This window comes from Anomaloglossus baeobatrachus, chromosome 5 (assembly GCF_048569485.1).
Source record: "Anomaloglossus baeobatrachus isolate aAnoBae1 chromosome 5, aAnoBae1.hap1, whole genome shotgun sequence".
Taxonomy (NCBI): domain Eukaryota; kingdom Metazoa; phylum Chordata; class Amphibia; order Anura; family Aromobatidae; genus Anomaloglossus; species Anomaloglossus baeobatrachus.
Window position 1 is genome coordinate 328691657 of NC_134357.1, and position 144179 is coordinate 328835835.

The following is a 144179-nucleotide window of genomic DNA, read 5'->3' on the forward strand; positions in this document are numbered from 1 at the left end:
CAGGTCACCGGGAGGATTCAGCGATCATCGGATGGAATAGCGGCAGGAGACAGAGTGCAGAAGGGATCGCGAGGACCGGTAAGTGTTATGGCAATGTTTATTAACTGTTTGTGTACATTTATAATGCATTTTTATGTGTTTGTGATTGCCTTCCATTATAGCCTATACGTTCGAGTTCGGTTCGTCGAACGTTCGACGAACCGAACTCGAACGGGACCCCCGTTCGGCGAACCGGCCTCGAGCCGAACCGGGACCAGTTCGCTCATCTCTAGTTACCAGGTAATTGAGAAGGTACACCAACCGAGAAGAGACGGAAACCATATTGAACTACTTAAAAAAAGAGAGAGCTTTTGGATCCATACCCTTCAAACCCTGACACCAAAAGGGTTAAATCGAGAAATAGATTGGTTAATGTAATATGATGATCATATTTTAACTTTCTTATTCTATCCTTTCCAGAAGCCTTGATGAACTTCACCTCTCCTTCTCCTTTCCTCCACCCTTGCATATATGGTAACGGATACCCTCCGTCCCTTGAACACCCCCCAAACCATTCCTCCCCCCCCCCCTTTTGTTCTCTCCCTTTTTCCTCAATTACTTATCTGTAACTATATCCCATACCAATGTTTTAACTACTCTGTATACTATGACCTCCTTTTGTTCCTATGATTATCCATCTTGTATGGTAAACTTTGGTAGTACGGGACCCTTACTTAGAGCAATGTACAATTTATATGTCTATCCTTAACACATTCCATTTCAGACTAAAAAAATCCTCATCCAACGTGGGACTCAAGAATTTATCATATATATGTATATATAATGTGTGCCTATATGCCTTATAAATTATGCTCTATGTAATCTATAACTCTTTTTTCATATATCCCTAATACATATAATGGACCTTTTGAGACTCTTTTCTCCTTTCCTCTAGCTATTCTGCCAAACAGCAGCATTTTCCTATATAACACATTGCAATACCCATCACTTTCAATGATTACGGTAATGTACCTCATACTCAGTGGATTACAGCTGTCTCCACTGCACGTGCGTTTAGTCTGTGGCCACTTCCTGCTTTACGTGTTAAAAGCCATCCCAGCACTGAATAGTGCTACTGACGGCCATATCTTGGGAAGGTGGCGTGCAGGTAAGACACAACTACACCAGTGCTGCTGACGGCCATATCCTGGGAAGGTGGCGTGCAGGTAAGACACAACTACACCAGTGCTGCTGACGGCCATATCCTGGGAAGGTGGCGTGCAGGTAAGACACAACTACACCAGCGCTGCTGACGGCCATATCCTGGGAAGGTGGCGTGCAGGTAAGACACAGCTACACCAGCGCTGCTGACGGCCATATCCTGGGAAGGTGGCGTGCAGGTAAGACACAACTACACCAGCGCTGCTGACGGCCATATCCTGGGAAGGTGGCGTGCAGGTAAGACACAACTACACCAGCGCTGCTGACGGCCATATCCTGGGAAGGTGGCGTGCAGGTAAGACACAACTACACCAGCGCTGCTGACGGCCATATCCTGGGAAGGTGGCGTGCAGGTAAGACACAACTACACCAGCGCTGCTGACGGCCATATCCTGGGAAGGTGGCGTGCAGGTAAGACACAGCTACACCAGCGCTGCTGAACTCACCCCTCCTCCACTAAATAGCAAAGTCCTTTATTGCTTATGTAACGTTCTACCTACAGAAGGAAAATATCCACCCCACCAATGTCTAAAACCTCCTCCTCCACATGAGAGAAGTCTGCAGGAGCCTTTATCAGGTATATGACCCTAAGCCTGCAGCTAATCGAGTAGATGCCTGTAACATGTCTCTGCATTTAACCCCTTTATCACTATATGCAACCTAATTACAGATGGTGTTCATCTACATGTTCTCTTAAAACCACCCAAACGTCTATGTGATTCACATGAATATATAAAGATAAAAGGTACTTTTAAAAGTCTCTTTCAACACTATATAAACCTGCCAAATATTACTCTATAACTGCCCAGCACTATATAAGCCTATGAATTAATAGTACTAAAAAATGCATGATCTATTCTAATTTTAGCTGGAAATCTCTTCCATTGGAATACATGTAGACAAATTCCTTCCAGCCAAAGGAAATCTAACCTGCTTCTAGGTATGTGCATAGAGGCTGGAATATAGTAAACATTGATGTCTTTTTATATATATATTTTTAAAAAAATCCATTCAAGGTGAATGTAAAGAAGATCTATTCAATCACTGCTCCCTATTGTTTGCGATATTCACCCCTTGAAATCGCCGGTGCTCCAACAATCCCATATAACACTGATTGAAATATTATTCCTAAAACCAATGATAAAGGTTCCTTATCTGTATACACAATAAACTTGTCATTTATAATCAATTAACACATATCCTTCCTCTGCAGACTTCATCCTCTGGAAAATCTTGTATCTTAAACTATTCTTGGTGGTACTCCTTCCATCCTGCTCCATTATCTTCTTCTCTTCTGAAACAGCCCTCTTGTGGAGGTATGCGAGAATGTATTACCCCTATATTCTGACTGTAACCGTGATATACTGTGAGCTATTCATACTTTATAATACGCTGAGACATGGTATCTATTGTATATAGTTGTATATTATGTAATATATGTAAATATTGATTTCTTTATTTCTCACTTCACAGCGACTATACATGATAAAGGCCGTTGGGCCGAAACGTCCACCATCTTTTGTCGCCATCAAATAAATAATCACTTTTTTGCAAAGAAAAAAACTTTTTGTCTTCATTTTATCAACAAGAGAGTGCAGTGTCTATTACATAATATGACATCTCTAAAAGGTAGCATTTATTTTTATTTTTCCTTCCTTTTATCCTGATTATGCATTTATCAAGTTTTTTTTTAAGCTTCCTTTTGTGTTTGCCTTTAGGCAGCTCCTTCTATGCATCCCTCCTTTAAGTGAGGACCGACGGACACTTACCTCCTCACCCCAGGTCTTACACATTTTTTCAATTTCATTTCATTTCCTGATTTTATTTAATCTTTTTTATGTCATTTTCTTCTTTGTTCTTGTCCTTGTTTGCATATTCAGATCTATTCTATTTTCTTTCCCCTTGTTTTCCATACAGTTTCACAGTATTCTCATATTTGAGTCTTTTCTTGCCTTATAATCTACCACTTCTATGCAACTTCGGTAAGAATAGCATATTCTTTTTTTCCCCCTTGTTTCTTTTCACATTACATTATATTTCTTGGGTTTCTTATTTCTTTACTATTGTGTGTTTGCACCAGAATTTCTTCTTTTTGATTTTCCGGTTTCTGCACATATAGCCAGGTAAGAAGTCAACTTTATTCTCATCTATATCACGTACTCAGTCTTTTTCCATCCCGTTATTCCTACCCCTTTTCCCTCCTCCTCTTCCCTTCCATTTTTTCTTGTTCTTTTGATTGTGATATTTTGTGTGATATCTCACACATTACACTTTGATTCTCTTATACAAGCATTTCAAATGATATACTGTTATTTCCTTTTCTTGGTAGGCTAGATATTTGTATATTTGTACATAATCACTGTTAGGTCGGACAGCTTTGTTGGTTTCTTTTTTGTTTGTATATGCTTACATATTTCACAGTTCCACTGATGAAGGTCACTGTATCGACCAAGACGTCTGCCGCATTTGAACTGTCTTACCACTTTGAATAAAAATTGTTCTTCCTTTCATCCACTTTGGAGTGCCTGGTTCTTCTCATTCTGGATATATGGATTTGGTCCCTACCAGAGCACAAAGTCTCTAAATATTAGAAGTGTCATGTTATTTCATATATTGTTGGGCTGGAAGACCCAGCCATGAACCATTATTAATGTCCTGGCAGAGGGAAGGAGGTTGTCACTCAGTATTTTACGGTACATGGCTCCATACATTATCCCATTGATGCAGTGTAGTAGTCTGGGGCCCTTAGCAGAGAAACAAAACATAATGTTTCCACCTCCATGCTTGACAGTGGGGACGGTGTTCTTTGGGTCATAGGCAGCATTTCTATTCCTCCAAACACGGTGAGTTGAGTTAAGACCAAAGAACTCAATTTTTCTCTCATCTGACTATAGCACCTTCTCCCAATCACTCTCAGAATCATCCAGGTGTTCATTGGCCAGCTTCAGATGGGCCTGTGTCGCGGGCGGGGAGGATGCCGCCGGCGCGCTCGCTAACGCTCGGGTCCGGCGCTGCTGCTCGGTGGCTCGAGCGGTGGGCTGGATCCGGGGACTCGAGCGGCTCTCCTCGCTCGTGAGTGAAAAGGGTGGTTGGTTTTGGGGGGATTTAGTCCTTGATGCCACCCACGGTTTGTGGTGAAGATGGGCACCACCGCTGCTGGTGACGGGGATCCCGGGAGCGATGGTAGGGAGCAGCTGGGATGTTGTTTTTCCCCTCCGTGGGTAGGGGTTGGTGGTCCCGGGGCCCGGTGGTGTGACGGGGAGGCAGGGTTGGTGAGGTGCAGGGACAGCGCGGCGCGGTGCTGGATGGCACGGGTGTACTCACTCAGTAAGAGAGGCACAAAGTCCTGGGTAAACCAAACGGCTGGATGGATGGGTCCCGCAGCCGGCTGCTGTGTCTTTCACCGGACAGGTGATGGCGGCTGTCTTTCCCTGCACCTTTGTGTACTGTTTGACTACGATGGGTCCCCAACGGTAGTCCACTCCCCGGTGTATGGATGCCAGAGGAGCCCGTTTGCCCGCAGGCGCTGGCCCTTGGGTCTCTAGCCTTAGGCTGTAGCTGTTTACCCTCATGGTGCGGACGGTTGCCTTCTAACGGGTCTTTGGCTGTTAGGAAACCCCTGGGGTTCCTGTCACACTAGGATCTGACTGTTGACGGCGACTCCAAGCCTAGTTGGGGTCCGATGGCCCTGCCTGTGTGTGCTGGTTTCACTTTGCTCACTGGTCGGTACCGGCGGGCCACCGCCCGACCCCGGTCCTACGGTTCCGCATTGATTCACCACTCCTGCAGACGGCCACCACCATCTGCCAACCTTGTTGTCAGTGCCTGGGCCACAAACCCAGACACTCTCCTCTCACTTCAACCTCCTCCACTCAACTCCAACTTCTAACTGCCACTTTTCCCGCCTCCAGGCGTGTGAACTCCTCGGTGGGTGGGGCCAACCGCTTGGCTCCTCCCCACCTGGTGTGGACATCAGACCCTGGAGGGAGGCAACAAGGGTTTTGTGTTTGGCTAATGTTACTGTCTAGTGGGGGTGGGGGTGTACGTGTGTTACCTGTGACGACCTGGCTAGTCCAGGGCGCCACACCTGCACATATGCCTTCTTAAGCAGTGGGACTTTGCGGGCAATGCAGTATTTTATGCCATTACGGTGTAGTGTGTTACCAATGGTTTTCTTAGTGACAGTGGTCCCAGCTACCTTGAGATCATTAACAAGTTCTCCTGTGTAGTTTTAGGCTGATCTCTCACCTTCCTCATGATCCTGGATACCCCATGAGGTGAGATTTTGCATGGTGCCCCTGATTGATGTCGATTGACACTCATTTTGTATTTCTTCCTTTTTTTTTTTTTACTATTGCACAAACAGTTGTCTCCTCCTCACCCAGCATCTTACCTATGGTTGTGTAGCCCATTCCAGTCTGTGCTGGTCCATGATGTTGTCCCTGACATCCTTAAGGCCATATCTCACTAAGTGACATCGCTGCTGAGTCATGGTTTCTTTGATGCTACAGCGATCTTGCTAGCGATGTCGCTGTGTGTGACATCCAGCAACGACCAGGCCCCTGCTGTGAGGTCGCCGGTCATTGCTGAATGTCCTGGACCAGTTTTTTTGTCGTTGCTCTCCCGCTGTGAAACACACATCGCTGTGTTTGACAGCGAGAGAGCAACAATCTGAATGTGCAGGGAGCAGGGAGCTGGCTTCTGCGGACGCTGGTAACCAAGGTACACATCGGGTAACCAAGCAAAGGTTTTGCTTGGTTACCCGATATTTACCTTGGTTACCAGCGTCCGTAGCTTCTAGAAGCCGGCTCCCTGCTCCCTGCACATGTAGCCAAGGTACACATTGGGTAACTATAAGCAAAGGGCTTTGCTTTGTAACCCGATGTGTACCATAGTTACGAAGCACAGTGTCATTACACGGGTCATTGGTGGCCGGTGGCTGATCACTGATCGCTATGGAGATCTGCCTGATTGACAGCTCACCAGCGACAATGTAGCAACTCTCCAGCGATCTCTGCCAGGTCAGATCGCTGGTGGGATCGCTGGAGCGTCGCTAAGTGTGACGGTATCTTTAGAAGGATCTTTGGTCTTCTCATGTTGTAGAGGTTAGTCTGACTGATTAATTGAGTCTGTGGACAGGAGTCTTTTATACAGGTAACAATTTTTAATGCATGTAACGAGTTGATTAGGAGCGTCTAAGTGGTCTGTAGGAGCCAGAACTCTTAATGGTTGGTAGGGGATCATATACTTATTTCTCTCTGCAAAATGCAAATACAGTTATATAATTTATACAATGCGATTTTCTGGATTTTATTTTTGATATTCTATCTATCTCTGTTAAAATTAACCTACCCTTAAAATTATAGACTGTTCATGTCTTTGTCAGTGGGCAAACTTACAAGATCAGCAAGGGATCAAATAATTATTTCCTTCACTGTATATGAGGGACAGTACAAAGATCTTTTTAGTGATCATTTTACACCTAGACCTGCAACAGGGACAAAGAAGCATCCTCTGTGTCTAGAGGAAAGACGGTTTAGTCATATTCACAGACGCAGGTTCTTTACTGTAAGAGCAGTGAGACTATGGAACACATTGTCACTTGTTATAATGGTTGATTCACCACTAGAAGTCAAGAAAGGCCTGGATGCCTTTCTTGAAATATACAATATTATGGGTTCTGGGATGAGGCGATGATCAAGGGAGCAAGTCTGCTTGCTATATGTGAAGATTTTTTCCCTGTTATGGTACTATTAATGTCTGCCCCGTGGAGTTTTTGCCTTTCTCTGGATCAACCTTTCAGGCTATAAGTTAAACTTCATGGACATAAGTCTACCTTCAACCTTGAAAGTATGAAGCATACTGGGCTGCATGCTGCAGTTTTGATAAAATCACTGTTTTCTCTGTGACAACTCTACCAGTTCTCTGAATTCGGATCTCTGTATACACCGTAAATAACTGCTGAACCATCATGTGGCCAACAGTTATCTCCCCAACTCCTCCATACACAGGAATGCTCATTCTGCTGCTTATCTCACGGAGCTCAAAAAACATCAGACATGCCAAATCCTTATCTCTCCCTACATCATGTGTCGGGGAGAGTGGAGAGGCTCCCGTATACATTTGACTGTTGACCAAGCTCGCTAATATCGGTGAACATCAGTGTACTTTATATGGAGGATTTAAGTCCTGTTCTTGTGCCTGGATTTTTATGGAATTATGGGGAGGTCTGATACCAGGGAATGTCATTCCCTTCTTCATATGGTTTTCCCTATATCTTTCTGTCAGTCCAGGTGTCGACAGAGCCCCAACCAGGCTTAGACTGGGTTCACAAGTTCTGTAATGATCTGTTTGTAACAAATATGACGGATGTCTAACAACGGACCTTTAACAAACTGATCACTTTTTAAACCGCTCCATTCATTGATCCATTATCATTATAATCAATTGATCTATCATTTTATAGACATAGCTAGATAGAGATATAGAATAGAAAGAAAGAAATGATAGAACAGGTAGAATACATAAATAGAATACATAGATAGATGGAGATATAGCTAGATATCTTGCACAGCTGTTTAGCAGAATTTAAAATTAATTTTAGATTAAAAAATGATGTGAGACCCCTCCCAGTTTTCATTGGGGGACCTCACGTCATTTATATATCTTAAATATTTTTTAAATTATTCTAAATAGCTGTACAAGCTATATATCTCTATATATCTATCTATTAATTTATTTATCTATTCTTTCTGTCTATTCCTAGCCTATCCTAATCTATCTAGCATTTATTGACAATGGATCCATTCAAGCAGAATTGGAGTCTATGAGCAATGGATCCATTCAAGCAAAATGGTAGTCTATGGGAAACGAGTTTGTTAACTGCTAGGTGAATAGATGCTTTACTAATGGATCCTTTGCCTGTAGACTCCCATTATGAATTAGTTTAATAAATTTTAAAAATCCGCATGTGGTCCCTCTTATTTTGATATGCAACCAAGATAAGCACATGGCTGGGGACTGCAGCCTGTATCCATATGCTTTATCTTTGCTGGGTATCATAATACGGGGGGATGCTATGCCAATTTTTTATTTATTTTTGCAGCAATAGAGATGTGCCCTTCTTTGATTGAAAGCAATGAGACAGGCTGTCACACAGGTTGTGCAAGCAATCAGACATGGGGACTGCTGGTGAGCGGAGGAAGCAGTGCATATGTATGAAGTTAATGATTGGTGCCCGGTGGTAGTGTTAGAGCTGTGCATGAGTCTCGGTAAGTATAACGTACCTGTTCCAATCCCCTGATCCCTACTAACACCATTTTTAAGCTCCTGATTTGAGTCCCCATAGATTTGTATGGGTACTGCATCTGATAAAATATCTGGGATCAATTCCAGGTCCGAACCGAGTTTTTATTTTTTAAACCTACTTGGACCCGCCAATCCCAGGTATCTGGGAGTTCGCCCATCAGTAGAACCAACTCATCCACACTACAGTCCCTTCCTCTGGGTTGATATTATTTTGCCTTCTGCTGTGAAGCTAATAATTGAAGTGGTTGTCCACTGAGCCAGTTACTGGTTTTGCTATAAATGTTTAAGAATCATTTTCTTGGAAGTTTTATGTTGTTTTTATACCTTTCTGCATTTCTGCTTCACTTCCTGTGTCCTGGCAGTACCTCTTGTCCATCCGGTGGGCGTCACAGGCTCCTCCTGCCATCAGGTATCTCTCGGCATATTACCATTCCTATCTGCTTGCACTGTCACTTTATTATCCACTGCCTACTCCTTGTACCTATCTTGATCAGTGTTGTACTTCCTACTGTAAATTTCTCCACCTTATTACTCATTGAACACTGATCTTTATGTTCTACTATTATTATAATACATTCATTACAGCGGTGACTGCTTCACAACGTGCAGCATTTTACACTATTACTAATCCACTAGCATATTCCATTAAACTAATACCTCTTTGCTGAGCATGTATTGTATTTACACTGTTGTATACCATCTTAATGTCATAACATGTTTTGTGAGCCCCTCACAACCCATTAGTGTAATATGCCCCCTTTCTCTGCTGTAAGTTCACCATGTACTCTCCTTTTATCTACTTTTTCTAATAACATAATTTTTTATCTAGATTTATACATGACTTCATGTCATTTTTTCAGTGGCTCGCCCCCTCATAAGAAAGTGGGTAGCAAACTTTGGGGTTTACTTTTTGTTTCTGCCTCTTGCAAATGTGAGAAATTTAGGGCTGAAGCAACATTTTTGTGAAAAAATTAATATTTTCAATATGGCGACCTAATGTTATAATTATAAAATTCCGTGAAGTACCCTTGAGTTCAAAACGCTCACTATACCCCTGGATAAAGTCTTGAGGGGTGTAGATTCCAAAATGGGGTCACTTGTGGGGGTTTTCTGCTGTTTAATCACATCAGGGGCTCTACAAATATGACATGGTTCACCCAATCTATTTCAGCCAAATTTGTCTCCAAAAATCCAAACATTGCTCTTTCTCTTCCGAGCCTGGCCATGTAAACAAATAACACCTTCTGACCATGTGAGGGGTGTTACCACGCTCAGAAGAAAGTGGGTGACAAATTCTGGTGACCATTTTCTCATGCTATCCTATGTAAAAGTGAATACATTGGGGCTAATGTAACATTTTAGAGTAAAAATTATTATTTTTTAATTTTTCATTGTACTTTACATTAATTCCTGTGTAGTACCTGAAGGGTTAATAAATTTCCTGACATCAGTTATGAAGTATTTGAGGGGTGCGGTTCTTAAATGGTATCACTTTTTGGGAGTTTCCATTCTTTAGGCCCTTTAAATAAATTCCATTTAAATCTGAATAGGTCCCTAAAGAAACAAATTCTGTAAATTTTTTGAAAAAAATGAGAAATTGCTGCTAAAATGTTAACCCTTCTAACATCCTAACAAAATAAAATGACGTTTAAAAAATGATGCAGATGTAAAGTAGACATATGGGAAATATAATGTATTAGTTTGTATGGCATGACAAACTGATTTAAGAATATGCAAATTTAAAGTTTGTAAATTGCAAAATTGTCTAAATTGTAACCAATTCTATTATTTTCACAAAAACACAAAAATATTGACCTAATTTTTCCACTAATATAAAGTACAATGTATCATGGAAAAAACAATCTCAGAATCACTGAGATCGATTGAAGCGTTCCAGAGTTATAACCTCATAAAGGGTCAGATATCTAAAATATGGCCTGGTCATTAAGGGGTTAGGGATCGATCATTATTGATGTGTAGGATGGCTACTTCCAATAGGTGGCACTAGAGTTCCCGTCCTCTTCACCTCTGAAGAGGCCATTTGCGTAGTAAAGATTGAGACTCTTATGAATGATGGCTGCTAATATAGTGCGTTACTGGGTACTGAAGACGACTTGTCTGCAGCAAACGCTATAAACGAGGACTTAAGTGTTCATCAGCTGCTATGTGTATGAACAAGTAAAGCGGAACTGCTCTACAATTTGCTGCTCTTGTTTTATAATTATTATTATATTGAACAACTACTTGAGCACTTAATATACATGATTTACTAAAAAATTAGAAAATCTCCTTTGCTGTATGTTTGTTGTATTAACTTACTTCCTCAGTAATGCATAAATATGTTTCTTTTGGAAGCAGTTGAATGTTCTTTATCTATATTTTTAATTGTTATTTACTGTTAAAGGGAATTCAGGTTTTTGGTCCCCCATCTGAGAGCAGCATAATTTAGAGTCAGAGACCTTTATTTAACCCCTTACCAACATCCGGCTTGCATCTATGGCACAAGTCGTTGCGGTTGTATGGAGTTTGCTCACAGGGACCATAACAGGCAAGTAATGAATGGCTCTAACAACTGTGGAGTGTCACAAAGCAGCATTTACTAATGTCAATTTATTAAATACCGCTGTTAAACTCTGACAGCGGCATTAACATTGCGCCAATGGGACATGATTGTGGGTTGCTATGATAGCCGAGAGTTTGTTGAAGACATTTGTGCCTGTCATTAGGGAGCTCTTTGATACCCTGCCTGTGGCCAGGCTTCAAAGGAGAAAATGATTTTTATTCTACGCAGAAATGATGTTGTACTTGTGTATATAGCACAAGCGATCTAACGATCAAAGGTTCAATTTCAGTGTACTTGGAATACATTAGAATCAGAGGCTTTATCTCTACATTATGCTGCTCTCAGATTAGGTAAAAAAAAATGGTGACAGATTCCCTTTAGCTCTTTTGAATAAACCTGCATAGAATTTTGTCACATGTATTTGTTTTTTTTTTCTTGGAAGAGAAAAAACATTGGACACGGTTATATGCTTTGCAGTGGTTTATTAAAGATTTGTAGAATAGATTGATAAGCAGCGTGTACAAGCCTTATGATTAGTTACTTAGTAATGTCATATGCAAGCATGAAAGAAGGACAGTTTGGAAAGTGATTGAAATGACATTTGGAATCTATTGAGCTGGGTTATCCTTTTATGTTGGTCTTGACAGATTAGTCCTAACATGCATATCTGTAGTAACCCTGTAAAAAGAAAAAGCAGAAAATAAGATTACAAAATGTGTGTGGTTATTGTCAAACCAGCAGATTTTACGCATTAAGCAAGTATGTCGTGATCTGCCATCACCCATCTTTTCTGTTTTAAAAGTGGAGCTGAAGCTCATGTTGATCCCTGCAGGTTTATGGTGGAGTTGTTGGAAATAGCTGGCAGACTGCAGTTTTGTATATGGCCAGCTTTAGCTGTTTTTCCTTCTTGTTGGGGTGAGGAGTGCTATTGCCTACTGGGAAGTGTGCATGATCAACCGGCAGTCGTGCACCTGTGAACAGTACATCATGTCTGATATCTACTGGGAAGTGTGCATGATCAACCGGCAGTCATGCACCTGTGAACAGTACATCATGTCTGATACCTACTGGGAAGTGTGCATGATCAACTGGCAGTCATGCACCTGTGAACAGTACATCATGTCTGATATCTACTGGGAAGTGTGCATGATCAACCAGCAGGCAATCGTGCACATGTGAACAGTACATCACATCTGATACCTACTGGGAAGTGTGCATGATCAACCGGCAGTCGTGCACCTGTGAACAGTACATCATGTCTGATACCTACTGGGAAGTGTGCATGATCAACCGGCAGTCGTGCACCTGTGAACAGTACATCATGTCTGATACCTACTGGGAAGTGTGCATGATCAACTGGCAGTCGTGCACCTGTGAACAGTACATCATGTCTGATATCTACTGGGAAGTGTGCATGATCAACCGGCAGGCAATCGTGCACATGTGAACAGTACATCACATCTGATACCTACTGGGAAGTGTGCATGATCAACCGGCAGTCGTGCACCTGTGAACAGGACATCATGTCTGATACCTACTGGGAAGTGTGCATGATCAACCGGCAGTCATGCACCTGTGAACAGGACATCATGTCTGATACCTACTGGGAAGTGTGCGTGATCAGACGGAAATCGTGCACCTGTGAACAGGACATCATGTCTGATACCTACTGGGAAGTGTGTATGATCAGCCGGCAGTCGTGCACCTGTGAACAGGACATCATGTCTGATACCTACTGGGAAGTGTGTGTGATCAGCAGTCAATCATCCACCTGTGAACAGTACATCATGTTTGATATCTACAGAGAACTGTGCGTAATCAGCCGGTAATTGTGCACCTGTGAACAGGACATCACGTCTGATACCTACTGGGAAGTGTGTAGGATCAGCCGGAAATTGTCCACACGTCCAGACACAGCTATTACACAGGACATAGCAGGGGAACATTTATAAGATTATCTCAGCACAGGGACATTGTTTAACACATCCAATTGTGGAACTTATTTTTCTTACAAGATCTATTAATTAGACTGGACTTTGTTTGCAGGAAACCCCTGCAAATTAATTTCCACTTTATAACATTTAGATGAGTTTCCTAAAGTTGAAATATGTACAGTATTACTAAAAGTGATCTAATTTCTGCTACTGCTCATTCTGATGTCTCTCAACAGTTCTATAATACATTTGCCGGATCTTCTAGTGTAGGTTCACAATATCTTTAGGTTATTCTGTTTATTAGCATGTGTTTTTACGAAACATATAGTTGAAATGATAGCTTTGAACTTGAATTATAGGTATAGAGAATTTAGAACTTACAGAGTAAGGTGTACAGGATGGTGTATTTCCTGATGGTCCAACAATGAATGGCAATGGTACAACTGCTACTTGAAGATGAACTGCAATAAATAACATGTTAATGAATTAGCCACAGTAAGGTTTATTATATCAAATATAGAGGTATTATTATTAGGATCATAAGGTTTTTTATTACATGAACCCTGCAAAACTGCTGTCAGTACATGAATCCTGCAAAATAAGTGACCTGGAGACCTATCTAGTATTGTCAGCAGTTATCATGGTCCATGCAAGACTAAGTAAGAGAACATGAGTAAATCACATGACCACTATCATCTTGGGAGTTGTTTCTAGTCTTTACACATGATAGCTATGGGCAGCTAAAGAGTGTCAATGTGCATTTTACACTAAGAAGGATGTTTCATATGACATTACTAGTGATGAGTGCACATGCTCACCACTGCTTATAATCGATCAATCATCGGGGTGCTTGGGAATGCTCTTTACTCTGCTGAGTATTGCAGGTGCTAGAGAACCGTTCTTGAGTCCCCGCCCCTCATGCTTCATGGCTCTGAGGCTAATTCTGGGGAGGCTACAGGCTGATATTTTTAAGCTGGGAAAGGTCCAATAACCATGGACCTTCCCATCCTGATAATACCAGCCTAGAGCTGTCTGCCTTACATTGACTAATTATTAAAAATAGGGTGGACCCCACATCGTTTTTTTAATTTAGTAGGTTAAAGAGGCTAAAAATACCATTTAGGCACTAATTCTGCAACACTTGCAGGCTGGCATTTTTAGGCTGGAAAAGGCCAAATAACCATGCACCTTCCCAGCTTAATAATACCAGCGCCCAACTGTCTGCTTTACCTTGGGAGGTTAGCATAAATGGGGAGGACCCCACATAATTTTTTTTTTTATTATTTTTTAGTTAGTTCCCAACGGCGACCTGGGACTCAGAGATGCATCCAGGTGTCTTCCACATGCTTTTCCCGTTGCAATTCAGTGATTTGCTCCCCGGCCCTCTTGGGGGTCCTCTGAAAAAATACTCAAGCTCCCCATTGACTTCTGTTATACTTATTACTCGAATTACGCCCATCCGAGCATCTGACCTGCTCGATTCAAGTAATAAGCACCTTTTAGTGCACATTTAAGCACATTTTAAGCACATTTTAGTACTAATTCATCACTACTTGTTGCACTATATATATTTGACTAGTCACAAACAGTTCAAAAATTCCTTATTCTATACTCTCATTGGCAAAGTCTATCATACTCACTGTTTAGCTCAGCTTGTATGGTCCCAGCATTATTGGTAAGAACAGAAGCCAAGTTTTGCAATACCTGGAAATTAAAAGAAAAAGAACTAGAAAATTGTTGAGCAAGACACCATTCATTTTTTTCAACTATATTTTTGATGCTTAATAATATTATGTTTAAACCTCCTCTTTCTAATATTAAGCAAAAAAATAAAAAGAAGGTTTGTTACAACAGTATACTGTAAAGGGCCAATTCATTAACACTGGCGTTGCACATGCCAGCCTTAATGAATGGGGCAGCTGGGGTATGATGTGCCTAATTATTTAGGAGGTGCAGACCACTTAATGAATTAGAAGCTTCTCTCAGCTAGCATTGCACCTCCGCCACAAATGTACTCTAGGCACTAAAGTGGTATCACTTTTCATGAATTTGATGGGCAAGGGCAGCAATGCCCAGTTCCAACCATGCTGTGCCCAATATTGCTGTAGACTGGCATGTAAATGCCAAAAGTGAAACATTTTTGCACAGTTAGGAAGTTGTGCGACTTTATCGTGCATTATTAAGAGGCTTTTACACCAGAATTCTGCCGTAAACACTTTAATGAATGGGGCCTAAATATGTGATCAGAGCCTGACGTTACTCATTGCATAACTCAAGGGCTGAATATTGGGCATGACAAGGATCCCTAAAAATTCTGTCTACCTACAATGATATTACTGTGTACAGGGTCTCAATAGATGTGCAGGTAGAGTAAAATGCTTCCATTCAGATCAGCTTTTACATGAGACAACTTGTCAATCACGAATGATCAGGCTACTCATGGCCAGCAGGGAAGGTAAAGAGGCAAAGGGATTTTCAGGGCTTTTTAATATTAGGCCAAGAATGCAGAATTTTTGTAAATGAATGAAATAAGCATTGCTTGCCTATCACACCCATTATCTTTCCACCAGGCATGTGAGCCCTGAGGCCACGGTTTTTCTGTAGCAATCCAGTGACTACTGGGCATGACATGAGGAGGGGAATTCAAGGAATAAGAGTTTTTCATTTTTTTCAGAACGTTCCCGACTTTTTGCTTATTTTTAAAGAGTAACTAAACATAGACAAATAAATATATTTTTGTCCATGAAACTTTTGCATATCACTTTATTTCTGTAAACAAAATTGCAAGAAAGTGTTTTTCAAACCTTTTTTTTCTCCAAACTTATTTAGAGTACAGATGATGGCAGTGAAAGGGTCACCACTAGGGAGGTGCAAACATGCTCGGCACTGCTAAGTAATTAATCGAGCATTGCTCAGATGTGTCGTCCGTGAAATAATGGATACAAAGCGCCGACTCCCCCAACTGCTTAATGTGTGCAGACACCTCAGGGAGAGCCATTTGCAGTCTCTGAATGGCTTTCACTGGGGGTTAGAACATTTTTGGATATAGTGTGACCTCCCAAAAACAACACCCTGCCCTCCCTTCCCCCGGAAATGCTCTGTATATGGCTGGCTTTATGGAGGTGGAGAGCTGAACTGCCCAATCATTGACTTTCCATAATGCTCGTTACTCAAGTTGAGCCCGTGAGAGCGTGTGACTTGCTCGACTCCAATAATGAGTGCTCGAGGATGTTACTGCTCGCCCTTCACTAGTCACCTCTTGTGTCCTCCTCACAAGAGCAATCTGCTGCCCCAGATCACTCTCATGCCATCATGTATACTCCACATGTGTATGTTCAGCAAATAGACTGTTTCCCCAATGGCTTTGAAAGCCGCTTTCATGCAATATTTACTGGAATGAAGACAAATTACCTAATAAAGGGATTTGCAAAGTTTCATATTTTTTTACATTGAAACAAATTACGGTATATTAAAAAGGACTTTTAGCTTCTAAAAAAAATGAAAAAAAAAAATGAAATAGTCATTACTACTAGAAATGATGCTGTCATGCCCAGCAGTCACCTGATCAGGACCCGCATAGGGGATGTAATAGGAGGGCTTATGTCGTTATTTTAGAACATAATTGATTAGTATGAACATTCCCTAGGTAGCCATCTCTGGCTGGAAATTAGCACCTAAGGGAACAAAGGTCCTCTCACAATGCCAGACTCTTCTCTTACTTCTGCCATTAGTTTACTGTCAGGTGACCCACCCCAGTGTCTGCTGATGGGCTGCAGCACTATTTCACTTCTCTGGCTTCTGTAAAGCTAGAACTATAAATCAAGGAAGGTAGTGGAGATACAAATAAAGCTTAGTCAGGTGGCTTTGCTTGGTTTGAACAGTCATTCTGTGCTGACAGTCTTCAGGCCTGTTCCCACTGTCTGGCGATACTGTCCTAGACGCCGTGTCAGCCCTCCTACGGAGATGTGAGTGTTCTCCATGGGAGAAGGCAGCGGCCCATGCACACAATCAGGGTTTGGGGCGTTGCTGACAACACTCGCATCTCCTCAAGCATAAATTGACATGCTGCGGCTCGGGAAGCTGCACCGGATGTCAGTTTACTCTGCGAAGAAAAGACCACTTTGCGGAAATATGTTGCATTCACAACGCTGCTAATCATGATCATGTAAACCAGGCCTTAAATGGAATCTATCAGCACAGAAGGACTGTTCAAGCCAAACAGGCGCTTGGTGCATCATGGTGTGACCAAGCATTTAAATTCACCTACCCACCTGCTTGTTTTCCATGTATCCCCGCCCTTTTCTGGTTCTGTGAAACTGGAGATGTCAATCACAGAAGAGGGTGGAGATAGAGGGAACACAAGCAGGTGGGAAGGTGTAGTTAAATGTTTGGCCCCGCCATGATAGAACAGTCATCCTGTGCTGACAGAATCCCTTCTGATTTTCCCATTCATCAGCTGTAGAGACTTGCAAGCAAAAATAAAATCTCCACATAAACAATCACCCATGGGATGGGAAGAAGCTTGTATACTTACTGCAGTAAAGCAGCCACATCCTGGAATCACAGTAGTCACTTGTACATTACTAGCAGCAATGCTGGAAAGAGAGAAATGTATACATTCTAGTATAGTCACATATATATTGTGCACATATCATAAGACATTCAGTGCCTGTTTATCACCTTAACCCCTTAAGAACCGAGTCATGTTTTGTTTTTGTGCTTTTGTTTTTTCTCCTCCTTATTCTAAGAGCCATAACTTTTTTCTGTTTACATTGATATAGCCATTTGAGGGCTCGTTTTTTGCGTTTGACTGACCCCATCCATTTTATCATATGGTGTAATGGGTAAGCGGCAAAAAAATTCCCAGTGTAGTGAAATGGCAAAAAAAGTGAAATTTTGCAATAGATTTTTTTTTTTTATTTTTTTTATTTACAGCGTTCATTTTAGCATCAATCTGACCTGGCAGTGTGATTCTCCAGGCCAGTACAATAACGTAGATATAGAACATGTATAGTTCTTGTTTTATTGAAGTGGTGAGAAAAGTTCAGAAATTTATGAAAAAAAAAATCTTTTGTGACTTTCCGAGAGTCGTCACATTTACAGGTTTTGGGATATGGAGCTCTATGGGGGTTTGCAGTTGATGTTTTCATTGATATTATTATGGGGTATGTACAATGTTTTGAGCGACTGTTATTATATTAATTTCTGCCGAAAAACTGCAATTTTGGGGTTTTGATTTTTTTTCTCATTACACTGTTTACCGATCGGACTAATCTATTTTATATTTTAATATATTGGACTTTTATGAGCACATTGATACCAAATGTGTATTTTTTAATTTCTTAGTTTTTAATGTGGTAAAAGGGGGGTGATTTAAACTTTGATATATTTTAAAACTTTTTTTTCTACTTTTTACTGTATATAATAGTCCCCTTATAGACTATTGAATAGTCTGATCACTTGCACTTGTTGATCACTTGTATATATATATAGGAAATCACACTCTCCTATGAACAATGGCCACAAACTAGTGTTCATAGGAGAACCGTGATGACAGACACAGGGGTTATCAGCAGCGACGCTCCACCAAGGCTATTAGAGACAGATGTCGGCTAATTAAATCAGCCAACATGTGTAGGAAAAGATGCGTGCTTGGCCTGCGAGCCCACATGACAAGCAGGGAGATGACGGACATAGTACATTAGGGAATCTGAGAGCCGCATGATGTATGGGCAGAGATCACGATTCCAGCTATGTGTCATCTTGTGTTCTCTGTTTTTAGCATAACTCCACCCACACCACTGACTGGCTTCTCCCTGTATACACTGGAAAGGGGATCTGTCTTTGAATTAAGATTAGCTGTCAAAAACCTAGTGACAAATACCTTTTAAGTGAATGGAAGTTGAGACACAGTAACTGAGAATAACCACTACACAGTGTACGGAGCTCTGGTTTCAAGCTCAATACCCTGTGTGCCTCTGGCGGCTTTGGGACCTGAATATAATTAATCAGTATGGGCCTCATGATCTCACCAATTGAATATTGATTGCAGTGTAGCAGTAGTGGCTGAACATGCGCCGTTCTTATAAGCTCTTTTCTATTTAGTTTGTAAGCTTTGCACTGAAGCTGATAGGTCTCACTGGAGTCGAGTGTTGATATCCGGCCATCTTAAGTGCTACTACACTCCTCCAGTTCTGCAGAGAAAAAACTTCGTGCCCCACAATCAGTGAACACACCACTCGTCAGCCTTTTGGGTTCCCACTTGATGAAAGGTGCATCTGCTTGATTGACAGCTCAAACCAATGACATTGTCATGCTGCAGGCTTGAACTGTTAGCAGGAGTGCCTGCGCCAGGAAGCTGGAGGGAGACTGAGGAGTGATGCGTGCCTGACACGCAATATCAGACCAACCCATTAAAGATAGGCCATCAATATCTTGGTCATGATAAACTCTACTAAGGGAAAAAAGAAGTTCCAGGAGGTGATAGGGGTCTTGTAGTGCTAAAATATTGGCCATGTATTTTTTTGTGTTGCTTTTTTTACATGACATACTGTATTTAGTTTTGCTTTACTGCTAAAAATCACATGATCTTACTATGCATTGACGGCAAAACTGATTGATCCAGCATTAACATTCACCTGTGCACGTACAGTTAAACTCTGTGTGGAAACAAAAAGATTGGAGTGTTATTTTCACGTCATATTACTATTAAGTGCTTCTTTTTCTATAATTGTTGATTTTTTTCTTGCAAACTTCAGAGGGATCAAGAGAAGAAACTTGATCTTGTCTTTTGTTTGATGTAATCTGATCTGCCTTAGAGACTTATTCTCATGTGTGAATTACATTATTTTTTGGACTATATGACGTACCTAGGTTTTAGAGGGAGGGAAATAGGAAGAAAAAAATTGGCCTTGGCGCACTGTTATTGGGTTGGATCTGCTGCTGACCCTGTTATGACCTAAAATTCTGTACTAATGTCCCCCATCCTTGGCCCCTTCCAGGTATGTATGTCTTCCTTCCTGGTATGTATGTTCCCCATCTTTGTCCCATCCTGGTGTATATGATGCCCATCCTGGGTCTATTTTGGTGTAAATGGCCTTATCCTGGTCCCATCCTGGTATATATGAACTCCATCCTGGTATATATGTTTCCCATTCTGGGCTCATTCTGGTATAAATATCCCTCAACTGGGTATACTGTGTATCTTCCCCATTCTGGTATATATGCTCCCTATCCTGGTATATATGTCCCCCATCATGGGCCCATCCTGGTGTATATACCTCCCATCATGCTGCACACATAAAAAAATATAAAATTCTTCTCACCTTCCATCCGCTTTCCCGTGCGCGGTTTCAAATTCTGTTGGTTGCAACTGACTTCAGAGTGAGAGCCGCACAGCGCATGACGTCAGTGCCATGCGCACCCAGATACATGCTGACGTCAGCTACCAGAATATTTACTGCTCCCCATGCCTGGAATTATGAGCACTGGGACAAGTGAATAGTCATTCTCATTAATAACGTACACATGTGATCGCCAAGCAGCTCCAGTAAACCGGCGGCTGGGTGATCATATGTGCCCGCTATTAGAGAGAATGAATATTCACTGTTCCTCACACCCATAATCTAGCCCATGTCTCATTGCATGTCTTCAGTGCAGAGATGAAGGCTATATTAAGGGAGTGAGGAGCAGTGAATGTTCATTTTTTTAATAGCAGCCACACTATTAGCCCCAGTGCCAGCTCCTGCCTCTTGTGAACCTGGTCCTGCCTCCTATGACCCGCTACACTGCATCACTCCCCTCTACATCCACAGCCAGATACATCTGGACTATAAGAGGCACCCCACACTTTCTTTCAAAATTTACAGGAAAGACGTGAGTCTTATAGTCTAAAAAATATGGTACATCTCCATGTCAATATAGTACACTTAGGACCAAAAATGTAATTGGACTCTTTCGCAAGGATAGAGAAATTGTGTCTCGATTTAATACATTTTGAAAACATTTTCCTGCATTTAAATAGCATAAAATTTGTGGTTTTTTTATTCCAATTGTAGTGTGTGCATTTCTGAACTCTAAATATGATGCTCTCCAGTATTCTCTGGGTAATGGGATGAGCGTTGTATGTGAAAAAAAGACACTCAGCGATATAGACTTAAGCTACTGACATTCCGACCACTCGTATAACGTATAGCCACAATGGATTCTGCACAGGTCCATCTGTTGACTCTTGGGTTTTTTTTTTACTTAACAGATAAAATAAACTGAACGTGAAAAATTAACACTTCGACAGCAATAATTCAAGTGTTGGCCATCAAAAAATTATTCATGTAGTTCATCCATATGCTGACAGAGGGGCTTCTACTTTGGCAATGTTTGTTGTAATATACAATAAGGGGACAACTTTGGGGGATAAAATATAGGAGATCTTTCTATTTGACACTACTAATGATGATCAACCTGGATGTTTAATCCTCGGGATGTCTGCCATTCAGAGGCCGGTGACAGCGTGTTGTAAAACTTGAATTGCTAGTTGTCGCCTTTCTTCCGATATATTTTTTTCATGGGGTCTGAGCATATCATGATACTCAAACTTATGTACAAATTTTAAAAACAAAAAATGGTTAAGCTTTTTTTTTCATTGCAAAGTTCTATTAGTTTGCTTTCATGTTTTGTACTTACAGCTGAACCTTGGGCATACACAGTGCCACTTGCTTGTGCTTGGATAGAAAAGGTTACTGCCACTGTTATAAGGACTCCACCACTTGAAATTTCACAGCTTATCAGTTCTCCAATGGTCACGTAAAGGGAAAGGCCAGTGGTCACACCTAACTGTAGAAAAGCAAATTAAAATATAGTTCACTATTCAATAATTAAAAAGCAAAACCATTGAAGTCGGGTTTAAATCCCACCAAGTAAAACGTCTGTAAGGAATCTGTATGTTCTCCCTGAGGTTCCATAGCTTCTACAGCAGCGCAGTGACCATGTTTTTCTTCCCTTTAACTTGTCGTTATTGAGTTTTCTACAGCAGTTGTCATATACAATACGTGTTCCGTGTTGTGACTACCATAATCAAAGAAGGTGAGCAAGATATCTCTGCATATCATCACAGTTATATGGAGAAGACCCTAGTGCCCTCTTTGTTTCCTATAACTCATTGTCTCATATCCAGAGTCCACTGCATACATAAGGATGCACTACAAGGGGTTGCAACTAGAGATGAGCGAACCGGTCCCGGTTCGGCTCGAGGCCGGTTCGCCGAACGGAGGTCCCGTTCGAGTTCGGCTCGTCGAACGTTCGACGAACCGAACTCGAACTGCATAGGAAACAATGGCAGGCAAACACAAACACAGAAAAACACCTAGAAAACACCCTCAAATGTGTCCAAAAGGTGACAAACAACTCAAACACATGGGAAAGTGACAAGGACGTATACTCATGCGAAAACAAAACAGCTGGACAAGGAAAAAGAGGAGGACACACAGATATATGAGTATATGCAAGGAAACATCGATTCCATTATTGTGCAACTTGAGCTCGCCACGTACGCCTTGGGGATCTTGTCGTGTCCTGCAGCCAGCGTTCTCTCGGAACCTGTCTTCAGTGCTGCTGGGGGTCTGCTGGCAGATAAGCACACGTGTCTGTCCACTGACAATGTGGACATGGGTCTCAGAGGACTTTTCTTCCCCTGGGTCAGCCAGGGGACGGGAAAGGCACGCGTATATTTGAGAGTGCTTCATGCCAAGCATCTTTTTCTTTTTCAAAAGGGGGGGTCAACCGATGCCAGTCAAGTGGGGTGTGTGTGGCCCAGTTAGTGGCAACGAGGGAGACTGTGGTTGGAGTCCCCTCGCTGTGTTTCTAAAAGAACCAAGATGAACAAGTCATGGCTCTCAGAGGACTTTTCTTCCCCTGGGTCAGCCATGGGATGGGAAAGGCACGCATATTTTTGAGAGTGCCTCATGCAAAGCATCTTTTTCATTTTGAAAAGGGGCATCAACCGATGTCAGTCAAGTGGGGTGTGTGTGGCCCAATTAGTGGCAACGAGGGAGACTGTGGTTGGAGTCCCCTCGCTGTGTTTCTAAAAGAACCAAGATGAACAAGTCATGGCTCTCAGAGGACTTTTCTTCCCCTGGGTCAGCCAGGGGACGGGAAAGGCACGCGTATTTTTGAGAGTGCTTCATGCAAAGCATCTTTTTCATTTTGAAAAGGGGCATCAACCGATGTCAGTCAAGTGGGGTGTGTGTGGCCCAATTAGTGGCAACGAGGGAGACTGTGGTTGGAGTCCCCTCGCTGTGTTTCTAAAAGAACCAAGATGAACAAGTCATGGCTCTCAGAGGACTTTTCTTCCCCTGGGTCAGCCAGGGGACGGGAAAGGCACGCATATTTTTGAGAGTGCTTCATGCAAAGCATCTTTTTCTTTTTCAAAAGGGGGGTCAACCGATGCCAGTCAAGTGGGGTGTGTGTGGCACAGTTAGTGGAAACGAGGGAGACTGTGGTTGGAGTCCCCTCGCTGTGTTTTACATGCTTTTAGAAGGGCATGACATGGCTTGGAGGTTGACTTTCAGCATCTGCAAACTGTTGGCTACCAAAATGCTGCCTTTCCAACACCTGTGGTTATAGACAATGAGGAACATACTGATGAAGATGAGACGCAGATACCCGATTGGGATGACAACTTAAATATTCGGTCAGGGCAAGAAGAGGCTCGTTCTGAGGGGGAGGGGAGTGCAAACACAACAATTGATGATGAAGTTCTAGATCCCACCTACTGTCAACCCACAGTCAGACACTCGAGGAGGTCAACAGAGGCGGTGGAGGAGGATGCAACCGACGACGAAGTTACCTTGCGCCTTCCTGGACAGAGTCGGAGCACTGGTAGCACGTCTACAACTGCATCCTCAGCCACCACTCTGCCTCTGAGCATTATTCGGGGTGGATCAACAGGTCGCATGGCCTCTAAGCCTTGCCTAGCCTGGTCCTTTTTTGACATAGAAAAAGATCGCCCAAATTATGTGATCTGTAAAATTTGTCATGGTTCTCTTAGTAGAGGTCAAAACCTCAGCAGTTTGACAACTTCTTCCATGAATCGTCACATGAATAAATATCATATGGCCCGGTGGGAAGCTCACCGTGCTGCAATGCGGCCTAGCGGAGCGAACCATCCACCGCCTGCCCCTTCCAGTGCATCCGCGCGCTCGTCATCTTCTAGGACTGTGGGGACAGCTGTTCACACCTGTTTTTCCACCCACAACTTCCACCACTGTAACCGCAACAGGCAGTTTACTTGGTAGGTCGTCAGTTGGTTTGGAAGGGGAAACAAGTGAGTGTGTACAGCTCTCTCAGACATCGATAGCACCAACGTTGGATGAAGGCAACATCATGTCTCCGCCTGCACTTTCCTCACAAACCTGCATTTTTCCAGGGACACCCTACTCAACACCGTCTACACACAGCAGCCAGATCTCTGTCCCTCAGATGTGGTCAAATAAAAGGCCACTTCCTGCGACCCATGACAAAGCGAAGAGGTTGACTCTATCCCTCTGTAAACTGTTGGCTACCGAAATGCTGCCTTTCCGCCTAGTGGACACACAGGATTTTAGAGACCTTATGTCTGTCGCTGTGATCCAGTACAAGATGACCAATCACCACTGCTTCTCCAAGAACAGCATGCCCGCGCTACACCAGCATGTCGCACACAACATCACCACTTCCTTGAGAAACTCTGTGTGCGACAGGGTGCATTTCAACACAGATACTTGGACCAGTAAGCATAGACAGGGTCATTACATGTCACTGACTGGGCACTGGCAAACTATGGTGAGAGATGGAGAAGGGTCTGCTGTCCAAGTCTTGCCGTCCCCACGAGTTGTTTCAATCCTTCTTCTGTATGTATAAGTTAATACACTGCTTCTGCCTCTTCAACCTCGTGTGGGTCCTCCACCTTGGCGCAAACCCTGTGTGGTCAGGCCACCCTTCCTTGTAACTGCGCACAAGGACTACCACACACCTCCTTACTATGCTGGCAGCAGAGCTCAATGCCATCAGGCGGTCAAAGTTTTACTTTGAAATGTATGGGAAATGTGAGTCACACCGCTGAGAAGTTGTGGACGGTTAGCTCTGGATACCGAGTTTCATCAATGGTTGTCTCCACTCAACCAGCAGCCAGGGAAGGCCGGGTGCGACAATGATGCAAACATGGGTGCGGCCCTTCGCTGTGACAATGTGACACACATGGCTTGTGTGGTTCACGTGTTGAACCTGGTTGTCCAGCAATTTTTAAAGCACTATCCTGGACCACATGGCCTTCTGCAGAGAGCACGGTGTAACGCCTTCCTTGATCCACACACTCAGATGGGCTGTTAATGATAGGCTAGAGGGAAGCCACTCACCAAGCAGGACCCCTAGAACCCTGAAACCCTTTAACCCCTATACAGGGATTAGGAATTGCACAGGGCCCAAGGTGATTAATACCTGTGGAAGGTTGCAGTTCCAGAGAATAGTAGTCAGGCAGGGTCAAAACATTAATTGAGGAACAGGAACAGAATGGGACGGCCAGGACTTAATCAGAAAACAAGCAGAGGTGAAATGCGGATCGGCCAACAAGGTACATAAACAGCAAGCAGGAAAAGTAGTCAGGTAACAAGCACACAAAATCATAAACCTGAACTGGGGGTAAAAGTAACCAGAGGTCATAGCTATGTCTGGCAGTGGTCTGCAGACAGGATGGGCATAAAAAAGGGTGTAGTGTCTTCCCATTGGTTGTAGCTGAATGATGGTATTTCATCTGTGAGATACCCACCAGCTACATTCAGCCAGAGATTCTGCATCTGTCAAGGTAATGCAGCCCAGTGGGTGAGCATAACCTGCGTCCACCTGCGCCGCTGGCATCGACTCCTCTCCCATCATCAGCACTATTCATGAAAGGAACACGTTGTCACCTGGCGACCGGAGTACAAATTGACGGAGCGGACTCCGTTGGTGACTTAACAGCCGTGTGCGGCAATGATGCAAACCTGGCTGCGGGCCATCGTCAGGGCAATGTGACACACGTGCCTTGTATGGCTCACGTGTTGAACCGAATTCTCCAGCAATTTTTAAAACACCATCCCGGCCTACATGGCCTTGTGCAGCGGGCACGCTCGCTATGTGCTCACTTCCATCGTGCGCACACAACAGCTCAACAACTTTCATCACTCCGGAAGTCTTAGGGTCTGACAGTTAAACGCCGGAAATGCGATGTTCCGACACGCAGGAATTGGAATCTGCACATGTTGCAGCGTGTGTGGCAGCACCGCAGAGCCCTGCTGAAATACGGTATGACATATAGCCTGGGATAACTTGATCAAGAGGTGGTGCAGATCACGCTGCTGGAGTGGTGTCAGATCAAGGACCTATGCACCCTGCTACACAGTTTACAAATGTCGACGAAGATGTTTAGCACTGGCAATGTCATTCTCAGCGTGACAATTCTGGTCATCTACATGATGGAGCACACTGTAATTATTATTCGGAGTTAGGTGTTGGGATAAGAGGAAGGGGAGGAAGTACAGGAGGAGTCATATGCGGAAGGGATAACAAGATCTACGAGGTCCAGATGGTCAGCGGCACCTATGCGGCATTCATGGTGAGGGAGAGGGATTAACAAGGGCGCATAGTATCAGCAAAAAGTGTTGATGAAAGTGCAGGAGCCCATGAAGAAATGGAGGACGAACTGGCGATGGGCATGGAAGACTCAGCAGATGAGTGAGAGCTTGCTCACATTTCGGTTGTGCGAGGTTGTGGGGAGAGGGCAGAGGAAGGAGGCACGATTCTCACCTCTCTGCCACCAACACACCAAGGACTTGGTCCTCCTGGATGCACAAGACACATGAGCGCCTTCTTGCTGCACTACCTACATGACCCTCGGATTGTACGAATTCGAAGTAATCCTGAATACTGGGTTGCCACACTGTTAGATCCCCGGTACAAGACAAAATTTGGCGAAATAATTCCTGCCATAGAAATGGACGCACGTATACAGGAGTATCTGCAGAATGTGATACGCAATCTTAGATCTACTTTTCCACTAAACACCAGTGCTGCACAGAGTGAACCTCAACGCTTTGTCATGGATAGGAGGAAATGGTCTTTTACTTGTCCACATCGGAGGGACCGAGGGATGGCTGCTGTGCTGAGATGGCGTTGAGTACGGTGTCCCTGCAGAGTTACACTTTTGGTCATATACCAAAATGAGTTGAAAAAGGACAGATGCTGGTGGAAAGGGGAACAGGTGTGTTGGAAAGGGGAAAAAAGTTTTGGTCCGTGGATTTGGTGGTTAAGCAACAGTAACATTTGCTGAAGAACCACCATCTGTTACAGTGGGACTGGCAGATTTGGATAAAGTGGTATATACTATGTTACCGCTATATAACGAAAATTAATAAGAAAAGAAAGCGAAAGGTATATATCCCCATCAGCAGTCAGTGTCCACTGTGCTCCCAGTTGGAAAAGGAGAGGTTGGCAACTGGAAGGTTTGGTGGAGGATACAGAGCTGTGTGGCTATGAAACTAATAGTAGCCTGAACCGAGTTAGACGCCATTCGGATCTGGAGACTGTGAGCCCTGTTAGCGTCACAGGGTCCACATGCCCACCCAGCCCAGGAACTCCCTGTTAACAACACAGGGGCCATTGAGTACGCTGACCGTGTGCGTAGGGGCACACCTGTGGACAGCAGGCGCATAAGCAGCAGCAGGCCTGTTAATGCCACTGGGCTGCACAAGCAGGACTGGTAGGACAGGAGCTGGTCTTAACCGTTCTGCGTTACCAACTGTGGTGGTGGCCTGCATCGACACCCTATCCCTGCCTACCTCTGGCCTAAAGCCGCAATGGGTTCAACACATGGAGGTGTGCTCTTTCGTAGCATAATAGAAGACTGCGCACCTCCTTGTTGGCTCCAGCCCCTTTTATAACCTGGGTCCGCCCCAAACCAGGGTGAACCACAATGCACCTCCTGGAGACAAAAGTAGAGTGACACGTCATGAGTGGCATAACTAGCGTCCTATTTGGAACCGCAACTTCAATGATGACCTCATGGCTGCCATGACCCAAACACCTCACCAGTCATCGTCTGACCATCAATAATGCGGTGACAAGTCATAGGGGTGGGCCTCTGCAAGCCATTTGGCAGGACACCTGATGCCCTGTGGTCTATATGGGACCCCCACATCAGGGGCAGGGCCAAAGAGTTCATTACCGGACCTAGTCTCTGATGCAGGAAGTGCCTGAGCATGCTCAGTAGCATGAAATACAGTCTCTGAAAAAAGACTATCAGCTTTAGCATGGTGTCTAGGCACAAAACAGGACTTAGACCCGGCACGGAATGCAAGCACCTGTGCAAAGAGGCTTTTCACACTTAGTGTGGGAGCATGCGCTGTATCCCGAAAAGAAGACTTAGCGTCAGGAATAACACAGTCAGGCTGAGCATACTCACTAGGCGAAACACTGTAATTAGGCTGCAGCTGGGGTAAATCGGCACACGCATGCGCACTAGCTGCCTCTCCACACTTAGACGTGGAGGGGAAATTGCTCTTGGAGATGCTGTCTATGAACAGAAGGAAAAGCTAAAGGAAGCCTGACTTTCTATCCCTCCGAATTATGAAATGCAGCAATGAATTCCATGAGTTTGCTATAACATTAGCGTAGCAAAATGTGCATGAGGGTGTCATGTAGAGGTGCTATAAATAGCTTGTCACCAGTGGGGCACTAATGGAATACAACAGCCAGTTCTATGATGCCACTAAATGGCAGTATTTTTTGCTATCATTATAGCTTATTAAAAACAGAGCAGGAGGGTGTCATGCAGAGGTGCTAGAAATAGCTTGTCACCAGTGGGGCACTAATGGAATACAACAGCCAGTTCTATGATGCCACTAAATGGCAGTATTTTTTGCTATCATTATAGCTTATTAAAAACAGAGCAGGAGGGTGTCATGCAGAGGTGCTAGAAATAGCTTGTCACCAGTGGGGCACTAATGGAATACAACAGCCAGTTCTATGATGCCACTAAATGGCAGTATTTTGTGCTATAATTATAGCTTATTAAAAACAGAGCAGGAGGGTGTCATGCAGAGGTGCTAGAAATAGCTTGTCACCAGTGGGGCACTAATGGAATACAACAGCCAGTTCTATGATGCCACTAAATGGCAGTATTTTTTGCTATCATTATAGCTTATTAAAAACAGAGCAGGAGGGTGTCATGTAGAGGTGCTATAAATAGCTTGTCACCAGTGGGGCACTAATGGAATACAACAGCCAGTTCTATGATGCCACTAAATGGCAGTATTTTTTGCTATCATTATAGCTTATTAAAAACAGAGCAGGAGGGTGTCATGCAGAGGTGCTGCACATAGATTTGCAGTCTCTGATGCAGGAAGTGCCTGAGCATGCTCAGTAGCATGAAATACAGTCTCTGAAAAAAGACTATCAGCTTTAGCATGGTGTCTAGGCACAAAACAGGACTTAGACCCGGCACGGAATGCAAGCACCTGTGCAAAGAGGCTTTTCACACTTAGTGTGGGAGCATGCGCTGTATCCCGAAAAGAAGACTTAGCGTCAGGAATAACACAGTCAGGCTGAGCATACTCACTAGGCGAAACACTGTAATTAGGCTGCAGCTGGGGTAAATCGGCACACGCATGCGCACTCGCTGCCTCTCCACACTTAGACGTGGAGGGGAAATTGCTCTTGGAGATGCTGTCTATGAACAGAAGGAAAAGCTAAAGGAAGCCTGACTTTCTATCCCTCCGAATTATGAAATGCAGCAATGAATTCCATGAGTTTGCTATAACATTAGCGTAGCAAAATGTGCATGAGGGTGTCATGTAGAGGTGCTATAAATAGCTTGTCACCAGTGGGGCACTAATGGAATACAACAGCCAGTTCTATGATGCCACTAAATGGCAGTATTTTTTGCTATCATTATAGCTTATTAAAAACAGAGCAGGAGGGTGTCATGCAGAGGTGCTAGAAATAGCTTGTCACCAGTGGGGCACTAATGGAATACAACAGCCAGTTCTATGATGCCACTAAATGGCTGTTTTTTTTTGCTATCATTATAGCTTATTAAAAACAGAGCAGGAGGGTGTCATGCAGAGGTGCTAGAAATAGCTTGTCACCAGTGGGGCACTAATGGAATACAACAGCCAGTTCTATGATGCCACTAAATGGCAGTATTTTGTGCTATAATTATAGCTTATTAAAAACAGAGCAGGAGGGTGTCATGCAGAGGTGCTAGAAATAGCTTGTCACCAGTGGGGCACTAATGGAATACAACAGCCAGTTCTATGATGCCACTAAATGGCAGTATTTTGTGCTATAATTATAGCTTATTAAAAACAGAGCAGGAGGGTGTCATGCAGAGGTGCTAGAAATAGCTTGGCACCAGTGGGGCACTAATGGAATACAACAGCCAGTTCTATGATGCCACTAAATGGCAGTATTTTTTGCTATCATTATAGCTTATTAAAAACAGAGCAGGAGGGTGTCATGTAGAGGTGCTATAAATAGCTTGTCACCAGTGGGGCACTAATGGAATACAACAGCCAGTTCTATGATGCCACTAAATGGCAGTATTTTTTGCTATCATTATAGCTTATTAAAAACAGAGCAGGAGGGTGTCATGCAGAGGTGCTGCACATAGATTTGCAGTAGTATGACTAGACAAAAGTCCAATAGCCACGTTTAGGATGCCACTAGGTACACTGACTGTTTGCTAGTATAATGGCTTAGTTAAAAAAAAGTTGGAGTGTGCAATGCAGGCAGACATGCTGCAAATATCTTTCCACTAGTGTGACTACACAAAAGTACAATAGCCACGTTTAGGATGCCACTAGGTACACTGACTGTTTGCTAGTATAATGGCTTAGTTAAAAAAAGTTGGAGTGTGCAATGCAGGCAGACGTGCTGCAAATATCTTTACAATAGTGTGAATAGACAAAAGTACAATAGCCACGTTTAGGATGCCACTAGGTACACTGACTGTTTGCTAGTATAATGGCTTAGTTAAAAAAAGTTGTAGTGTGCAATGCAGGCAGACGTGCTGCAAATATCTTTCCACTAGTGTGACTACACAAAAGTACAATAGCCACGTTTAGGATGCCACTAGGTACACTGACTGTTTGCTAGTATAATGGCTTAGTTTAAAAAAGTTGGAGTGTGCAATGCAGGCAGACGTGCTGCAAATATCTTTACAATAGTGTGAATAGACAAAAGTACAATAGCCACGTTTAGGATGCCACTAGGTACACTGACTGTTTGCTAGTATAATGGCTTAGTTAAAAAAAGTTGTAGTGTGCAATGCAGGCAGACGTGCTGCAAATATCTTTCCACTAGTGTGACTACACAAAAGTACAATAGCCACGTTTAGGATGCCACTAGGTACACTGACTGTTTGCTAGTATAATGGCTTAGTTTAAAAAAGTTGGAGTGTGCAATGCAGGCAGACGTGCTGCAAATATCTTTACAATAGTGTGAATAGACAAAAGTACAATAGCCACGTTTAGGATGCCACTAGGTACACTGACTGTTTGCTAGTATAATGGCTTAGTTATAATGAGTTGGAGTGTGCAATGCAGGCAGACGTGCTGCAAATATCTTTACAATAGTGTGAATAGACAAAAGTACAATAGCCACGTTTAGGATGCCACTAGGTACACTGACTGTTTGCTAGTATAATGGCTTAGTTAAAAAAAGTTGGAGTGTGCAATGCAGGCATAGGTGCTGCAAATATCTTTCCACTAGTGTGACTACACAAAAGTACAATAGCCACGTTTAGGATGCCACTAGGTACACTGACTGTTTGCTAGTATAATGGCTTAGTTTAAAAAAGTTGGAGTGTGCAATGCAGGCAGACATGCTGCAAATATCTTTACAATAGTGTGAATAGACAAAAGTACAATAGCCACGTTTAGGATGCCACTAGGTACACTGACTGTTTGCTAGTATAATGGCTTAGTTAAAAAAAGTTGGAGTGTGCAATGCAGGCAGACGTGCTGCAAATATCTTTACAATAGTGTGAATAGACAAAAGTACAATAGCCACGTTTAGGATGCCACTAGGTACACTGACTGTTTACTAGTATAATGGCTTAGTTAAAAAAAGTTGGAGTGTGCAATGCAGGCAGAGGTGCTGCAAATATCTTTCCACTAGTGTGACTACACAAAAGTACAATAGCCACGTTTAGGATGCCACTAGGTACACTGACTGTTTGCTAGTATAATGGCTTAGTTTAAAAAAGTTGGAGTGTGCAATGCAGGCAGACGTGCTCTGCAAATGTCTTTGCACTAGTGGGACTATAGCAAAGTCCAATAGCCACGTTTAGGATGCCACTAGGTACACTGAGTGTTTGCTAGTATAATGGCTTAGTTATAATGAGTTGGAGTGTGCAGAGGACAGGAGGGTACAGTGCCAGGATTGTGGGGCTCTGGGTAGAGGAATGGAAGCCTGCCTTTCTATTCCCTCCTAATGGTGAAATGCAGCGACGAAATCCCTGACCTTGGCTACACAGACGCTGTCGCTGTTTTCAGGACCTGTCACCTATGGCTCTCTGACCCTGCCGGTTTGAGCCCTTAAAAGGACTGATAGAAAGTGCTCTCCCTAAGCTGTCTAACGCTGTGTATGGAGCGCATACAGCTGTATCGGCGATAGGACTCAGGAGGACGGAGCTGCGACAGTGATGTCTGACACCAAAGACGCAGAAGAGATAATGGCGTCCTGGAGGAAAATGTCCGGTTTTATAATGCAGGGACATGTGACATGGACATCCTATCACACATGCCGTTGCTTCTCTGGCTAAAAGTCCACTTAGCTGTGTGTGTGTCTGGGATTGGCTGACATGCTGGCCTGCCCCACAAGACGCGCGCGCTTAGGGAAGGAAGACAAGGAAAAAAAAAATTATACAAACAGGAGTGATCTGAAGGCGCTGTTCACGCACACTATACACTGAAATGTCATAATAGTGTGATTCACAGAGTGACTTACACTATTACAGCAGAAACCAAGCTAGGATTTAGCTGTTTTTTTGCTGCTAGAACCGTTCTCGAACGTTTCTAGAACTATCGAGCTTTTGCAAAAAGCTCGAGTTCTAGTTCGATCTAGAACAGGGCCCAAAATCACTCGAGCCTCGAACTGGAGAACCTCGAACCACGAACCGCGCTCAACTCTAGTTGCAACCTTAAGAAATGCTGCTGGAGACATGTCGCTCAAACTTTCAGGCTGGAGAGTAGCATCATAAATAAGTATAACGTATCGGCTCAGTCAGCCTGATAGGTTTACAAACGGATATGGACCACGAAAGAAAAAAAATCAGCTCAGTTAGCCTCTCTACTCTGCTATATACAGATACAGCAGAGCAGGATCACTGCAGTGCAGGTTTTCTCCCTCCAACTGCTTATCTCATTGTGTAGCTTTCTCAGGCTTAAGCCCCATTCTATTGCGTGCCTAGATTGGGTTGCAGCCTGGAGTAGGTGACAGTGGCCAACTTGGAGTATTCCTCAGAGAGCCTCTTTAAATGTCTAGTAAGAGAAGAGCTGAATTTGTTATCTGTTCTTTTTGCACCACTTGTTATGTCCACTTTAGCCTAAAGAGTTATTCTCGTGCTAATAAACTGTAATAGTATAGATATAAGTAAGTTTGCAGCAGACTTGCTTTTTCTATCTGCAGTGATTTTCCTGATAAGAGAGCTCTTGTGTTAAACTGTTTACAGCTCATTGTCAAGGAGATAGACCACCAAAGCCTGGCCAGTATTCCTAGTGCTCTGATCTCTATACAGTAGTAAGGAGCTGCGTACCTGACCCTCCCTGACAGCTCCTGATCCACAGATGCTGGTGTCAGTCCTGCAAAATCACCAGTCCCCCATATTTTCCAGTGCCCACCCACCGACTGTTTTCAGAGCAGTTCTCCTAATCACTGTGTGATCAACCAATGCCTTTAAGTTGAATTAGGCTGTATTCATAGAATGTGCGTGTATTCTGCTTGTGTCCACACATGTAGCCACGGAGTATATATCATAAATGTGCATGGCTTCAAATGCTGTAATGCACATATGATAAAATACTCTCATAAAGTGCTATAGTATTTCTGTATATTCTTATTAGAAAAAAATGCCAAAGTGCAAATTCACCTCAATGAAACAGGCCATGTCAGGACAATCAAATAGCTAGGCTATAATAGTGCTCCTATTGTAAGAGGTAGATAGAGAATCTTGTAGGCTATTAGAAATGAGCCACCTCCCTAGAGTTCGAGTTAGGTTCGGTTCGTCGAACGGAGGCTCCATTCAACGATCGTTGAACAAACCGTTCGACGAACCACTTGAACCCCATTGAAAACAATGGCAGGCAAACACAAACACATAAAAACACATTATACATGTACACATACAGTTAATAAACATTGCCATTACACTTACAGGTCCCCGCGACGCGTCCTGCACTCGGTCTCCCGCCACTTTTCCTTCCAATAATCGCTGCGTCCTCCCGGTAACCAGCACTGATGATAGGACCTTCCGTGACGTCAAAAAGCATGTGACCAGTCACGTGTCTATTATCTCATTGGCTACAGACTGGTCACATGGCTAGACGTCATGCTAGGTCCTGTCAGTGTATCTCTCCGGTACGCGGTGGTGGTTCCAGCATCTCCGTGTACCAGTGAAATGCTCTGGCACATGGTCGGCTTCCCCGTTCCTGCACGTGGACGCTCTTTACAGAGTCAGCTCACATGCAGGGACTGGCTACCCCAGCCGGTAAATAGCGGCATCGGGAATCACGTGATCAGAGATTGCTGTGGCTATAGTCATCGTGGCAGCGGAACGTCACCGCTTACAGCCCGCAGCCTCTGCTCACTCACTGAGTGATTAGACTGCACAGGGACAAGCAGCATCTTCCTCCCATGCAGTGCAGCCTGATGTAGCAGAGCTGCATGGGTTGAAGGAGAAAGAAGACAGAAGACCAGGATCATGGAGGGCTGACAAGGAGTAATAAACATGGAGTCTCTAAGTGTGTCTGTGTATTTATTTCTATTAAAGTAGTTTTTCTCTGTGTGGTGTCTTTTTTTTTTTAACCCTTTATTGGAGATTCTTAATGGCCGGGTCAAACTTGCCTGACATTAAAAATCTCTGGCTTAATACTAGCTAGTAAAACAAAGCTAGTATTAACCCATTATTACCCAGCAAGCCTCCAGGGCTGCTGGAAGAGTTGGATACAGCGCCAGATGATGGCGCTTCTATGAAAGCGCCATTTTCTGGGGCAGCTGCGAACTGCAATTCGCAGCAGAGGGGACCAGAAAGCTCAAACTAACCTGTGCTGTGGATTCCAATCCCCAGATGCCTAGTTGTACCTGGCTGGATACAAAAATGGGGCGAAGCCCATGTCGTTTTTTTTTAATTATTTCATGAAATTCATGAAATAATTAAAAAAGGGCTTCCCTATATTTTTAGCTCCCAGCCAGGTACAAATAGGCAGCTGGGGGTTGGGAGCAGCCGTACCTACCTGCTGTACCTGGCTAGCATACAAAAATATGGCGAAGCTCACGTCATTTTTTTTTTTTTTTTTTGTTTTTTGGCCAAAAAAATAAAAAATGCTTCCCTGGATTTTCCATTGCCAGTGAAGGTAACACCAAGCAGTGGGGGTTGGCAGCCAGTAGCTGCTTGGATTACCCTTAGCTAGCAATAAAAAAATGCAGCGGGAGCCCACATATTTTTTTTTTAATTATTTTTTTAATAACTAAAAAAAAATGGGCTTCCCTGTATTTCGATTGCCTGACATCACAGTACTGTAAAAATAAATCATTAAAAAAATGACGTAGCGCTCCACGGTATTTTTCATTCTCAGCACAGATAAAGCAGACAGCTACGGGTTGCCACCCCCATCTGCCTGCCGTTATCTTGGCTGACAATCAAATTACAGGGAAGCCCATTCATTTTTTTTATTTAAAAAAATAGTTTAAAAAAAAATGACGTGGGATCCCCCCATTTTTGATAGCCAGCTAGGGTAAAGCAGACGGCTGTAGCCTGAAAACCACAGCTGGCAGCTTTACCGTGGTTGGGATCCAATATGGAGGTCACCCCAGTCTCTTTTTTTATAATTATTTTATAAATAATAATAATTAAAAAAAAAAAGTAGGGTCCCCCCCAAATTGGATCACTAGAGAAGGTAAAGTGGACAGCTGTGGTCTGGTATTCTCAGGGTGGGAAGGTCCATACTTATTGGCCCTTCATAGCCTAAAAATAGCAGGCCGCAGGTGCCCCAGAAGTGGCGCATCCACTAGATGCGCCAATCCTGGCGCTTCACCCCAGCTTATCCCGTGCCCTAGTGCGGTTGCAAACGGGGTAATAAATAGGGTTGATACTAGGTGTAAGGTCACCTGACATCAAGCCCAGCAGTTTGTGATGTCATGGCGTCTATCAGATACCCGACATCACAAACTGTCAGTACTAACAAAAAAAATAGACAATAAAAAAAAATTATTAGAAAAAACACTCCCCAAAACATTCCCTCTTTCACCAATTTATTGTAAGGAAAAAAAATAAGGGGGTCCCACGACGACTCGGGACCGTCTAGAATATGGGGGAACACACTCAGGGAAAGTATCCCCCATTTTCTAGGAGTGCAGACCCTCCATGTGAGGAGTGTGGGTGCAATGAATCTGCACCCACTCTCCCCGGGTCCACAGCAGCAGAGTCCATGTCGTAACTGTTGCTACCAAAGCTGCAATGCCCTGCTCATGAGATAAGGGCATGCCTAATCATTAGAACTATTCTACAATTCCAAATATTGGTATTTGCTAATATTTTTGCTATTCCACCTACTATATATTGGGGATAGGATCTTGGAGATGGAATACTCCTTTAAGTCCCGTTGTCCTGCTGAATGAATACTAAACAACAGAGCTCGCTATTTAGACATGTTATTTTGCGGCGTATGACGGACTCTCATGTTTGGTATTCGTTCCGCAGGGCAACAGAAATAGCAAATACCTCCATTTGGAAGTGTAGTGTAGCTCTCCTGATCAACTACAGTCAGGGCCAGAAATATTTGGACAGTGACACAAGTTTTTTTATTTTAGCTGTTTACAAAAACATGTTCAGAAATACAATTATATATATAATATGGGCTGAAAGTGCACACTCCCAGCTGCTATATGAGAGTTTTCACATCCAAATCGGAGAAAGGGTTTAGGAATCATAGCTCTGTAATGCATAGCCTCCTCTTTTCCAAGGGACCAAAAGTAATTGGACAAGGGACTCTAAGGGCTGCAATTAACTCTGAAGGCGTCTCCCTCGTTAACCTGTAATCAATGAAGTAGTTAAAAGGTCTGGGGTTGATTACAGGTGTGTGGTTTTGAATTTGGAAGCTGTTGCTGTGACCAGACAACATGCGGTCTAAGGAACTCTCAATTGAGGTGAAGCAGAACATCCTGAGGCTGAAAAAAAAGAAGAAATCCATCAGAGAGATAGAAGACATGCTTGGAGTAGCAAAATCAACAGTCAGGTACATTCTGAGAAAAAAGGAATTGACTGGTGAGCTTGGGAACTCAAAAAGGCCTGGGCGTCCACGGATGACAACAGTGGTGGATGATCGCCGCATACTTTCTTTGGTGAAGAAGAACCCGTTCACAACATCAACTGAAGTCCAGAACACTCTCAGTGAAGTAGGTGTATCTGTCTCTAAGTCAACAGTAAAGAGAAGACTCCATGAAAGTAAATACAAAGGGTTCACATCTAGATGCAAACCATTCATCAATTCCAAAAATAGACAGGCCAGAGTTAAATTTGCTGAAAAACACCTGATGAAGCCAGCTCAGTTCTGGAAAAGTATTCTATGGACAGATGAGACAAAGATCAACCTGTACCAGAATGATGGAAAGAAAAAAGTTTGGAGAAGAAAGGGAACGGCACATGATCCAAGGCACACCACATCCTCTGTAAAACATGGTGGAGGCAACGTGATGGCATGGGCATGCATGGCTTTCAATGGCACTGGGTCCCTTGTGTTTATTGATGACATAACAGCAGACAAGAGTAGCCAGATGAATTCTGAAGTGTACCGGGATATACTTTCAGCCCAGATTCAGCCAAATGCTGCAAAGTTGATCGGACGGCGCTTCATAGTACAGATGGACAATGACCCCAAGCATACAGCCAAAGCTACCCAGGAGTTCATGAGTGCAAAAAAGTGGAACATTCTGCAATGGCCAAGTCAATCACCAGATCTTAACCCAATTGAGCATGCATTTCACTTGCTCAAATCCAGACTTAAGACGGAAAGACCCACAAACAAGCAAGACCTGAAGGCTGCGGCTGTAAAGGCCTGGCAAAGCATTAAGAAGGAGGAAACCCAGCGTTTGGTGATGTCCATGGGTTCCAGACTTAAGGCAGTGATTGCCTCCAAAGGATTCGCAACAAAATATTGAAAATAAAAATATTTTGTTTGGGTTTGGTTTATTTGTCCAATTACTTTTGACCTCCTAAAATGTGGAGTGTTTGTAAAGAAATGTGTACAATTCCTACAATTTCTATCAGATATTTTTGTTCAAACCTTCAAATTAAACGTTACAATCTGCACTTGAATTCTGTTGTAGAGGTTTCATTTCAAATCCAATGTGGTGGCATGCAGAGCCCAACTCGCGAAAATTGTGTCACTGTCCAAATATTTCTGGACCTAACTGTATGTTCCTTACCTCATGAGAAGGGCAATACAGTTGCTTACAGATGCATGGTTACCACCATTCATAGAGACAGTGGGTTGTTCTTGGTCGTAACTGTTGCTACCAAAGCTGCAATGCCCTGCTCATGAGGTAAGGGCATGCCTAATCAGGAGAACTATACTAAATTTGCTAATAAAGGTATGTCCTAATATTATTACTATTCCACCTACTATATATTGGAAAAGAACAAACAAAAGGCGAACACAGTCCAAAGCTTAATGCTGAAAAATGTTTATTTCAATAAATAGATATATTCATTTGTTTATAGAGCAATTGATGGGGGCACACTATATACCGCCCCGTGACGAAGGTATTCGAAACGGCCGTCGGGCTGTCTCCTGCTGTGTCTTTGCTGCCTTTCTGCTCAGCTGTTCAGGTGAATACGCTATACTGATCTTGATTAACTATTCATGTTTTAGATTATCTTCATGTGCTATTTGCTGATACTTAGATAGTGGCTATTTTGCCGCTTTGCTTATTCAGGCATAGCCAATGTTACCGTTCAGCTGTTCAGGCATTCTGATGCAATTGTATACTGCTTTGGGTTTGATTATGCTTATAATTGTGACCTTGGACCGACTTTCCATGTGTTAGTGGTTAATTATACATCTTGTTATTACATTAACAATTACAGCATGCCTCTTATCGAGTGTGTGCGCTGCTAAAATCAGATATATACTCCTATTATTTATTTGACGATGCTCTAACACCAAATGGGGTTAATTATGAAATTTTCCCTTTTTGCCCTAATTGTAGGTATATATATTATATTAATAATTGTTAATTGCCCCATACTGATGGTCTTGAACTGGTCTCTTGAAGATATATATATATATTTTTTGACATCTTATATATGAAATGCTGATGTATGGATCTGTTACATTTCCATGGTATTAGTCAGGCCTTCTAAATTACCAATTGTAGTACACATCGGTTTTTAACCGATATAGTAATGGTCACCCTTTGTTGCGGATTTAACCCTTAACGAGATTTATGTGGCCTCTAGCAACTTTGTAGATCTAATCATTGGTGTGATACAGTGCAGGTTTTTTGTATTTATTAACCACTGATTTTTATAGTGTGCCCTCATCAATTGCTCTATAAACAACTGAATATATCTATTTATTGAAATAAACATTTTTCAGCATTAAGCTTTGGACTGTGTTCGCCTTTTGTTTGTTCTTTTTCTTTTTTGCTTGACTCCAGCGAATGTCCAAAAAAATTACTGATTATTAATCCATCGTCATTATAGTGAAATGTATAACATTATGAATTTTTCACAATATTTACTACTACTATATATTGGGGATAGGATCTTGGAGATGGAATACCCCTTTAAGTCCCGTTGTCCTGCTGAATGAATACTAAACAACAGAGCTCGCTATTTAGACATGTTTTCTTGTGGCGTATAACGGACTCTCATGTTTGGTAGTCGTTCAGCAGGGCAACTATAAAAGAAAATACCTACATTTGGAAATGTAGTATAGCTCTCCTGATCAACTATGTTCCTTACCTCATGAGCAGGGCATTGCAGTAGCTTATAGATGCATAGTTACCGCCACTCACTGTGTCTGAACACAGGAAGCTGAGCTAACAGTCGCTCTGTGCATGCGGCAGCATCTATTGTGAAGGAGGAGGCCGCGGGGGAACAACGCTGCACAGGTACCGTGGGACTCCTGGGAACACCGGTGGGGTTATAGGGGGTGACCTGGCAGGGCCTGGGGAGGAGTTTTCTGTCGCATGTGTCATGGCACATGCAACAGACATCAGAGGAGTAGGGTGAATGCGGCTGGCTCGTTGCTGTGCGTGTGGCCATCTTGGATTTCCGGGAGGGAGTCGGGGGGGGCACTTTGGCGACACCGGGGGACTGGAGGGGACGGGGAGGAGATTTATCTCCCATCTGACATGTTTGTTCATGCTAGATGGGAGATAAATAATTTTTTACCGGCGCTGTCATTTACTGTAACGTGATTATCGGTGTACGGTGTATACCGGTGATCACGTGAGCGGGGACCGGAAAAACCGTCCTGAATCATGATCTCCAGGGTCTCAGCTACCCCCTGAAGCCTCAGAGGTTTTCTGACGCTGGGGGGGCGCTATTCACTTATTTCTGCCTGCTGTTTATAAACACAAAAAGAAACGTGTTCCAGCTCACCGCTCTGGTGTGTAAGTCTGAGGAGTAGACCAGCTGATCCTGCACAGAAATCCCAGGCACAAGGGGATAATAGCAGATACAAAGTAATGAAATTCCAGCGGATCACAGGCAGATGAATTAAAAATTTCCTTTATTTTCACCGCTTTAAAAATGGATAGACAGCATCCACAAGGCACAGTTCATCCAACGCGTTTCGACATAACGCAGTGTCGTAAGTTCTTATTCATGGAAAGTTTATAATTCATCTGCCTGTGATCCGCTGGAATTTCGTTACTTTGTATCTGCTGTTTATAAACGGCAGATCAGAATAAGGCTGCATTCACAAGACCAATCCATTTTTGCGGTCCGCAAAAAATGGTCCGTTCTTTTCACGGATGCATCTGTGTGGCATCCGTTTCCGTTTCGTTCCGTATACGGTCCGTGAGTCATCCGTTTGTCATCCGTGTGCCTTCTGGTTTTTTTGCGCACCGCAAAAAAACTGAAGGAGGGAAAATACATAAATTTACCCAGGATCCATAGCTTCAACCTACATGAGGCGGTCACATGTTCACTCCAGTGCCATTTTCTCCTGCTTTTCACAGCGTAGAGCACTCTGGTGATTTTCTTGTGCTTGTACACTTCATATCAGTCTTTTCTGTCATTATAATGGCAGAAAGACACATAATGGTGCCTTTCATGTGGCACTAAATTTAGCCAAAAAAAAATTAAAAAAAAAAATGACGTGGGGTTCCCCCTATTTTTGATAGCCAGCTAGGGTAAAGCAGATAGCTGCAGCCTGAAGACCACAGCTAGCAGCTTCACCTTGGCTGGTAATCCAAAACTGAGAGCACTCCACGCTGTTATTTTAAATTAAATGATTAAAAAAATTAAAAACACGTGGGGTCTCCCCGAAATTGGATCACCAGCCAAGGGAAAGCAGACAGCTGGGGTCTGATATTCTCAGACTAGGGAGGTCCATAGTTATTGGACTCTCCCCAGCCTAAAAATAGCAGGCCGCAGCCACCCCAGAAGTGGCGCATCCATTAGATGCGCCAATCCTGGTGCTTCGCTCCAGCTCATTCCATTGCCCTGGTGCAGTGGCAAAGGGGGTAATATATGGGGATAATACCAGATGTGTAATCTCACCTGGCATCAAGCCCTGGGTTGGTGATGTCAGGTGTCTATCAGATACCCGACATCACCAACCCAGTCAGTAATAAAAAAAAAATAAACGACAAACACATTTTTATTTGAAAAAACACTCCCCAAAACATTCCCTCTTTCACCAATTACACAGAAAAACAAATCCAGGTCGGGTGTAATCCAAGGGGGTCCCATGACGTTCCATACCATAGTCAATGTCCCAGTCAATGAAGAATAGAATGTTCCATATTGGCTGGGAGAGCTGTGCAGTGACCTGAGCTAACATCAATAGGTCAGCCCAGGTCACTGCAGGGCATGGCGAGTGCTGCTGTCAGGAGGTTAGCGAGGTACATTACCTGCGGTGATCACTGCACTCCTGACAGCAGAGCTGTCACTGAGTTCAATGACCGCCACCTTCTTAAACCAAGTATCACGAGCAGCCCGTGATGTCACCGCTAGTCACAGTCTCAGGCCGGCAGCGAGAGGAGATGTGACAAGCAGCGGCCATGAAAGACAGTGACAGCGCTGACGTCTGAAGGGCAGGACTTCATCACCGCAGGTAAGAACGTTTACTAATCTCCTAACGGCAGCGCTTGTTTTCCCCGCGGCTGCTGTCACTGCAGTGTGGGCAGCTGCAGACACATTACAGTGCATGTAGCTGAGAACACTGCTATGCAGGCAGCTGGGGGGCTGGAGCGGGACACAGACTGCAGCAGCATCTGACGGAAGTCACACTGAAGTGCTTCTGTGTGGCTTTCAGGGATTTTTGCACACGTAGCCAGGGTACACATCGGGTTACTAAGCAAAGTGCTTTGCTTAGATACCCGATATTTACCCTGGTTGCCAGCTTACCGCAGGCTGCTATCGATGGCTCCCTGCACACGTAGCTGTGAAAAGCCACGCTTTTAGTGATCGAACCGTTCTCGAACGGTAACTGAAACTTCCGAGCTTTAAGCAAATCGTTCGAGTTCGTCGAACGACTCGAACACCGCCCAAAATCACTCAAACTTGAAATTGGCGAACCGTTCGACTCAAACGTCGCTCAACTCTATAGGCTGTGTGCACACGTTGCAGATTTGGTGAAAAAAAATTCTGCGTCAAATCTGCAACTTCTGGCAGAAAAATGCACCAAAAAACGCCTCCATGTTTGGTGTTTTCCTGTGCTTTTTCTTAATGAAGTCAATGAAGGCTATAAAACGCAGAAAAACACACCCCAACAGTTGACATGCTGCAGATTATTTCTGCATGAAAATCTGCACCAAATCTGCAAGGAAAAAAAATGTAAACAATGTATTATAAATGCAATAATAGGATATCAAAAAAATAGGTCCATATACAAGGGTCCAAAGTGTGCTTCAGATCATCCAGGCTATGTATATATATATATATATATATATATATATATATATATATATATATATATATATATATATATATATATATATATATAATATATATATATAGAGAGAGAGCGAGAGATGTACGTATGGCAAATATATATTGGTTTAAGATGTGCCAGGATAATACAGAAGATAGGTTCTAGGTTCATGGCCCCCAGGAGTGGAGTATAGTCGAGGATTACTATGCGATCCTCACACAAGTGTGGCTGCAGCCTCAATGATCGGAAACACATACCTACTTCGCTGTATTGCACTTGTACTTTAAGAAACATTGTTTTATTTTACCAAAGTCATGTAGATTCTGTAACAGATCATTGATGAGACACCAGTAATGAAATTAGATGACAAAAAAGTGAAGATACTTACACTGCCCAAACCCAGTGAGGTGCAGTCTGGGCTGCTTAAGGGGACCTGTAAACCAAGAAAACACATTTCTTTCAGGTGGATGATCAACTGTATTATTTTATCACAGTGCCAATACATACAGTAGTAATAAATGAATGGCAACTGTATTGTAAAGCATTAATGGTATTTTGTAATTAGTTTTTTCCCTTTCAACATTTTTTTTCGTGAGATTTGTTTCTAGGAAAACTAAGTGACAATCAGTATGGTTTCATTATTACCAGTCTTACTGCTGTCAGTGTAGTGGATTCCTGAAGACACACAACATGGCGAAACATAATGCGCCAGCAATAGAAATCTATAACTTTATTAGCATGAGGTCATGCTCCCACGGGTAGAAATGCTGCATTATTATCCTTCTGTGCATCTACACCGTAATACTCAATAGTCATCTACCCCATCTATTATGTTTTTGCCTTTTCAGTGCAGATTTGGTACCTTGCAGAAGATATATCAGGACTGTCTCACTTTTTTTGTCCTGTTTCACACATCCATGTTTCCGATATGTGTAGCATCCGTTTTTTCATGGATATCACACATGGCTATTATAACCTACTAGAAGGTGGCCCGATTCTACGCATCGGGTATTCTAGAATTTACGTATTGTGTAGTTCATGTATGATTTTTGTTATAGATATATATATATATATATATATATCTATATATATATAGATGTTGTGTGTAGTTACCAAGTGTTTGTGTAGGGCGCTGTACATGTTCTGGGTGTTGTCTGGGTGTGGCGGGGGGTGAGAGCGGTGTTGTATGTGTGTTGCGTTGTTTGTGGAGCGCTGTGTGTCTGTCGCGTTGTGTGTGTGTGTGTTGCGCGGTTTGTGTGGGTGTGGTGTGTTTTGGGGGGAGGTATGTTTTGTGCAATGTGTGTGTTGTGCGGTATGTGCGTATATTTATGTATGCCGCGGTGTTTGTGTGTTGGGTGTTGTGTGTGTGCAGCGTTGTGTGTGTGTGTGGGTGTCTGTGTATGGCGGTGTTTGTGGTTCCCTGTGTGTGTGTGTGTGTGTGTGTTGGGGGGAGGTGTGCACCTCCCATCGTGCTCCATCTCCCATGCTGCACACCCCCCATCGTGCTCCATCCCCCATGCTGTGCACTCCCCATCGTGCTCCATCCTCCATGCTGCGCACTCCCCATCGTGCTCCATCCTCCATGCTGCGCACTCCCCATCATGCTCCATCCCCCATGCTGCGCACCCCCCATCGTGCTACATCCCCCGCACTCCCCATCATGCTCCATCCCCCATGCTCCGCACCCCCCATCGTGCTACATCCCCCATGCTGCGCACCCCCCATCGTGCTACATCCCCCATGCTGTGCACTCCCCATCGTGCTACATCACCCATGCTGCGCACTCCCCATCGTGCTACATCCCCCATGCTGTGCACCCCCCATCGTGCTACATCCCTCATCGTGCTACATCCCCCATCGTGCTACATCCCCCATGCTGCGCACTCCCCATCGTGCTACATCCCCCATGCTGCGCACCCGCCATCGTGCTCCATCCGCCATGCTGCGCACTCCCTATCGTGCTACATCCGCCATGCTGCGCACTCCCCATCATGCTACATCCCCCATGCTGCGCACTCCCCATCGTGCTACATCCCCCATGCTGCGCACTCCCCATCGTGCTACATCCTCCATGCTGCGCACTCCCCATCGTGCTACATCCCCCATGCTGCGCACCCCCCCATTGTGCTACATCCCCCATGCTGCGCACCCCCCATCGTACTACATCCCCCATCATGCTACATCCCCCATCGTGCTACATCCCCCATGCTGTGCACTCCCCATCGTGTTACATCCCACATGCTGCGCACTCCCCATCTAGCTACATCCCCCATGCTGCGCACCTCCCCATCCTGCTACATCCCCCATGCTGCGCACTCCCCATAGTGCTACATCCCCCATGCTGCGCACTCCCCATCGTGCTACATCCCCCATGCTGCACACTCCCCATCGTGCTACATCCCCCATGCTGCGCACTCCCCATCGTGCTACATCCCCCATGCTGCGCACTCCCCATCGTGCTACATCCCCCATGCTGCGCACTCCCCATCGTGCTACATCCCCCATGCTGCGCACCTCCCCATCGTGCTACATCCCCCATGCTGCGCACTCCCCATCGTGCTACATCCCCCATGCTGCGCACTCCCCATCGTGCTACATCCCCCATGCTGCGCACTCCCCATCGTGCTACATCCCCCATGCTGCGCACTCCCCATCGTGCTACATCCCCCATGCTGCGCACTCCCCATCGTGCTACATCCCTCATGCTGCGCACTCCCCATCGTGCTACATCCCCCATGCTGCGCACTCCCCATCGTGCTACATCCCCCATGCTGCACACCCCTTATCGTGCTCCATCCCCCATGCTGCGCACACCCCCATCTTGCTACATCCCCCATGCTGCGCACTCCCCATCGTGCTACATCCCCCATGCAGCGCACTCCCCATCGTGCTACATCCCCCATGCTGCGCACCCCATCGTGCTACATCCCCCATGCTGCGCAGCCCCCATCGTGCTACATCCCCCATGCTATAATAGTTCTCCTATTATACTCAGAGAGGAGTATAATAGGAGGACTGTAATAGGAGGAGTAGTCCTGGGGGGAGAGGAGTATAATGCCGGCTCCCTGCACATGTGTACCGGGAGCCGCTGTACACTGGTAACTATGATACACATCGGGTAACCAAGGGACCTTAGTTACCCGATGTGTATAATGGTTACCAGCATTCACGGGCTCCGTGAAGATCCCAGCATCACAAGGTTATGTCTGGCGCTGCTGGGATCATGACGGAGCCGGTGTAGAAGCAAGCGATATCCCAGGATGTTGTGAGTGTGTGGATGTGATGTGTGAGGTGTGTGTGAGAGTGAGTGTGATCTGATGTGTGTGTGTGTACTCACCTGGGAGTCGGAGCTCCGTGTCAGTTGGGCCAGAGTGAGCGTGCATTGCGTGAGGGGGGGCGGGGCCTGCAGAGAGCTGGGGCGAGAGGCCAATCCGTGTGGGGGGGCGGGCCCATGGCGAGCCCAGCGGCCAATCAGCTTTGTGTCACCGTAAGGACACAATTTTGGAGCATGACAGACAGACAGACAGACAGACAGAATAAGGCAATTATATATATATAGATAGAGCAGCTTGATTTTTAGATGAACTATGTGTCCTTGCAATACACAGAGACATGTCCATTTTTTTCGGCAGGAAAGATGATAATGGCCAATACAGCTCTTTGGGTCTGTGATATGTGCAGCACATGGATGACATCAGTGTAGCATCTGTGCGCTGTACGTGTTTAACATTGCAAAGTATAGAATGTCATCCATTCTTTATCCATACTGGAATAACACTGATGACAAAAACAGACACATGGATGACACACTGATGATACACTGATCCAAAACACTGACTGACATTCGTACCGTCTTTTCACGTATGTGTTTTATATGGATGTGTGAAGGAGGCCTTAGACTAAATAATGGCAGTATGAGTTCGCATTATTCCCTGCACATGTCTACTGATCTGATTGGGAGACATGTGATGGTAACGGGCATGGCTGGATCAGAGATTGGAGATCCACCCATGCCTGTTAACTAGTTGGATTGCACTATCAAACTTTGACAGCATGATCTAATGAATTCTGGTGGGGATCGAGCCATTCAGAGGCCTAGCTCCTTCAGCAGGAGGAAAATCACAGCTGTACATCTGATGAAGGAGCTGTGCCTCCGAAACGCGTAGAAATAAAGATCACATGCTGCAGATACTTCAGTTTCTTCTTCACAGCAGGGCAGTTGTTAATGCTTTCCCTTCCCGCATCAATTTTTGAGCCTCTTTCATGGGATCCAGAGCCCGTTCTTGGTATCACTGAGGCCTCAGCGATCAGTAAGATCCAGAGAATAGTGGATAATTTTCAGGTGTGAGAATATCATTTTAATACATAATTCTATCACTCCAAATTGCCTGTTGAGCTTACAGTTTTATTTTTCAACTGAGAAAAACAATAAATAAGGAACTTAAAAGAACAATACCAATACCTTTCTTAATAAGGACACGTGTTTATCTATGTCTAACAGTTTGACTTTCTTGCCCAAAATTAATACATGTTTCAGTTTTAAAAAATCTGAAATGTTTCTATTTTAACATCCAAATAAATATATGAAATCCTATATATAGGACATTACCTGGATTTGCACATTTGCTAGTATCGCACTAAGCAGTTTACATTCAATGTTTTGATCACATACGATAACACTAGTTTCACTGCCTTGAGGGAGGGCGGCTTGAGGATTATTAGTATTTAATACAGCAATGTTGTTTACTATGAGCTGGAAGAGATAAACATTTTTTACAACAAAAATTTCATATATTAATAAAAGATATTGGTTTATTGTGGAATCAGAACAATTATTATTCTTTCCTTCTCTTAGGTTGATTTCAGAAGACTAAAGGTGACTAAAGAATGAAGAAAATTCCCATGTATGGATAAGTTGATAGTAAAGATGAGCAGATCTTTTTAAATGTGAATTCGCCGGGTGTGCCAAATTTTTCCCAAAAATGAGAGAGACTGATTAACTGCAGTAGAGCGGGTGATGTGATAACTGCAGGGAAATATGGTGGAGGCCTTGGCTAGCAATGTTGCACGCGATAGCACCCGCCCCCGTCATGTGTGCGATATTGTGTGATCGCTGCCGTAGTGAACATTATCGCTACGGCAGCGTCACACGCACATACCTGGTCAGCGACGTCGCTGTGACCACCGAACAATCCTTCTCTCAAGTGGGAGGTGCGTTCGGCGTCATTGTCACAGTCACTGCGACGTCACTAAGCGGCCGGCCAATAGAAGTAGAGGGGCGTAGATGAGAGGGATGTAACATCCCGCCCACCTCCTTCCTTTCGCATTGCCGGTGGACGGAGGTAAGGAGATGTTCCTCGCTCCTGCGGTGTTACACATAGCGATGTGTGGTGCCGCAGGAACGAGGAACAACATTGCTAATAAACAGGCAACGATTTTTGGTTTTAGGATGACCTCTCCAAAACCAACGATTTTTGCCTTTTTTGCGATCGTTTAAGGTCGCTCGTACGTGTCACACGCTGCAATGTTGCTAACGGTGCCGGATGTGCGTCACAAACACCATGACCCCGACGATAATACGTTAGCAATATCATAGCGTGTAAAGCCCCCTTATGTCTTCAGGAGTGTGTGAAATAACATCCGCCATTTTTTCTTTTTAGGAGGTCAAATGGCAAATTTTGAACCTGTGAATGTTAGGAAATGCCACTTAAAGTTGATGCCTCGCAGATCGATGCTCATCTCTAGTTGGTGAATGTTAGGAAATTCCACTTAAACTTGATGCCTCGCAGATCGATGCTCATCTCTAGTTGATGGATGCACAAGCTTTAGTTAATTTGAGGGGACATTTAAGGGGCAAAGCAACTATAGTCAATGACGTATGAAGTACACAGCCATACTTGATGTAGAGCCACTATATACCGGTACATCTCAATATCTTCTACTTTTTAGTCTACTTTTTAAATGATAAATTGCTAAGGGTAATCAATGAAGGACATGCCTGTAACGCAAAACATTGTTGCGAAATGGGTCATAGGTAAATGTGAGCAATGATTTAGGTAAGAAATTATAAATGGAACAGACATGAAGATTAACTTACGAAATAGGAGAGAACAACACAATTAGTATACTGTGTTACAGACTGGAAGACGTAGTTGCATGATACTCCACCAACTTTGAAAACGGCTGCAAAAACAAAAAAGAAGAGGTTAACTTTGGTTTCTTTATTTTTCTTGTAATGCATACCTTTTGGAGTTCAGCATTTTCCATTTATTACTGCCTTGACTTAACATTACCAATAAGAAAACTATCATCTGATAACTGAATTTACAATTTCCTAGTGTTGTCAATGCTCGACCATCATGTGTATGTGGTGGTCTGTTCCACAGTGATCTGGTCATTTGGGTGGGAGATGCCCTGTACGTCGTAGAATATCCTGGTGCACAAAATAATAATAATAATAATTTATTGATTTATATAGCACTATTAATTCCACAGCACTTTACATATATCAGCAATACTGTCCCCACTGGGGCTCCCAATCTAAAATCCCTTTCAGTATATTTTTGAATTGTGGGAGGAAACTGGAGTACCCGGGGGAAACCCATGCAAACATGGGGAGAACATACAAACTCCTTGCAGATGGTGTCCTTGGTGGGATTTGAACCGAGGACCCCAGCGCTGCAAGACAGTGCTAACCACTGAGCCACCGTGCCGCCCACAATGAAATAGCTCTTTAGGGCTTGTTCACACAGGAATATAAGTCCGATGTGTGCTATTCGATATTTCCAATGGGGACGTGCAGATGATCGATTTTTTTTCCCTGACAGACTAAGTCTGTGGCAAAAATCACAACTTGAAGTGATTTGACTTTGAAATTGAATGAAACTCCCCTATTCAAATCTATGGGTGCGAGAAAAGATATCGGATGCCACAGTATAGCGTCTGATTCTTTCGGATACATTGGAGTTCTGTACTATAGGACACTGTAAATGGTCTTGTAAATGATTAAGAGATGCTACGGTAAAAAAATGGTTGTATACAGACAGCATGAAGATGACAAGTCATCCCACTTTTCAGAATGAAAATCAGATCTATTTCTTATACTGTCTGACACTAGCCTTATACTATGGGATTTTTCATATGGTTTTCAGCGTCCACCAAACAAAAATGCATATGAATATCAAGAAAAGGTATTAAAATTAACCCATGAACTAATGTTAAAAATGCTGCAAAATCCATACTTTTATGTTTCACCATCCTTACGCGGAATATACTTTTAATTATACTTTTAAAAATTCTGAATGCCTGGCATAAAGGGGTCACACCTAGTCAAATCTCTGTCTTTTTTAAATTTGCTTTACTATTTGAGTTCATGGCCCTGATTTTTATTTTTCATTACGCTTCTTTTTGGAGTAAAAATGGCTTTCATAATGACTTTTACGTGTGCACTTTTATATTATTTAACTTGTGCCATGTTACATTAATATAAGTAGGTTTAATCTGTTTTCTTTTTGTTCAACAATGTGGACAGTGTGTATTATCCAGATGTTTTAGCCTAATTCATCATTTTTTACTTTACTAAATATTGCAACATTTATTGTACAATTATACTCCAGTATCCCAGTGGAGTTGAAAATCTGTCTAGTTTTATTATTGCCCAGGTGGAGAATAAATTATAACATTAGGATCATGTAACTGTTTGGTCCAAAACCAGAAAAAGACAAAAAAGAGCATCTTCAAAATTCATCAACCCATATGCCCCATTTTGAAGAATTTACAATTGAATGAAGAATCGGGGCCTTTGGGTTCACCAAGAGTACTCCTTGTTGTACGTCTATATACTTTCTTTTGTGTTTTGGTGATTTACTGCCTTCTGTATGCATGGTATTAAACAGATGAAACATAACAATTTTGTGTGGATAAGGATAGAAGTATTCAAAGTTTGAAAATTGCATTTTTTTTAACAAATTATCACCAAATTTCAAAGTGCAATTTTCCATTAAAAATAACACTGTTTCAGGTTTAGTAGGATAAGCTGAAGCATTTCAGAGCTATCACTAAATAAACACATGTCAGATCTGAAAAATGGGACTTGGTCATTAAGGTCATAATTGGCTCAGTCACTAAGGAGTTAAATTTAATATGCCGTAAATGTATAAGGTAGGATACCCCTAGAAGGCTAAAAATATAGCCCTGACAACAAGAATGTGTAATGGGTCTTTATAAAAGTTGAGTTATTACTTACCTGTGAGTGCACTGTAAGCCGTATTTACGACCCCTTCGACTACGACCAAAACAGATGTCACCTAAAATGTTAAGAAACACCTTTTGTTTACACAGGAAGTATCAGACATATTGGATACCATATCAGATCAGAAAATAAAATGTTATACACGCCATCTTTTTCTGTCGTTTCTTGACTAAAAACGCCAGAAAGACGATCAAAAGCATCTTCCTATTTTCTTTTCCAATGGATTAATGACTTGCTGTTCATATGTTCAGAATGTTGAGTGTCTTAAATGCTTTAGGCTTTCAAAGACGTCAAGAATTTAAAAGAAGTGACTTGCCTATTCTTCAGGCATCTTCCACTAGGAAGACGCTCCATACTGTGCAATAGAATTCAGTGGGAAGGTTGAAAAGATGCTCTAGAATTTTTTTTTTAAGTGTTTTGTAAACATTTTCGTCTTAAAAAAGTAAATGTTTTATTAATTGTCTTGTGGATTTTAAATAAATGTCAAAAAACTGCTAATAAAAGATGCCCCCAAAAGGCAGAAATTCCTGAAGCATCCTCTACCTGAAAATCAGATGTGTTTGACCAGTGTGTGAACATACCCGATGGTCTATACTCATAAGTGAGTATACCCATAGTCATCTTATAAATCCTCCAAATGGAAATGTTTACTTAGCTGCAGTGATATTGTGTGACACTATACCGTGATTAGTAGAGCCGTTATATGGTGATACAGAATAAATAGAAATTAGCTAGGAATCAATGGCTGATGGTGATAGAACAGCAAGAAATTAAGTAGTGAGCTATGAGAACCACTTTAATTCTGTAACGCCACACAAGCTAATGGAGAGAAACTAGTATCACCTCTATTCTTCTAATGGCGCCTCTCTGGGCTTGATCGATAGCCTCCATAATGGTACAATTGACTTTTCAAACATTGCACAATTGGTGAGGTACAGTTTAAAGAAATCTGCACTGATCCCGCTATATTAGAAATTGTGGGCAGTCAGAGAATCTGATACATTCCTTTTCAATTTAAAAGTAGCATATACTCACTCATGGATCACCGGTTGCTACCCCTACCTATGCCTATGGATCTACCCCTGCCCTGGGTCCCCCATCAGTCTCTATTCCTGCGGTTGGGTGCTGACCAGGCAAAAAAAGAAGAGGAGACCAGATTGGGAGTAGGTACCATTTTTAATTTAACCACCTCCCATCATGTCACTTGGCTTTTAACATTCTTGTTGATGCTCTACTTTCCATTACAATGTGAAAAGCCAGTGTATCTTCACCTGAATATTGTAATCCCAGGGCTATTACTGCTTGATGGTGTTAAGTTCCCCCTAGGAGCAAAGATGTTGCAGATGGAATTAAGATAGTGTCTGCAGTGGCTCAATTAACTCCTTCTATATTGACTACCAGTGTAGGACTGGGGAGCCATGGGCCTACCAGTAGCATTTACTCAGAGCCTGCTGTTTAGCTACATCCAAATATTACATTGCCCTCATTCATAAATTTACTTTAACTTCTATATAGTAGTAATATGGGTAGTATGTTAAATAAATGATGAGATGTTGTCTTATCTGAACATAGAGAACCAAGTGTATTGTGCCAACTGCTGCACATATTTTGAGTTTGGGGGCCCATTCCTGCACAGGGGACCACCGGGGAATTCACTGATTCTCCTGTGGGTCAGTCCAAGCCTGATTATCGCTGTATGTAACAGATTGCTCCCTTTGTTACTCCATCATCTCGCTTAGCGTGATCGCGGGTTGCCAATGGTTGCTATAACAACCAGAGGATTAACAATGTTCTCCAAGCCTGCTATAAGTCAAAGCGTAATATTGTAAACAAAAGATGTTAACATAAAATACAATTTTTCAGCATGAAAAGTTGATAGTTTAATAAAAAAAAATGCCCACGTGGTATCACCACGTCCTTAATGATGAGTACTATGAAGAATCAGTACTACACAACTCATGACAATTTTCTTTCAATACATAATTTCCTAATTTTAACTAATTAGGATTATTTTTAATTCAATTGAGTTTAATTTTTTATTTTTCAATGATCACGTATTAAGTAATGAATAGAGTAGGGAGTTTTACTTTAAACTGTGCTATCATATCAATTACAATTGGTGTCTTATATATTTATTTATTTTTTCCTTCTATAGTAGGTTTCTTTCATTTTTGTGCACCAGTCCAGCATCCACAGCTTACTAAAATAAAACACCACACACTGAGTTTTTGTATTCAGTGAGGTGTGCCATCTGCCATCAAAGCTGGACAGAAACCTGTTACCATAGAAGACTGTAGCATTAACCTTGTCATCGATTTCATTCTGGCAGTTAGGCACCATGACAGGAGGCTGGAAATGGGTATCAGGCAGCCTTCGCTTGTTCATTGATCAAGTTCTCTAGATCATGGGACTTTATACTGAAGATATCCTTTGCTTTATGACTAATGTGGGGTTATAAATATAGTTATGGTAACTTGTCTATTCCCATGTGATACGGCCTCAGTACTGCCAACCAACACAAGGTGTTACCAATTTCTGATTTACAGTTTCACATAGGAGAGAGTGGGTTTTAAGAAGAGAGACAGTGTTGGCGGGGTTAACTGCAGTGCGAGCCCAAAGTGGGGTGGAGTAAAGAGAATATAGTGAAGGATATTTCCTGGGTTTAAGAGAGAAGTTGTGTAGTGGAAGCTAAGGCAGAAGTTACGTGCAAAAGGAAGCAGAGGTGACGGAATCGGAGTACAGATATAGATCTATGGAAGCGAACTGAGAGACAAGGGAGGACCTTCCCCCCACCGCAAAGCAGGCTGTGTGAAAAGGTCCACTGCAGTGTATAACAGGGACCGTTTTTTAGAGAAAGAGGCTGCCCGGCTTAAGGTCACTGGTACTGGAGAAACAACTCTAAAGGCCACTTTACACACAGAGATAAATCTTTGGCAGATCTGTGGTTGCAGTGAAATCATGGACATATTGTTCCATTTGTACACAGCCACAAACCTGGCACTGATTGTCCACAATTTCACTGCAACCACAGATATGCCAAAGATTTATCTCTGTGTGTAAAGTGGCTTTTAGAGTGACTCCGGGAAAAGTAGCGTATTCATTCTGGGTACCCTAGCTACAGCGAAACACATTGACCCATGTGGTTAGTAACCAGTTGGATAGATATGAGTCAATCTCCCCCTCCCTCCTTGGTAGCCAAAGTGGAAAGAATAAGTAACATGTCTGCAACTGCAATGGAAGCGCTGGTCTGTGCCCAAATGTCAATGCTTTGTAGGAAACATTGTTTGAAATGTGTGGCAAGCAATGTGGCATGGTGTTGTAAACTTGTTAATAGTAAAGCGCATGCAGTTTTTAACAGTGGCAGACTCTTCCTTAATGACTTTGAACGTGGTACCACACAGTGTACATCAGATGATAAGAAGCCGGAATTCGGGTGAGAGGAACCAGTGCCATGAGGTAAAGCTTCCACACACTCAACCCTTGTTGGTAGCGTGCCGGAGTGAGGAAACTCAGCCTCTTGTCCATGGCTATCACATCGAGCAGCTTACATTAGCATAGTGAACATCCCACACTTGCAGCATGTGGTCCTTTCTATCTTGGAGAGGGTTGCACATACAAGGTGTCCTGCTATGTAGGTGAAATTTATTATATTTATTTAGAAATTACCCAAGCTACCATTTCTGAGATAGGATTATCCTTTAACCCATTTTTACCTTACTTTCCCTTTACCCACTCTCAAAATAAATGAAGAAAATAAAGATGTAACTAATGTTTGAGGATTGTGCCTCTGATCTTTACTTACAGTTTGAGTCACAGGTTGCAGAACTGCTGTCTCAAGAGCTTTACCTAGTACGGGATTTAGTCTGCGAAAAGAATAACATTATCATCATTAGTGAGGACAATAAAATACTATACTTAGGGAGTGCAATAAACAACTGGAAGAAGTTTGCCTTTTTGCTTATTTTGCTAGTTCAATAGATCTAGGAAATTGTTTATACTTAAAAGAAAATTCTATTTTTGTAGCATTTTAGTCAATAAATAGAAAGTAAACAAGTCTGCAGGGTAAAACTGAAAAGTAATAGGTCATTTTTCTATACTTTCAATGGCTGAACTTAAAATATCAAAAAAATTCCATCACATACAGTTTTTTCACACATGGAGAACACAGGCTTTCTCAGGCGGCACGGTGGCTCAGTGGTTAGCACTGCAGTCTTGCAGCGCTGGGGTCCAGGGTTCAAATCCCACCAAGGACACCATCAGCAAGGAGTTTGTATGTTCTCCCCGAGTTTGCGTGGGTTTCCTCCGGGTTCTCCAGTTTCCTCCCACATTACAAAAACATACTCATAGGGAATCTAGATTGTGAGCCCCAATGGGGACAGTGTTGACATTGTATGTAAAGCGCTCTGGAATTAACAGCACTATATAAATGAATAAATATTATTATATTATATTATAATTCTTGGACCATACTTTGACCCCTTTGCGTGACTTATAGTGGATGACTATGGTATTAGATTAGTTAAAAAGTAATGGACACAGTGCTGTGATTGACTGCTGTGAGCAGAGAAGATTTATTAACCCATCTCCCAAACAGTGTGGTCATGTTCATAGCATCGAATCAAGGCATTCACTGATCAGCAAAAGAGTAACAATGTTTTGAACTTTTGACTTTCAGGCTCCATATCTCACCATTCACTACAGCTCTGAGCGTGAGTGTTACGGAGGGCTGTCTCATAATAAAACCTAAAGGAATATCAGACAGTCAGAGTCCACCGTGCAGACTCTGCTGCAGACTATGGCAGAGTGCAATACCTCTGTTAAACTCACAGAGGAATATAATTAGAAAATAATTTTCTCCCTTACTTCCTCCCTTACTTGGAGGGTGTGTGGAATGATCTCTGTTAATGATCACAGAGACAAAAGCAGTGAGTGTGAAATGGCACCTACCTAGGTCCGTTCCTCTAGTGGTGCCAGGAGACGGACAGCAGCGTAAGCCGTACAAAGCTCCTACCTGCGTTCGCTCCACTAGTGTGCGAGGACACGAACCACTAGATATGGCACCTGCCTAGGTCCGCTCTTCTAGTGGTGCAAAAGAGACGGACAGCAGCGTAAGCCGCACAAAGCTCCTACCTGCGTTCGCTCCACTAGTGTGCGAGGACACGAACCACTAGATATGGCACCTGCCTAGGTCCGCTCTTCTAGTGGTGCAAAAGAGACGGACAGCAGCATAAGCCGCACAAAGCTCCTACCTCTGTTCGCTCCCCTAGTGTGCGAGGATACGAACAACTGCCAGACGCAGTATAAGGAACGTTACCCTAGCGGCAACATCCACCTACAAGTAGAATCACAAGGCCCAGCCGGACCATGTGCCTCAGGCACCTGCCTATGTCCGCTCCACTAAGAGGTAAGGATACAGACTCCAGCCGAAGCTGTAAGGTATAAGAACGCTACCCTGCCGGTAGCGCTCACCTAACATAGACAGAGAGATGCCTAGCGGGACGTGCACAAGGCGTCTACCCTCATGCATGGACCAAGAGGACTGAGCGCCGGGCGGTGTGCGTCAGGGTCTTATATAGACTTTGTGCCTCATCCAAGATGGAGGACACCAGAGCCAATCCGCTGCCAGAACGACAGGAATGACGTCACGCTGGCCTATCACCGAGCAAAGCGTCACAAGCACATGACCAGCGACCAATCGGCAAAGAAGGTGTCAGAGACATGTGACCACGTGTCACAAGCACATGACCAGTGGCCAATCAGCTTAGAAGGTGTCAGAGACATGTGACCTCATGTCAGCGATGATGTCACCCGCACATGTGCAATGGCTCCAAGATAGGACTTAGTCTCCAGCGCTTGCACATGTGCAGTAGCAAGAAATCTGGACTTAGTCTCCAGCGCTCGCACATGTGCAGTAGCAAGAAATCCGAAGATAGTCTCCAGAGCCACAGCAACCATAACAGTACCTCCCCCTCAAGGGCCCCCCTCCCGGCGACGCAGGTAATCGGCAACTAAGTCGGGAGCATGGACAGCCTCCTCAGGCTCCCAAGAGCGATGTTCCGGGCCGTAGCCCTCCCAATCTTATCAAGAAGAACCTGCGCCCTCTAACCATCTTAGAACCAACTATGGCTCGTACCTCATAGCTAGAGCGAGAGGAATCAGAGGCAGGAGAGTGCACTTCACGAGCGTGAGGTAAAATAGCTGGCTTTAGCAGTGAAACATGGAATTTGTCATGGATCCTGAGATGGACGGGTAACTTCAATTGGTAGACTACAGGATTTACCTGTCAAAGAACCTCATAAGGACCCAGGAAGCGAGGAGCAAATTTGACAGAGCTCACTCTAAGTTCCACGTGTTTGGAGAGAGCCACACAAAGTCCCCTGGAGAAAAGACAGGAGCCGGGCGACGAAACCGATCGGACACCGTCTTCATACGGTCCTTAGCTGCTTGGATCGACTCTTGAGTCCGATCCCAAACCTCTCTGGCATTAGTTGCACAGTCGGCCACGAGAGGAGGAGGTGCAGCAGCAGGAAACGGTACCGGTACCCTAGGGTGTTGCCCATTATTGAGTACGAACGGCGTCTGCCCAGTGGCCTCAGCCAGCGAATTTTTAAGGGCAAATTCTGCCCAAGGTAGGAGGGAGGACCAGTTGTCATGGTTCTCAGCAACAAAGTGTCAAAGGTATATAATCATGGATTGATTGGTACGCTCAACCAAACCATTGGTCTCCGGATGGTATGCCGAAGAGAAATTCAACTCAATTTGCAGAAGGCTACAAAGATCTCTCCAGAAACGGGAAGCAAATTGCGGGCCTCTATCACAAATGATACGATCTGGCATCCCATGAAGCATAAAGACATCCTTGAGGAATAGTTTGGCTAGTACCCTGGAAGATGGGATTCTCGATAACGGTACGAGATGAACCATCCGGGAGAAATGGTCCGTAATGACCCACACAAATCTATGTCCCTGTGAACATGGAAGATCACGCACAAAGTCCATGCCTACCACCTCCCATGGTCTATCTGGCACTGGTAAAGGATGCAAGAGCCCAGCCGGTCTCTGCCGTAACGGGCGGTTGCGAGCACACGAGTAGCAGGAACCGACATATCTCTTGACGTGGCTGGCTAAGTGTGGCCACCAATACCACCTCTCGAGTAACTCTCGTGTCCGTCTAATACCAAAATGCCCACCCACCTTTGAGGTGTGGGCCCACGACAGTATATCATTCTGTCGATCCGGAGGAACAAAGGTCTTGCCCAGTGGGATTTGGTCTAACGTCACAGGGGAGAGCGTATGAAAAACCCTGGAGGGAAGAATAAGACGAGGTTCGTCAATCTCTTCCTGGGTAGAAACCATAGAGCGAGACAGGGCTTCTGCCTTGTTATTCTTACTCCCAGACAGATAGTTGATGGAGAAGTGAAAGCGGGAGAAAAACAAGGACCAGCGGGCTTGGCGAGAATTCAGACGCTGAGCGGTTTGTAAGTACGTCACATTCTTATGGTCTGTATAGACCTGGAAAGGATGTTTCGCTCCTTCCAGCAAGTGACGCCACTCCTCCAAGGCTAGTCTCAGGGCGAGCAGTTCCCTATCCCCAATAGTATAGTTTCTCTCTGCCGGTGAAAAGGTTTTAGCAAAGAAGAAACACGGCCTTTTTCTACCTGCACCGTTCTTTTGATACAAGACCGCACCAGCACCCACTGAAGAGGCATCAACCTCCAAGAGGAAGGGCTTATTCTCATCGGGTCTTTGAAGAACGGGAGCAGTTGAAAAGTGTCTTTTTACTGCCTCAAAAGCCTGGGATGTTTCAGTAGACCAGACTTTTGGATTAGCACCTTTCTTAGTCAAGGCCACCAAAGGGGCCACCAAAGTAGAGAAATGGGGTATGAACTGCCTGTAATAATTTATGAATCCTAAGAAGCGTTGCACCGCCTTCAAGGAATGAGGTTCGGACCATTCCAGGACAGCAGAGAGCTTCGCAGGATCCATAGCCAGACCCTCTTGTGAGATAATGTAACCCAAAAAAGGCAAGGATGACTGCTCGAATACACATTTTTCGAGTTTAGCAAACAATGAGTGCTCCCTTAAACGGGAAAGGACACGAACAACATCCTGACGATGAGTCTCCAGATCAGGAGAAAAAATCAGGATGTCGTCCAGATACACCACGACGGAGGATAACAGTAAATCCCTGAACACATCGTTTACGAAGTCCTGAAATACTGCGGGTGCATTACATAAACCAAAAGGCATGACGAGGTATTCATAGTGACCGTCTCGGGTGTTAAAAGCGGTCTTCCATTCGTCACCCTCTCGAATTCATACCAAGTTATACGCACCCCGCAGATCTATCTTCGTAAAAACCTGAGCTCCCCTCAGTCTGTCAAAGAGCTCCGAAATTAAAGGTAACGGGTATTTGTTTTTTATTGTGATTGCGTTGAGACCCCTGTAATCTATGCAGGGACGCAAATCACCCTCTTTCTTCCGAACAAAGAAAAACCCAGCTCCCGCGGGAGAGACAGACTTACGAATGAACCCTTCTCTAAACTCTCTCTTATATAGGTCGACATGGCCTCTGACTCAGGTATTGACAGGGGGTAAACCCTGCCCTTAGGTGGAACTGAACCTGGGATAAGGTCTATGGCGCAGTCATATGGCCTATGGGGTGGAAGAACCTCAGCACCCTGTTTGGAGAACACGTCAGCGAAATCCAAATAGGGTGTAGGTATGGGAGAGAGATCAGTTGATGCAACCGCAAAGACCTTAGGTGGTAAGGGAAGACATCGGAATTGACATTTCGAACCCCAACTAATGATGCTGTCGGACTCCCAGTCAATTAGAGGAGCATGAGTCCGAAGCCATGGGAGACCCAGAAGTACGTCGTCTATACCCTCAGGCAAAACAAGAAAAGAAATCTCCTCTATGTGACCCTGAGACAGGGAAAGGCGCAAGGGAACTGTCCTCAATGTAATGGAGTCAGACAACATAGTCCCATTAACAACACAGACAGGAATAGGCGCCTCTAACATGATAGAGGGAATATTGTGTCTCTTTACAAATCCTGAAGACACAAAAGTCCCATCAGCTCCGGAATCCACAAAAGCCATAATAGGCCATGTATTCTCAGAGAATGAGAGCTGACCTGGGATACTACACTTAGAGGGTGCGAAAGGCGTCTCTAGTAACCCCCCTCTAATGGTTACTAGGCCTGGGAGTTTCCCTGACGGCTAGGGCACTTGTTGGCATAGTGCCCAGCCTGACGACATACGTAACATATAGGAGGACCAGACTTGCGTAGTCTGGAGGACCTATGACCTAACTTCATAGGACTGGGAGATGGTTCAGATGCTGAGGAAGATGGTAGTTGACCCTCAACAACTGGAATAGCCCGATGCTTAGGGCGTGATGAAGAGACCTCGAGTCTACATTCCCTATGGCGTACGTCGATCCTCATTGCTACTGTGATCAAGTCCTCCAGAGAAGCAGGGACTTCACGAGTAGCAAGAGCATCCTTGACATAGCCTGCCAACCCTCTCCAGAAGATAGGAATCAACACCTTCTCTGGCCAATCTAGTTCTGCCACCAGAGTTCTAAAAGCAATGGCATAAGAACTAGTGGATAACGAACCCTGAGATAGATCTAACAGTCTCAGGGCCGCATCATGGGTAACCTGCAGACCCATGAATACCGCCTTAAGAGCATCAAGAAAGTCTTGATGTCTCAGAGTAACCACATCAGAGCGCTCCCATAGGGGAGTCGCCCATTCTAAGGCTTTGTCCTGAAGTAATGAGATGATAAAGCCTACTCTGGACCTCTCCGTAGAGAAGCGAGAAGAGTTGACCTCTAGGTGTATCTGACACTGACTAATGAAACCACGACATGATCTGGCATCGCCAGAATATCTGTTTAGCAGAGCAAGTCGAGCATCATGTGCAGATGTCACCATGGTCTGAGGTTTATCCTCTATACTCTTGAGCCGCGACTCAAGTACTTGTATGTAACGGTGTAACTGCTGATATTCTGCCATAACTGCCAGACCCTTGGCTCAGTCCTAATGTTACGGAGGGCTGTCTGATAATAAAACCTAAAGGAATATCAGACAGTCAGGGTCCACCGTGCAGACTCTGCTGCAGACTATGGCAGAGTGCAATACCTCTGTTAAACTCACAGAGGAATATAATTAGAAAATAAAGCAATTCCTCCCTTACTTGGAGGGTGTGTGGAATGATCTCTGTTAATGATCACAGAGACAAAGGCAGTGAGTGTGAAATGGCACCTACCTAGGTCTGTTCCTCTAGTGGTGCCAGGAGATGGACAGCAGCGTAAGCCGCACAAAGCTCCTACCGGCGTTCGCTCCACTAGTGTGCGAGGACACGAAACACTAGATATGGCACCTGCCTAGGTCCGCTCTTCTAGTGGTGCAAAAGAGACGGACAGCAGCGTAAGCCGCACAAAGCTCCTACCTCTGTTCGCTCCCCTAGTGTGCGAGGATACGAACAACTGCCAGACGCAGTATAAGGAACGTTACCCTAACGGCAACGTCCACCTACGAGTAGAATCACAAGGCCCAGCCGGACAATGTGCCTCAGGCACCTGCCTATGTCCGCTCCACTAAGAGGTAAGGATACGGACTCCAGCCGAAGCTGTAAGGTATAAGAACGCTACCCTGCCGGTAGTGCTCACCTAACATAGACAGAGAGATGTCTAGAGGGACGTGCACAGGGCGTCTACCCTCATGCATGAACCAAGAGGACTGAGCGCCGGGCGGCGTGCGTCAGGGTCTTATATAGACTTTGTACCTCATCCAAGATGGAGGACACCAGAGCCAATCCGTTGCCAGAATGACAGGAATGACGTCACGCTGGCCTATCACCGAGCAAAGCGTCACAAGCACATGACCAGTGACCAATCGGCATAGAAGATGTCAGAGACATGTGACCACGTGTCACAAGCACATGACCAGCGGCCAATCAGCTTAGAAGGTGTCAGAGACATGTGACCTCATGTCAATGATGATGTCACCCGCACATGTGCAATGGCTCCAAGATAGGACTTAGTCTCCAGCGCTTGCACATGTGCAGTAGCAAGAAATCCGAAGATAGTCTCCAGAGCCACAGCAACCGTAACAGTGAGACTACCTTCATTTTATAGAAAATCATCTTGGCTATCTCATACATAAATTGGACTTACCATTATCTAGCATATAAGTAGTCATTCAGATTCTTGTCATATCACTGCATTGTTACTGTTTTCCTCCTAAAAAATTTAATTTTTACTATTTTGTTAGTATTTTGTAAATCCACCTTTAGTTTGAACACTGCCTAATTTCTTCTGGTATGCTCTACATCAGATTCAAGCATGATTCGACTGAAATCTGATCCCAGGTCTCTTGTACACGTTCTCAATATTGGTGCATACTGGTTGACTCACTTGGGTATGTATACAGCTTTCTGTTCACCTCTATCCACAAGAGTTTGAGGCCAATCCAGCACTTTTACTTCATTGTCATTGAAGCATTTATTTGCCAATCTTCACGTATACTTTTCAACATATGCTTCGCGTCATTGTCCTGCTGAAACAATATGTCGTCGTCTCTAACTCATAGTGCTCCAGTGTGAGAAGTAAGTAGCATGTGGCCCAGCATTGAAATCACCATCAATCCTAGTAGGTATCCAATGCCTTTGGCTGTAAAGCACCCCCGTATCATCAGGCTTCCTCCACCCGAACTTAACAGTTCCTTCATTTTCTTGCTCCGTTAAACCATTTTTCCTTGTTTTTTTCCAGACCCTTTTGCACCCATCAGAACCTAGTCTATTGACTTTTCTCATCACTCCTAATGACCTGTTTCCAATCTTCTTCTGTTTTCATGCTTTTTGGCAATCTTGAGCCGATAATTCTTATAACGATATTGAAGTCAAGGCTTCTTCACCTTTTTTCGGGTCACCTTTCCAGACTTGGGAAATGTGCATAGCACAGTGCTTGCATGGATGTCTGTGATCTCACTATTACTAAGAATATGAGCCACCTACACTGTCGTCATTGTCGCTCTAGAACTGATAGACCTTGTGGTGAGCCAACTTGTTGACTCCGATATTTTACCTGGACATCAACCTTTTGACTTTTAAATAGATGGACGGATGTCATTTCATATTCTTCCAACTGTCATGGCACTCACATGATGCAGTTTGGCAATGATCATGGGCGAGAGACTGCTTTTGATGAGCTGGATGATCCTGGTTATCTTTTCTTGGAAAATCTTCTTTATGGCTTCTCCTTGAATTTGAACCAGTGTCCTTTCACTTGGAAGCAACCTAATAGCACAAAAATCAACTATGCCTCTTTTATCAGACTCCGTGCTGTTATTTACCTAAACTAAAGGCTTTATCACTTGGTGATTATCATTGCTGTGACTAGCTGGCTCATGCCATATTGTCTGACATGCCCCCTCCTGTGACTGACACCTCAGTGTCAATGTAGAATCTCTAAAGAGAGCCTTGTGTGTGTGTGGGACTGCTTTCAGCTCTGCTACTTTGCTAGATCCAAAACCTTTGATCATATCAAAACAGTGGAGCTAGTAAAATATGTGATATATATATAGATTCAGAGTCTCTTTGCCTATATCATGCTGCATTCAGATGAGGTAGCAAAACCTTGCTGACAGATTCCCTTTACATCCAAATTTACTGCCCACAAAAGCAAAACTTTGTTGATATAACTGTTTTTCCCCTTCTCAAATTGATATTTCTCACTTGTCTTATTTACTGAACGTTTCCTAGGTCAAGTTGTGAATAAATATTTGACTATTTAGATACTATGTTATACCAAGCCTGATGAAGAGACCTGAGTAGTCTGGAAAACTCGCTATTTATTACCATCTTTTCAGGCATCCATTAAAAGTAGAGACAAGCGGACCCGTGGAAGTTCAGATTCGCCGGCTTCAGAAGGACTTTAGATCAACATATCAATACCAATTATTAATAATAATAATAATAATAATACAAAAATATCAATTGTATAAGACAAATTAGGTCTCATAACTGGAAGGATCAAGAAGCTACTATACCTTCTCTACTTAGTGTACTTACCCAGTTACCGATAAATTGATCACTGCCAAGTTCTGGTTCAAGGTGCAAAGAGGAGAGCCATTCAACACATCAAAACTAATGGGAACGCTTATGGTAACTTGGATGGTAATGCTCGCAGTCCTTTGAAGAAGAAAAATGTACAGAATGGAATTAGAACTTTTCCATGATTTTACTTACCGGAACAAGCATCATTGCAAACTATTGAAGACAGAGTTGATTAACTCATTGTGTTACACTGATAAATAATTGTTCACAGCTATCAGTATATTAATCAAATATTCCGGAATATTATACTTGACCAATAGTGTTGAGCAAACAGTTCAGCAGTTGATGCTCGGATGGCCGCGACTCGAGTACCCGAGTATAATGGAAGTCAATGGGGAACTCGAGAATTTTGCTTGAAGATTTTCTGTAAAATATTTGAGTCCCCGATTGACTTCCATTTTACTCAAATACTTGAGTCACACCCATCCGAGCATCCACCTGCTCTATAAGAATACCCTAATACTGAACTGTTCGCTCATCACTATTGACCATAGGTTGAATATTTTAGCAAAATATGTATTACTGTTTCAGTGTAAAAATATTCTTTAAATTATAGTACACATTCATTGCATTATCATGCTATTGTGTAACCCCTTCACGCTGCAGCTACTTTTTTATTTTTGCACCTTCGTTGTTCACTATGGTATCTATTGATTATAATTAGGGATGAGCGGACTCGTGGATGTTCTGGTTCATTGGGTTTGACCAAACTGTAGTCCAAAGTTCAGTTCAGGTACCAGAACTCTATGCGAATTTGAAGAAGAACCCTATAGGCATCAACAGGGACCCAAACTTTTGTGCTGTATAATGGTCATAGTAAGGGCTGGGGGGCTGCAAAAGGAAGCAAAATGGGGGTGAGAGCAGGACAATTGCTCTGTAAACAAATGTATATATGGAAATTACTTAAAATAACATAGAATAAAAAAAATAAAAAATAATCTTGAACCAGGAGGCGGAGGTCCAAGTGGAGGAGGAGGTTGAGGAGGAGATGGACTTAGCGGTGTAGGTGGAAGAGGTGGAAAGGGCAAGCTCAGGCCATGTGTCCAATTTGGAGACCCAGAAGTTAAATGGTGCAGACCCAAGTACGTAGTATGTGGAGACGAATGGACACATACTCTTCCATCGTGTTATGCAACCCTGCCTCCTGCTAATATGGATAGTGGTGCTGGATCTTGTGGCGTACTGAGAAGGTTTTCCCACATTTTGGCCATGATAACCCTCTCTTCCAAGGTGATGCCGGTGCCTCAGCTGCTTTGGCGACTTTATGCTCCAGTGATGGGAGTAAGGATAGCACATTGTACTTATAGCTGGGATGCAACAGAGTGACTACCCAATAATCAGCACTGGTAACAATCTGAGCAACTCGGCAGTCATTGCGCAGGCACTGCAGGGTGTATTTGCACATGTGTGGCAGGCTGCCGAGAGGCAACGACAAGCTTTCTTCGTGAGAGGTGTATTGCCTGTGTCCTCTGTATTCCCTAGCCACGCTATAGTGAGCCCCTGAGCTGCTTTAAGTGCCACCCTTCTGTGAACACAGTTCCTCCTCCTCCTGCCCCACCTCTTTGTCCTCCAAAACGGTCCCCTGGCTATACCATTGTGTACCTGGCTACTGTTGTTACAGGAACTGACCCTCTGAGCCATATGTGGATGACTGGACAGATAATCATGTGAATGTCCCCTATTCCTTCTCCTCTTCCTCCTGTGCTACCACCTCATGAATCATCGCATGAAGCATTTTTTCAAGAAGGCATAGAACTGGGATAGTAATGCTGATGATGGTATCATTAGTGATGGCCATGTTTGTGGATTATTCAAAGCAGTTCAACATGGCACATACGCATGGAAGCCCACACGTTGGTTGTGAAATGGTGTTATTCCGCAGAGTGACTCACCCATGCATGATGCAACTGAAATTCCAGGACCGAATACCACCACAGAGCCTGCTTTCAGAGTAATCATGGTTGTTGGGTGAGCTTGTGTGACGCCCAGGACCCCCAGGGGTCACAGTACACTAACATCACACACACAACTCCCCCACCTCCTGGGTAAGTGACACCAGTCAATCAAAATCCTTGTTGCTACCCTCCAGGCTTGATGTCCACACCAGGTGGGGTGAAGCCAGGTGGTTGACCCCACCCACCGAGGAGTTCACAGGCCTGGAGGCAGGAAAAAACAGGAGATTGTGGTAGGCAGTGAAAGTGAGAGAAGTGAAAAACTGTTGGTGTCTGGGTTGGAGCCCAGGCACGTTCAGCAAGGTCGGCAGACGGTGGTGGCCATCTGCAGGAGTTGGTGGAGGTCAGCGGAACCGTAGGACCTGGGTCAGGCGGTAGCCCACCGGTACCGAACCGGGGAGCAGATTGAAGCCAAGCACCAAGGCAGGGTACTCAGACCCCGACCAGGCTAGGAGACGCCGTAAAGGTCAAATTATCTGATTGCAGTCTGGACCTCAGGGATTCATTCCCACCTAAGTCCCATCAGAAGGCAACAGCCCAACCCGTCCGGATAAGTGCCACCGCCAAGGGCCAGAGATCCAAGGGCCAGCGCCTGCGGGCAAACGGGCTCTCCCGACACGTACACGCCGGGGAGCGGACTACCCGTGGAAAGCCATAGGAGTCAAATACACATTTGCAGGAAAACGACAGCCACTACCAACCCGTCCGGGGAGAGTGAGAACACCGCAGCCGGCTGTGGGCCCCGTCCATCCAGCCGTTTGGTTTATCAGAGACTCTGTCCTTCTGTGTCTGAGTGAGTACAACAGTGCCATCCGGCACCGCGCTGCACCGCAACATTGCACCCGCGCCCACGCTGCCTCCCCGCCTCGGCACCTGCACCTATACCTCCTCCCTACATCCCCAACCGGGGCCCCGGGACCAACAGCCCTTACCCACGGAGGGGTCAACACCTCAGCTGCTCTCCGCCATCGCTCCCGGGATCCCCCGTCTCCAGCAGCGGTGGTGCCCACCATCACCACAACCCGTGGGTGCCGTCACGACTGACATCCCCAAATACCCACTAAAAAACCTCCCCTTTTCACTCGTGGGCGAGGAGGCGCTGCTCGAGCCCCGGGTCCGGCCCCGTGCTCGAGCCACCGAAGAGCAGAAGAACCGGACCCAAGCACCAGCAATTCCAGACGAGCGGCGTTCCCACCCCTCCGCCCGCGACACTTGCACATTAGTCATCTGGCAGGACCCCACCATTGAAAGGATCCACAGATGATCTGAACATAAGGTTAGTTTTTTGGCCCTGACATATGCTGATGTACCAGAATACTGGAGGTGAGGCAATCAGCTAAGGTGCACAACAGGGCACATTCATTGTATTGCATGTTAGCACATATTTTGCAATTTCAAGAACACAAATTAAGAGAGGGCAAGACAATTCTGAACTTACCCCCTGAGGAAGCTAGACATGAAATGTGTTGCGGTAAATACCAAGGCCTGGTACTTTGCCAAAATTTTGATAAGAACTGTATGGGGCATTTGTGGCAATAAATGTTAAAGTATCAGGTTATTACAAATTATATACTAGAGCTTTATATTGTGGATATTTAATCCATGATTATTGGTTTGGTGTCCCTCCAAAAAATCATTGTGTGACAGACAGCTTCAATGATTTGAGCAGCAGTATGTCAGTGATACTAAAGTTTTGTGAACATTGGATACTCTGTTCAGAGTTTGATCACAATGTGATTCCACTTTCTTGGATAAGTAGAAGATGGAGTAAAGATGCACGGAAATTATACTGCACTCAGATGTCATCCGAGTGCAGTCCGATATTTTCAACACACTCACTGACTTGCACAGCCAAGTGCGATCTAAATATAAGATCAACCTAGGGTGCTGCATTTTTCTAGGACAGACTGTCCGTGGAAAAAATTAGACATGTGCATGGCCCCATGGAACAATTGGTCTGAGTACAATCCCAATGATTTACATATTTGCATATCTCCTACAGAACATTTCCAATAAAGGCAAAACTATAATAATAAAAACGTTTTGAAAGTATACTTACGGTGAGCTACTACAACCAAGGATGAGTTCAATGTATAAGTTAGTACCACCCTTAGTAATAGAGCATTGCCCTACGTTTGCAGTGTTAATCACAAGACTGTAGAAAATGGAAAAAAAAGTGAAATCAAAGTTTTTAGCATTAGTAGTTTATTATCACATTAACTATTAAAAAATAGGCTACTATATCATATGTTTAAAGAGGTTGTCCAACCTTAAGTTACAAGTCTGCAGACTTTTGAACACTCATATCATGGGCACTGTTTGTTCTAGGGATTCCCTGGTGCCAAGAACAGCAGTTATGTGGCCACAAGTATACAATATGCATACTCGCGGCCACATTCAGACTAGACTGTTTCCGGCCTCGCTTGATACACTTGCATTGAGCAAAGCCGCACCCATCTGGTCGGAATGTGGTCGGGAGTATATATATTGTATACTTGCGGTCACAGGACTGCCGTTTTTGGCACTAGAGAATCCCCGCACTGCACACGTTGTGAGAACAGTCACTGAGGCAAGAGTAACCTGTCTTCCAGAGACTGGAGGACGTTAGCATGCACAGAAAAAGAGAGAGGCATAAAGAGCATGAAGAGCAATGTCCTCTCCCCCTGCACTGGTGATTAAAACTTCAAGGCTGGATTTGTCTTCAATTTCTAAATACAATACTATAAACAATAAGGATTAAAGGATATTTACACTCATGCCTTTGGTTAAGGGTTTAATACCGTGCTGACAGGTTACCTTTCAATATAAGGAAAATATATGAAACAAGAACATGACGTCATCCACATCCTTGGGCAAAATCTTGCACCTGCGCAGAGACCTCGCCGGTTCATGCATGCGCACCTATGTATTCGGCTCTGTCCGCAATAGGGCAGAGTGAAGTGCGCCTGTGTGAACCAAAGAGGACTTTGTGCAGGCATGAGATGTTGCCTGGCTATGCGGATGACGCAGGAGGTGTAATGCACGTCAATCATCACAGCGTACGGGGATCAACGCGGAGAGGGACAAGAGCCGCAAAAAAAAAAAAGTTGACTGGACGCAAAGATTTACATAGAATGCGGGAGAATATAGAAAGGTACTTGTGGGGTGTATAGGGGGAGTCATGATGACATGCACCTTTATAGAATGCAGCACAGGCGCTGCTTAAGGTGCTAGTTTTGGTTTATACCTCCAATATCTGGTGACAGGTGCCCTCACCTATACACAATAGCTGTCAGCCAATCCCGGGTAAAGCCAAATAAGTATGGGGGCCAACTTTTCCAATGTCTACATTACAAGCTCATTTTTTTAATTCTTTCATAAACTTTATTTATCTAAAGGCTAAATCCCTATCTTGAAATCATTGTTTATAGTCACTTAGTCATAAATGACTTACCCTGGTAGGCCAAGCACCGCGGGAAGCAGTAATCCTGCAAACTGCGTTTGACATTCACTCTGAATTGCTTGTTTAAATTCTGCAAATGATACAAATAGAGAAGAATGCTGATTATTACTTTAACTATAAATGACCCTAAATACAACACAAATAGATCGGCAGCGTTTTTGTAAATGTGCAGCTTGTCAAATCTTTTAGCGTTTTTTGCCTCATTTTTCACCCTCAGAAATCAATCAGAAGGGGGAAAATGCAGCATAACGTTTGTGATGTGTTTTTACAGACTTTTTTGTAGCTTTTAATGATGTATAAAACACACTTTATTACTATGTACTGTAGACCAATCATACAGGTAATTCACCTGAAACAAACAGTTTTTCGCTGTGTTATATACACAGCATTTTTACTACCAAGAGTAATGGTGTTGGCTGCAGATAAAAAACAGCAAAAAAGTGAACATATCCTCCTTACTGTTTAAATAGCACTAAAAGATAGCAACCAAAGCCATATAAATTCCAAGGAAATGTCAGCGACCACCCAAATACCAGGAAGACTTCTGTTGGTGCATCGATTCTATCCTTACCTACACTCATTGTTACAAAGTTTCTACTGATTGTGTATAACTTATATTGTCATAATCCTGATCCATCTCTAACATTTGCATGGGCGAGCAGAGATAGACTAGAGCAGTATAAAACTGGTCCAAGAATATTTGTTTCATCCTTATCTGGTGATTCTTCTGCTGTGGATTCAATCTTTTATTCACATATAATTTATCTTCACAAGTACATTGGCATGTCAGTGCACTTGCAGTTTATTGATCCTATTACCTTCTCCCTGTCAATGTGTCCCCTCACATGGCAGTTGTTACTGATGAGATACTATGATGACGGGAGGAGGGAGGAGCTAGAGGCAGAGGGAGGAGCTAGAGGCAGAGAGAGGAGCTAGACACAGAGGGAGGAGCTAGAGACAGAGCCCCGCCCCTTCCTCCCTCTTCTATCTACATTGAATGTGATTTGTAACATCAGCCATCTCCTATCTCAGTAATGGGAAAACCTTCACTGATACAGATTTCATCTCAGAATTAAGAATATTGATAATGTCTGATCCATTCTGGCAGAGAAAGAAGCAAATTTGTCCAAAGAGATATATTACAAAGTTACTTATATTCATGTGTACTATTCATTTATTATAAAATAAAAATTAAAACAATGCTTACACTTTAAGAATGTGTCAGTAGATTACATGAGCTGAGCTGTAAGCTTTCACTTTAGCTGAGTGAAATCTAAAGCACTCAAACTTCTTTGGCACCATTCAGAAATTTGTATCAATGAGCAAAATGATCTCTTTAGTCGAATGTTCAGCCTAATCAATACTCAGAGATCAGTTATTGCGAAATAGATTTCAGAGCTGGACCAAGCAAGATTTGGTAATGCAAACTAAAGACATAGCTGAAATTCTGATTTAATTGATACCTTTGGTGCAGAAATCCACTTTGTAGTTCTTCATTAATCACCATTTGAAGTTTTCTGCTAATTAGATTTCGGTGTACAGGAGCCAAACTGTGCACTGGATCTTCTCCTCCCTATCTGTGATTCCCCAGCCCCTTCGCCTGCCTTTGTTCTGTGAATGACCTGTGACTACTGAGATTTCATACAGAGTAGGCAGGTCATTTACAGACCGGAGGCCAGCGTAGGGACAGGGGAATCATAGACAGGGAGGAGAAGACCCAGTGCACCGTCTGGTCCTTATGCTCTCAAAATCTAATTAGCAGAAAACTTCAAATTGTTATTATAGAAAAACAAAAAAGTGTCTCTACTTTTACATTACAAAATCATGCTGACAGCTTCTCTTTAACCCCCTGTGACCCTGTGCTGAGATTTCTATACTTTGAGGTCACTGATGTAGCATTGACTGTAAATTTTATAATGTTGGGTCAGAGATTTTCCAATAATGATCATAGCTGACGACTAGTGATGAATAGTGTAGGTCTGGTAGTGCGTTTTTTTTTTGTTGTTTTTTTTAAATATAGGAAGTCTTAGCTTATATAATCAATGGATGAGATCATCTGACATCATTGTGTCTCAGAAAATCAGTATTAAAAGTTCATTTTAATCAATAGATCTTGGAATAATAATAAGTTCCACATTTGGATGTGTTCAAAAAAAATGTTTCTGTGCTGAGATAATCTTATATATGTGCCCTGCTGTGTACTGTGTAATGGCCGTGTCTGACCGTACAGGCACATGGTCTGATCATTCCACATATCCTGGGCAGAGGAGGATGCAAAAGCATATACAGACATTGCAAAACAGGATCACAAATTATTCATTCTTTGAGGTATAGCAATTTTTTTTAAAAAACAAGCAGGGAAATGTTTTACCTCACACAAAGAATCAGCTGTGATCCTGTGCTGTAATGTAATACTCTTCTGCGTCTTCCCCTGCTCAGGAGCTGTGGTATGATCAGACCATATACCTGTATGGTCAGACATGTATACATCATAGATGCAAAGCCTGCACCACATTCTGTAAGATCTGCAGCAGATGGATCAGGCACAAGGCGTACAAATTTTGCCCTAAATTATAGTGTACTTTTCATAAAATATGCAGAACAGTATCAAATGTATTTGCATTATGCATTTAGTTATAATTATCTGTTTAAATACTATAGTTAAAATGAACTAATTAATTACAGCACATACGAGTATGCATGGAAGAGATAATGCAAATTCTGCTTACGTTGTGCTATCCCAGAATATGACCCACATGCCTGCGAATAGACGGACCCTGTGGCGGCTGCCAACAAGAGAACGGTCCACACCAAGTTCATTTTGTGTTGACGAGAGACAGAAGAGAACTTAAAAAAAGATAAAAAATGAAAGTGCATAAAATAAATCAGAGGTAGAAATCTAACATTCCTGATACCATAGCGAGGTAGGATCCGCTAATCAACCCAGTAATCAATATGGAAGAAGAAAAATAATGACAGCACATGTTACATTACAGTACAAAGGGCAGTGAAATATTAAGGTTGTATTATAGCATTGTATAAAATGATCAAAGGTACGTAATAAAGGGAAACTCCCTGCCGGCAAACCGGTATATGTGCTATGCCGTGTACAGGGCGGATAGAAATAGTCTATGAAAGAATATGGCTGGAGTCATTTCTATCACATTTACTTATATGTGTATATTAAGGGTTGCATGCCTCTGAATACATTTGGTATGTTTGGGAGTATCTAAAAGTCAGAATATCAAATCATAAAAATATTTACTTCACCATACAGACCAAATTTTCTACATCATCATTTGTAAATTTGCGTAAAATTGGGCCAATGACTTTAGTTTAGTTTCAAAATGTTTCCTTATTTCTGGAGAAGAGCTATTGTGTCTTTGATGATGGGGCTGGTTTTAAGGATTGACATGCAGGAATAAGACAAATTCAGTAAAAGGTGCACGTCACTTATTAAATTACCATTAATGGCATATGCCTCAACAGAATTGTTACCCACAATCCTATGCTGGATATGAGGAAGGCCACCACTTTTAATGGATTTGCCTTGCCCAGCCCTTGCTTCACCCCTATGGGCAGTGCAGCCCAAAACTTGCATGAAAACACTAAAAGTCCTAAACGTTTTGTACAACTCCGGATTGTGCAAACATTTTACAACATTTAAACTGTTTTCTGCCTAAATCATTTTCATGAATTGGGGCCTAAGTATTCCGAGGCCCCATTCATATCGATGGGTTGTTTGTGTAATACCGGATAGTTCTTCGAGCTGAAGAGATGCTCTAAGTGACCATATCTCACTCTGTTCTACAGATGAAAACAGAAGACCCCATTTTACTAAGAATTGTACTATACAATATCTGAATATGGCATTACTAAACCTAACACAACTCAGATTTTATGTACTTGCCCTTTCTATCATGATAATTATTAGAGGCTTATCTGTCTCAGTCTACACAGTAAAGCAACAGCAAATAGGAAGCATTTCACCATTGTAATGCTTTAGTAACCCAAGGAAAAATTACATGTAATACAAATATATTTCTGAAAATAAAAATTGTTTAATTAAAATGGAATTTTCTTATAATATATCTCATTTAATAGAAGCCACCTATTGTCCTTTTGGCTGAAATTTCTGAATAATACTTAAATAATTTAATGTCACCTTTTTCAGGATGAACGGGCAGTATCTTCTTCGCTGGGAAACACTTAAAAGAATATATCACAATAAATAATATAGTAAAAATAAAGGCAAAATATATTATACAATAACAATTCAGTTCCTTATCATCTATAAAACTATAGCATAAATAGGAAATAACTGTATATATATATATATATATATATATATATATATATATATATATATATATATATATATATATATATATATATATATATATATATATATCTGTAGCCAATATATGGTACCTGAATGGATAAAATAGAGCTGTAAGTTTAATGCTGGTTTGCTTCCCCTTTATATACTCACCAACCCGCCTCAATCAAGGAAATGTCCCAGAATTCTTGATAAGTACATTCTTTTTTGTACAATCTCCAAGTTAAATAGCTGTGGGCAACTTCTGGAAAGTTCGTATGAGCCAGTGTCTTTGGAACGTTTCAGCCTATTTTCCATATTTGATGACATAGCAGGAGATGCTCAAATTATTGGCGAGGAGATAGAGCCGGTACAGACAGCTGTTCCTCTGGCAAACCTTGTATCACCGCAGAGTGCACAAAGCACTGTTTCATTTCATTTCATTGAATAGTGGACATGCAATGTTACTTCTCTCCTGCAATTTTGGAACCCAGGACCCCAGCAATTCTAATTCTAATTCCAGCAAAATGTGCTCTTAATTCTTATGTAAACTACAGTTCAACTATTTAGGGTCACTAAAGGCCCCGTCACACACAACGAGATTGCTAACGAGATAGTTGCTGAGTCACAGTTTCTGTGACGCAGCAACGATCTCGCCAGCGATCTCGTTATGTGTGATACCTACCAGTGATCAGGCCCCTGCTGGGGGATCGCTAGTCATTGCCGAGTGGTCTGGACCATTTTCTTCAAAGGCGATGTCCTGCTGGGCAGGACTCATCACTGTATTTGACAATGTGTGACAGGGTCCCAATGACTACAGAGATCGTTATACAGGTCGTTACTGTGACCTGTATCGTTACTGCATCGTTAGTAAGGTCTGACTGTGTGACTTCTCACCAGCGACCTCCCAGCGACTTACCAGCGATCCTTATCAGGTGGTATCATTGTCGGGATCGCTGGTAAGTCGTTGTGTGTGACTGGGCCTTTAGATATTTCCTTATTTTTGAAAGAAAAAACATTGTTTTTCAATGAAGCTAACATTAAATTTAACAGAAATATCCTCTATACATTGTTAATGTGGTAAATGACTATTCTAGCGCAAACGTCTGGTATTTAATGAAATATCTAAATAGGTGTATAGAGGCCCATTTCCAAGAACCACCCCTCCAGTGTTCTAATGATACATTGTGTTTGCTAACTGTGTTAGGCTAATGGATGTTTAGAAATCCCTTGAAAACCCTTGTGCAAGTATGTTAGCACAGCTGAAAACAGTTTTGCTGATTAGAGTAGATATAAAATTGAACTCCTTTGAGCTACTTGAGAATCTAGAGCAATAAAAATTATTGGTTCCATTAAACTCTCAAAATGGCCAGAAAAAGAGAACTTTCATGTGAAACTTGACAGTCTATTCTTGTTCTTAGAAAATAAGGATATTCCATGCTCGAAATTGCCAAGAAACTGAAGATTTCCTACAACGGTGTGTCCTACGCCCTTCAGAGGAGAGCACAAACAGGCTCTAATCAGAGTAGAAAAAAAAGTGTGAGGCCCTGCTGCACAACTGAGCAACAAGACTAGTACATTAGAGTCTCTAGTTTGAGAAATCGACGCCTCACAGGTCCTCAATTGGCGGCTTCATTAAATAGCACCCGCAAAACACCAGTGTCAACATCTACAGTGAAGAGGTGACTCCGGGATGCTGGCCTTCAGGGCAGAATGGCAAAGAAAAAGCCATATCTGAGACTGGCTAATAAAAGGAAAAAATAAATATGGGCAAAACAACACAGACATTGGACAGGGGAAGATTGGATAAAAAGTTATCACACAGAAGTGAACCACACAGAAGAACATTGACACAGAACAACTGAACAGATGCTGGAAGAGTGCCTGACACCATCTGTCAAGCATAGTGGAGGTAATATGATGGTCTGGGATTGCTTTGGTCCTGGTAAAGTGGGTGATTTGTACAATGTAAAAAGGATTTTGAATAAGGAAAGCTATAACTCCATTTTGCAACGCCATGCCATACCCTGTCGACAGCGCTTGATTGGAGCCAATTTCATCCTACAAGAGGACAATGACCCAAAGCACACCTCTAAATTATGCATGAACCATTTAGGGAAGAAGCAGGCAGCTGGTATTCTATCTGTAATGGAGTAGCCAGCCCAGTCACCAGATCTCAACCCTATTGAGCTGTTGTAGGAGCAGCTTGACCGTATGGTACGCAAAAAGTGTGCATCAAGCCAATCCAACTTGTGGGAGGGGGGAAGCATGAGGTGAAATATCTCCAGATTACCACAGCAAATTAACAGCTAAAATGCCAAAGGTCTGCAAAGCTGGAATTGCTGCAAAGGAGCATTCTGTGCCGAAAGCAAAGTTTGAAGGAGAAAATTATTATTTCAAGTAAAAATCATTGTTTCTAACCTTGTCAATGTCTGGACTATATTTTCTATTCATTATGCAACTCATTTGATAAATAAAAGTATGATTTTTCATGGAAAAGACAAAATTGTCGAGGTGACCCCAAATTTTTTTAACTGTAGTGTACATTAAGTTACAAACTGGCGAAAAGGGAAAAAGTGTGCTAAATGAATGGCATTGAATATTTGCTTATAGTACCACCAAAATGAATGGGATTCTTGAAATCTCATGCACATTCTGCTTATTTTTTTCTTGCAGAATTGAAGCATCAAAGCGTTTTGGTTTTTTTTCAAATCTGTAGCCAGGGTGTACAGAGAAATCATTGGGCCCCATTGCAGACTTTCTCATTGGACCCCTCCCTCGCTCACCCCCAAAATAATAATATTCAGTTGGTTCAGAGAAGAGCATATTTCACAACTTTGTAGCCCTAACAAAGTATCGTAATTTTCCTCATATTGAAGCCCCTAGTTTCCTTTTTCATTGTAGCCATAAAGTATGATGGAAACAAAAGTGCCCCACAAACACTATATGATCCCCCACAGTAAATTTCTCTACAGTACTCTCCACATGCACAGTATGATGACCCTACTGTGTCCCCCTTTCAACTACCCCAGCAAGGAATGATTACCCTGACACAGTAGTAGCCCTTCATGCAGTATAATGGCCCCTACTACCCTCCAAATCGTATAATGGCCCCCACACAGCCCTCCGCACAGTATGACGGACCCCACATAAACCTTCACACTGTATATATGCTTGCATAAAGTATAATGGCCTTCAAATAACACTAGATACATTTATTATTATACACTCCCCATATTCCTCCATATAGTATTATTCAGTCCCATATAGCATTATGCAGCCCCACATATCGTATTATGCAGCCTCATATTACATTATGCAGCCCCCATATAGTATTATGCAGTACCATATAGTATTATGCAGCTGAATATAGTATTATGCAGCCCCATAGAGTAGTATGCTGCTCCATATAATAGAATGCAGCCCCCATATACAGGGTGGGCCATAAGTATGGATACACCCTGATAAAATGGAAGTGGTTGCTGATATCACCTTACCGTTTGTGGCATATTAGTACATGGGAGGGGCAAAATATTTGAGGCCGGGTGATGCCCATGGCGGCCATCTGCAAAGCCGCCATTTTGAATCCAACTTTACTTTTTTCAATGGGAAGGGGGTCATATGACACATCAAACACATAGAGAATTGCACAAGAAAAACAATGGTGTGCTCATTTTTAACGTAACTTTATTCATTATTGAGTTATTGACACGTTTGTGACTTGGAGCAATGACAGTAACCCACTAAAGGATGTGCTCAAAGTGCAGCCCATTGTATTGAATTGTCAAAACAGACCTCAATTTGAATAAGGGCATAGAGTGATTAGGGCCCCAACTATGGACACACAGCAATGGGAAGCATTATAAATTAAATGCCCAGCTCAGTGAAAAGGGAACCACACCTTATTTGTACTGAGTATATGAGACTACAAAGAAACAAAAAAAATGAGCCAGAGAATGATTTGGTATACATGCAACATATAAACGCATGTTTACACTGGCCATAAGATAAAGAAAACCCAAGATGAAAATAATATGGACATATACCCTGCTGTAACTAAATAAAAGAATTGTACATATAAATAAACAAAGGGAAGTTAGTAAACACTATTTTTAATCAAAAATTGTAAAGCCATCCCACTGCGACAAGGTGTACCCAAATCAGAGTGGTACCTAAGACTTTCTAGTATTAAAACCTTACCATGTGTCAAAACAGACCTCATTCTGAATAAGATGGGGCAGGAACTGAGGAGGAGATGTGCAATAGGGTCTTACCACAATAAATGTTAGGAAAGTAAAAGTGAACTACTCACCTATAGAGGTTGTCACAGTCACAACCCCTATAACAGCCAAATTATATAGGCGAACAGCTGCAGCCCTGAGAAGAGTATATTAGATGTAGAAGAAGAACTGGGTATTCAGCCGCACTCTCACCACATTGGAAGGTATTGTTAATTTATGTCTTTATTCTTTATGCACAGGTCAACGCATTTCAGGAGCTCCCTTCATCAAGACAACAGGCAAAAAATATTTCTAAAATGAATTGACTTTTAGGGTGTTTAGGCATCTCATTGTATCCCAAATCTGAACTCAAATATGGCACACTTTCTCTTCTCCACTTTCTACTGTGCCTGAAAGTAATTTTCAACCACATATGGAGTACTGACATACTTAGGAGAAATTGCACAACAAATTGTATGGTGTATTTTCTCCTGTTATCCTTGTGAAAATTAAAGATTTGTGGTTAAAGCAACATTTTTTGTGGTAAAAATGTATTTTTTTATTTTCACAGCTCAATTTTATAAAATTCCATAAGGCACCTAGGAAATCAAGATGCTCACCAAATATCTAGATAAATTCTTTCAGTGGTCTAGTTTCCAAAATGGGGTCACTTGTGGGGGAGCTCCATTGTTTGGGCCCATCAGGGGCTCTTCAATGTGACATGGCATCCAAATCATTTTGCGCTCTAAAATTCAAATAGTGCTCCTTCCCTTCCAAGTCCTGTCGTGCTCCCAAACAGTAAAGTTACACCACATATGGGGTATCGATGTACGAGGGAGGAATTGTGCAACAAATTGTATATTGCATTTTCTCTTGTTACCCTTGTGAAAATCCAAAATTTGGGGCTAAAGTAACATTTTTGTAGGAAAAAGTAAAATTTGCATTTTTATCTTTAACTTCAATAGTTCATTTGAAGCATCTAAAACGTCTTGGATGTGGTTTTGAGTAGTGTGAGGGGTGCAGTTTTTAGAATGTTGTCATTTTGGGTATTTTCTGTCACCTAGGCCTCTCAGTCACTTCAAATGTGATGTGGTTCCTAAAAAAAACGTTTTTGCAAATCCTGTTGGAAAAATTAGAAATTGCTGATAAAATGTGACCCCTTCTAACTTCCTAACAAAAAAATATGTTTCAAAAATTGCGCTGATCTAAAGTAGACATGTGAGAAATGCTATTTATTTACTATTTTGTGGACATAACTCTGATTTAAGGGTCAAAAAATGTAAAAGTTTGAAAATTGCAAAGTTTTCAAAATTTTCGGCAAATTTCTGATATTTTCACAAATACATGCAAAAAAAATCATCCTATTTTCCTCTGTCATGAAGTACAAGATGTCATGAAAAAACATTCTCAGAACCACCGGGATCAATTGAAGCATTCCAGAGTTATAACGTCATAAAGTGACACTGGTCAGAATTGGCCCAGATAGGAATGTGAAATCAGGCTGGGGGTGAAGGGGTTAAGCAGAGGTTTTCTTGAAGAGACTTAAGTATTTTCCACAGATTTTTCTGCATCAGATATAAAACGTGTGCATACCAATGTACAGTGGGTATGGAAAGTATTCAGACTCCTTCAAATTTTTCACTCTTTGTTTCATTGTAGCCATTTGGTAAATTCAAAAAAGTTCATTTTTTTTATCAGTAATGTACACTCTGCACCCCCCATCTTGACAGAAGAAAACAGAAATGTAAAAATGTTTGCAAATTTATTAAAGAAGAAAAACTGAAAAATCACATGGTCATAAGTATTCAAACCCTTTGCTCACACACTCATATTTAAGTCACATGCTGTCCATTTCCTGTTGATCCTCCTTGAGATGGTTTGACTCCTCATTGGAGTCCAGCTGTGTTTAATTAAACTGATAGGACTTGATTTGGAAAGGCACACACCTGTCTTTATAAAACCTCACAGTGCATATCAGACCAAATGAGAACCATGAGGTCAAAGGAACTGCCAAAGGAGCTCAGAGACCGAACTGTGGCAAGGCACAGATCTGGCCAAGGTTACAAAATAATTTCTGCAATACTCAAGGCTCCTAAGAGCACAGTGGCCTCCATAATCCTTAAATGGAAAATGTTTGGGACCACCAGAACTCTTCGTAGACCTCTCCGTTCAGCCAAACTGAGCAATCATGGAAGAAGAGCCTTGGTGAGAGAGGTGAAGAAGAACCCCAAGATCACTGTGGCTGAGCTACAGAGATGCAGTAGGGAGATGGGAGAAAATTCTACAAAGTCAATTGCAGCCCTCCACCAGTCGGGCCTTTATAGCAGAGTGGCCCGACGGAAACCACTCCTCAGTGCAAGACATATGAAAGCCTGCACAGAGTTTGCAAAAAACACATGAAGGACTCCAAGACTATGAGAAATAAGATTCTCTTGTTTGATGAGATGAAGATAGAACTTTTTGGTGATAATTCTAAGTGGTATGTGTGGAGAAAACCAGGCACTGCTCATCACCTGCCCAATACAATCTCAACAGTGAAACATGGTGGTGGCAGCATCATGCTATAGGAGTGTTTTGCAGCTGCAGGGACAGGACAGCTAGTTGCAATTGAGGGAAAGATGAATGTGGCGAAGTACAGAAATAACCTGGAAGAAAACCTCTTCCAGAGTGCTCTGGTCCTCAGACTTGGATGAAAGTTCACCTTCCAACAAGACAATGACCCTAAGCACACAGCTAAAATAATAAAGGAGTGGCTTCAGAACAACTATGTGAACATTTTGACTGGCCCAGCCAGAGCCCTGACCTAAACCTAATTGAGCATCTCTGGAGAGACCTGAAAATGGCTGTCCACCAACGTTCACCTCCAACCTGACAGAACTGGAGATGATTTGCAAGGAAGAATGGTAGAGGATCTCCAAATCCAGGTGCGAAAAACTTGTTGCATCATTTCCCAAGAACACTCATGGCTCTACTAGCTCAAAAGGGTGATTCTACTCAATACTGAGCAAAGGGTCTGAATACTTATGACTGTGTGATATTTTTGTTTTTCTTGTTTAATAAATTTGCAAAAATTTCTACATTTCTGATTTTTTCTGTGAAGATGGGGTGCAGAGTGTATATAAATAAGAAAAAAATGAACTTTTTTTAATTTACTAAATGGCTGCAATGAAACAAAGACTGAAAAATGTAAAGGGGTGTGAATACTTTCCGTTCCCATTGTATTTCTCTCTTCCTTATACCATCCCATGAGTTGTGTCAGAGACAGGACTTGGTGCACATATTAACCTTATTTTGTCTTATTTATCAACTTTTTCCAAGAGTAATACCTTTTTCATTTTTCTGTCACTATAGTGTATGAGGGCTTCTTTTACATGGGGAAAGCGGTTGTGGTGAATGACGCCATTCATTTTACCATGCAATGTACTGAAAAACAAGAAAAAATATTCAAGGTAGGTTAAAATGATGACAAAAATGCAATTCCACCATTTTTTGGGGGAGTTTCAGTTTCATGGGGTTCATTGTTTAGTAAAAATAACCTGACAACATGAATCTTATTCTTCAAGTCAGCACAATTAGGGTATGTGCACATGCTGCAGAAATTTCCTGCACCAAAAAAAGCACCTTGTGGCCAAAAAACACACCAAAAAAAGCAGGGTTTTTTTTAATGTTTTGGTGATTTTTTGGAATTGTTTTTGGGGGGGGGTTATTTTTTGTGAATTCAATGGCTGAAAGGGCTGAAAAACACAGGAAAAAAACAGATCAACAATTGACATGCTGCGTCTTTATTCTGCATTAAAAACTGCAAGGAAACAGAAGCAACATGCACAGCATTTCTGGTTTCTCATAGACTTTGCTGGGATAAGAATATTAAATGATGCTGTGAAGGAGAGCGCGCAACAGGGTCTTACCCGGTAGGGAAATGAGACACAATATGATCACGGTACACTCACCTTCTCACATTGAGAGAGTCACAACCCCTATGTCACACACTCAGTAATGATATCCGCTGCAGCCCCAAAATTTAGAGTAAGTAGTAGGACATAGATAGAAATCGGGTATATACCGCGCTGATACTCAATGGTATATTAATACAATTCCTTTATTGTTCATATAGGTTTAAGCGTTTCAGAGACATCCGTCTCCTTCCTCAGGACATCAAAGGAACAATACCTTAGGTATTGTTCCTTTGATGTCCTGAGGAAGGAGACGGATATCTCTTAGGGTATGTGCACACGTGTGCGTATTACATGCAGTTATGCTGCGCTTTGTAGCGCAGCGTAACTGCATGCGTCCTGCGTCCCCTGCATAATCTATGGAGATTGTGCAGGGGCCGTGCGCATGTGGCCGAAGCGCTGCGTTCTAAGAAGTGACATGTCACTTTTTCCGTGCGCTTTGCCGTCAGCCCCTGCTCTGTCTATGGCAGGAGCTGCAGGCAGAGCGCATGGAATTGGCTTTTTTTTTTTTTCACTACGGACATTTTCTGCAGCGATTTGAAGCACATGTGTGCTCTTCAGATCGCTGCAGAAATTTGTGCAGTGACTGTACGCAACGTGCGCACATAGCCTTAAACGCATAGACCTGTATGAACAATTAAGGAATTATAGTAATATACCATTGAGAATTAGCGCGATATATACCCAATTTCTATCTATGTCCTACTGGGATAAGAATAGACATGCAGATTTGGCCAACAAACTGCATGAAAAACTGAACCTTGCGCACAGGGCCTTGTGGTGATATCAAACTTGTGTCATTTTTTCATTGGAGTGGTAAAAATAAAATTCAAACCTTCATAGATAAATAAATAGAAAATGTTTTGGGTTAGAGGTGAGCAAATAAATCGAGTGAAATAGAATTGTATTCAAATTTTACAAACAATCTACAGATTTATGTAATTTTCTTTCATTATCTTCCATATTTCTGAACCATAAAAGGTCCATCAATATGTAAAGAAATTAAAAGCAAAACCTTTTACTCACATCTTCAGCCCCTGCAATCCTTACCCCCACCTGACTGTCACATCTTCGGATTGGCTCTGGCAGTGGTGAAATCCCCGGGCCTCGGTCGCGGTGCCAATTTCTCCAGGTTTGCTAGGCTCGAGAGGGTCCTGCACAAGCGCCTATAAAGCACGCGTTGAGACCAATGACGTCAATGCATGCACTAGTGACCGAGACCTGAGCATATTACTTCAGTGAATATGAATCAAAGTTGCAAATAGAACCAGATTGGTGGCAGTAATAAGTTATTGTTATTTTTTACATATTCTATTACGGACTGGAGAGACCATAGAGCATAAGGGACATTCAATTTGAGTTGAATAACTGCGAATCGAATCTCCCAGAAAAAAAAAAAACACACAAATTAGAATTTTTGGACCTACATATAAAAGTGCAAAGAAGACCGTAAAATGTATTAAAACGATCACTTTATTGAATAAATTCTTATTTTTTGTGTAATACACACAAATATCCACTAGGTGGCGCCACATCACTATTATATAGAAGTCTAAGTGAAAAAATAATTGTAATGGCGGATACATATGGAATTATAAAGATAAGTACCCACATAGCTTTCTCATGAGCCAGATCAGACACCCCCATACTTTGCACTGACGAGGGGCAAGCACCCCGAAACACCGTGTCTGCAAATTGGGATTCTGATCTGGCTTATATATCCTGAGTCATATTGCAAAGGATTGTTGAAAATCCACTTGTGACTTTTAGGATCGCTACTTCCAATAGGTGGCGCTGTGCTAGAGTTTGTCTCCTTTACTGGAGAGACAATTTAAAGATAAGTAGTAATGTCATAAATATTATGTACAAGACTCCCAATATAGTAAAAAAAAATCAAAGACTACACATGAACAACAGCCAGTATTAGCAGTAATATGTACCTGTATCAAGGAGAGCGGTGCCACATTCAACTTTTGCCTGGTCCACTCACTATTTTTTTTATCAGTATGGGCATTATGTTCTCGCTTAGAGATGAGCGAGTACCGTAATATTCTTATATTTTCTCTCTCTCAGGTGAGTGTAATCATTTAGTTTTGTTTTTTTAAATGTGCGGTGCGATGGGGGTTCATAGTTACCAGGATGAGGCTATATAGCAGGATGGGGACATGATGTGATACAATATACCAGGATGGGGACATAAAGAAGCTATATACCAGGATGGGGACATATATCAGGATGGGGTTATATACCAGGATGTGGACAGGATGTGGACATATTCTAGGATGGGACTATATACCAGGTTGGGACATGATGGGACCATATAAACCAGGATGGGGACATGATGAAACTATACATACCAGGATCGGGATATCATGGGGCCATATATACCATGATGGGACCATATATACCAGGCTTGGGACATATACCAGGATGAGGTAATATATTCCAGGATGGTAACATGATAGGGTAATATATATACCATGATGGGGACATACAGTATATACCAGGCTAGAGCCATGATGGGGACATGTGCCAGCATATAGTCAAGATGAAGACATACACCAGGATGGGGAACATATTTACCAAGAAGTGGCCCAGGATGTGGGTAGATTAGTACAGGACAGGGGGTTCATGGCTACACAATTAAGGGGAGGGGGGGGAAACTCGTATGTTTTTACAGGATTTAAAATGCTACAATTGCCCAAACGGTGGGGGGGGGGGGGCGATCAAACTTTGCACCTAGGTCCATCGGACTCTAGTTACAGCACTGAATACATTTGTCAATATTTTGATATGTAGTAACATTACCATCATCCTTTAAGACCAACAATATAATGGATGTCATAGGAGTACAACGATAGTAGTGATGAGTGCCAGAACTTTCTTATCTGATATATAAAGCTGTGTATGTATGTGTGTGTGTATGTATGTATGTCCGCTAAAGGAATCCGGATCGTCACATTTACTATCACGAAATTTTGCACAAACGCCTTATGTGGCTCAGGGAACGTCATAGACTTTGTTTTCACGGGAACATTTAACAACCCAGCGCTTTACAGTTACTTTCCAAAAAACCTGACTCCATTAAAGTCAATGGAGCTGGGAGCTACAGGTAAATAATAGCAGCTCTGATTGGTTGCTGTAGGAAAAAAGGACATATTTAGTGTAAGAAGCTTATGTTTGACATAATATGATTTCTGTGGAGAGACGGATAGAGAAAAAGAGAGATAGGGAGATAGACACACAGAGAGGGAAAGAAACAGACAGAGGCAGACAGACAGAGACAGACAGGCACAGACAGACATAGGCACAGACAGACATAGATAGGCAGACATGGAAAGAGACAGACAGAGAAAGAGTGAGACAGTCAGGGAAAAAGACAGACAGACACCTACAGACAGGGAAAGAGACAGACAACAGGGAAAGAGACAGAGAGAGACAGGCAAAGGCAGACAGGGAAAGAGACAGATAAGGAAAGAGACAGACGGGAAAAGAGAAAGGCAGACAGAGACAGACAAACAGTGAAAGAGACAGATAGAGACAGAAAGAGACAGGGAAAGAGACAGACAGGGAAAGAGACAGACAGTTAAAGAGACAGACAAGGAAAGAGACAGACAGACAGAGGCAGACAGACAGACAGAGAAAGAGACAGACAGAGAGAGACAGACAGGGAGACAGACAGTGAAAGAGACAGGCAAGGAAAGATACAGAGACAGACAGAGGAAGACAGGGAAAGAAATAGACAAACAGGGAAAGAGACAGACATGAAAGAGACAGACAGAGGCAGATGGACAGGGAAAGAGACAGACAAACATACAGGGAAAGAGACAGACAAGGAAAGAGACAGACAAAGGCAGACAGAGAAAGAGGCAGACAGAGAGACAGGGAAAAAGACAGATAGGAAAAGATACAGACATGGAAAGAGACAGGCATAGAGAGATAGACAGAGAGACAGGTAAAATGACAGACAGGGAAAGAGACAGACAGTTAAAAAGACAGACAGGAAATGATAGAAACAGACAGACAGGGAAAGAGACAGACAGAGAAAGAGACAGACAGGGAAAGAGGAACAGGAAAGAGACAGACAGACAGAGGCAGACAGACAGGGAAAGAGACAGACAAAGGAAGACATGGAAAGAGACAGATGAGACAGACAGAGGAAGACAGACAGAGGCAGACAGGAAAAAAGACAGACAGGGAAAAATACAGACAGGGAAAGAGACATACAGGGAAAGAGACAGACAAAGAGACAGAGACAGACAAAGAGAGACAGACAGAGAGATAGAAAAATAGACAGACATGTAAAGAGACAGACACACATGTCGCGGGCGGGGAGGGGGATGCTGCGCTCTCCCACTGCTCGGGTCTGGCTGCTGCTGCTACTGCTGCTCGGTGGTGGCTCGAGCGGTGGGCCGGATCCCGGGGACTCGAGCGGCGCTCCTTGCCCGTGAGTGAAAGGGGTGGTTTGGTGTTTAGGGATGTTGTCCGTGACGCCACCCACGGTTGTGGTGAGAGTAGTGACACCACCGCTGCTCTAGGCGGGGATCCCGGGAGCGATGACGGGGAGCAGCTTGGATGTTGGTTCTCCCCTCCGTGGGTAGGGGGTTGATGGTCTCGGGGCCCGGTGATGGAGGGGGTGTGTGTCAGGCGGGTTACGGGGCCTGGTGAGGTGCAGGGTCGCGGGGACAGCGCTGTGCCGCACGGCACGGTGGTACTCACTCAGCCAGTTATTCACACAGAGTCTCTGGTCAAACAAACGGCTGGATGGACGGGTCCCACAGGTGGCTGCGGTGTTTTCTCTTCCCGGCAAGTTGATGGCGACTGCCTTCCCTGCACCTGTGTTGTGTTACGGTTCCAATGGCTTCCCACCGGTAACCCGCTCCCTAGCTTGGATGTGTGCTGGGGGAGACCCTTTTGCCCGCAGGCTCTGGCCCTGGGAACTGTAGCCTTGGCGGTGACTGTGCTTCCCCGGTTGAGCTGTGGCCTTCTAACGGGACTTGGCTGCTGGGAAACCCCGGAGGTTCCCTTCGCTAACGCATTTGACAATTTTGACGGCGACTCCAAGCCTTGTTGGGGTCCGTAAGCCCTGCCGGATGGTGCTGGCTTCTCTTTGCTCGCCGGTCCGGTACCGCCGGGCCACCGCCCGTCCACGGTCCTTACGGTTTGCGCCAATTAGCCTCTCCTGCAGACGGTCACCACCGTCTGCCAACCTTGCTGTAACGTCCGGGCCACACACCCGGACCGACTTCAGACTGCTCCTCTACCACTTCACCTCCTCTCACTTTCTCCTCCAAAACTAATCTGCTTTTTTTTCCCGCCTCCAGGACTGTGAACTCCTTGGTGGGCGGAGACCAACCGCCTGGCTCCGCCCCCTGGTGTAAACATCAGTTCCTGGAGGAAGGCAACAAGGGTTTTGTGTTTGGCTTAGGTGTGCCTTACCGGGGTATAGGGTGTGTTGGTGTGCTTCTGTGATGACCTGGCTTGTCCAGGGCGCCACATTCCCCCTTAGTAAAATGCAGACCGTCCGCGGGCTGCCCGTCCATCACCGGTTTTCTTTTCTTTTTTTTTTTTTTTTTTAAACTACAAAAGATAAAAACATGCATTTTTCAATTTTTCCCTTACGGGAGGCACATTACTTTTAACGTTACTAACGGTATACTTTTATTAAAACAAACAGCACGGCTTCCGCTCTCACCCGCCCAAACAACCTGGCCCTGATGCTGCCCCTAAGCAAATGGGCAGCACCCCTTGACCCCAGTCCAGAACCAAGTTGCCCGAGCAGTTACGGTCCATTTCAGGGGACCCTGAACCCCCGGAGGATCGCCACCGGTTGCGGTAGGGGCGGGCCTGGGCCATCCATTCCTCCAGGCCCATCCTCCAAACCTGCCTCTCCGGAGGCGGTTGCGGTTTTAAGCCAACATGCATTTTTATTTACAAGCCACTAAGTTTGTGGTTGCCCTGACAGTTCTCGGGCTTGTCCGTTGTAGTCTCTATGCATGTAAGGGGTCCCAATGGGGACCAGTTGCCGGCAACGACCGGTTCAATCAATCTTGCAAATCAGGTAAACTTCTTCTTTAATCATGCTTATCATTCATTCTTCAAAACGATAAAACAGTGCTGGTGGTCCCAACGGGGACAACTTTTAGGCAAAGGACCGCCGGCTTCACTCTGACTCTTCGGCGTCGGTCAAGGGAGGGGGCACGGTAGACACTCGGGCTTCTTGGCTGCCCCTCAGCTTTGCATGCAACGCGAACCACCCCCTCTCCCCGCAGTGCCGGGTGTACTGCACCAGGTCTCCCGGCATCAGGTTGCGGCTCTGGTGCTCTTCCGGCAGGTGGGTGTTGACATCCCGCCGGGCTACAAAGACTTCGGCCTCCAGGCCTGGCTCATAGATAAAGCCATAGCCCCGGCGGACATACAACCGCTTCACCTGACCTTCGTAGAGTGGGCCCCGGACACGGAAGGTGGCTTGACGGAGGCTTTCTTTTTCGCGTATGGTGCGGGCCACCAGCTCCGCCTTCTTGCGCTCCCTCTCCGCGATCTCCTGCCCAGCGGGGTCTGCTCCCGATCCCAGAAAGGGGCTGCTGCGGGCCCCTGCACACGGGTCGGGCCCCGCGAGACCTTCTTCACGCTGGCCACCGCTAGCACTCGGGGTGGAAGGTCCCGTGGTGTCATGGCCTGGGGTGCTGCGCGGCAGCGGCAACTAGAGTTGAGCGCGGTTCGTGGTTCGTGGTTCTCCAGTTCGCGGTTCGAGTGATTTTGGGGGCTGTTCTAGATCGAACTAGAACTCGAGCTTTTTGCTAAAAGCTTGATAGTTCTAGATACGTTCAAGAACGGTTCTAGCAGCAAAAAGCAGGGCTTTTTACAGCTACAGTGTGCAGGAGCCATCGCTGGCAGCCTGCCACAAGCTGGTAACCAAGATAAACATCGGGTATCCAAGCAAAGCGCTTTGGTTAGTAACCCGATGTTTATCCAAGTTACGTGCAGGAAGCCCACACTTCCCCACTCAGCTCGCTCCGCCCCCTCCTGCCCGCGGCATGTACACACGTACACACACACACACAAACACACACACACTTTGCACACACACTGCACACATGGTCCCGCTCGGCTTACCTGCGGTGATGAAGTCCCACCATCCCGACCTCAGCGCTGTCACTGTCCTCCATGGCCGCCGCTTGTCACATCACCTTCTCTCGCTTCCGACCCGAGACTGACTAGCGGTGACGTCACGGGCCTCTCGCGATACTTGGCTGTGAAGGCGGCGGTCATTGAACTCAGTGACAGGTGCTGTCGGCAGTGCTGGAGATCAGCGCAGGTAATGTACCTCACTGACAGCAGCACTTGTCATCCCCTGCAGTGACCTGGGCTGATCCATTGATGTTAGCTCAGGTCACTGCATTGCTCTCCCAGCCAATGGGGAACATTCTGCTCTTCATTGACTTGGACAGTGTGGATCATCATGGCAACCCCTTGGATTACACCAGACCTGCATTTGTTTTTCTTTCTAATAAATTGGTTAAAGAGGGAATGTTTTGGGGAGTGTTTTTTCAAATAAAAATGTGTTTGTCGTCTATTTTTTTTTTATTACTGACTGGGTTGGTGATGTCGGGTATCTGATAGACGCCTGACCTCACAAACCCCAGGGCTTAATGCCAGGTGACATTACACATCTGGTATTAACCCCATATATTACCCCGTTTGCCACCGCACCAGGGCGCGGGATGAGCTGGGGCGAAGCACCAGGATTGGCGCATCTAATGGATGCGCCACTTCTGGGGCGACTGCGGCCTGCTATTTTTAGGCTGGGGAGAGTCCAATAACCATGGACCTCCCTAGTCTGAGAATATCAGACCCCAGCTGTCTGCTTTACCTTGGCTGGTGATCCAATTTTGGGGGTACCCCTACGTGTTTTTTTTTTTTAATTATTTATTTAATTTAAAATAACAGCGTGGGGTGCCCTCAGTTTTGGATTACCAGGCAAGGTGAGGTTGCCAGCTGTGGTCTGCAGGCTGCAGCCGTCTGCTTTACCCTAGCTGGCTACAAAACTAGGGGGAACCCTGCGTCATTTTTTTTTTTTCATTTTTTTGGCTAAATACAAAGCTAAGCACCCCTTAGTGCCACATGAAAAGCACCAAAGGGTGCAAAATTACAAAATGCAGGAGAGTGGGACATTATGTGTCTTTCTGCCATTATAATGACAGAAAAGACTGATATGAAGTGCACAAGCACAGGAAAATCACCAGAGCGCTCTACGCTGTGAAAAGCAGTAGAAAATGGCACTGGAGTGAACATGTGACCTCCTCATGTAGGATGAAGCTATGGATCCTGGGTAAATTTATGCATTTACCCTCCTTCAGTTTTTTTGCAGTACCCAAAAAAAACGGAAGGCACACGGATGACAAACAGATGACATACGGACCGTCTACGGAACGGAAACAAATGCCACACGGATGCACCCGTGAAAAATAAACGGACTGTTTTTTGCAGACCGCAAAAATGGATTGGTCGTGTTAATGTAGCCTTATTCTGATCTGCCGTTTATAAACAGCAGGCAGAAATAAGTGAATAATGCCCCCGGCGTCAAAAAATCTCAGGGCTAGCTGGGACCAGGGGTTCAGGGCTAGCTGAGACCCTGGAGATCATGATTCAGGACGGTTTTTCCAGTCCCCGCTCACGTGATCACAGGTATACACCGTACACCGATGATCACGTTACAGTAAATGACAGCGCCGGTAAAAAATTATTTATCTCCCATCTGGCATGAACAAACACTTCTTCTCCACTTCTTCTCCACTTCTTCTCCACTTCTCCACTTCTTCTCCACTTTTTCTCCACTTTTTCTCCATTTTTTCTCCATTTTTTCTCCACTTTTTCTCCACTTTTTCTCCATTTTTTCTCCACTTTTTCTCCACTGTTTCTCCACTTTTTCTCCATTTTTTCTCCACTTTTTCTCCACTTTTTCTCCACTTTTTCTCCACTTTTTTCTCCACTTCTCCACTTTTTCTACATTTTTTCTCCACTTTTTCTCCATTTTATCTCTGCTTTTTCTCCACTTTTTCTCCACTTTTTCTCCATTTTTTCTCCACTTTTTCTACATTTTTTCTCCACTTTTTCTACATTTTTTCTCCACTTTTTCTCTACTTTTTCTCCACTTTTTCTACATTTTTTCTCCACTTTTTCTCTACTTTTTCTCCACTTTTTCTCCATTTTTTCTCCACTTTTTCTCTACTTTTTCTCCACTTTTTATCCACTTTTTCTCCACTTCTTCTCCACCTTTTCTCCACTTTTTCTCCATTTTTTCTCCACTTTTTCTCCACTTTTTCTCCACTTTTTTCTCCACTTCTCCACTTTTTCTCCACTTTTTCTCCACTTTTTCTCCATTTTTTCTCCACTTTTTCTCCACTTTTTCTCCACTGTTTCTCCACTTTTTCTCCATTTCTTCTCCACTTCTTCTCCACTTTTTCTCCACTTTTTCTCCATTTTTTCTCCATTTTTTCTCCACTTTTTCTCCACTTTTTCTCCATTTTTTCTCCACTTTTTCTCCACTGTTTCTCCACTTTTTCTCCATTTTTTCTCCACTTTTTCTCCACTTTTTCTACACTTTTTCTACACTTTTTTCTCCACTTCTCCACTTTTTCTCTACTTTTTCTACATTTTTTCTCCACTTTTTCTCCACTTTTTCTCCATTTTATCTCCAATTTTTCTCCACTTTTTCTCCATTTTTTCTCCACTTTTTCTCCACTTTTTCTACATTTTTTCTCCACTTTTTCTCTACTTTTTCTCCACTTTTTCTCCATTTTTTCTCCACTTTTTCTCTACTTTTTCTCCACTTTTTCTCCACTTCTTCTCCACTTTTTCTCCACCTTTTCTCCACTTTTTCTCCATTTTTTCTCCACTTTTTCTCCACTTTTTCTACATTTTTTCTCCACTTTTTCTCCACTTTTTCTCCACTTTTTCTCCACTTTTTCTCCACTTTTTCTCCATTTTATCTCCACTTTTTCTCCACTTTTTCTCCACTTTTTCTCCACTTTTTCTCCACTTCTTCTCCACTTTTTCTCCACTTTTTCTCCACTTCTCCACTTTTTCTCCACTTTTTCTCCACTTCTTCTCCACTTTTTCTCCACTTCTTCTCCACTTTTTCTCCACCTTTTCTCCACTTTTTCTCCATTTTTTCTCCACTTTTTCTCCACTTTTTATACATTTTTTCTCCAATTTTTCTCCACTTTTTCTCCATTTTATCTCCACTTTTTCTCCACTTTTGCTCCACTTTTTCTCCACTTTTTCTCCACTTTTTCTCCACTTCTTCTCCACTTTTTCTCCACTTTTTCTCCACTTTTTCTCCACTTCTCCACTTTTTCTCCATTTTTTCTCCACTTTTTCTCCACTTTTTATACATTTTTTCTCCAATTTTTCTCCACTTTTTCTCCATTTTATCTCCACTTTTTCTCCACTTTTTCTCCACTTTTTCTCCACTTCTTCTCCACTTTTTCTCCACTTCTTCTCCACTTCTCCACTTTTTCTCCACTTTTTCTCCATTTTTTTCTCCACTTTTTCTCCACTTCTTCTCCACTTTTTCTCCACTTTTTCTCCACTTTTTCTCCACTTTTTCTCCACTTCTTCTCCACTTTTTCTCCACTTTTTCTCCACTTCTTCTCCACTTTTTCTCCACTTTTTCTCCACTTCTTCTCCACTTTTTCTCCACTTCTTCTCCACTTTTTCTCCACCTTTTCTCCACTTTTTCTCCATTTTTTTCTCCACTTTTTCTCCACTTCTTCTCCACTTTTTCTCCACTTTTTCTCCACTTCTTCTCCACTTCTTCTCCACCTTTTCTCCACTTTTTCTCCATTTTTTCTCCACTTTTTTTTCCACTTTTTCTCCACTTTTTACTCCACTTCTCCACTTCTTCTCCATTTTTTCTCCACTTTTTCTCCACTTTTTCTCCACATTTTCTCCACTTTTTCTCCACCGTCCACGGTCCTTACGGTTTGCGCCAATTAGCCTCTCCTGCAGACGGTCACCACCGTCTGCCAACCTTGCTGTAACGTCCGGGCCACACACCCGGACCGACTTCAGACTGCTCCTCTACCACTTCACCTCCTCTCACTTTCTCCTCCAAAACTAATCTGCTTTTTTTTCCCGCCTCCAGGACTGTGAACTCCTTGGTGGGCGGAGACCAACCGCCTGGCTCCGCCCCTGGTGTAAACATCAGCCCCTGGAGGAAGGCAACAAGGGTTTTGTGTTTGGCTTAGGTGTGCCTTACCGGGGTGTGGGGTGTGTTGGTGTGCTTCTGTGACGACCTGGCTTGTCCAGGGCGCCACATTCCCCCTTAGTAAAATGCAGAGCGTCCGCGGGCTGCCCGTCCATCACCGCTTTTATTTTCTTTTTTTTTTTTTTTTTAAACTGCAAAAGATAAACACATGCATTTTTCAATTCTTCCCTTATGGGAGGCACATTACTTTTAACGTTACTAACGGTATACTTTTATTAAAACAAACAGCACGGCTTCCGCTCTCACCTGCCCAAACAACCTGGCCCTGATGCTGCCCTTAAGCAAATGGGCAGCACCCCTTGACCCCAGTCCAGAACCAAGTTGCCCGAGCAGTTACGGTCCATTTCAGGGGACCCTGAACCCCCGGAGGATCGCCACCGGTTGCGGTAGGGGCGGGCCTGGGCCATCCATTCCTCCAGGCCCATCCTCCAAACCTGCCTCTCCGGAGGCGGTTGCGGTTTTAAGCCAACATGCATTTTTATTTACAAGCCACTAAGTTTGTGGTTGCCCTGACAGTTCTCGGGCTTGTCCGTAGTAGTCTCTATGCATGTAAGGGGTCCCAATGGGGACCAGTTGCCGGCAACGACCGGTTCAATCAATCTTGCAAATCAGGTAAAATTCTTCTTTAATCATGCTTATCATTCATTCTTCAAAACGATAAAACAGTGCTGGTGGTCCCAACGGGGACAACTTTTAGGCAAAGGACCGCCGGCTTCACTCTGACTCTTCGGCGTCGGTCAAGGGAGGGGGCACGGTAGACACTCGGGCTTCTTGGCTGCCCCTCAGCTTTGCATGCAACGCGAACCACCCCCTCTCCCCGCAGTGCCGGGTGTACTGCACCAGGTCTCCCGGCATCAGGTTGCGGCTCGGGTGCTCTTCCGGCAGGTGGGCGTTGACATCCCGCCGGGCTACAAAGACTTCGGCCTCCAGGCCTGGCTCATAGATAAAGCCATAGCCCCGGCGGACATACAACTGCCTCACCTGACCTTCGTAGAGTGGGCCCCGGACACGGAAGGTGGCTTGATGGAGGCTTTCTTTTTCGCGTATGGTGCGGGCCACCAGCTCCGCCTTCTTGAGCTCCCTCTCCGCGATCTCCTGGCCCAGCGGGGTCTGCTCCCGATCCCAGAAAGGGGCTGCTGCGGGCCCCTGCACACGGGTCGGGCCCCGCGAGACCTTCTTCACGCTGGCCACCGCTAGCACTCGGGGTGGAAGGTCCCATGGTGTCATGGCCTGGGGTGCTGCGCGGCAGCGGCAACTAGAGTTGAGCGCGGTTCGTGGTTCGTGGTTCTCCAGTTTGCGGTTCGAGTGATTTTGGGGGCTGTTCTAGATCGAACTAGAACTCGAGCTTTTTGCTAAAAGCTCGATAGTTCTAGATACGTTCGAGAACGGTTCTAGCAGCAAAAAGCAGGGCTTTTTACAGCTACAGTGTGCAGGAGCCATCGCTGGCAGCCTGCCACAAGCTGGTAACCAAGACAAACATCGGGTATCCAAGCAAAGTGCTTTGGTTAGTAACCCGATGTTTATCCAAGTTACGTGCAGGAAGCCCACACTTCCCCACTCAGCTCGCTCCGCCCCCTCCTGCCCGCGGCATGTACACACGTACACACACACACACACACACACACACTTTGCACACACACTGCACACATGGTCCCGCTCGGCTTACCTGCGGTGATGAAGTCCCGCCATCCCGACCTCAGCGCTGTCACTGTCCTCCATGGCCCGCCGCTTGTCACATCACCTTCTCTCGCTTCCGACCCGAGACTGACTAGCGGTGACGTCACGGGCCTCTCGCGATACTTGGCTGTGAAGGCAGCGGTCATTGAACTCAGTGACAGGTGCTGTCGGCAGTGCTGGAGATCGGCACAGGTAATGTACCTCACTGACAGCAGCACTTGTCATCCCCTGCAGTGACCTGGGCTGATCCATTGATGTTAGCTCAGGTCACTGCATTGCTCTCCCAGCCAATGGGGAACATTCTGCTCTTCATTGACTGGGACAGTGTGGATCGTCATGGCAACCCCTTGGATTACACCAGACCTGCATTTGTTTTTCTTTCTAATAAATTGGTTAAAGAGGGAATGTTTTGGGGAGTGTTTTTTCAAATAAAAATGTGTTTGTCGTCTATTTTTTTTATTGCTGACAAGGTTGGGGATGTCGGGTATCTGATAGACGCCTGACCTCACCAACCCCAGGGCTTGATGCCAGGTGACATTACACATCTGGTATTAACCCCATATATTACCCCGTTTGCCACCGCACCAGGGCGCTGGATGAGCTGGGGCGAAGCACCAGGATTGGCGCATCTAATGGATGCGCCACTTCTGGGGCGGCTGCGGCCTGCTATTTTTAGGCTGGGGAGAGTCCAATAACCATGGACCTCCCTAGTCTGAGAATATCAGACCCCAGCTGTCTGCTTTACCTTGGCTGGTGATCCAATTTTGGGGGGACCCCTACGTGGTTTTTTTTTTAATTATTTATTTAATTTAAAATAACAGCGTGGGGTGCCCTCAGTTTTGGATTACCAGCCAAGGTGAGGTTGCCAGCTGTGGTCTGCAGGCTGCAGCCGTCTGCTTTACCCTAGCTGGCTACAAAACTAGGGGGAACCCTACGTTATTTTTTTTTTTCATTTTTTTGGCTAAATACAAAGCTAAGCACCCCTTAGTGCCACATGAAAGGCACCAAAGGGTGCAAAATTACAAAATGCAGGAGAGTGGGACATTATGTGTCTTTCTGCCATTATAATGACAGAAAAGACTGATATGAAGTGCACAAGCACAGGAAAATCACCAGAGTACTCTACGCTGTGAAAAGCAGTAGAAAATGGCACTGGAGTGAACATGTGACCGCCTCATGTAGGATGAAGCTATGGATCCTGGGTAAATTTATGCATTTACCCTCCTTCAGTTTTTTTGCAGTACACAAAAAAAACGGAAGGCACACGGATGACAAACAGATGACATACGGACCATCTACGGAACGGAAACGAATGCCACACAGATGCACCCGTGAAAAAAAACGGACTGTTTTTTGCAGACCGCAAAAATGGATTGGTCGTGTTAATGTAGCCTTATTCTGATCTGCCGTTTATAAACAGCAGGCAGAAATAAGTGAATAATGCCCCCGGCGTCAAAAAATCTCAGGGCTAGCTGGGACCAGGGGTTCAGGGCTAGCTGAGACCCTGGAGATCATGATTCAGGACGGTTTTTCCGGTCCCCGCTCACATGATCACAGGTATACACCGTACACCGATGATCACGTTACAGTAAATGACAGCGCCGGTAAAAAATTATTTATCTCCCATCTGGCATGAACAAACACTTCTTCTCCACTTCTTCTCCACTTCTTCTCCACTTCTCCACTTCTTCTCCACTTTTTCTCCACTGTATCTCCACTTTTTCTCCATTTTTTCTCCACTTTTTCTCCACTTTTTCTCCTCTTTTTCTCCACTTTTTCTCCACTTTTTTCTCCACTTCTCCACTTTTTCTCCACTTTTTCTACATTTTTTCTCCACTTTTTCTCCACTTTTTCTACATTTTTTCTCCACTTTTTCTCCACTTTTTCTACATTTTTTCTCCACTTTTTCTCTACTTTTTCTCCACTTTTTCTCCATTTTTTCTCCACTTTTTCTCCACTGTTTCTCCACTTTTTCTCCACTTTTTCTCCACTTTTTCTCCACTTTTTCTACATTTTTTCTCCACTTTTTCTCCACTTTTTTCTCCACTTCTCCACTTTTTCTACACTTTTTCTACATTTTTTCTCCACTTTTTCTCCACTTTTTCTTCATTTTATCTCCACTTTTTCTCCACTTTTTCTCCACTGTTTCTCCACTTTTTCTCCACTTTTTCTCCACTTTTTCTCCACTTCTCCACTTTTTCTCCACTTTTTCTCCACTTTTTCTCCACTTTTTCTACATTTTTTCTCCACTTTTTCTCCACTTTTTCTCCATTTTATCTCCGCTTTTTCTCCACTTTTTCTCCACTTTTTCTCCATTTTTTCTCCACTTTTTCTCCACTTTTTCTACATTTTTTCTCCACTTTTTCTCCACTTTTTCTACATTTTTTCTCCACTTTTTCTCTACTTTTTCTCCACTTTTTCTCCATTTTTTCTCCACTTTTTCTCTACTTTTTCTCCACTTTTTCTCCATTTTTTCTCCACTTTTTCTCCACTTCTCCACTTTTTCTCCACTTTTTCTCCACTTTTTCTACATTTTTTCTCCGCTTTTTCTCCACTTTTTCTCCATTTTTTCTCCACTTTTTCTACATTTTTTCTCCACTTTTTCTCCACTTTTTCTCCATTTTTTCTCCACTTTTTCTCCACTGTTACTCCACTTTTTCTCCACTTCTTCTCCACTTCTTCTCCACCTTTTCTCCACTTTTTCCCCATTTTTCTCCACTTTTTCTCCACTTTTTCTCCATTTTTTCTCCACTTTTTCTCCATTTTTTCTCCACTTTTTTTCCACTTTTTCTCCACTTTTTCTCCACTTTTTCTACATTTTTTCTCCACTTTTTCTCTACTTTTTCTCCACTTTTTCTCCATTTTTTCTCCACTTTTTCTCTACTTTTTCTCCACTTTTTCTCCATTTTTTCTCCACTTTTTCTCCACTTCTCCACTTTTTCTCCACTTTTTCTCCACTTTTTCTACATTTTTTCTCCACTTTTTCTCCACTTTTTCTCCATTTTATCTCCGCTTTTTCTCCACTTTTTCTCCATTTTTTCTCCACTTTTTCTCCACTTTTTCTACATTTTTTCTCCACTATTTCTCCACTTTTTCTACATTTTTTCTCCACTTTTTCTCCACTTTTTCTCCATTTTTTCTCCACTTTTTCTCCACTGTTACTCCACTTTATCTCCACTTTTTCTACACTTTTTCTACATTTTTTCTCCACTTTTTCTCCACTTTTTCTTCATTTTATCTCCACTTTTTCTCCACTTTTTCTCCACTGTTTCTCCACTTTTTCTCCACTTTTTCTCCACTTTTTCTCCACTTTTTCTCCACTTTTTCTCCACTTTTTCTCCACTTCTTCTCCACTTTTTCTCCACTTCTTCTCCACTTTTTCTCCACTTTTTCTCCACTTTTTCTCCACTTTTTCTCCATTTTTTCTCCACTTTTTCTCCACTGTTACTCCACTTTATCTCCACTTTTTCTCCACTTTTTCTCCACTTTTTCTACATTTTTTCTCCAATTTTTCTCCACTTTTTCTCCATTTTATCTCCACTTTTTCTCCACTTTTTCTCCACTTTTTCTCCACTTTTTCTCCACTTTTTCTCCACTTTTTCTCCACTTCTTCTCCACTTTTTCTCCACTTCTTCTCCACTTTTTCTCCACCTTTTCTCCACTTTTTCTCCATTTTTTCTCCACTTTTTCTCCACTTTTTCTACATTTTTTCTCCAATTTTTCTCCACTTTTTCTCCATTTTATCTCCACTTTTTCTCCACTTTTTCTCCACTTTTTCTCCACTTTTTCTCCACTTCTTCTCCACTTTTTCTCCACTTCTTCTCCACTTTTTCTCCACCTTTTCTCCACTTTTTCTCCATTTTTTCTCCACTTTTTCTCCACTTCTTCTCCACTTTTCTCCACTTTTTCTCCACTTTTTCTACATTTTTTCTCCAATTTTTCTCCACTTTTTCTCCATTTTATATCCAATTTTTCTCCACTTTTTCTCCACTTTTTCTCCACTTTTTCTCCACTTTTTCTCCACTTTTTCTCCACTTCTTCTCCACTTTTTCTCCACTTCTTCTCCACTTTTTCTCCACCTTTTCTCCACTCTTTCTCCATTTTTTCTCCACTTTTTCTCCACTTCTTCTCCACTTTTTCTCCACTTTTTCTCCACTTCTTCTCCACTTCTTCTCCACTTTTTCTGCACTTTTTCTCCATTTTTTCTCCATTTTTTCTCCACTTTTTCTCCACTTTTTCCTCCATTTTTTCTCCACTTTTTCTTCACTGTTTCTCCACTTTTTCTCCACTTTTTCTCCATTTTTTCTCCACTTTTTCTCCACATTTTCTCCACTTTTTCTCCACTTTTTCTCCACTTTTTCTCCACTTCTTCCACACTTTTTCTCCACTTTTTCTCCACTTCTTCTCCACTTTTTCTCCACTTCTTCTCCACTGTTTCTCCACTTTTTCTCCATTTTTTCTCCACTTTTTCTCCACTTTTTCTCCACTTTTTCTCCACTTTTTTCTCCACTTCTCCACTTTTTCTCTACTTTTTCTCCACTTTTAGAGCCTGAGGGGACCTCCACATTGGATCCCCAACCACGGTAAAGCTGCCAGCTGTGGTTTTCAGGCTACAGCCGTCTGCTTTACCCTAGTTGGCTATCAAAAATGGGGGGACCCAACGTCATTTTTATTTTTAACTATTTTTTAAATAGAAAAAATTAATGGGCTTCCCTGTATTTTGATTGCCAACCAAGGTAATGGCAGGCAGATGGGGGTGGCAACCCATAGCTGTCTGCTTTATCTGCGCTGAGAATCAAAAATACCGCGGAGCGCTACGTCATTTTTTTAAAGATTTATTTTTACAGCACTGTGATGTCCAGCAATCAAAATACAGGGAAGCCCATTTTGTTTTTAGTTATTTAAATAAATAATTAAAAAAAATATATATAAGCTCCCGCTGCATTTTTTGTATTGCTAGATAAGGGTAATCCAAGCAGCTACTGGCTGCTAACCCCCACTGCTTGGTGTTACCTTCACTGGCAATGGAAAATCCAGGGAAGCATTTTTATTTTTTTTGCCAAAAAAACTGCAAAAAAAGGACCTGAGCTTCGCCATATTTTTGTATGCTAGCCAGGTATAGCAGGCAGGTGCTGGAAGAGTTGAATACAGCGCCAGAAGATGGTGCTTCTATGAAAGTGCCATTTTCTGAGGCGGCTGCAGACTGCAATTCGCAGCAGTGGGGCCCAGAAAGCTCAGGCCAACCTGTGCTGCGGATTCCAATCCCCAGCTGCCTAGTTGTACCTGGCTGGACACAAAAATGGGGCGAAGCCTACGTCATTTGTTTTCTAATTATTTCATGAAATTTATGAAATAATAAAAAAAGGGCTTCCCTTTATTTTTGGTTCCCAGCCGGGTACAAATAGGCAACTGGGGGTTGGGGGCAGCCGTACTTGCCTGCTGTACCTGGCTAGCATACAAAAATATGGCGAAGCCCACATAATTTTTTCAGGGGGCAAAAAACTTCTGCATACAGTCCTGGATGGAGTATGCTGAGCCTTGTAGTTCTGCAGCTGCTGTCTGCTCTTCTCCATACAGGACTGTATGCAGAAGTGTTTTGCCCACCAAAAAAATGACGTGGGCTTCGCCATATTTTTGTATGCTAGCCAGGTACAGCAGGCAGCCACGGGCTGCCTCCAACCCCCAGTTGCCTATTTGTACCCGGCTGGGAACCAAAAATATAGGGAAGCCCGTTTTTTTTAATTATTTCACTTATTTCATGAAATAATTAAAAAACAAATGACGTGGGCTTCGCCCCATTTTTGTGTCCAGCCAGGTACAACTAGGCAGCTGGGGATTGGAATCCGCGGCACAGGTTAGCCCGAGGTTTCTGGGCGCCTCTGCTGCGAATTTCAGTCTGCAGCCGCCCCAGAAAATGGCGCTCTCATAGAAGCGCCATCATCTGGCGCTGTATCCAACTCTCCAACAGCCCTGGAGCCGGGTGGCTTGTTGGGTAATCATAAGTTAATACTGGCTTTGTTTTACTAGCCAGTATTAAGCCAGAGATTCTTAATGTCAGGCACGTTTGACCCGGCCATTAAGAATCTCCAATAAAGGGTTAAAAAAAGACACCACACAGAGAAAAAATACTTTAATAGAAATAAATACACAGACACATTAGAGACTCCATCTTTATTACCCCCTGTCAGCCCAATAAATCCCCAATAAACCAGCGCTGATAAGAGGTTTTTAATAGAGGCTTAAATTATAAGCAGCAATTTCAGCGTTCCAAGTGCCTTTAAATGAATTTGAAGAAACTGCACTTCAGGATTGTAGTGAGGATTGTAGTGAGGATGAGGTGCCCCAGCTCATCACTTGATGAGCTGGGGCACCTCATCCTCACTACAATCCTCACTAGTGTAGTAGTAGTGACGATTGTAGTGAGGATGAGGTGCCCCAGCTCATCACTTGATGAGCTGGGGCACCTCATCCTCACTACAATCCTCACTACAATCGGGAAGCAGCGTGCAGCCTTCACTCCGTGAGAGATCAGTGCTGCTGGCTGTCAGCGGTAACGCTGACAGACGTGTTACCATAGCAACGGTGCTCTCGGAGCCGCGGTTAGCGGTGACGTCACCGCTAACTGCGTTGCTATGGCAACGGGGATCTCCGTTAATGACCGGCTGTGTCAGCCGGTCCCTAACGCAATGGGGAGTCGACTGTGTGCTAGAGCATGTCGCCGGTACACGGCGATACACAAATGTGCACCGTGTACCGGAGAGATGTACTCGCAGGTCCTACATGACGCGTCATAGTCATGTGACCAGTCTGTAGCCAATGAGATAATAGCCACGTGAATGGTCACATGGCTATTTTGACGTCACGATAGGTCCTGTATCTCTGCTGGCAGTGCCGGTCACCGGGAGGATTCAGCGATCATCGGATGGATTAGCGGCAGGAGACAGAGTGCAGGAGGGATCGCGGGGACCGGTAAGTGTTATGGCAATGTTTATTAACTGTATGTGTACATTGATAATGCAATTTTATGTGTTTGTGATTGCCTCCCATTATAGCCTATTCGTTCGAGTTCGGTTCGTCGAACGTTCGACGAACCGAACTCGAACGGGAGCTCCGTTCGGCGAACCGACCTCGAGCCGAACCGCGACCGGTTCGCTCATCTCTAGCGGCAACCCGGCGCAACCTCAGCCGAGGTGTGGGGGAAGGGCATCGGGGTCGTCTCCCGCTGAGCCTCCGGTTCAGGCTTCGGCACCTTCCACAGTAGCTGTTCTGGCTGATCACGGGCTCGGGCTGCTGGCCGATCTGCCTGGGTGGACGTGCGGGGTACCGCTACCGGTTGCAGGGGTAGCGGGCCTAGTGGCTGGGGCGTGGCGGCCAACACGGGTAGCGGGGGTGGTAGCTGGGCGAGCTGGTGTGGACCGGGTCCCTCGGCCGCGATGACCGACCCACTAGGGGCACAGGGGCGTGGGTCACTCACCCTCCCTTCCGAATCTCCCAATACCTCACGTCTCCGCACGGTCGCCACAACCTCTGCCATGTCGGCCTCCCAGCTGCATTTTGACCTGCAGCCATTGTTGGAGCTGAGCAGTCCGGATCTCCACCCACGCTGCGGTTCCAATCGCGGGGGCTACGGTGCTGCGGGACGGCATAAACATCGCTCCGACGGTCTCTTCCAGGAACCAGCAACAAGATGGCCGCAGGGTCCTGGCGTCCCTGCTCTTATAGCCGTGCTCACATGTGGCCAGCCGCCATTCCTTCCCCCTTAGTCTTTTTCCAGCTCCTCCTCTATCGGGGCGGGGTTTCGGCCTTCGCGCCTCCAAAGCTCGGGAAGATGCTCGATCGGGGACTTTTCACGCCCAAAATGGGGGCTTCTCAACTTTTTCGGCCGGACACCTCCGGCGGTCACAAGGCGCACCTCTACCAGACGGCAGAGCGGTAAGATCCTGTTCGTGACGCCAAGTTGTCGCGGGCCGGGAGGGGGACGCTGCACTCTCCCACTGCTCGGGTCCGGCTGCTGCTGCTACTGCTGCTCGGTGGTGGCTCGAGCGGTGGGCCGGATCCCGGGGACTCGAGCGACGCTTCTCGCCTGTGAGTGAAAGGGGTGGTTTGGTGTTTAGGGATGTTGTCCGTGACACCACCCATGGTTGTGGTGAGAGTAGTGACACCACCGCTGCTCTAGGCGGGGATCCCGGGAGCGATGATGGGGAGCAGCTTGGATGTTGGTTCTCCCCTCCGTGGGTAGGGGGTTGATGGTCCCGGGGCCCGGTGATGGAGGGGGTGTGTGTCAGTTGGGTTACGGGGCCTGGTGAGGTGCAGGGTCGCGGGGGTAGCGCTGTGCCGCACGGGAGTACTCACTCAGCTAGTAATTCACACGGAGTCTCTGGTCAAACAAACGGCTGGATGGGCGGGTCCCACAGGCGGCTGCGGTATTTTTCTTCCCGGCAAGTTGATGGCGACTGCCTTCCCTGCACTTGTGTTGTGTTACGGTTCCAATGGCTTCCCACCGGTAACCCGCTCCCCAGCTTGGATGTGTGCTGGGGGAGCCCCTTTTGCCCGCAGGCTCTGGCCATGGGAACTGTAGCCTTGGCGGTGACTGTGCTTCCCCTCACAGTTGAGCTGTTGCCTTCTAACGGGACTTGGCTGCTGGGAAACCCCGGAGGTTCCCTTCGCTAACGGATTTGACAAATTTGACGGCGACTCCAAGCCTTGTCGGGGTCCGTAAGCCCTGCCGGATGGTGCTGGCTTCTCTTTGCTCGCCGGTCCGGTACCGCCGGGCCACCGCCAGTCCATGGTCCTTACGGTTTGCGCCAATTAGCCTCTCCTGCAGACGGTCACCACCGTCTGCCAACCTTGCTGTAACGCCCGGGCCACACACCCGGACCGACTTCAGACTGCTCCTCTACCACTTCACCTCCTCTCATTTTCTCCTCCAAAACTAATCTGCTTTGTTTTCCCGCCTCCAGGACTGTGAACTCCTTGGCAGGCGGAGACCAACCGCCTGGCTCTGCCCCCTGGTGTGAACATCAGCCCCTGGAGGAAGGCAACAAGAGTTTTGTGTTTATCTTAGGTGTGCCTTACCGGGGTGTGGGGTGTGTTGGTGTGCTTCTGTGACGACCTGGCTTGTCCAGGGCGCCACACACACACAGAAACAAGCACACAGAGACAGACACACAGAGACAGACAAAGAGATAGAGAGAGAGAGACAGGAAGAGAGACTGATACAGTGACAGACAGACAGAGAGATAGAGAGATAGACAGACAGAGACAGACATGGATAGAGACAGACAGACAGAGACAGACAGACAAACACACAGATAAACAGACAGAAAGAGACAGACAGAGAAAGAGACAGACAGACAGACAGAGACAGACAGATAGACAGATAGAGAGAGACAGACAAAGAGATACAGAGACAGACAGGGAAAGAGACAAACACACAGACAGACAGAGACAGACATGGAAAGAGACAGCCAGAGAGACAGACACACAGAGACAGGCAGACAGAAAGAGACAGAAAGACAGACGACAGAGAGAGAGACAGACAGAGAGACAGTTATTATCCCGGGCAATGCTGGGTCCTACAGTTAGTATTTATATAAGTTTCACTATATCACATGTTGCTTTTTTGTGCCTATAAGGCCGTGTTCACACTTTACAGAAATCCTGTGTTTTTTGTTTTCTGCCACTGTCCGCACTAAATTATACAATATTATTCATCTCTAATTATTGCATTTCTACTGCATTTTTATTCCCTTTTCCCCATTATTTCATGCATTTTGGTGCAGATGTCAATATGCGTTTTTAAGCATTTTTATAGTACAGAAAAGCTTTGATTCTGCACTTATAAAAGTAACTGCAGTTTTCTCCATGTGTTTTTTTAAGTTCCACAGAGAAATCTCTAGCGTCTTTTCAGGAATTCACATCCAATTTGCTTGGACATTTAAACACAGCAGGATTTATGTGCAAAAAAAGAAGAAAAACCCGACATTTGCGCTACATGTGAACATGGACTAAATGTCCAAGCAAAGTGAATGAAACATTGTGAAAACTCTTCCCGCTGAGCATTAAAGATGCCTTTGAACTGTGCAGTTTTAGTGTTTTTTTTCCTCTATAGGCTTCTTTGTGGAGACTGAAAAAAAATGTAAATGAAAAATGTGCCATTGTATTTTTAAATGCAGAATCAAAGCTTTTCTGTAACATTAAGGCCTCCGCCACACATCCGTGAAAACCACGTCCGTGTAAAACGGGCCGTTTTTCGGGTCCGTTTTCCGTTTTTTAGGTCCGTTTTTATGGTATGTGTGGCCTGCGTGTGTATCCCGTATGCTAGCCGTATGTGCGTGTGGAATGTCCGTGTGTGCGTGAGTGAAATAACTGACATGTGTGTGTGTTGTCTGTGTGAAATGTACGTGTGTGATGCAAAATGTCGTTACTACATGTCGGAAGACAGAGTAGCGGGATGAGAATGAACTCGGGTGAACTTCACCCGACTTCATAGTCATGCCGCGGCTCAGTCTTTGTGCCTTGTACTGATTAGGATTCACCGGTGACCGCTAATCCCCCGAGTGACTGAAGTGTCCCCCCCTCTCTCATACTCACCGTTCCCCGATCACCGGCGCTGCACGGCGTTCACACTGTTTCGGCGGCTTTTTCTAATTTGAAAAAGCCGGCCGCTCATTAAACAATCTCGTATTCCCTGCTTTCCCCGCCCACCGGCGCCTGTGATTGGTTGCAGTCACACACGCCCACCACGCTGAGTGACAGCGCTACTCATCTCATTAGCTGCGTGGAGGTGACCGGAGCGGCTGTGTCTTCTTCTGCTCCTGTCACCTCCATGCAGCAGAGCTGGAAGCGACGCTGGAGGTCCGTGGATTACGCCGGACATGGAGGGCTTTGTCGGGGTTAATAAATTGGTAATGAGGGAATTTTTTTGTGTTTTTTATTTCTAATAAAGGATTTTTCGGGTGTGTGTGTTTTTTTACTGTCACTTACAGATTAATCATGGAAGGAATCTCGGGGAGACGCCTGACATGATTAATCTAGGACTTATTGGCAGCTATGGGCTGCCAATAACTCCTTATTACCCCGATTTGCCAACGCACCAGGGTAAATCGGGAAAAGCCGGGAAAAGTGCCAGAGCAGTCTCATCTCATTGATGAGGCTATTCTGGGCATCAGAGGGCCGATATTGTTAGGCTGGGGGGCTCCCCATACCGTGGGGATCCCCATCCTGATAATACCTGCCTTCTGCTGTGTTACTTTCCCTGGCTGGTTTCAAATTGGGGGGGGAAACCCACGTTTTTTTTTTTAAAAAAAATAAATAAATAATTAAGTTTGCTGTACAGTTTAGTCACGCCCACAGGCATATGTAAACTGATGATGTCATTATGGTGCGACAAAGCGCGTAGCCGTCTCAGGCCTGTACATATCCTCACTGCATCATGGCTTGTTTTTGGAAATCTAAATGGATTATTATTGAAGAACCACATTTTGTGAGTATGTTTTTTTTCATATTTTGCAGACTTGAACAGAATAATATCGTTCCGTCGTGTTCGACATTTAGACAAGTAGTGATTTTGTTGATAATACAATTAACAATAATATATGTGTAATCTATGTCATGTTTACATGAGCATCCTATTATTTATAATATTTTAAAATATTTACAAAATAATAAAACAAAATTACAATTTTAAACAACCAACCAATGAAATGAACATAGGGATTATTTTCAAACATCAGTCTTTATTTAATATCATAAAGAATGTGAAATAATATTTGAACATTGTTATGAAGCAACTTAGACTATTTCAATTGTCTATTTTTTTTTTTTTTTTTAAAATATAGCAATATTAAATCTTTGTGAAACATACATTCTTGTTAATTAAAGACATTAAACATATTATGCATTTTTTAAATAAAAACAAAGAACATGCTAACCAAATTATATAAGGCTTGTAATATATTTTTTATTATAATCAACATTTTATTACATTTGATAATATTATCATTATTCATTGTTATAACCTAAAAAATTATTAAAAAAAACCAACAAATTTTAAAAGTAAACTATAAAAAAAAATAAACTTATTCATAAAATGCATCGTTACTATTACCCGACTCTTGACTCACACTTATGTGACAATCTGCTTCTGCAGATGTTAGAGTAACACTTGTGGTAGGTATTGTTCGACTGGTACATGGCAATATTGTCACATCAGCACCTGAGGTAGAAGGTAATACCTGTGTGTTTTGAGCATACACAGATTGCCCAATCGGTTGAATATAGATAATATTTGGCTGATTTTGTTGATGTTGAGTGTATGGGTAAGGATTTTGAATGTGTGGGGTCTGTAATAGTGATTGTACACTAGTTTGGCCATGGAACAAAGATGGATTAACATTTAATATTGGATTAATATTTGGTATATTAGGAAAAATTGTAGGATTCATTTGAGCTTGACTAAGTTGCTGGATTTGAGTGGGGAAAGTAGGGTTAACATTAACTGTTGATGGTAATGTACTAGTTGAGGGCATGTTTGGATTTTGGCCAGCCCACATTGATATATGAGAAGGTTGTGGGACATTCAATATGTTTGGAATATCATATGTTTGAGAAGTAGGATTTGTCAACTGACTAGTGATATTAGTTGAAGTTGGTTGGTTAGACATTGGTATAGATTGTGTTACTGCAACATCAATACTAGTGTCATGGAAATTAGTGCGCCACTGCTCTATTGTTAGTAGAACATTATTTGGAAATGGGGTTTTTTGACAGGCATCTATAAGGGTAATTATAGCAGCCCTAACCCTATCCTGATGTTCAGAATGTATTTTGGATAGACTTGTTGGCAATGATCTACAAAACCGTTCACAATCAGTTTCAGGAATTAAACTATTCATAATATTCATAACTCTTGTGTCTATTAATTCTGGCAAAGTTCTCATATCATCCCCCCTTCTCATTCTTCGACCCCTTAGTGTAATTGGATTAAAGCGTGGGACATTTGTTGCTATAGGAGATTGTGGACGATTTGAAATAGTGGGTTGTGTTGAAGTTTCCTGAGTATGTACTGTTGATAGCACACCTGTGTCACTGGTTTGATGTTCACTTTGATGACTGTCAGGTCTGTCAGTTTCTTGGGTATTGGCTACACATGGGTCAACTTCAGCCTCAGAAGTGGCAGATGCAGATTGTATTGTGGAAGGTTGGTCATCATAATCATCAAGATTGTCATCTGTCCTGTAATTATGTGAAAAACAAATATGTTTTAAAACATTTTTCCTGGTAAATTTTATTTATTTTTTTTTAAAGCCTTATTTAATAAAAATGATGAAAGACAACGTACTGTGTGACCTCCATTATTGGTCTCAAGAATTCCAGATCATTAAAAAAAACATAACGCCTTTTTCGGGTTGACAATGATGATGACGGTATGGGATTAAACTCCCTCCGATATTGATCTCTTGCAGATCTCCATCGTCTGCGAACTGTATCGACTATAGAAATATATGAAAAAAAAAAACAAAAACAATTTTAATTATTTATGTTTGTATATTGTTATTTTACATATTAATGTATATTTTGTTCTACAATATCATAAAACATATCAATAATGTTTGAAAATAAGAAATATAAAAAAACCGAAAGATAGTATTACACATAGATTTTTAGGATAAAATGTAACAAATTAGTATACTCATAAATATAAAAATTATATTATCTATCGTTACAATTTATCCAAAAAAAACACACATGAATTTTATCTAATTTTCTTTTTTTATAAAAAAATAGATAAAAAATAAAATATAGGCTTAAAAAAATCGGACATTTAGACAGAAACATTATGAAATTTGCAAATTGTGTGAAGGATAGTTACAAGGGAAATAAAAAATATGTTCAGTATATTTGAACATGCTAGTATTATGGGACATTTTAAATTCAATCTATATACATAGAATCCGTTTCAAAAAATATTACAAAAATAGAGAATTTATAATACTATTTTTTAAATTACTAAAATTAATCAGAAATTAATTACATAAAAAAAGATAATAGGAAAAAAAAAAACTTACCAAAACGAGCACGTTTAACTGGAGAACATCGCTCCCATCCATTGTTAGGAAAAAGTTCTTGGGCAACATCCTCCCATGCCCTCTCCACTATTAGCCGATCCCTGTAGCCTTCAATTCTTGTGTCCCATAGTACAGGATGCCGTTCTACAGCAGAGATTATTCTTTCGGTATCAACTCGGGGAGACATATTTTCTTTAAATTTTTAGACAGACTTAAAGCACTGAAAAGGAATTATACATGTGCTTTTGAAAATACACACAATGTGCCGAGCCAGCTAGTAATGCATCACGGCTGCACGATTCTTATACCTTACACCTGCTGGCCGATTTTACATTCACAATCGTTAAATCTGCAGCACGCACACGCACCATTAGGACACGTATCCGTGTTTTTTTAATTGTGCGAACCAAATCATAGATTTTAATGGTGACCACAAAACGCATCACGGAGACGGACTAACGGACATAACCAAAAACGCAATTGTAACCGCTGAGATATAGTAACATTGGTGCACGTTTGGCCGTGTCTCCAGTATACACGGAAACGGACCAAACACGCACGTGTTTCACGGATGTGTGTTTCAGGCCTAAAATGCATTAAAAACCCGAATTCACATCTGCACCAAACATGTATCAAATGTCTGTGGAAAATGCATAAAAAACGCAGTAAACACACAATAATCAGAGAAGATTGTTACTGCGTTGTGTGGTGCGGACACCTGCAGAAAAAATGCAGCATTTACGCTACGCGTGAACACGGCCTCAGTGATACATTATTAGTGAATTTTTATGGGTTTTAAAAGAAAAAAAAATCAATTGTGACTTTTTTTGCCATTTGTACAATCCCAATAAATAATCTGATCTCTATGTTGTTCGGGTCATTATGATTACAGGGACACCAAGTATGTCCATGTTATTTGCAGATTTTTTTAAAAAGCGCAATAAAAATTACATTATTCTATTTTTTATTATTTTTAGTAATTTTATTATAAGAAAACAAATCTTAGACTGTCCCACTAGAATACAGGACACAGAGATGCTGCTCTGTACAATGGATCTCTATGTCCTGTGTATTCAGAGGCTGCCATGCAGCTTCATCTATATGAAATCCTTCTAATGTCATCAGAGCTGGTGGCTCTCGAGGTAGGAGGGCTGCTGTAATGTGTTTGAAAGTTGCTGGTTTGACTCTAAGGGAGGGTGAAATATAACATTATAATTTTGTCATTTTTTTCTCATTTCTTTATAGCAGTTTGATAGGAACAAAAGAATCTGATTTCTAATTCACCTACATAGACATACAGTATATATCTATCTATATCTACATGTAGCTCAATAATTTATTTCTGGCTTCTCTGCCTGCTATACAGGTCAAGATTACCAAAAATTGCTATGCTTCCCAGTACAGGCAGTGGCTCAATGTTACAGCTGCTGCCTATGGACAAAGAGCTCATGAGTGCTAGTCCCATTCTGCGAAACCAGAGCATATTAGAATTTAATTTATGCACTGCTCTTGAATGAATTTATTCACTGAACTGAGAGGCAGAGCATTAACAAAAGCAGTGAACAGCAGGACTGCAAGAGTGAACCCTCAAATCGGGACAGTCCCACTGAATCCAGTACGGTTGGAAAGTATGGGATATTCTCAGTTTGTAGACTCGGATCCCACTAGTGGGATCTGCTTCTAATTTTAGATAGTGACAACCTAGCTCTATTACATGTGCTGTCGTTGGAGAGGTGGTCAGAATGAAAATATGATTGGATGGATTTCCAACCACCTCTCCACTGACAGTGGTGCATCTCTGGACCCCTGTTCTTGAGATAGAAACAGGTCCCATTAATGGAACCAGAATCAACTATACATACATTGAATACATACATACATACATGAAAATTATGATATAGTGGGGATATCAGAGACATGGCTGGATGAGAGCTATGACTGGGCTGTTAATTTACAGGGTTATAGCCTATTCAGGAATGACTGTACAAATAAGCGAGGGGGAGGTGTGTGTCTATATGTAAAATCATCCTTAAAACCCATCCTGCGTGACAACATATGTGAGGGTACTGAGAATGTAGAGTCCCTATGGGTGGAGATAAGGGGGGGGAGAATGAATAATAAAATACTGATAGGGGTGTGTTATAAGACGCCGAATATTATGGAAGAGGTAGAGAATCTCCTCATAAAGCAAATTGATAAAGCAGCGAGTCTCGGAGAGGTAATTATTATGGGGGACTTTAACTATCCTGATATAAATTGGGGAACAGAAACTTGCAGTTCCAGCAAAGGAAATAGATTTTTGATAACAATGAAAGATAATTACCTTTCACAAATGGTACAGGACCCCACAAGAGGGGGAGCACTACTAGACCTTGTACTAACCAATAGGCCAGACCGCATATCAAATATACAAGTTGGGGGTTACTTGGGGAATAGTGATCACAAAATAATAAGTTTTCATGTATTCTTTAGTAAGATGTCTAGTAGAGGGGCTACAAGGACACTAAACTTCAGGAAAGCAAATTTTAAACGGTTGAGAGATGATCTTAGTGCAATAAACTGGGATGATGTACTAAGTAATAAAAGTACACAAAGCAAATGGGAGACTTTTATGAGCATCCTGAATAGGGCTTGTGCAGAAAATATACCCTATGGGAACAAACATGCTAGAAATAGGAGGAAACCCCTATGGCTAAATAGAGCTGTAAGGGAAGCAATAAAAGAAAAACAGAAAGCCTTAAAAGAATTAAAGAGGGTAGGTAGTGATGAGGCATTATATAATTATAGAAAATTAAATAAAATATGTAAAAAGCAAATTAAGTTAGCTAAGTTTGAGACAGAGAGACTCATTGCGAGAGAAAGTAAAAATAATCCTAAAATATTCTTTAACTACATAAACAGTAAAAAACTGAAAAGCGATAGTGTTGGCCCCCTTAAAAATAGTCTTGGTGAAATGGTGGAAGGGGATGAGGGTAAAGCCAACCTGCTGAATGACTTTTTTTCTACGGTTTTTATACAAGAAAATGCCATGGCAGATGACATGACCAGTGATACCATAAATTCACCCTTGAATATTACCTGCTTAACCCAGCAGGAAGTACGCCGCCGCCTCGAAATCACTAAGGTTGACAAATCTCCGGGCCCGGATGGCATACACCCCAGAGTACTACAGGAATTGAGTTCTGTGATAGATAGACCATTATTTTTAATCTTCTCAGATTCCTTAATAACAGGGTCGGTACCGCAGGACTGGCGCATAGCAAATGTGGTGCCAATATTCAAAAAGGGGACAAAAACTGAGCCGGGAAATTATAGGCCGGTAAGTTTAACCTCTACGGTTGGTAAAATCCTTGAGGGTTTCTTGAGAGATGCTATACTGGAGTATCTCAAGAAAAATAACCTTATGACAGAGTATCAACATGGGTTTATGAGGGATCAATCCTGTCAAACTAATTTGATCAGCTTCTTTGAAGAGGTAAGTTCAAGCCTGGACCAGGGAAATGCAGTGGATGTTGTGTATATGGACTTTTCAAAAGCTTTTGATACGGTGCCACACAAAAGGTTGGTACATAAAATGAGAATAATGGGGATAGGGGAAAATATGTGTAACTGGGTTAAAAACTGGCTCAGTGATAGGAAACAAAGGGTGGTTATAATGGTACGTACTCGGACTGGGTCTCAGTTCATAGTGGGGTACCACAGGGGTCAGTATTGGGCCCGCTTCTTTTCAACATATTTATAAATGACCTTGTTGGGGGCATGCGGAGTAGAATTTCAATATTTGCAGATGATACTAAACTCTGCAGGGTAATCAATACAGAGGAGGATAATTTTATATTACAGGGAGATTTATGTAAATTGGAGGATTGGGCTGAGAAGGGGCAATTGAAGTTTAATGTAGATAAATGTAAGGTCATGCACTTGGGTAGAGGAAATAACATTTATGATTAAGTACTTAATTGTAGAACACTGGGTAAAACAGACAGAGAAAAAGACTTGGGTGTATGGGTGGATGGTAAACTTCACTTTAGTGGACAGTGTCAGGCAGCTGCTGCCAGGGCTAATAAAATAATGAGATGTATTAAAAGAGGTATAAGTGTTCATGAAAAAAATATAGTTCTATCTCTGTACAAGTCACTAGTGCGACCGCACTTAGAATACTGTGTACAATTCTGGTCACCGATATATAAGAAGGACATAGCTGAACTGGAGAGGGTGCAGAGAAGAGCGACCAAGATTATTAGAGGAATGGGTGGGCTGCAATACCAAGACAGGTTATTAAACTTGGGGTTATTTAGTTTGGAAAAACAAAGGCTTAGGGGGGATCTAATCACAATGTATAAATATATGAGGGGACAGTACAGAGACCTTTCCAAAGATCTTTTTACACCTAGGCCTGCGAATGGAACACGGGGGCATCCGCTACGTCTTCAGGAAAGAAGGTTTAATCATAATCACAGACGAGGATTCTTTACTGTACGAGCAGTGAGACTATGGAACTCTCTGCCGCATGATGTTGTAATGAGTGATTCACTACTAACATTTAAGCAGAGCCTGGACGCCTTTCTTGAAAAATTTAATATTACCAGTTATGTATATTAGATTTTATGACAGGGTATTGATCCAGGGAACCAGTCTGATTGCTGGATGTGGAGTCAGGAAGGAAATTTTTTCCCCATTGGAACTTGTTTGCCACATTGGGGTTTTTTTTTGCCTTCCTCTGGATCAACATGTTAGGCTACGGGTTGAACTAGATGGACTTGAAGTCTCCCTTCAACCTTAAGAACTATGATACTATGATACTATGATACATTTACAAGATGGGAAGATTCTATTCCATCTAAAATGCGATCTAAAATGCCTGATATATCATCACACACGTTATAGCCTCATTTGCAAGTTGCTGTTTTGAGGCTAAAAGGATGTTAATGTAAAGTTTTTTTCTCTTCCCTCCGCATTCCTTCCCAGTATTGAGATCTGCACAAACACAAAGTCCGTGGATCCAAAATTAAACAAAGCCAGTGAGTCTGAATTTCAGACAGTCTGATAATCTCTATATAAGACCTTCTTTTTTCATTATATGCTTTTAAGCTGGGATGAATAACTGGAACCTGTCACCAGGTTTTCCCATATAAACTCTGACCACCACCAATAAGCCCTCATATACAACATTCTAGAATGATGTATATATGTCCCCAAACTACTCTGCAAGGCAAAAAAATAGCTTTTATTATCATTACCTATGGAACGGTCCAATCCAATGGGCATTGCTGGTCTTAAACTGGTGCCTCCTTTCTTCTTGTTTTGTGTGGATGATTGTTGCAAGTACGACCCTCAGTATGTGAAGGCTTATACTTTCCATGAGTTCTTCTGGAATCCCAGGGAAATCTTACACAGTGCGACCATTATTCTTCTGTACAGTAAAGGGAGGGCAGGATCTTCAGGCACAGTTATCACACAATTCAAATGTGAAGGTAACTATTGGGATTTTATTCAACTTTTTTCCAATACATGACATTACTTCTCTTCATACGATAACTCATCAACATCTCTATACAAAGGGTTTCTCCTCACAGATCAGTCCTCTTCAAAGTGTGTCTAGAACTGTGCAGTGTGTACTCGCCTCATACAATGGAGGTGTGGTAGGAAGAAAATAGTCCGTGCTGTCCCTCTACTCCTCTCTTCAGATAATACAGAATCTTGTCTATCCCGAGCTCCCTTTTTTATATCGACCGTTTCTCAAGAAACACTGATCTAACCCACTGGTCTGTTCCCTCAAATCTCTCTCACAGATGTTTTTTTCCTGGTTGTCATGGACACCACTCCCTTTTCCCAGCATTCTCGGGAGCTCCACAACTACTTCCTGTCTCCTTTTCACATTATTAATCCCGCTAGTTGCTAGCTGATTCTATATCACAATACAGCTTCTATGGGTCACACTCTTCCCTCCTAAAACATAAAACAACTGAACAATCAACATCTCTTGAGCTGGAGCTTTCCGTCCATCTTCAACCAGCTAAGGCTAACTAGTCTCACCTACGGTTATCATTCTTTGTGGTTACAGAGTCTTTTAATTTAAGTTCAGATAAGGAGTCTATTCACTCAGGTAAAATCTCGGGTAAAGTACATCACTGAGATACCACTCAGGTAGGCTTACCTGATCCATAGGCAGTGATACCTGTTTCAACTCAACAGTCCTTGGTACTCTGCTCGGTTCACCTAGTGTAGGGTCAGCATCATTGGTCTTCTAACTTCTCGAGTTGAAGTCCTCCTGCAAGGTTGTTCCGCTGATAATGATTTTTCCTCTGAATTCAATTCCAGCACTTCCTCCGATGCTCTTTGATCTATACCTGTAGGTTCTGAATCTTCTGTCAGATTATCAATTTCTGTATGTTCCCATGATTCCTCTGATCCTAGATTCCTATCTATGTCTCCAGCAAGTGGTGTTTGATCATCACATTGGAAATGGACCTCCGTTAAGTTTCTTGGTACAAATTCTGGAGCTTCCCGATTTAGTTTACTTTCAAGTACAAAAGTCTGATCTTCATCTGAACTTTCAAGGTCACTGTCCACTTCAGAATCTTCAATCTGTGGTATTTTCTCTGCTGTTTTTGGTCGCCGTTGATTCATTACTGGAATGTCTTGTTGCGGTGGGAGGTAATCACAGGGCAGTAGCAAGTTCCGATGCGCTATTCTAGTTTTCTTGTCTCCCGTTTCCAGTCTGATCTCATAAACTGGGCTGGTGTCTGACATCCTCTTGCTGATCACATATACCTTGTCTTCCCAGTATGAACGAAGCTTTCCTGGACCTCCTTTCTCATGTATGTTTCTGACTAGCATCTGACTTCCAGGTATCAATTCCGCTCCATGACATTTCCGATCATAGTATTCTTTGCTCTTGTTTTGCTCTTCTGTAACTATTTTCGATGCTATGTTGTAAGCTTCTGCCATTCATTCTTTCCATTTCCGAACATAGTCAGGGTATGTCTTATAAGTCTCTGAAACTGGAGTATCAAACATTATATCAATGGGTAATCTTGGAGATCGACCAAACAATAGAAAGAATGGTGAATAACCTGTTGCTTCACTCTTGGTACAATTGTAGGCATGTACCACTTTCGATACAGAATTCTTCCAATCCTTTTTTTGGTCAGCTGTTAATGTTCTCAACATTGACAATAATGTACGGTTTAAGCATTCCACTTGCCCATTACCCTCAGGATGATAGGGTGTAGTGTGAGATCTCTGGATCCTACAGAATTTTCCAAACTTGGCAAAGAGCTGGTTCTCAAACTCTCTTCCTTGATCATGATGTAGTCTGGTTGGGAACCCAAACTTCAGAGCAAAGTCATTGAAAATCTCCTCTGCTGTCATCTTGCCAGACTTGCTGGTGGTTGAATATGCTTGAGCAAATCGAGTAAAATGGTCCATCATTACTAAGACCTAAGATGTATTCATATCCACCTTTACACGTCTCCAGGTGCAAAAAGTCAACTGAAACCAGCTCAAATGGGTAAGTCGTTTGGATGTTGCCCATAGGTGCTCGAGTTGGTGTGTTAGGACGCTTATCTTTCAAACAACCACACTCTCTGGTCACAAACTTCTCGATATCTCTCTGCATGTATGGCCAGAAGAACCGTTCCCGAACCAAATTTGTAGTCCTTTCTACTCCTATGTCCCATGTCTTCATGTTCTTTGAAGACCAGTCGATGGTATCTTGCTGGTAGTACTAGCTGTTGCTTCTGTCCTCTTTTTCTATACAGGATATCATCTGTGCTGAGGTAGAACTTCGCCCGTTCTCTACATAAGACAGCTACTGCTGGTGACTCTGTATCTCTCTCTCTTCCTTAGAAACCAGTTTTGTTCCACATAAGGTAGAATTCTGCTAATTATCTAATTATCACATTGAGCTTTCTGGATTGTTTCTTTTGATAACCGTTGGATGTAGATAGGGTGATCTTGTTCTGGTGCTTTCACGGTAGTTGCTACAGTCAACAGACACCACAACGATGTGCATTCCTCATGCTGCACCTGTACTGCTTGAGTGGTGCTCACAATAGCTTCTAGACTGACCTCTTCGGAGCATTCTTGCATGAACTGTTCAGGCTCTATTGGCATTCTTGATAATCCATCTACATCCGCATTGCATTTTCATGGCCTATACTTGATACTAAAGTTGAAGTCAACTAGTTCAGCCACCCATCTTTGACCTGCAGCATTCAATTTAGCTGTAGTGAGGATGTCGCGGGCGGGGAGGAGGCCACCGCCGCTGCGCTCTCGCTAACGCTCGGGTCCTGCGCTGCTGCGATGGCTGCTCGGTGGCTCGAGCAGTGGGCCGGATCCAGGGACTCGAGCGGTGCTCCTCACCCGTGAGTGAAAGGGGTGGTTGGATTGGGGAATTGTCATGATTGACTCCTGGCTCAGCTGGAGCTGAGCCCTTTTTTTAGTTTCACTTCTGATGCAGGTCACGTTAGGTGCTAATCCTTTCTGCCTCGTTCTGGAGGTCAGCCTGCTTTATTAGGGCACTGTTTCTCTTGGACTTCGCCAGTGATATTTCTGGCTCTGCTGTGTTCTGCTCTTGAGTGACCTGTTGTCTGCCCTGCCCCCTCCTGACCTCCATGTTCACCTGACCTGTTAACCTCCTCTGTTGTCTGTTTCCATCAGTGTCTCTCCCGCTGTCTCCCTGTTCGTTCCTTATCTGTTTACCTCAATTCTATCTTGTCTTCAACCTCCCCCTCACTTCTAGGCTCTGATTTCCCGGCTACTAACTATTTGCTTCCCTCTGACTACGTTTAAGGTCCAGTCACACTAAGCAACTTACCAGCGATCCCAACAACGATAGGGATCGCTGGTAAGTTGCTAGGAGGTTGCTGGTGAGCTGTCACACTGCGACGCTCCAGCGATCATACCAGCAACCTGAGCTGGCAGGGATCGCTGGAGCGTGGCTACACGAGTTGCTGGTGAGCTCACCAGCAACCAGTGACCAGACCTCAGCGCCACGTGGAAGATGCTGCGCTTGGTAACTAAGGTAAATATCGGTAACCAACCCGATATTTACCTTGGTTACCACTGCACGGAGCTACACGTGCAGAGAGCAGGGAGCAGCGCACACTGAGCGCTGGCTCCTTGCTCTCCTAGTACAGCACACATCGGGTTAATTACCCGATGTGTGCTGCAGCTACATGTGCACAGAGCAGGGAGCAGCGCACAATGCTTAGCGCTGGCTCCCTGCTCTCCTAGTACAGCACACATGGGGTTAATTACCCGATGTGTGCTGCAGCTACATGTGCACAGAGCAGGGAGCAGCGCACAATGCTTAGCGCTGGCTCCCTGCTCTCCTACTTACAGCACACATCAGGTTAATTAACCCGATGTGTCCTGCAGCTAGCTACATGTGCACAGAGCAGGAGCCAGCAGCACAGGCAGTGAGAGCGGGGGAGGCTGGTAACAAAGGTAAATATCGGGTAACCAAGGACAGGGCTTCTTGGTTACCCGATGTTTACATTGGTTACCAGCCTCTGCAGAAGCCGGCTCCTGCTGCCTGCACATTAGTTGTTGCTGTCTCGCTGTCACACACAGCGATCTGTGCTTCACAGCAGGACAGCAACAACTAAAAAATGGCCCAGGACATTCAGCAACAACCAACGACCTCACAGCAGGGGCCAGGTTGTTGCTGGATGTCACACACAGCAACATCGCTAGCAACGTCACAAAAGTTGTTCGTTAGCAGCGATGTTGCTAGCGATGTTGCTTAGTGTGACGGGGCCTTTAGACTTTGCCCTTGTGTACTTACAAGACCTCATGTTGTGACACGGCTTTCTGACGATTCTACTGCCATCTGGTGGGCTTGACTAGTATTACTTCTGCTAGGGAATTCCCTGCTCATACGTTTCCTCCACTTTTACGCCCCCTAGTGGTTTACCAGCTAACTACCTTCTCAGATAGTTTCAGGAATCCTCTCAGTCCCACATTATTGCGCTGTACTGCTATTGTATATCTTAGAGTACAGCGTGACAGGAGTTTAGTCCGTGATGCCACCCACGGGTCGTGGTGAAGATGGGCACTACCGCTGCTGGGGACGGGGATCCCGGGAGCGATGGTAGGGAGCAACTGGGATATTGTTTTCCCCCTCCGTGGGTAGGGGTCGGTGGTCCCGGGGCCCAATGATGAGACGGGGAGGCAGGGTAGGTGAGGTGCAGGGTTGCAGGGACAGCGCGGCGCGGTGCCGGATGGCACTGGTGTACTCACTCAGCAATGAATGCACAAAGTCTCCGGTAAACCAAACGGCTGGATGGACGGGTCCCGCAGACGGCTGCAGTGTTCTTCCCCTGACCCCTGGTTGGTAGTGTAAGTCCTTTTCTGCACCTTCTTGTACGCTCCTTCTGTGCTTCGGTTTCCAGCTGGCTCCCCGGTTCGGTACCGGACGGGTCACTACCCTGTCCCGGCTACCTACGGTTCCACCAACACTGTCTTCCCGGCTCCTGCAGATGGCCACTACCGTCTGCCTGACTGGTTACACGAGGGCCCTAGGCTCCAACCTAGGCCCCAGTCTGCGTCTGCCTCTCTGCACACCTCCTCTCTCTTCCTCTGCCTGGACTTGTCTGAACTTGTTTTCTGCCTCAGGCCAGCTAGACTCCTCGGTGGGCGTGCCCATCTGCTTGACTCTGCCCACCTGGTGTGTCTGTCTGAACCCGAGGGAAGAAATCAGGTCTCACTGGGGATGACTGCTGGGAACTGCTGGGGGTGGGGGTGTGTGTGTGTTGTTACCTGTGACGACCTGGCTAGTCCAGGGCGCCACATTCCCCCTTGGTGAAATGCAGACCATCCGCGGGCTGCCCGTCCATCACCGGTTTTATTTTTCAAACTTAAAAAAAATAAAAAAAAGCATATTTAGAAATCTTCCCTTAACGGGAGGCACATTACTTCAACTTTAAACTGTTCTGCCACCCCCCACCTGCTGTGCAGATGGCCTCCTCCGGGAACTTGAGTTCATAAATAGAGTTGAGCGCGGTTCGTAGTTCGTGGTTCTCCAGTTTGCGGCTCGAGTGATTTTGGGGGCTGTTATAGATCGAACAAGAACTCGAGCTTTTTGATAAAAGCTTGATAGTTCTAGATACGTTCGAGAACGGTTCTAGCAGCAAAAAAAAACAGCTAATTCCTAGCTGGCTTTCCGCTGTAATAGTGTAAGTCACTCTGTGACTCACACTATTATGACATTTCAGTGTATAGTGTGCGGGAACAGCGCGTTCAGATCACTGCTGTATGGATAATGGCGATCGCCGGTTTTTTTTTTTCCTTGTCTTCCTTCCCTAAGCGCGCGCGTGTAGTGGGGAGAGCCAGCACGTCAGCCAATCCCAGACACACACACAGCTAAGTGGACTTTTAGCCAGAGAAGCAACGGCATGTGTGATAGGATGTTCATGTCACATGTCCCTGCATTATAAAAACGGACATTTTCCTCCAGCACGCCATTATCTGCCTTCTGCGTCCTTGGTGTCAGACATCACTGGCGCAGCTCCTATCGCCGATACAGCTGTATACGCTCCATACACAGCGCTGGACAGCATAGGGATAGCACTTTCTATCAGTCCTTTTAAGGGCTCATACCGGCAGGGTCAGAGCCATAGGTGACAGGTCCTGAAAACAGAGTTTAACAGCTACACAAGATGACAGCGTCTGTGTAGCTAAGGTCAGGGATTTCCTCGCTGCATTTCCTCATTAGGAGGGATAGAAAGGCAGGCTTCCTTTCCTCTACCCAGAGACCCACAACCCTGCCACTGTACCCTCCTGCCCTTTGCACACTCCAACTCATTGTTACTAAGCCATTATACTAGCAAACACTGAGTGAACTTAGTGGCATCCTAAACGTGGCTATTGGACTTCTGTATAGTCCCAGTAGTGCACAGATATTTGCAGCACGTCTGCCTGCATTGCACACTTCAACTCATTATAACTAAGCCATTATACTAGCAAATACTGAGTGAACTTAGTGGCATCCTAAACGTGGCTATTGGACTTCTGTATAGTCCCACTAGTGCAAAGATATTTGCAGCACGTCTGCCTGCATTGCACACTCAAACTCATTGTTACTAAACCATTATACTAGCAAACACTGAGTGAACTTAGTGGCATCCTAAAAGTGGCTGTTGGACTTCTGTATTGTCCCACTAGTGCAAAGATATTTGCAGCACGTCTGCCTGCATTGCACACTCAAACTCTTTTGTTACTAAGCCATTATACTAGCAAACACTGAGTGAACTTAGTGGCATCCTAAGCGTGGCTATTGGACTTCTGTATAGTCCCACTAGTGCAAAGATATTTGCAGCACGTCTGCCTGCATTACACACTCAAACTCATTTGTTACTAAGCCATTATACTAGCAAACACTGAGGAAACTTAGTGGCATCCTAAACGTGGCTGTTGGACTTCTGTATAGTCCCAGTAGTGCACAGATATTTGCAGCACGTCTGCCTGCATTGCACACTCAAACTCATTGTTACTAAGCCATTATACTAGCAAACACTGAGTGAACTTAGTGGCATCCTAAACGTGGCTGTTGGACTTCTGTATTGTCCCAGTAGTGCAAAGATATTTGCAGCACGTCTGCCTGCATTGCACACTCAAACTCATTTGTTACTAAGCCATTATACTAGTAAACACTGAGGAAACTTAGTGGCATCCTAAAAGTGGCTGTTGGACTTCTGTATTGTCCCACTAGTGCAAAGATATTTGCAGCACGTCTGCCTGCATTGCACACTCAAACTCATTGTTACTAAGCCATTATACTAGCAAACACTGAGTGAACTTAGTGGCATCCTAAACGTGGCTATTGGACTTCTGTATAGTCCCACTAGTGCAAAGATATTTGCAGCACGTCTGCCTGCATTGCACACTCAAACTCATTTGTTACTAAGCCATTATACTAGCAAATACTGAGGAAACTTAGTGGCATCCTAAAAGTGGCTGTTGGACTTCTGTATAGTTCCAGTAGTGCACAGATATTTGCAGCACGTCTGCCTGCATTGCACACTCAAACTCATTGTTACTAAGCCTTTATACTAGCAAACACTTAGGAAACTTAGTGGCATCCTAAACGTGGCTGTTGGACTTCTGTATTGTCCCACTAGTGCAAAGATATTTGCAGCACGTCTGCCTGCATTGCACACTCAAACTCATTTGTTACTAAGCCATTATATTAGCAAACACTGAGGAAACTTAGTGGCATCCTAAAAGTGGCTGTTGGACTTCTGTATTGTCCCACTAGTGCAAAGATATTTGCAGCACGTCTGCCTGCATTGCACACTCAAACTCATTTGTTACTCAGCCATTATACTAGCAAACACTGAGGAAACTTAGTGGCATCCTAAAAGTGGCTGTTGGACTTCTGTATAGTCCCAGTAGTGCACAGATATTTGCAGCACGTCTGCCTGCATTGCACTCTCAAACTCATTGTTACTAAGCCATTATACTAGCAAACACTGAGTGAACTTAGTGGCATCCTAAACGTGGCTGTTGGACTTCTGTATTGTCCCACTAATGCAACGATATTTGCAGCACGTCTGCCTGCATTGCACACTCAAACTCATTTGTTACTAAGCCATTATACTAGCAAACAAGGAGGAAACTTAGTGGCATCCTAAAAGTGGCTGTTGGACTTCTGTATAGTCCCAGTAGTGCACAGATATTTGCAGCACGTCTGCCTGCATTGCACTCTCAAACTCATTGTTACTAAGCCATTATACTAGCAAACACTGAGTGAACTTAGTGGCATCCTAAACGTGGCTGTTGGACTTCTGTATTGTCCCACTAATGCAACGATATTTGCAGCACGTCTGCCTGCATTGCACACTCAAACTCATTTGTTACTAAGCCATTATACTAGCAAACACTGAGTGAACTTAGTGGCATCCTAAACGTGGCTATTGGACTTCTGTATAGTCCCACTAGTGCAAAGATATTTGCAGCACCTCTGCCTGCATTGCACACTCAAACTCATTTGTTACTAAGCCTTTATACTAGCAAACACTGAGGAAACTTAGTGGCATCCTAAAAGTGGCTGTTGGACTTCTGTATAGTCCCAGTAGTGCACAGATATTTGCAGCACGTCTGCCTGCATTGCACACTCAAACTCATTTGTTACTAAGCCATTATACTAGCAAACACTGAGGAAACTTAGTGGCATCCTAAAAGTGGCTGTTGGACTTCTGTATTGTCCCACTAGTGCAAAGATATTTGCAGCACGTCTGCCTGCATTGCACACTAAAACTCATTGTTACTAAGCCATTATACTAGCAAACACTGAGTGAACTTGTGGCATCCTAAACGTGGCTATTAGTGATGAGCGAGTACTAAAAAGCTCGGGTGCTCGAAGCTCGGGCCGAGCCTCCCAAGATACTCGTGTACTCGGCCCGAGCAACGTGCCCAATGTTATCCTATGGGAGACCCGAGTATTTTTGTGAAATGACCACCGGCAGCATGTAGAAACCCTACAAATGGCACAAAAGTCTCCGAAGAATGCTCAAATGACATGGCAACAGCATGGGGAAGACCCCTTGAAGCATTTATCACTCAAAAGTCACAGCTGTGAACAATTTTGTCCGGGTTTTACGCCATTTTTACGGACTCACCAGAAAACCTTCCAAAATGACACCAAAATGAATTTTCATGGCGGAAATGTTAAGGGCACATACCCAATAGTGAGATAGAGCTAATGTATGTTACTTTTTGAGATCAATACATGAAAGATTTTACGTAAAACATTGTGTGGCACTCCGATGTCCCTGAGAAGAGACGTACATAAAGGCCTCTGAGTCTAATGTGCCCATTTTGAGGAACTGAGTCTTTGTAGTATTTTCCTTTGCCAGGGCAGTCCAAAATTTTGAGGTTCACCAATGACCCTGAATACAGACGTGCATGAGGGCCTGTAAACCTGAAGTGCCCATTGGAAGGAAGTGGGTCTTTTGTAGTATAGCCCTTTGGCAGGGCAGCCAGAAATTGGGAGGCTCCACGCTGTCCCTGGATAGAGACGTGCATGAGGGCCTGTTAACCTGAAGTGCCCATTGGAAGGAAGTGGGTCTTTTGTAGTATAGCCCTTTGGCAGGGCAGCCAAAAATTGGGAGGCTCCACGTTGTCCCTGGATAGAGACGTGCATGAGGGCCTCTTAACCTGAAGTGCCCATTGGAAGGAAGTGGGTCTATTGTAGTATAGCCCTTAGGCAGGGCAGCCAAAAATTGGGAGGCTCCACGTTGTCCCTGGATAGAGACGTGCATGAGGGCCTGTAAACCTGAAGTGCCCATTGGAAGGAAGTGGGTCTATTGTAGTATAGCCCTTTGGCAGGGCAGCCAAAAATTGGGAGGCTCCACGTTGTCCCTGGATAGAGATGTGCATGAGGGCCTGTAAACCTGAAGTGCCCATTGTAAGGAAATGGGTCTATTGTAGTATAGGCCTTTGGCAGGGCAGCCAAAAATTGGGAGGCTCCACGTTGTCCCTGGATAGAGACCTGTTAGGTTCTTAGTGCCTCCGTGCTTGCATTTAAAAACCGCACGTGTGTGCCTGTTGGTGGCAGCTTTCCGCTGCACTTGTGTGCGTTTTGCAAAACCTTGGATATAACGCACAAGTCTAGTGAATACACATCAGCACAGCATTGCAAAATGCGCAAGGGCGTTGTCAACGAACAAGGAAGTGGACGTGATGGTGGTGCAGGCAGAGACCGAGGTCGTGTGCAAGCTCTAATTTCGCCACAACAAAGGGCCACATCTACTCGCTCGCACGTCCTGTCCCAAATTCTTGGGGACCGCAGCAGTACACCGCTCTTGAACCCAGACCAGTGTCAACAGGTTGTTAGTTGGATAGCGGATAATGCTTCCAGTCAGATTGGCACCACCACAAACACTCTGTCTTCCACACGGTCAAGTGTCAGTAGCCGTGATACTGCACCGCACATTTCAGAACCTGATCCTCCTTCCTACCACCAGGCCGAGTACACGTCCACGGACATTACTGATCCCACACTTGGACACTCGGAAGAGCTGTTCGTTCACGTTTCCATTCACACATTCTGGCCTCTCGCCAGCTCCTGTTGAAGTGGGCCATGACGAGATTGTATGTACAGATGCCCAAATATTTGAGCAGCCACGTTCTCACGAAGTTGGCAACGTGTCTCAACAAGGGGTGGACGATGATGAGACACAATTGTCAGGAAGTCAGGAGGAGGAGCAGGGTGCGGAAGAGGAAGACGACGTGGTGGATGATCCAGTAACTGACCCAACCTGGCAGGAGGATATGCAGAGTGAGGACAGCAGTGCACAGGGGGAGGGAGGCGTAGCATCCCAACAGGCAGTAAGAAGCACAATTATATAACGCACAAGTCTAGTGAATACACGTCAGCACAGCATTGCAAAATGCGCAAGGGCGTTGGCAAGGAACAAGGAAGTGGACGTGATGGTGGTGCAGTCAGAGGCCGAGGTCGTGGGCAAGCTCTAATTTCGCCACAACAAAGGGCCACATCTAGTCGCTCGCACGTCCTGTCCCAAATTCTTGGGGACCGCAGCAGTACACCGCTCTTGAACCAAGACCAGTGTCAACAGGTTGTTAGTTGGATAGCGGATAATGCTTCCAGTCAGATTGGCACCACCACAAACAGTCTGTCTTCCACACGGTCAAGTGTCAGTAGCCGTGATACTGCACCGCACATTTCAGAACCTGATCCTCCTTCCTACCACAAGGCTGAGTACACGTCCTCGGACATTAATGATCCCACACTTGGACACTCGGAAGAGCTGTTCACGTTTCAATTCGCACATTCTGGCCTCTCGCCAGCTCATGTTGATGTGGGTCATGAGGAGATCGTATGTACAGATGCCCAAATATTTGAGCAGCCACGTTCTCACGAAGTTGGCAACGTGTCTCAACAAGGGGGTGGACGATGATGAGACACAATTGTCAGGAAGTCAGGAGGAGGAGCAGGGTGCGGAAGAGGAAGACGACGTGGTGGATGATCCAGTAACTGACCCAACCTGGCAGGAGGCTATGCAGAGCGAGGACAGCAGTGCACAGGGGGAGGGAGGCGTAGCATCCCAACAGGCAGTAAGAAGCAGGGTGGTGGCCCCAGGCAGACGTCAGGCAACTGTTCCCCGGAACAACACAACACAAGGTGCCTGTACAAATGTTAGGTCTTCCCGAGTCTGGCAGTTTTTTAAGTTGGCTCCAGATGATTCTAAAAAGGCCATTTGCAACACCGGCCGTGCCAGCATCAGCAGGGGTACCAAAACTAGCAGCCTGACCACCACCAGCATGATCAGGCACATGTCAGCCAAGCACCCGACTTTGTGGGATGTACAACAGAGTCGAGGAGCAGTGCTTGCTGATGTCACTGCTACGTCTTCGCTTGTTGTGCATGCGAGCCAATCCCCTGTCCATGCTGCCCACGAACAAGCCTCCTCCGGCCCTGCACCTGCAGTTGCCCACGCAGAAATAACACCATCATCAAGCACGTCCTTGTCCCAGCGCAGCGTTCAGTTATCCATTCAGCAAACCTTTGAACGCAGGCGCAAATACACTGCCAACGCCCCACATGCCACACTTCTAAATGCTAACATTTCGCGACTGCTTGCGCTGGAAATGTTGCCTTTTAGGCTGGTTGAGACAGAAGCATTCCGCGACCTGATGGTGGCAGCTGTCCCACATTACTCGGTCCCCAGCCGCCACTATTTCTCCCGGTGTGCCGTCCCCGCATTGCATAACCACGTGTCACAAAACATCACACGTGCCCTGAACAACGCTGTTTCAGCCAAAGTCCACCTAACCACAGACACGTGGACAAGTGCATGTGGGCAAGGCCGCTACATCTCGTTGACGTCACACTGGGTTAATATTGTGGAAGCTGGGACCCAGTCTATGCGAGGGACGGAACACGTCCTTCACACACCAAGTTTTGCAGGCCCTACCTCAGTCAGGGTTTCACCCACACTCTACAGCTCCGGAATGTCATGCTCCTCAGCCTCCTCCTCCTCGTGCGCATCCTCATCCACTTTACCCTACACACCAGTCCCAAGCTGGAAGTGTCGCGGGCGGAGGAGGGGACGCTGCGCTCTCCCACTGCTCGGGTCCGGCTGCCGCTGCTCTACGGCTGCTGCTGCTCGGTGGCTCGAGCGATGGCCGGATCCCGGGGACTCGAGCGGCGCTCATCGCCCATGAGTGAAAAGGGGTCGTTTGGGTTTTGGGGATATTGTCCGTGATGCCACCCACGGTTGTGGTGATTGTGTGGACACCACCGCTGCTCTGGACGGGGATCCCGGGAGCCTGTGACAGGGAGCAGCTTTGTTGTTATTTCTCCCCTCCGTGGGTAGGGGGGTTGGTTGTCCCAGGGCCCGGTGATGGGGTAGAGATGGATGACAGGCGGGTTGCGGGGCCTGATGAGGTGCAGGGTCGCAGGGGCATCACTGTGCCGCACGGCACGGAGGTACTCACTCAGCCCAATGATGATGACACAGTTCACGGTAAAACAAGTGGCTGGATGGACGGGTCCCTCGGACGGCTGCGGTTGTTCCTCCCTGCAGGTTAGTGATGACTGTCTCTCCCTGCACCTAAGTTCAGTGTTGGTAGTGATGGTTTCCCACCGGTAACCCGCTCCCCGACCTGGATATGGGCCGGAGGAGCCCCTTTTGCCCACAGGCGCTGGCCCTGGGAGACGGTTGCCCTTGGCGGTGGCGGTGTCTCCCCTTCACGGTTGGACGGTTGCCTTCTATCGTGACTTGGCTGTTTGGAAACCCTGAGGTCCCCTTCACTAACGGATTTGGCAAATTCACGGCGACACCAAGCCTTGCCGGGATCCGAAAGGCCCCTGCCAATGGTGCTGGCTTCTCTTTGTATACCGGTCCGGTACGGCCGGGTCACCACCCGTCCACGGTCCTTACGGCAGACTCCAATCGGCCTCCACTGCAGACGGTCACCACATCCTGCCAACCTTGCTGTCCTGTCCGGGCCACACACCCGGACCAACTTCAGGCTCTTTGCTGTCACTTTTCTCCTCTCTACTACTTTCCTCCTTCCACTTCCTTAGCTTAACTCTCACTGCCTGTGTTTTCCCTCCTCCTTGGTGGGTGGAGACCAACCGCCTGGCTCCACCCCCTGGTGTGGACAACAGCCCCTGGGGAAGGCAACAAGGATTTTGTGTTTTGACTATGATATGCCTGCAGGGAGTGTGGGGTGTGTAAGTGTTGTGCTCTGTGGCCCCTGGCTTGTCCAGGGCGACACAGAAGCACTGCAGCACTGCCTCGACGAAGCGGCAACAGGCTGTGCTGAAGCTAATCTGCATAGGTGACAAACCCTACAATGCAGAAGAGGTGTGGACAGCTCTGAAACAGCAGGCAGATCACTGGCTCACAACTCTGAACCTAAAGCCAGGAAAGGTCGTGTGTGACAATGGCCGGAACCTGGTGGTGGCTTTGAGGCGAGGCCAGCTGACACATGTTCCATGCGTGGCCCATGTGCTCAACCTCGTGGTTCAGCGGTTTCTAAAGTCATACCCAGAGCTGTCTGATCTGCTGGTAAACGTTCGCCGCCTGTCTGCACATTTTCAAAAGTCACCTACTGCTTCAGCCGGCCTTGCCGGCTTTCAGCGCCATTTGCATCTTCCGGCTCACAGACTGGTGTGTGATGTCCCCACGCGTTGGAATTCAACTCTGCACATGTTGGTCAGGATATGTGAGCAGAAGAGGGCAGTTGTTGAGTACCTGCATCACCTAAGCCGTCAGGAAATGGGTCAAACTCCACACATAACACCTGAGGAGTGGAGATGGATGTCCGACCTATGTACCATCCGCCAAAACTTTGTGGACTCCACCAAGATAGTGAGCGGCGATGACGACATTATTAGCATCACCATACCGCTTCTCTGCCTTCTAAAATGGTCTCTGCTCAAAAAACAACCATGATGCATTGCAGGCGGAGCGAGATGAGTTTGAGCAAGAAACAGTAGTGGGTGTGGGTGATAACACACAGCCCAGCCTCGTCTCATCACAACGTGCAGTGGAGGACTATGACGAGGAGGAGGATGAAGACATGTAGCAACTCTCTGGCCAAATTGAGGATATGACATGCAGTCATATCCTCGGTTCAGCGTGGCTGGCCAGAGGACAGGGTAGATGATGATGAGGAGGAGGAGGACAGCATGTTCAGTCATCGTGTTGGTCAGGATACTGAAGTGATGGCTGTTAAGAGTCTGGCACACATGGCTGACTTTATGGTAAACTGCCTGTCTCGTGACCCTCGCGTTAAGAACATCTTGGCCGACAATCATTACTGGTTGGTAACACTGTTAGACCCACGCTAAAAAAAGAACTTTATGTCTGTTATTCCCGAGGCGGAGAGGTCAGGAAAAATGCAGCAGTTCCAGAAGGCCATAGTCACGGAAGTAGGCAAAGCATTCCCCTCACAAAACGCTAGCGGCATAGGTCAGGAATCAGTGGACAACCAAGGCGTACAGCCGAGAGGGGCACAAGTCCAATCCGCCAGAGGTAGGGGAACAGTCTTTAAGATGTGGGACAGTTTTCTCAGCCCCTCACATACCACAGCCCCTGAGGTGCGGGGTAGTGCCACAAGAAATCCTAAGTTTGCCCAGATGCTCAAGGAGTACCTTGCAGATCAAACAACTGTACTCCGACATTCCTCTGTGCCTTACAATTAATGGGTATCCAAGCTGGACACGTGGCATGAATTGGCTCTCTACGTTTTGGTAGTCCTGGCCTGCCCTGCCGCTAGCGTTTTGTCAGAGCGTGTTTTTAGTGCCGCAGGTGGAATCATTACAGATAAACGCACCCGCCTGTCAACTGTAAATGCTGACAGGCTGACTCTGATCAAGATGAACAAGGGTTGGATTGGGCCAGACTTCACCACACCAACAGCAAATGACAGCAGAATTTAAAGTTTGTAACGGGATTTTGCCATGTACCTCCACTCACCCATGGTAACACACTTCTGGACTTTGGCTAATCGCTGGACTGCTCCTCCTTCTCCTCATGCGCCATCATGGTGACCGTTACAATAGTTAAGCCGTTGTTTCAGGTATACCCCCAGTGGTAAATTTTTTCGCCCATTCTTTCAGAATGGGCATTACGACAGGAGACCCGCTCCTTTGCAATGGGAACAATGTTTTGAGGCCCTCATGCACATCTCAATCCAGGGACAATATGGAGCCTGACGCTGCCACCGACAGGCACACACGTGCGGTTTTTACATGCAAGCACGGACGCAATAAGAACCTAACAGGTTTTTAGGAGCGACAATTACTGAGAAGTCTGACACTATCAGCCACTGCTGACTGACGTGTATTATACACTACACTTGTGCGTTATATAATAGTTTGTGAAAAACGTGCACCTGTACGCTGCCACCGACAGGCACACACGTGCGGTTTTTAAATGCAAGCACGGACGCAATAAGAACCTAACAGGTTTTTAGGAGCGACAATTACTGAGAAGTCTGACACTATCAGGCACTGCTGACTGACGTGTATTATACACTAGACTTGTGCGTTATTTAATAGTTTGTGAAAAACGCACACAAGTGCACCTGTACGCTGCCACCGACAGGCACACACATGCGGTTTTTAAATGCAAGCACGGACGCAATAAGAACCTAACAGGTTTTTAGGAGCGACAATTACTGAGAAGTCTGACACTATCAGGCACTGCTGACTGACGTGTATTATACACTAGACTTGTGCGTTATATAATAGTTTGTGAAAAACGCACACAAGTGCACCTGTACGCTGCCACCGACAGGCACACACGTGCGGTTTTTAAATGCAAGCACGGACGCACTAAGAACCTAACACAGGTTTTAGGAGCAAAAATTAAGAACTCTGACACTATCAGCCACTGCTGACTGACGTGTATTATACACTACACTTGTGCGTTATATAATAGTTTGGTAAAAACGCACACAAGTGCACCTGTACGCTGCCACCGACAGGCACACACGTGCGGTTTTTAAATGCAAGCACGGACGCAATAAGAACCTAACAGGTTTTTAGGAGCGACAATTACTGAGAAGTTTGACACTATCAGACACTGCTGACTGACGTGTATTATACACTAGACTTGTGCGTTATATAATAGTTTGTGAAAAATGCACACAAGTGCACCTGTACGCTGCCACCGACAGGCACACACGTGCGGTTTTTAAATGCAAGCACGGACGCACTAAGAACCTAACACAGGTTTTAGGAGCAAAAATTAAGAACTCTGACACTATCAGCCACTGCTGACTGACGTGTATTATACACTACACTTGTGCGTTATATAATAGTTTGGTAAAAACGCACACAAGTGCACCTGTACGCTGCCACCGACAGGCACACACGTGCGGTTTTTAAATGCAAGCACGGACGCACTAAGAACCTAAGAGGTTTTAGGAGCGACAATTGCTGAGAAGTCTGACACTATCAGCCACTGCTGACTGACGTGTATTATACACTACACTTGTGCGTTATATAATAGTTTGGTAAAAACGCACACAAGTGCACCTGTACGCTGCCACCGACAGGCACACACGTGCGGTTTTTAAATGCAAGCACGGACGCACTAAGAACCTAAGAGGTTTTAGGAGCGACAATTGCTGAGAAGTCTGACAGTATCAGGACTGTTTTAGACTGTGTACACCAGCCCCAGATATGATGAAGGCTGGTATACGGTCACCACTAGGAATGGCTATATACCCTGTCTGCCTGCCTGCCTGCCTGCCTGTATACTGCTACAATAGTCCTGACAAGGACTCTTTTGGTCACTAGCCTGTATTCCAACCTGGCTATACCCTGCCTGTATACAGCAACAATAGTCCTGAGAAGGACTCTGCTACTGTACTCAGACCTGGCTATATCCTGCCTGCCTGTATACAACTAGAATAGTCCTGAGAAGGACTTTTGGTCACACTGTTTGCAGCCCTGATACGGAAATAGCTATATAGGGCCGCAAAACTTTCCCTGAAGCAGCGACACTCTCCCTGCACAGACTGTCTGGATAGCTGTGAGCAGAGCACAGCGCGCCCGCCGGTATAAAGGCTTGGTCACGCTGTGCAGGCCGGCCAATCACTGCAATTCCACAACTAACAGGGCTGTGGCATTGCAGTGGTCTGCCAGCCAATCCCTGCATGAGGGCTGGCTCTCAAAAGAGTGCCAACATGCAGGGATGAAGACCACGAGTACAGCACGAGTATCGCGAGATTACTCGGTCCCCGCCGAGTAGCCCGAGTACAGTGATACTCGTGCGAGTACCGAGTAGTAACAAGCATGCTCGCTCATCACTAGTGGCTGTTGGACTTCTGTATAGTCCCACTAGTGCAAAGATATTTGCAGCACGTCTGCCTGCATTGCACACTCAAACTCATTTGTTACTAAGCCATTATACTAGCAAACACTGAGGAAACTTAGTGGCATCCTAAAAGTGGCTGTTGGACTTCTGTATAGTTCCAGTAGTGCACAGATATTTGCAGCACGTCTGCCTGCATTGCACACTCAAACTCATTGTTACTAAGCCATTATACTAGCAAACACTGCGGAAACTTAGTGGCATCCTAAACGTGGCTGTTGGACTTCTGTATTGTCCCACTAGTGCAAAGATATTTGCAGCACGTCTGCCTGCATTGCACACTCAAACTCATTTGTTACTAAGCCATTATACTAGCAAACACTGAGGAAACTTAGTGGCATCCTAAAAGTGGCTGTTGGACTTCTGTATAGTCCCAGTAGTGCACAGATATTTGCAGGACGTCTGCCTACATTGCACACTCAAACTCATTGTTACTAAGCCATTATACTAGCAAATACTGAGGAAACTTAGTGGCATCCTAAAAGTGGCTGTTGGACTTCTGTATTGTCCCACTAGTGCAAAGATATTTGCAGCACGTCTGCCTGCATTGCACACTCAAACTCATTGTTACTAAGCCATTACACTAGCAAACACTGAGTGAACTTAGTGGCATCCTAAACGTGGCTATTGTACTTGTGTATAGTCCCACTAGTGCAAAGATATTTGCAGCACGTCTGCCTACATTGCACACTCAAACTCATTTGTTACTAAGCCATTATACTAGCAAACACTGAGGAAACTTAGTGGCATCCTAAAAGTGGCTTTTGGACTTCTGTATAGTCCCAGTAGTGCACAGATATTTGCAGCACGTCTGCCTGCATTGCACACTCAAACTCATTGTTACTAAGCCATTATACTAGCAAACACTGAGTGAACTTAGTGGCATCCTAACTGTGGCTGTTGGACTTCTGTATTGTCCCACTAGTGCAAACATATTTGCAGCACGTCTGCCTGCATTGCACACTCAAACTCATTTGTTACTAAGCCATTATACTAGCAAACACTGAGTGAACTTAGTGGCATCCTAAACGTGGCTGTTGGACTTCTGTATTTTCCCACTAGTGCAAAGATATTTGCAGGACGTCTGCTTGCATTGCACACTCAAACTCATTTGTTACTAAGCCATTATACTAGCAAACACTGAGGAAACTTAGTGGCATCCTAAAAGTGGCTGTTGGACTTCTGTATAGTCCCAGTAGTGCACAGATATTTGCAGGACGTCTGCCTACATTGCACACTCAAACTCATTGTTACTAAGCCATTATACTAGCAAACACTGAGTTAACTTAGTGGCATCCTAAACGTGGCTGTTGGACTTCTGTATTGTCCCACTAGTGCAAAGATATTTGCAGCATGTCTGCCTGCATTGCACACTCAAACTCATTGTTACTAAGCTATTATACTAGCAAACACTGAGTGAACTTAGTGGCATCCTAAACGTGGCTATTGGACTTCTGTATAGTCCCACTAGTGCAAAGATATTTGCAGCATGTCTGCCTGCATTGCACACTCAAACTGATTTGTTACTAAGCCATTATACTAGCAAACACTGAGTTAACTTAGTGGCATCCTAAAAGTGGCTGTTGGACTTCTGTATTGTCCCACTAGTGCAAAGATATTTGCAGCTCGTCTGCCTGCATTGCACACTCAAACTCATTGTTACTAAGCCATTATACTAGCAAACACTGAGTGAACTTAGTGGCATCCTAAACGTGGCTATTGGACTTCTGTATAGTCCCACTAGTGCAAAGATATTTGCAGCACGTCTGCCTGCATTGCACACTCAAACTCATTTGTTACTAAGCCATTATACTAGCAAACACTGAGGAAACTTAGTGGCATCCTAAAAGTGGCTGTTGGACTTCTGTATAGTCCCAGTAGTGCAAAGATATTTGCAGCACGTCTGCCTGCATTGCACACTCAAACTCATTGTTACTAAGCCATTATACTAGCAAACACTGAGGAAACTTAGTGGCATCCTAAAAGTGGCTGTTGGACTTCTGTATTGTCCCACTAGTGCAAAGATATTTGCAGCACGTCTGCCTGCATTGCACACTCAAACTCATTGTTACTAAGCCATTATACTAGCAAACACTGAGGGAACGTAGTGGCATCCTAAACGTGGCTGTTGGACTTCTGTATTGTCCCACTAGTGCAAAGATATTTGCAGCACGTCTGCCTGCATTGCACACTCAAACTCATTGTTACTAAGCCATTATACTAGCAAACACTGAGGAAACTTAGTGGCATCCTAAAAGTGGCTGTTGGACTTCTGTATTGTCCCACTAGTGCAAAGATATTTGCAGCACGTCTGCCTGCATTGCACACTCAAACTCATTGTTACTAAGCCATTATACTAGCAAACACTGAGTGAACTTAGTGGCATCCTAAACGTGGGTGTTGGACTTCTGTATTGTCCCACTAGTGCACAGATATTTGCAGCACGTCTGCCTGCATTGCACACTCAAACTCATTTGTTACTAAGCCATTATACTAGCAAACACTAAGGAAACTTAGTGGCATCCTAAAAGTGGCTGTTGGACTTCTGTATAGTCCCAGTAGTGCACAGATATTTGCAGCACGTCTGCCTGCATTGCACACTCAAACTCATTGTTACTAAGCCATTATACTAGCAAACACTGAGTGAACCTAGTGGCATCCTAAACGTGGCTATTGGACTTCTGTATAGTCCCACTAGGGCACAGAAATTTACAGCACCTCTGCCTGCATTGCACACTCAAACTCATTGTTACTTACTAAGACATTATAATACCAAAAATTGAGTAAACTTAGTGGCATACAAGAAGTGGCTGTTGTACTCCATTATTGTCCCACTGGTGCAAATCTATGTGCAGCACCTGTGCAGGACACCCTCCTGCTCTGTTTTTAATAATCTATAATGATAGCAAAAAATACTGCCATTTAGTGGCATCATAGAACTGGCTGTTGTATTTCATTATTGTCCCACTGGTGCCAAGCTATTTCTAGCACCTGTGCAGGACACCCTCATGCACATTTTGCTACGCTAATGTTATAGCAAACTCAGGGAATTCATTGCTGCATTTGATAATTCGGAGGGATAGAAAGTGAGGCTTTCTTTAGCTTTTCCTTCTGTTCATAGACAGCATCTCCATGTCCACACCCGAAGAGCAATTTCTCCTCCACGTCTAAGTGTGGAGAGGCAGCTAGTGCGCATGCGTGTGCCGATTTACCCCAGCTGCAGCCTAACTACAGTGTTTCGCCTAGTGACTAAGCTCAGCCTGACTGTGCCATTCCTGAGGCCAAGTCTTCATTTCGGGATACCTTGCATGCTCCCACACTTAGTGTGAAAAGCCTCTTTGCACAGGTACTTGCATTCTGTGCCGGGTCTAAGTCCTTTTTTGTGCCGAGACACCATGCTAAAGCTGATAGTCTTTTTTCAGAGACTCTTTTTCATGCAACTGACCATGCTCAGGCACTTACTGCATCAGAAACTAGGTCCGGTAATGAACTCTTTGGCCCTGCCCCTGATGTGGGGGGGCCCATATAGACCACAGGGCATCAGGTGTCCTGACGATGTGGCCAGGCCACTCCCAAATGGCTTGCAGGGGCCCGCCCCTATGACTTGTCACCTCATTATTGATGGTCAGATGATGACTGGTGAGGTGTTTGTGTCGTGGCAGCCATGAGGTCATTATTGAAGTTGCGGTTCCAAATAGGACGCTAGTTATGCCACTCATGACGTGTCACTCTGCTTTTGTCTCCAGGAGGTGCATTGTGGTCCACCCTGGTTTGGGGCGGACCCAGGGTTTAAAACGGGCTGGAGCCAACAAGGAGGTGCGCAGTCTTCTATTATGCTCCGAAAGAGCACACCTCCATGTGTTGAACCCATTGCGGCTTTAGGCCAGAGGTAGGCAGGGATAGGGCGTCGATGCAGGCCGCCACCACAGTTGGTAACGCAGAACGGTTAAGACCAGCTCCTTTCCTACAAGTCCTGCTTGTGCAGCCCAGTGGCATTAACAGGCCTGCTGCTGCTGATGCGCCTGCTGTCCACAGGTGTGGCCCCAATGCACACGGTCAGCGTACTCAATGGCCCCTGTGATGTTAACAGGGAGTTCCTGGGCTGGGTGGGCGTGTGGACCCTGTGACGCTAACAGGGCTCCCAGTCTCAAGATCCGAGTGGCGTCTAACTCGGTTCAGGCAACTATTAGTTTCATAGCCACACAGATCTGTATCCTCCACCTAACCTTCCATTTGCCAACCTCTCCTTTTCCATCCGGGAGCACGGTGGACATTGACTGCTGATGGGGATATATACCTTTCTCTTTCTTTTCTTATTAATTTTCGTTATATAGCGGTAACATAGTATATACCACCTGATCCAAATCTGCCAGTCCCACCGTAACAGATGGTGTTTCTTCATCAAATGTTACTTTTGCTTAACCACCAAACCCACGGACAAAAACTTTTTTCCCCTTTCCAACACACCTGTTCCCCTTTCCACCAGCATTTGTCCTTTTTCAACTCATTTGGTATATGACCAAAAGTGCAACTCTGCAGGGACACCGTACTCAATGCCATCTCAGCCCAGCAGCCAGCCCTCGGTCCCTCAGATGTGGACAAGTAAAAGCCCATTTCCTCCTATCCATGACAAAGTGTTGAGATTCACTCTGTGCAGCACTGGTGTTTACTGGAAAAGCAGATCTAAGAATCCGTACCACCTTCTGCAGATACTCCTGTATACGTGCGTCCCTTTCTATGGCTGGAATTATTTCGCCAAATTTTGTCTTGTACCGGGGATCTAACAGTGTGGCAACCCAGTAGTTAGCATTACTTCGAATTCGTACAATCCGAGGGTTATGTTGTAGGTAATGCAGCAAGAAGGCGCTCATGTGTCTTGTGCATCCAGGAGGACCAAGTCCTTGGTGTGTTGGTGGCAGAGAGGTGAGAATCATGCCTCCTTCCTCTGCCCTCTCCCCACAACCTCGCACAACCAAAATGTGAGCAAGCTCTCACTCATCTGCTGAGTCTTCCATGCCCATCGCAAGTTCGTCCTCCATTTCTTCATGGGCTCCTGCACCTTCCTCAACAATTTTTGCTGATACTATGCGCCCTTGTTAATCCCTATCCCCCACCATGACTGCCGCCTAGGTGCCGCTCAACGTTTTGACCTTGTACATCTTATTATCCCTTCTGCATACGACTCCTCCTGTACTTCCTCCCCTTCCTCTTGGACCAACACCTGACTCCGAATAATGCTTACAGTGTGCTCCATCTTGTAGATGACCAGAATTGTCACGCTGAGAATGGCATCGCTAGTGCTAAACATCTTCATCAACATTTGTAAACTGTGTAGAAGGGTGCATAGGTCCTTGATCTGACACCACTCCAGCAGCCTGATCTGCACCACCTCTGGATCAAGTTAGCCCAGGGTATACATCATACCGTATTTCAGCAGGGCTCTGCGGTGCTGCCACAGACGCTGCAACATGTGCAGATTCCAATTCCTGCGTGTCGGAACATCGCATTTCCGGCGTTTAACCGCCAGACCCTAAGACTTCAGGAGCGATGAAAGTTGTTGAGCTGCTGGGTGCGAAGGATGAAAGTGAGCACATAGCAGCGTGCCCGCTGCACAAGGCCATGTAGGCCGGGATGGTATTTTAAAAATTGCTGGAGAATCAGATTCAACACGTGAGCCATGCAAGGCACGTGTGTCACATTGCCCTAACGAAGGGCCGCAGACAGGTTTGCATCATTGCCGCACACGGCTGTTAAGTCACCAACGTAGTCCACTCAATCAATTTGTACTCCAGTCGCCAGGTGACAACATGTTCTTTTCGTGCATAGTGCTGATGATGGGAAATGAGTCGATGCCAGCGGTGCAGGTGGACGCAGGTTATGGTCACCCACTGGGTTGCGTTACCTTGACAGATACAGAACCACAGGCTGAATGTAGGTGGTGGGTATCTCACAGATGAAGTACCATCATTCAGCTACAACCAATGGGAAGACACCACACTCTTTTTTAGGCCCCTCCTGTCTGCAGACCACTGCCAGACAAAGCTATGAAACTTTTGTTACTGTTACCCCCAGTTCAGTTTTATGAGTTTGTGTGCTTGTTACCTGACTACTTTTCCTGCTTGCTGTTTATGTACCTCGTTTGCCGATCCGCATTTCACCTCTGCTTGTTTTCTGATTAAGTCCTGGCCATCCCATTCTGTTCCTCTTCCTCAATTAATGTTTTTGACCCTGCATGACTACTATTCTCTGGAACTGCAGCCTTCCACAGGTATTGATCAACTTGGGCCCTGTGTAATTCCAAATCACTGTATATGGGTTAAAGGGTTTCAGGGTTCTGGGTGGTCAGCTTGGTGAGTGGCTTGCCTCTAGCCTATCCTTTACAGCCCATCTGAGTGTGTCGATCCAGGCAGGCGTTACACCGTGCCCTGGTCAGAAGGCCATGTAGGCCGGGATAGTGTTTTAAAAATTGCTGGACAACCAGGTTCAACACGTGAGCCATACAAGGCACGTGTGCCACATTGCCCTGAAGAAGGGTCGCAGACTGGTTTGCATCATTGTCGCACCCGACCTTCCCTGGCTGCTGGTTGAGTGGAGACAACCATTGATGAAACTTGGTCTCACTCTCCAGAGCTAACCGTCCACAATTCCTCAGCGTTGTCTCACATTTCCCCTACATTTCAAAGTAAACATTTGACCGCCTGATGGCCTTGAGCTCTGCTGCCAGCATAGTAAGGAGGTGTGTGGGATTCCTTGGGCGCAGTTACAAGGAAGGGTGGACTGACCACACAGGGTTTGGGCCGAGGTGGAGGACCCACACGAGGTTGAGGAGGCAGAAGCAGTGGAGGAATTTGTACATACAGAGGAAGGATTGACACACAAGTCGTGGGGACGGCAAGACTTGTACAGCAAACCCTTCTCCATCTCTCACCATAGTTACCCAGTGCCCAGTCAGCAACATGTAACTCCCCTGTCCATGCTTACCGGTCCAAGTATCTGTGGTGAAATGCACCCTGTCACACACAGAGTTTCTCAAGGAATCGGTGAGGTTGTGTGCGACCTACTGTGGTAGCGCGGGCACGCCTTTCTTGGAGAAGGAGTGACGACTGGCCATGGGCTCTTGGGGCACTGCAATGGGCATAAGGTCTCGAAAATCCTCGGTCTCAAAAGGGTGTAAAGGCAGCCTTTCTGTTGCCAACAAGTTGCAGATGATGAAACTCAACCTCTTAGGCCTGTCATGCCCTTCGAAAATCATGTAAAACACAGCGAGGGGACTCCAACCACAGTCTCCCTCGTTGCCACTAATTGGGCCACACACACCCCACTTGACTGGCATCAGTTGACCCCCCTTTTGAAAAAGAAAAAGATGCTTTGCATGAAGCACTCTCAAAAATACGCGTGCCTTTCCCGTCCCCTGGCTGACCCAGGGGAAGACAAGTCCTCTCAGAGTCTTGACTTGTTCATCTTGGTTCTTTTAGAAACAGAGCGCGGTGACTTCAACCAAAGTCTCCCTCGTTGCCACTAATTGGGTCACACACACCCCACTTGACTGACATCAGTTGATGCCCCTTTTCAAAATGAAAAAGATGCTTTGCATGAAGCACTCTCAAAAATACGCGTGCCTTTCCCGTCCCCTGGCTGACCCAGGGGAAGACAAGTCCTCTCAGAGCCATGACTTGTTCATCTTGGTTCTTTTAGAAACACAGCGAGGGGACTTCAACCACAGTCTCCCTCGTTGCCACTAATTGGGCCACACACACCCCACTTGACTGACATCAGTTGATGCCCCTTTTGAAAAAGAAAAAGATGCTTTGCATGAAGCACTCTCAAAAATACGCGTGCCTTTCCCGTCCCCTGGCTGACCCAGGGGAAGACAAGTCCTCTCAGAGCCATGACTTGTTCATCTTGGTTCTTTTAGAAACACAGCGAGGGGACTCCAACCAAAGTCTCCCTCGTTGCCACTAATTGGGCCACACACACCCCACTTGACTGGCATCACTTGACCCCCCTTTTGAAAAAGAAAAAGATGCTTTGCATGAAGCACTCTCAAAAATACGCGTGCCTTTCCCGTCCCCTGGCTGACCCAGGGGAAGACAAGTCCTCTCAGAGCCATGACTTGTTCATCTTGGTTCTTTTAGAAACACAGCGAGGGGACTTCAACCACAGTCTCCCTTGTTGCCACTAATTGGGCCACACACACCCCACTTGACTGACATCAGTTGATGCCCCTTTTCAAAATGAAAAAGATGCTTTGCATGAAGCACTCTCAAAAATACGCGTGCCTTTCCCATCCCCTGGCTGACCCAGGGGAAGAAAAGTCCTCTGAGAGCCATGTCCACATTGTCAGTGGACAGACGCGTGTGCTAATCTGCAAGCAGACCCCCAGCAGCACTGAAGACAGGTTCCGAGAGAACGCTGGCTGCAGGACACGACAAGATCCCCAAGGCGTACATGGCAATCTCAGGCAATTTATCCAGATTGGAAGCCTAAAATGAGCAGGGCTCAAGTTGCACATTAATTGCATCGATGTTTCCTTGCATATACTCATATATCTGTGTGTCCTCCTCTTTTTCCTTGTCCAGCTCTTTTGTTTTTGCATGAGTATATGTCCTTGTCACTTTCCCATGTGTTTGTGTTGTGTTGTGAGTTGTTTGTCACGTTTTGGACACCTTTGAGGGTGTTTTCTAGGTGTTTTTATGTGTTTGTGAATGCCTGCCATTGTTTCCTATGCAGTTCGAGTTCGGTTCGTCGAACGTTCGACGAACCGAACTCGAACGGGACCTCCGTTCGGCGAACCGACCTCGAGCCGAACCGCGACCGGTTCGCTCATCTCTATTCATAAAACAGTCAACTTTTAACTTGCAGGTAGCCATCCATGTTCCGCTACCGTCGCTGCTGCTGCCGCCACTCCCAGTACGGGGCATGGGTCCCGTGCTCTTCCTCCTGCTCAGGATCCAGGCCCACTCGGACGCCCTCGGCGCCGGCTGCAACCGGCCTCGCTAACTGCTGAGGACCCCATCGCTCAGTGGCCTGCTCCTCCTCCCTGCAGGTGTGCACTCCGGCTGCTCCAAAGCCGGGACGCGGTACCTGGGAGCGGCTGGCGCCACATCTGGGGCAGACTTCCAGTCGGGTGTCGCCTCTGCTGTGGCCGGGCGGACTGCCGGGGCTGACGTCATCACTGTTGCGGCCGGGCGGACTGCCGGAGCCAACGTTATCACCGTTGCGGCCGGGCGGACTGCCGGAGCCGACGTCATCACCGTTGCGGGCGGGCGGACTGACGGAGCCGACGTCATCACTGTTGCGGCCGGGCGGACTGCCGGAGCCAACGTCATCACCGTTGCGGCCGGGCGGACTGCCGGAGCCGGGTGAGATGTCATCGGGGTTGCGGATACTGCTTCCAGGAACCAGACGTGTAGCAGAGTCCTGGCGTCCCTACTCTTTATGGCCTCCGCTACATTAGGCAGGCTTTCACCCGCCACTCCTTGGTTCTCTTTAGCACTTCCGCTTGTTGGGGGCGGGGCTTCGCTTCGCGCCTTCCCTGCTCGGGGAAGACGCTCAAGCGGGAGATTTTCGCTCCAAAGATGGCGGCGCTTCAAACTTTTCAATGGGACTCCGCTGACTGCAGCTTCAAGGCGCACGTCCACCAGTAAGTGGATGGGTTCAATCCTGTTCGTGACGCCAAGTTGTCGCGGGCGGGGAGGATGGCCGCTGCGCTCTACCACACTCGGGCCCGGCGCTGTTGCTGCCTGCTGCTGGCTGCTCAGTGGCTCGAGTGGTGGGCTCGATCCGGGGACTCGAGTGGCGCTCCTCGCCCGTGAGTGAAAGGGGATAGGTTTTGGGGTTTGGGAAGTCAGTCCGTGACGCAACCCATGGTTCGTGGTGAGGTTGGGACACCACCGCTGCTCTGGACGGGGATCCTGGGAGCGATGACAGGGAGCAGCCGAGATGTTTTTCTCCCCTCCGTGGGTAGGGGGGGTTGGTGGTCCCGGGGCCCGATGATGAGACGGGGTGGCAGGGTAGGTGAGGTGCAGGGTTGCAGGGACAGTGTGGCGCGGTGCCGGATGGCACTGGTGTACTCACTCAGCAAGGAATGCACAAAGTCTCCGGTAAACCAAACGGCTGGATGGACGGGTCCTGCAGACAGCTGCAGTGTTCGTCCCCTGAACCCTAGTTGGTAGTGTAAGTCCTTTCCTGCACCTTCTTGTACGCTCCTCATGTGCTCCTGTTTCCAGCTGGCTCCCCGGTTCGGTACCGGACGGGCCACTACCCTGTCCCGGCTACCTACGGTTCCACCAAGACTGTCTTCCCGGCTCCTGCAGATGGCCACTACCATCTGCCTGACTGGCTACACGAGGGCCCTAGGCTCCAACCTAGGCCCCAGTCTGCTTCTGCCTCTCTGCACACCTCCTCTCTCTTCCTCTGCCTGGACTTGTCTGAACTTGTTTTCTGCCTCAGGCCAGCTAGACTCCTCGGTGGGCGTTCCCATCTGCTTGACTCTGCCCACCTGGTGTGTCTGTCTGAACCCGAGGGAAGAAATCAGGTCTCACTGGGGATGACTGCTGGGAACTGCTGGGGGTGGGGGTGTGTGTGTGTTGTTACCTTTGACTACCTGGCTAGTCCAGGGCGCCACATTCCCCCTTGGTGAAATGCAGACCGTCCGCGGGCTGCCCGTCCATCACCGGTTTAATTTTTCAAACTGCAAAAAGATAAAACAAGCATATTTAGAAATTTCCCCTTAACGGGAGGCACATTACTTCAACTTTAAACTGTTCTGCCACCGTCCACCTTCTGTGCAGATGGCCTCCTCCGGGAACTTGAGTCCATAAAACAGTCAACTTTTAACTTGCAGGTAGCCGTCCATGTTCCACTACCGTCGCTTCTGCTGCCGCCACTCCCAGTACGGGGCACGGGTCCCGTGCTGTTCCTCCTGTTCAGGAGCCAGGCCCATTCGGATGCCCTTGGCGCCGGCTACAACCGGCCTCGCTAACTGCCGAGGGCCACATCGCTCAGTGGCCTGCTCCTCCCTGCAGGTGTGAACTCCGGCTGCTCCAATGCCGGGACGCGGTACCTGGGAGCGGCTGGCGCTGCATCTGGGACAGACTTCCAGTCGGGTGTCGCCTCTGCTGTGGCCGGGCGGA

The 144179-nt window shown here is 44.6% G+C and overlaps 1 protein-coding gene across 1 annotated transcript; it reads right to left on the reverse strand.

Annotated features, from left to right (window-relative positions):
* Nucleotides 1-11533: 11533 nt before the first annotated feature.
* Nucleotides 11534-74415, reverse strand: LOC142311408 (uncharacterized). Its single transcript, XM_075349801.1, has 16 exons — nt 74335-74415; nt 72899-73016; nt 70161-70239; nt 68787-68882; nt 64731-64850; nt 55451-55511; nt 51643-51703; nt 49495-49580; nt 48007-48150; nt 43786-43830; nt 21688-21837; nt 19600-19664; nt 17540-17600; nt 14646-14709; nt 13387-13466; nt 11534-11749 (listed from the first exon to the last, which is right to left on the reverse strand). The coding sequence occupies exons 2-16, from the start codon at nt 72987-72989 to the stop codon at nt 11726-11728; spliced, it is 1227 nt and encodes a 408-aa protein (XP_075205916.1). The 5' UTR covers nt 72990-73016; nt 74335-74415; the 3' UTR covers nt 11534-11725.
* Between the last annotated feature and the right edge of the window lie 69764 nt (nt 74416-144179).

Excerpts from the sequence above, each read along its gene's own strand:
- LOC142311408 (XM_075349801.1), bottom strand. The coding sequence starts at position 72,989 with ATGAACTTGGTGTGGACCGTTCTCTTGTTGGCAGCCGCCACAGGGTCC. Across the intron at positions 48,151-49,494 it reads GTGTTGTTCTCTCCTATTTC|CTCATAGTAAACAACATTGC; the intron begins GTAAGTTAATCT and ends TATCTCTTCCAG. Across the intron at positions 43,831-48,006 it reads TAGCAAATGTGCAAATCCAG|GTCCCCTTAAGCAGCCCAGA; the intron begins GTAATGTCCTAT and ends CTTGGTTTACAG.